Genomic DNA, 144,179 nt, shown 5'->3' with positions numbered 1-144,179 from the left:
GGTGTTGACGTGCCTAAACAGGAGTCGGGCTGAGAAGTCCCAGCTCAGCTAGTTACAGGGGAGAAATGGGCACCTCTGACATGTGGCTGGTCTGACCAAACTCAGGCTCCTCTCCTGTGCTGAGATGGACAAGGAAATGTCAGGTACTTTTTTGTCACTTCTAATTAGGGATTGACCATTTCCGATATCTGCATCTGATAGACGAATCCCATCCTAAAAGCCTAAATTCCTCGCTTTTGCAATGAGAGAAGGGAAAAGCCTGACTCCTGCTATTTTTTTACTTTACTTCCAAAAAGAGGAATATAACACTTTCTCAACTCTCAGCAGTCTTGTGAGCTCATTTCCCTAAATGTTGTATGCCAGGTGGAAATATTTCTAACAGAAATGGGTAGCTGGGGGGCTGATCTCTGGGGTGAGAGTGATGCTCTCCAGAAGGATACCCCAACTGGCAGTGCATGTTAGAAGAACTCTGGTGGGCATGTGGTGCTGCCTCCAAGAGCATGGTCACTGCCCTTGTCCCAAGCAGCAATGTGGCTCCGGAGGCCACCACTGCTCTCTGGCAAAGAGCTGTAAGCTGCACATTGCACATGGCTGCTCCCTTTCTGTGGCTAGTGCTTACAGTGGATGCAAATCCCTGCTGCCACCTTACTTCTTTAACTCACTTGCCGTGATGCACCTTAAAAAAGTCAGGCTTTCATTTTAGACTTTAGTTCAAGTTAAGAACTTGACCTCAAGAACTCAAGTTGTGGACCTGACCAGAGCTTGGATTTCATCCCCTCTTATGGAGTCAATTAATAGCTGACTGGGCCACACATGCTAAAAAGCTTGGGGATTTTTTTCGTTTTCATTTTGAAAAATTTGTGTAAGAACTGCTAACTCTTGTTTTAAGAGCATTGAGTTGCAAAGTCGAGGAATGAAATCTAGGAAACACCTCAAGGCAATGTCAAAGTCTATGCAAGCCTCATAAACTAGTCTTGTATGGGACAGTGATGTATTTTGTCCTAAAGTTCCTGTCTCCTTTCAGGATACAAGTTGAATAGCAATTAAGGTAGAAAGTTGTAAAAATCTTCTCTTAGGGCTCAGAGACTGGAACTGGAGCCCCAAGAAGGGTTTTTTTGTCACTGGCTGTGCCAGCACCTCTCTGTGATGCCAGGAGGAATGTGGAAGTGTCTGTGCCTAGGCAGGCTAAGGTGAGATTGCAGAACAGCTTCGGTTCTGTCATTAAACTCTCTTGTGTGGCTGTCTTTAAATATAGGTTTCTGTATGCAATTTCCTATATTGGTTTATAATAAGGAAGAGTTTTCATGTCTGCTGCACTGCAAACTCCTTCATCTATCAGTGACTCATCTGGCAGTTCAGCACAAAGGAGCAGCTTGATTTAAAAACCCATTGGTATACACAGCTGACAGAGATTTGTCAGTGTTTGAAAGTTTTTCCCATCAGGAGAGACTTTTTTTCCCCCTTTCCTTTGGAGCTGCTATTAGATTATCATTCCTAATTCTTTAACACTCAGGAAAACTAAAGAAGAAAATTCAGGTTTTTACTAGTGTTAATGAGGCAAAGTTTACTGTTTTTTCCGTTACTTTTGTACAGTTTGTTCCTATATGGGTGTTGGTCTCTGTAAACAATGTGAACTGCACCTACAGTTAGTCTGATTCATTTCCATAGCCTCATCTGTGACTGTTATCCCTCTCACAAGGAAAAGCTTTAGAAGAACAGCCATCAATTTTAACACCGTTTCATTTACTTTTATTGGACTGCAGTAGTAGAAATGGATGCTTATGTGTGGATTTCATTACAGAGAAAATTAATCTTTTTTACTCTTTCAATAAATATGAACACTTACCCGATACTTCTCGTTTTATTGCTGCCACTTTCAGGCTCAGTCTGTCTCCCTTTGAAAGAAGTTGGATTTTGCTATTCATTTGAAGGTAGCAGGCACATATGAAAGCCTTTTGATTTTTGTCCTTTTGCCTAAGGACTAGTTACATGAGTAATCAGGCATGTATCTAGCACCAAAGCCATGATTCTACAGACAATTTCTTTCACAAGTAGAATCCTATTGCGCACATCAGATTAGCATGAAAATTGAAAATCTGCTGTTAGAATCTTTCACAGTTCATTTTTCAACTTAAAATAATATTTCTAGCTTGACTAACACTTGGGATGTATGAACTCATGCTCCTTAAGTATTATTAAGTTGTCTCTTTAAAACCTCTTTTCATTAATGGCTTGGTTAAGATAAGGCACATATAAATAATATCAAAAGATCACTAAACAATATTATTAAAGTAGCAAGTGACTGGTTGTTCTGCAAACAAATATTTTAAACTTCCTACTGACTGACAGTAATTAGAGTGTGTCTTACAGAATCTTGCCAACTACAGCATCTATAGTATAAAAGGTATTCTGTTGTCAAAAGTAGAAATTTCTGTTTGCAAGTGGAAGGCTAGCATTCCACTCTATTCTAATGAAACCATTACTAGAAAATCTAAATTGCAAAATGCTTAATATGTTTAGAAGGAAAAATAACATGCTTAGAGGCCATAAATATTGTTTTTCCTTTTCTGTAGTGTAAGTTGTTCTGCAAAGGACCGACAAGGTTAGACAAGGACTTTCTAGAACCTTATTTTAGCACAGGTAGATGTGCTAAATGCCACTGTTTTTTTGTAATATGACTCACTTCAGTTACTGTGACCCTGCAAGTATCCTGTGTTTCCACAGTGTACCTCTGTCAAGCATTAAATGCAAGTATCAGAGACTCTAAACCCATGGGCTGCTTTTTTTGATAAATTTATTTTCATGACTAGACTGATACATGGCGCACACACTGTTGGGGCATTTTCCTGCTGCCACTGAAGAGAACAGCAAAATGAATATTTCTCATGTTTTGCAGAAAGCAGGTGGGAGGCAAGAATAGCATAAATGAAACATAAGGTCTATTAAAGCAGAGGCTGATGTTGGTGGCAAACTGTAGTTAAATCCTGCCAGGGGAAGCCTTGGAAATTATTGTTGTATGTTAGAGGTCTTTTGCCATTCTGAGGGCTTCTGTGGGTCATGAATTTTGGGCTAGGATTCTGTGGGGACCTGGCTTCTTGATTTTAATTCTCAATACCTTTGGAGAGCTCCTCAATAGTTGGGAAAGCACTGTAATGATCGTGTCGCCTCCTGCCAGGAGGATGTCACCTCCTGCCTGCTCCCGGACCGGAGCCCTTGGACAATCTCTCAGTCCCCAGAGGATGGGTCCGTGGGGAAGCTAAGGGGAAAGCTCTTGATAAATCCCAAACTTTTAATGGACACACATTAGTTTTGACAAGTTTTGGGGAAGTTTCTCAAACCTAGGAGACTTGCCCAAAACAGGTGCCCGCAATTGTCCACTTAGGATGTGAGTGATTCAAAGGCTTTGGGCTGGATTTGTGACCCAAGTGACTGCTGGACAGCAGGACCTCCTCCCCTTTCCTCAGCAGCTGAAATACCCATGCACACTGGCACAGGTCTAGCAGGAGGTTCATCTGCCCCTTCCCGCTCCTTGAGGCATCAGCAGGACTGTAATTATGGCTGCTGTACGTATGCAGCATGGAGCGGGGGACAATCAGGATTCATCCCCCCTCATTTATGCAAAAGCCAGGGAGGTTCCTGTTCTCCTTCCTACTGTGCTATACACTAAAGCTTCCCTTCTGCAAGAAAAGTTTTAATAAGGTAACTTTTTAAATGTGGGTGAATAATTAAATGAAATAATGCTGGGAAAGATGTAAAATTCACCCCTTTCTAAAGCTTTAGGTGTGCTACTTGGCATTAACTCAGTCAAACATCATTGCACGCATGTGTGCACACACACACACACACAAAACACACTCTAATTTCAGAAAGGGTTGCTAAGGGTTTTTTCTTTAATAGCACAAAACTGCACTGGAGTGTTCTTTTGAACTTTCCCATTGCCCTGATGGTGCTTAACATGATGGGGAAATTGTCTGAAAGGAAATGAAATGCTAATTATACCTAAAAATGGCAGCATCTCTCCATCTGCATAACCTAACTTGTATGGCTGTCAATGAAATGTCAAACCTCCTAACAGGCAAGTCTAGTATTTATGAAAATAAACTCACCTTAAAATTGTAAATACAGCAAGGCTCTTTTGGCTCCAAGCAGCAAGTATATCTTGAAGGAGCCAATTCCTTTGCTGAGACCCAGGAGAGCAGTGGGGTGGGCATTGCTTAAATGAGTTTGGAAAAGAAGAAAACCTTTGGTAGTCACTTCTTACGGTTTCAGTAGTGGGTACTGTACAGTAAATTTTTGCAGATTTGCCTAGCTTCCTCTTACATAACAGGTATTGTCAGTTATAGGCAATCCTTTGTAATGCAAAATGTGTGACCTAAAATGAATGTAGTAATGCTTGTTGGAATATCTCTTATTAATTGCATAGCTGTTTTGACTAGTCTCTCTTATGCTAATGTGCCTTGGTTCATTTTCTTCTTCAGCCAAAAAATTCTTTTGCTCTTCATCCAGGCTGGTGCTGAACTATTTATATGAATTTTTGCCCTGAGCTGCCTTGGGGTTTTCACACCTGGAGCCAGCTACTTTCTGTCCTCACTGTAACTCTGTCTGGCTTGTATGCTTCTGACTGCCTGCAGAGCTGACCACAGAGCATGTCCTAGAAAAATCCTCCTGTCACTTTAGAGGCAGTTTAAGAGGATGTATGTGTTCAAAGGGTCATTTTGAAGGGGACCTTTTATTTCTTTTTTAGTTTCAAGTTCCGTTAAGAAGCCTCTTGCAGAGTTTTGCCTCATCTCCCTGAGTAGGTACTGCTGTTGATTTACAGGAACCCTTGTCCCTTCTGTGATTGAAGTATTTATCTTTTGAATCATGTTAAGGAAACAACAAGTTTCTCCCCCCTCCTCCCTTTAAAGAGTTAATGATTTCTTTTAAAGATCAGAAATCCATAGACTCACATCTAACATTCTAAATCCCCTTTTTAATAATGCTGTTTTCTTTTTTATTTAATTACTTCGCCTTCTTCAAGGTACCCATGATTCAAGATGAAAAAGTCAAATTCATTTGGAGTATTTTCTTGCTCTTGTATACAGACTTCTTCCGTAGCTTCTCCTAACCACTTCCCTCTGTTCCAATCATTTAGCATAGACAGAAATTCGCCAGCAGCACTTAAGTTCAAAACAAAATAAGCTCAAGGAGGGAACAGTTTTATTTTTCTTAGGCAACACATAATTATCCACTCTTCATTTCATGTGCAATTTATTTTATCCATTAGGCTTACAAGGGGCTGCAGCTGTATTCTTCCCTTCAGTCTCCCAAAAATATTCCAGTGCTGGGTTTGCTTTTCTGGTCATTTTAGCAAACCAATTTAAAACAAAAATCATCAAGCTGTCATTTCTAGAGACCGAATCCCTCTGTTTGTCTTTCTCCACAGGGTCAGCCCCAGGGAAGAGTAAGCCTTAGCTTTGGGATGATCCCATAGGCAGCCTCCTTGTCTATCTAAGCACAAGCATGGGGATGGTGGAATGGAAGGACACCTTATCTACAGGGGGAGACTATTCTTCTTACCTACTACAGCTGGAGAGCTGGTTCTCTACGCAATTGAGCATGTACTGAAGAATGCTGATTTTGGCCTCAGGAAGTCAGCAAGGTTGTAGTAGCTGTGCTTTGGACTCCCATTGGTGGGTAGCAACGTGAAGTAGGCAGACAAGGTTGCATGTTTACTCGGGCTTTCTGCTTAAAAGACAGGCTTTGCAGCTACTCTTATGCTAACAGATCCAAAAGGATGCAACAAAGATTTTGCCAGTGCTATAAAAACATTTTCCTTTAAATCCCATTTATTTTTGGTTTGGACATGTAGAAGCAATCTTGTAGTCTTTGCATTTTTTTAAGGAAAAATTACTCTTTTATTTCTTTCTGTGGCCTAAATGAAATGATTCAAAGGATGTATTTTGCTGCACAAAATTGTGAAATCTTCCCTGTTTATTTCAGTATCCAGAGTCAGAGGGGTCAAGAGGTCTTCTCATATTTAAAGCAGCAGACTGGAGAAGCAGAAGCAAACACCACTCTTGCTTTCTGAATGTTGAAAGAAATGTGAAAGCATAAAGTTGCCACAGCGACCTCTAACTGAACAAATTACTCAGGTTTGGTTTAGGTAGAAACACTCCCTCTTCCTGAAGGAAAAATCACTTTGAAAAGGTGGTGTGTTCTCTTGGTGGAAGCCCGAGCAGGACCCTCAGTGTTATCTTGTCCTTTTAAAGTAGATCTAAATGAACAGGCATTTGCAAAGAATTGATGAAGAGGTTAACTGTGCAGACTGCCCTAGCAAACAGCTTGCTGAAGGCACGAGCAGAGCTTTGTGTGGGATGGGATAAAGGGGATTTGTGTCCTTATTTCACACTTTCCTGGAGAATCAGGACTGAAACGACTTCTGGCACGTTCCACCAGTGAGAACCCAGGAGATGCAATCCTTCTGCTCCTTGATATGATGGGGCAATCTAGGTGGCTTTATGTGGTCCCTGGGTTCCTCTACACTTAATAAATTATCAGCTGCTCGCTCTGGCGCGCTCTCTCACTGTCTCTCTGAGTTTGGGATACCAACTTTCTGGAAGGGCCTCTGGTGAGTATTAATTCATTTTTATTACCTTCTGAAGACTTCCGTGGGAGACTGTTAGGAGAGGAAGCATTAAATCCTTTGATCGTCATTAGTCTCTTTTAAAAATAAGCAAGAAAAACATAAAAAAAATTGCACTGGTCAGAAGTGTGAATCTGGATCTATAAATCTTTCTCCAGTTAACTCCTGAGCATCTTTCTTTATGAGAAAAAGATGGACAGAAAAGCTTTGGGAGGGACATCATTCACACTGTCTGAAGGAACTGTGGATAATAGGCCTCAAGGGAAGCCCTGTGAACTCAGTGTTCTTTCTGCTTACTGGGGTTAGGTTTATTTTAGACCTTTGGTCATGTCCTGGTGCCACCGAACTAGAGATATCACTAAATACTCCCCTGGATTTCCTATGTATGAACTGTATGTACTGCAATTGACAGATAAAACCCACACATTATCCCTTGAGTATTCCCTTAAAATTCTGAACTGGCTGAGGAAATGATGTTAGGTTTCCATTATAGCTTTGAAAAAGAAAGGTTTTTCTCCTCTCCCCTTATCTCCTTGACAAATCTCTCCAAGATATGCCTTTTTGCCCTTCCAGGTTTCTCAGAAGAACACTAAAAGACAAATGGCTTTCATGAATCATTTCTTATTGACAGAAGTGTCTACCTGTGTTTTTGGGAGATAAAGTCTTTTTACCTGGCTTGCAAAGTTGGTTGTGGACTGAATACACATGCCGAAAGCTGGACAATGCTCTTTTTCTACTGCTTTAAGATGAAAATATATATAAAAATAAAAACCATAGAAAGATGATTTATTTAATACTATAGTTCATTGGTTTATTTATTATTTCAGTCACAGACTTTTCCTCAGTACCATAAAGCTTCTCCCAAAGTCTGACGCTGATTTTCCACACCACTTGCAGCTACATGTTCTGTAAATGAGCAGACTGGGTACAGCTTGCTGTTGAGACTGGAAAACATGATCCGAAATCCAACATTTGCTCGTAACTCGTACTTGCAAAACAAATTTTGGTTCGTGTGCAAGCAAACCTTAAGATTTTTGAGAACATGTTGTACATAAAATCTGCTTAAATTTGCATGCTGAATTGTATGCATATGCTGCCATTTCTTTGGAAAATGGCTATTCCAGTCTGGAATGAGTCCCAGTTGCCTCATCCAAATTGCACTGCTGATGACATCAGCTTTCTTACCCTGATGTTGCTAACATGGTTGATGCTGTTTTCCGAGTGTTGGTTCAGCCCTGCTCTGTGAGGATGATCCCAAGAGTGAGTCAGACAGGTCTGTTTTGTTTCCTTTGAAAAGTGCCGGCTTCGGTTAGCGTGCTGGGCACATTAGGGCCTGCTAAATTGAATGCTGCATTACAGTGTCGGGTTGATCTGTGCTGATCTGTTGTTGAAGATACAAAAAAATTAATCTGGCTTGGTTTGAAAGTTTACTGATTCTAGGGGACTCTGTCGCAAACCCTCTGCCGGTTCCGGTGAAAACACAAACAGGCCTTGTAAAGATTGGGAAAATCTCACCTGCCTGTTTGTTTAAATGATCGCTGGAAGGAGGATTTTCCACTTAATACTCTTTATTCCAGTCACCACCAGGAGACTGTAATGATAGATAAAACAGCAGCAATCACATATTATTTATTAAGCAATGCAAACCCTCTAATTAATAAATGCCTATTGCTAACCACAAGTGCAGAATCTACATTAATTAGATCTAGATAATTTTTTCAGTGAATACTTTTGCACAGCAGAGATTTACCCAGGCAGATGCTTTACTTTGGAGAGTTAGGATAACAGGTTCCCTGCTCATACAGTTAGTTAAGTCTAAATGGGTCATTGACTGTTGTGAGTGATCTTATGCATGTGTTAAAAAAAAAAACTGGGAATGATTTGTTCTAAATACTGGGTATACTGGAGCTATGGAATATGACATGCCTACATCCGATGAGTAAATTTATTTCTGACTGATAGTAGGCAATTGCTAACTATCCAAATTTAGGAATAGCTGCTGGAGGGTGGCAGCCAGGCAGGACAATCACCTTCTTGTGACAAGTGTTCAGGGTGAGCACCATTCTATGAGGGGTTTAGATCACTTATAAACAGTTGCTTGGGTCTCTTAGGGTGGGTTTTGTCCTTCCAGACTCAGATGTTTGTAGCTACACCTGAATTCATTGTCTACATTTGTTTTCAGTCAGGGGAAGAGTAGATACGATAAGAGCAGATTTGAGTCATCTAAGCAAAATACCTAAAACCATCTCATCCCAGGAGTGCTTGTTTCTCTCCTTTGACTGCAAAGAGAGACTGGTTGTCTAATTAAGATCATTACATGCTCTGCTCTGTAGACATCTCAAGTTAGATCAGATGAATTCTACCCCTAAAAGGCATAGAAAGGAGGTAGATACTTGCTCCAGCAGATGCTTTCTCATGTGAAAAGCAGCACTGGAAAACTGATGCATATATCCTGTCAGACTGTCATCTTCATGACCTAGTGTTCAATAAAGAGAGTCTTCTTTCCTCTTATTCTGCTCTTACCACATATGTATCAGTCTGCTAACCTCCTTGTGTAGTTCTGGTAGTGTTTGAAGAAAAATAATTTATCAGGTCTCTGAGTCCAAGCCTCATGGCATAAGAGAGGAAGCAAGGCAGGGACAGAGGGAACCTTCTTTTCACTGCTGTTTCAGTGGTCACATTTTTTCTCAAATAAATGTCTAGCTTAAAAAAAAAAAGAAAATGTTCTCTCATCTGTGTCCTTCAGCGGGTGCCATCCCTTTCTGAAGGGCGAAGAAGGGTCTACGTAGCAGCGATATTACATAACCGCAGAAGCGTTCTGGACTGAATTACCATTCTGAACTCAGTGTGTAATACTTTATATTGCCTTATACTCAGCATGCAGTGCATTTTAGTACTGAAGCTTCTAATTTTTCTTAGCATGATAGTCAACCCTCTTTTGCTCAGAATATTTGTATACTTTCCACCTATCCACAGTGGAGACATAAAATTACTCAAAGCTCTGTCATCTCGTACAGAATTCTTAAATGTCACAGTTGATTACTACATAGATTAAAAACCAGCATCTAAGCATGAAGTATTACCTGTTATCATACCCACTTAGGGTCACAAAAGATATGATATGAAATCAAGAATGTGAACGAGCCAACAGATTTCAGAAAACTTCAACATTTTTTGAAAAGGTATGTGATGTTTTTGCCATTCTCTTGTGATGAGGCAGCATGAATGGTCTGTCTCTGTTGTACATAAATCTGATTTGCTTGCATCTTTACTTGCTAAGTAGAAGCATGCCAAGTATAACTTTAAGTGAATTACATCTGCACTTGACAGGGTGAAATGAAAGACCTGTTTCCCCTGACTCCCAAAGGTGAGAGTATTGACATTTTGTTTTCATCATGGAACAAAATGTGCAGTTTCAATGATGCTCAAATGCTGCTGCCTTTTAAATGAAGTGCATTGTACATTTCAAATGCTCTGAAAGGATCATTCAGAAAGCTCATTTTCCAGAATAGTAAGCAGCAAAAAAATGTTTGTTCTAGGCACATGAAAAAAAGCAGAAAGCCCATCAAACATAGTAAATGCAATGGAATAGAAACTTATTTGAAGTCAATCGACATACACATTGATTTACTGCAGTGCATGCCCTGGTCTAGTAATATTAGTTAGATTACATTGGTCCCCTGTTGAACTAAGGCTGAAGGAATTCACGCAGTATTTAACTGCTTCATACCCAGGTTGTTAAATAGATGCTAAATAGCTGTCTTGTCTGTGATTTGCTTGAGTACCAAGCAAGAACTCCAGTGATACCAATGTGTGGCTTAGTACAAATGATCATGATATTTTAGAGTTGTTAAGTTCCACACTTAATTTTCCTGAGGTGTGCAAAATATTTTCTGAACTGTTATGTTAAGATAGAGTCCAATAATGTCTTGTACTGAATCTGATGCTTCCCATCCCTGAGACTGTTCTGTGGCATATTGGGATATGTGCTGCAAGTTCATTTTTCACATTGCCTGTGATGGAATATGTGGTGGAATTCCTCATAGTTTCATGGATGATGAGAGACAAATAGATGTGGTAATATTAGTACTGCAGGGCATGGCTTTGCTGTGTGCAGTTCTGGTTTGCTGAGAGTACGGGGAAAATACTCTGATTAAGTTTGCAGCTTCTTAATGCAGATATCAAAACCCATTGTAAACTTCAAAATCCTATCTCCCAGGTTCAACTTCATTTTGTCAGGCACAGCACTGAGAGCATTTAGTGATAAGAGAGATCTTGTATAATCGGAGCATTGGTGCAGAGTATAAAAGATGAGGCAAAGGAAAAGGAAGAGCTGTATTCCTTTCTTGAGTTTCTCTTGTCCAAGACCAAGGAAGAAAGGACAATAGCCAGACTAGAAATAGGGGCTTGAGAGAGACAAGTAACTGACTGCTGGCCTTCAGAAAGAGATCTGATGTGAATTTGTCGTCTGTAATATTTCACTTACAGCATATAATAGAATTCAGTGTTGGAAGCCAGGTATCATATATCTGATATTGATAACTATTTAAATTAGTCTCCAGATGGTTATTAATGTTTATGTAATACGTTGCTTGTGTGGGTGTTTTCCAGACAAATATGTGGTTATCTTGATGGCCAAATAAGCTTGTCCTTGGAAGAAAAATAGATTTTGCTAATTTAGGAAATATACCCACAAAGATATCCAAGTAAATTGTCACTCAGACTGATATTTATCACTGGATGTAGGGACTTTGTTAGGCACATCTGAAACTCACAGTCTAGCTATCACAAGATGGATATTCTTTAACGAGGTATTTCAGAAAGTCTTGTTGTTGTCTATGTTTTGGAACCAATTTCTGACCACTAACAACAAAGGAAGCCCGAACACTTACCTTTTAGTTGATTACAGTTGCCTGTAAAGAATCCTTAGCCTTCGAGCCATCCTAAACTCATTTCAACACTTCTGATTCTTTCCCCACACTACTATATTTTACTTAAGTGCTTCAGATGTTCTGAAATTGTTTTTCAACAAAAGAGTGAGGTCCTAACCCCCCCTCCCACCAACACTTTCATATACTCATGAGTGAAGGTTTTCAGAAGGAAAACGCTCTTTGTTCACTCCACAATCACACAGTTTAATCAGAATCTGCTCAAGTTTGGGGAAATGTTTTATTTGTATAAAGTTTGTCCTAAAGTTTGCTTCAGGTTTTGCCCTTAATACCACTTATAGACTATTATTTCTTATATAGTAGGACTTCCAGCTCCACTAATGTCTGAGTAAGCTGGTAGCATTGGTGGCAAAGTGAGCTGCCTTCTTCAAAGTGAGGATGCTTTGAGGATCTGAGTCTTCCACAGCCCTCACCCAACTCTCTCTTCTTGTATTTATCAGGATCCAGGAATTTCCCCACATTTTGCTGGGATGCAACCACAGACAAGTTCCATTTTGGCACATGTATATGACTATTACGTTCATTTTTGGCAGTTGTCAAATTGGGAGACACTTCAAAATACTATTGACAGCTGTTTTTTGGAGAGTCTGGTACAGCAGTCACACTTCATAGCTTGACAATGATGATATTAACACCAACTTTGGTAATGGGAGCTGAAATCACCAAGAAAGGATACATATACATATACATACACACACACACACACACACACACATATATATACACATGTGTATATGTTTATATTTTTTAACTTCCAAAAGCTGAGAAGGACACCAGTGAAAAACTTCTGAGAGGGGTTGAGGAAGCTACCACAGGTTGGTGATGTTCTTGTCTAATGCTGAATGCTGAGCACAATACGATGTTCTATGGAGTAACCCTTCTTTTGTGTATTTTATTTTAAGGAAATAAAAGTGATTAGAGATGAAAGTACTTGGCACGAAAGATCAAAGACTGAAGGAGCGAATTAAATAAATTCAGTGCCTGCAGCCTGTTGACTTCACTTAATATGTTGTGGACAAAGAATTTACTAGCAGTTTTGTGAACTGAGTTAGCATCTCTGCTAATTTTCTCCTTTGTTCTATCAATAAATGAAACACTTTGGAAAATGCATGGGACTTCTCCAGTCCAAGTTTGGAACACTGAATAAATCTTTCTTCTGTCATCAGCTTTCAGTGGTAGATCTGCATACCCAGGATCTGAACCTTTTTGACTCCACCTGTTGACTCTAGAGGGAACTGAGGGAGACTTTAGGCTCTGTTATGAAATTGTTAGTCATTTGGGGATTGTTTCCTTCAGATAGAGACACTGATGTGTGTATGATCAGATCCCACACCATGGTCACTGCATTAAAGCCAAAAAAGGCTATTGAATGATCTGGCTCTCAAAAACTGCTGAGTGTGCCGTGCTATTTCCAAGCGTAACTGATTTGACTGGTTACTGACAGTACCGGAAAACAGTTTCTAACAACTTTCTTGTTTCTGAAATATCTTAAATGTCTCCTCTGGATTTTTTTTTTCCTGAGATGAAAAGTTTTTCAGGTACTGCTGGAAGGTTCACCTTGAGCTAGCTTGCTTTAACTGATAACTCCGAGAGCACTGGCACCACATCAGCATCCATAAGAGGAGATGTGCTTTAGACAAGCTTGGTCTGGTGATAACAGTGTTTACAATAATGCTCCAGAGAGGAAGAAAGGCCCCAAAACAGGTTAGGTTCAGTGCAGCTTTTTTCATATGATGTCCTTCAGGCCCAGGACACATGGTAGGATGCTTTAGGACATACAGCCTGCTAACTGCAAAAGTTCACAGCATTAGTGCTAAAGCGTACCAATTTAGCTTTTACCAATACAGTCTGAACCTTCTGTGTTCACAAGTACTGAGGTTGAAATTTAACAGAAACCCTGATTTCAAGGGCTAAACTTTTCCATTTTGTATCCTGGGTTTACTTAAGGCTCTTCTAGCAGAGTAAAATTGAATGAAGGAGGTCATCATCTGTCCTACATTGTGTATGGCTTTCAATGCACAAAAGTTTAGATGTAAAAACTTCTTTTAGACGAATGAAGTTAATCTTGATTCTGTTTCTTGGCTTCTTCAAATGTTTGAAAGAGTTGAAAAGCTATCCCAAAGCATTATTTGATTTCCTCTGTGAAAGGCAGAAACTGTGAAGTGTAGCTGGCTCTGGGCTTTCAAGACCCTGATCTCTGCATGAGAGGCCCATCAGGACAACACTGGCAATAAGGAGGATTCACGTCCCTCTGCTCTGCAGCCTCTGAGACAGTCTCGTGGGAGTTCACAGCTACTCTTCATTACCCTGTAGCACTAAGCTACTCTAAATTACTGCGTATCAAAGTGGGGCGGGGGGGTAGAAAAGCAGCTTTTATATCATCCCTTTTTAACCTCTGATTGTTCCAGCTACCTGTAGAGCAAGTAGGAGGCTGAGGGTTTGGCCTGTTATTGGTAGTTTTTGTTTATCTCCTAAGTATCATCAAAAATCCAGTGTTTTAGAAGAGCTAGGACCAGTACATATTTTGTTTGAGAGAAAAGTCAAAGAACGTTTTTGTGCCCAGAATTTGAACCAGAGTGGAAAACTTAATGTTGATTAACTGCAAGGTAGCAGTAGACATCAAATTTAAGAAAATCGCTGGCATGTGGGGTGGACTAAATCTTTCATATTTACAGTGCAAAAAAAGACTATTTCTAACCTAATAGTTTGTTTTTACAGAATGAAGCATTTGGAAGTGACAAATACCTTTCCATTTACATTTATCAGCAATAAGAGAATATTTAATTTCTGCCTCATAAAAATGGGTAAGTTTCCTTCCATGATCAAAATGCTTCACACTTAAAAGCTGTGGTAGGGTTCATGGGATTGCTCTAATATTTTGCAGTGGGTATTGTAATGGATGCTATACAGACATAAAGCAGATAAAAAAATTTCCTGTAGAACAGCTATTTCTTCAAAAGATGTTTAACATTTGTTTTAAAAGCACAGTTCATATTTACAGATTACGCTCTAAAATTATATAGTGAAAGTAGATATGAAGCATTTTAATACATACAGTCAAGAACATCTCTTTTGACCTATAATTAAGTGCATGTAAAAATCAGTTGAAATTTTGTAATTCTCTATTTTTGTTTTGATTTGCAAGGAAATAATTTCTGTAAACAGAATTTGCCATTATGTTGTGATTCTTGCATAGAACATCTTGTTTTGTTTTAAGCTTTCCCCCTCCAGTATTCAGTATTAGAGATTTTTACTCTAAAGGATGAATAATACACTCTTCTTTTTCAGGGCTCTCATTTCTGTTGTTTATTGTGTGTATGAATTCTCATGAAAATGAAGTCTTAAGTCTTAAAATTAGTCTTATGTCAATTTTCTCTATTATGTGCAAAGTTTTAGGGGAGAATCTTGTCAATAGTCTTGTCCATTTGAATACTTGTAGGGAAATGAAAATAAGGGAAAATCAAATGATTATTGTGAATGTTCTCTGTAATAATCACACAATTGTATGCAATTTTGCAGCTTGTGAAGTTCTTTTCCCATAGGTTGTTATTTTATTTCACTGAGAGGAATATTTGACATTAACAAATATAAAAGTTCTTGACTGTGCAATTAGAATAAAATCCTTTTCTTTTAAATTATACCAATTTACAGTAAATGGAGCAGAAGAGCAAAAAAATGAACAAAATGTTATAAAAAATTGAGGAGATCTGAGAGGGAAATAAAATAGTAGAACAGATAATTAATTGTACCTGGACACAGGGGAAAAAAAAGTAATTTTTAAAGAGGAGGTAGAAATTCTCCTATTGCTTCTTAGTTTTTATATCTTCCCTGCTCCCATCAAGAACTTTGTTTGCCTAAATCCTTCCAGATTTGTCCTGTTTATATGACACTTCTGGGAGAGTAATATTTAACTGAGATATAAGTAATTCAGGAGACATCACTGGAAATGTTAAGATGGGACATCATTGAGAGAATAAAATATATGCTCTGACTTTTAAATGCAATTAGAGTGGAATCCAGAAGGATAAGGTGTCATGGGGAAAAATGGCCACAGGGGTTTGTAACCAAATACATTTTGGAAGAATGCAGGAAGTGTTGCATAAAATCTGATTAGAAAATACAGCAGAGGGAAAGGATGCAGAAGGGAAATGGGAAGTGTTCAAAGCTAAATTAATATATACCCAAGTGTAAGAGTGGCCATCTGGCAGTTCATCCCTAATATGTACCCTGAGGAGAAAGGAAACAATAGTTTATATGCAGAAAAGAAGAGCAAAAATAATTAACCACTTTTAAAAAATAAAATAGGATAAAGAAAATTAGAAGGGCTCTGGAAAGCTGTCATTAGCTTAGTAAAGTTTGGGAAAAAAAACAATGGAAGGAAGTGCAGGAGAACAGAGAGAGTTGTACAGGGTAAGGGTTAATAAGGCTTTTGCAAGGGCACAGCCTTTCACGAGCTTCTGTCCAGAACACTTTAACAAAGCTGCAGGGCCCTCTCACCGACTGCTGTCGTATAAAAACAAAATGTAGTAAATGGAGTTGTGCAGTGTTGTTTCCAGACCCCTGATGCGATCCTGAGCTACTGAATCACCAAGAATTCAGAGACCAAATAGTCGATGCCAATACAGAGGAAAGCTCTGTGCTGGCTTTGGAAATCACACTTGTGATTCAGTCACGTATGTGCATGTGTGTGGCTTTGAACATTGGCTTAAAGTGGTGCAATGGATGAGCATGGGTTTCAGCATGCGCTTAAACGCCTGTTCAATTGTTATTTTGAATGAGAGTCTAAGCAAACATGGAGAAATTTAGACTTCAATTTTTTCATAAAGTGATGTCTGAGGTATGCAGAGGTTAAAGATCACTGCATTTAGTGGGAAATAGCATCAAAACCTCAAATAAGATGTGCACATACCTTTCTATATGCAGCAAAGAGGATATACACCAGGTAATGTCTCACATAGCGAACAAAGGACATTCAGTGCTGTTAAAATGAACATCAAAAGCATATAGGTACAATACCCTCTGCAGCCGTAGGTACCAAGATATGTATAGCAATATCACTGTCTATAATTTGATCTTGACATAAACTGGTCATAACCTCTAAAAGAAAATGAGTCTATAATATAAGGAAGGGCATAGGTTGTCTTAATTAAAAGAAAGGAGTAGAATTTCTTTCTTTCCAGTTTAAATTTTACCAGCTTTTGAACCTGTAAATAAATAATTGGATTTTTTTTTTCTGTATTTAGGACCTTAACCTATAATGGGAATGAAGTTCTGTAAGAAGTTCAGCACATTTATTTGTATGCCAGAATTTCTTCTGATTCAACTGTTAGCTCTCCCATTTATTATCAGAAAACTTCTTTTTTTGACATGTAAGGATCATTTACTTTTAATGGGGAAAAATTGCACTGGATCTGATTATCATATAAATTGTTCTTGAAATAAAATGGGTTAAAAGAAATAGCCAATTGTCAGACCAGTCCTGTTGCTGGTAATATCTTAAATCAGCCCATCACTTTCATTCCCCTGCTGCTCCTCTTACTGTAGGGGATCACTTGCTCGTGACCAAATTTACATTTGTTGGTAGCAGAAAGCTGCTAGTCTTAGTGAAGTTATCCTAAAGCAGCTAGATCAGTGGGAGAAGTAGTTAGAAGAACAGAAAATACCACTGAAGTGAATAAAACCATCTTGAATATAATGGTTCACAGATAGACAGTAAGTAATCAAAATGAATTCCACTTATTATGTTGTTTAATATGAGAACACTTTAGCATTTATTTTACTTTTTTCATGGAAGAATAGTAGATGAGATTGTACAGCCAGTGGGGTTACTATTCATAGATACTACATAAGCAGCCAGTCGTCATAACCAATAATTCTGGAGAATGGAAAATTCATGCGATGGCAAAAGTAATATAAAGATGTAAAGTAATATTTTTCCTTTCATACCTGAGTCAAAGCTGGTTCAGGTGGGCAACATTTCAGAAATAATTAGAAATACATGCTATATATATTACAATTATTTTCTTGAAATTTTGAAGATTATACAAGACCTATGTGCTAATGCCTAGTTATATGTAATAGGATGGGTAGTACAGCTGGTTCTACATGGGCTTGGTAGGAGACGACATATCCTTTTGGTTACCCATGTTTCTCACAGGCCAAAAACGCTAGCGCATTTCAGCCCTTCCTCCTTCCCCACCTTTCCTTCGCTTCTCTGAAAGCACAGCAGAACTTCTCTGCTTCTTTTCTCCTGATCCTTTGGTTATCATGTCAGGTCAAGTTCAGCCTCTTTCCCTCTCGTCCTGTTCCCCTAAATTTACACCACCTTTAAGCTGCCTGCTGCCTTTTAATCCAGATTTTAGGGTTATAATTTCTGTTCAGTTTAATTTATTCTCTTCTCAGCTTCAGTCTTCTGGTCATTGTCAGCTGCAATCCATGTTAGAAGAAACAGAAGTAGAGAAACAGTTCTGTAGGTTGGAGGCTGGAGCAAAGCAGAGGCTGGAAGTGGGAATTGGAAGAGGGGAGGAAAAAGCTGATCAGGTATTATAAGCCAGTAAGCTATCAATGATGCTTTTGTCTTGGGAAAAGAAACAGTGCAAAAAGTGGGGGAGGGGGGAAAGATGGAACCCTAGCGAGCCTGGTACTGTTAATGCTTTTGCTTTATTGTTTATATTTTAGCTGCTCCACTGTGATGATTAGTTTGAAATGTTGGTGCTTAACGAACACGTGTATTTGAAGGAAGAGTCAAGCAGTAACTAAATGAAACAGTAGTCTCTGAACACAGGGCTTCTGTAGTGTTTATCAGTAGAAGCAAACATTCTTCAGGCAAATCACTGCTTAACTTCCATCTGTGTTCTGGCTGGTATTAGTTGTGACAGCAGTAAAAGAGTTGAACAGTGGAAATGATTAAGAGAGGGCAGAGAGGATTCTGCTGAATTACTGGAGAATTAACTCCTATGAAAATGAATGAGAAGTTCTGTACCATGATTTTTTGAGTCTTCTTGATGCATTTCATTTAAGTTTTTTCCCCAATTAATCTATCTTCAGTCTCTTTTGGGGGGTGTATGGATAGCTGTTTGAAACATTAGAGCTCAGCAGACAAAAGTTGAACTTTACATTTATTTTAAGTCTTTCCCATTCTATTCTCTTTCTGCAATATGTCTGGGAATGCAATAACCATTATTTTAGGATACAGAATACTGAGCTCATATGCATTAAATAGCTTTCAAAAAGCAAACCTTGAAAGGACTCTCTTTGAATTGCTTAATTGTTTCAACATTTGTGTTCCTACAGAGAAAGGTGTGTGTATTTGTTTTTGTTGGGAAATTTGCTATGTGTTTTCTTCAATATCAAAGATACAGATGAGAAAAAAAGCCAGTAGCTCAGGCCTTTCAGACAAGTCCCTTTACCTTGTCCCAGGTGAGGTAAGCACTTTATTAGTACAGTATACAACAAGGCAAAATAACAAGGTCATGTGCAGGTTTAAACCATCCTTTGTAGGACTGTGTAGTTAGTAAGACCTTAGTCAGGAGGGTTCTGCATAACAGCAGAAATAAATTTCTGAGCTAACTCTTTTCATGTGAATGGAAACTTTTGGAATAGTTAAATTCAAAGCTAATCAAGAAGAATGGCAACTTGTAGAAATTCAGAATCTGGGGTAAGCAGCTTGCCCAGAGAGACTTTTTATCTGTAGATGAGAAATGCTTTACCTGAAACCTACAGCGGTAGTATGAAATGTTTCTCATTCCATTGAGAATGACAGACTATAAGCTTCCTCAATCCCTTCTTTTTCTTTCATGAACAAATTTCCCTTCCACTGCATAGTTTCATATGTGGTGATCTGACAAAATTAGTTGCAGTTGGAGGTATTTTCAGTATTTTATCAGCTGCAGATTTTTGGAGAGGGTGAGCTGTTGATTAATTTCTGAAGTATGTTCTCCAAGAAGGTTCTCCTGTTATGTCTGAGTGCTAGACATTGCTGGGGATTGAAAATACTATTTAGATAAAAGATGTGTGTGAAAATATGTGATGAATATTTCCTATTTGAGTTAGAACTAAGGTGGCTTTAGGGTTGAACATGTGATCAGTCTGACAAAACATAGGTAATCATTCTCCCATGTACAGCCTAAGAAAATACAAGTATGGAATCAATGAGCTGGTACTGAGCTGGTGCTGATGCTGTCTGCACAGCTGCTTTTTTTTTTTTTTTTCAGGATGGCTTTCCTACATGCTATTCTCCTGAGCCTGCTAACTTCCATGCCCTTCTCACATATTTACGCATCTTGGCCCTCCTGGGTTTCTCAGTGAACTCCGAAAAGCCATAAACAGGGGTCCAGGACAATGCAGCTGGTGCACTTCAGAGAGCAGGAGGGGTCAGTACAGGAAAACAGTGTCAGAGTCGGAACAGAGTGCAGTGAATCCTGCATGTATAGGTGCCTCTCTCAAGAGCTGTGGGTTAAAATATTTCCCCCCTTTACTGAGCCATAAAACTCCGTATTAGAAAAATGCTCCCCTCCTCAGGCTTGTGAACATAGCTGAGGCTGGTGAATGTACCTTAACCGTCTGGGGATGTCAGATGAAAGCCCCGCACTGGCTGTCTCTGAGTGACCTTTGGGAAAGTATAGTCTGGGATGCCCTTATATAGTGGCTACAGAAGTCACACCAAGCTTGTCTCTGTGGAGTGCCTGCCCCCATCACTTTCTTCACAAGTTTCCATGAAATAACCTTCTCAGTCCCAAATCTAAGTGAATCAACTTGTCTGAAAGTTGGTGAAAAAAATCTCTTAATCAATGCCTTCACTTCATGCAGTGCTATGAGTGGGCTGGAGAAGGAGAATTTGGTGGCAAGTCCACATCCTGCCACTCTCTTGTGTGTGCAGCTCAGAGAGCCCTGAGCTGCCTCCCCACTGTCCCCTCTCCAAGCAGGGGGTTGCCTTCAGGCATAAACTTCAAGGGACACACCGGCTGAGGTGGACTGAGTTTATCTGGTAATTGCATCGGGGTGCATGAGGTGGTGGAGCTTCCTGCGTCCAGGTAAGGAGGAGTGGGTGGGGAGCTGAACTGTGCAAATGAGGAAGGACAGGGAAGGTCATAGGCTTGGAGCGATGTGCATGGCTGGAGCTGGGCAGGACGTAATGGGAGCATCCCGGGGGGGAGGGGGGCAGGGGTCCCAGGAAGGACACTTGCTCTTCCCACTCGGGATGGAGCAGAAAAGGGTGCACCAAGGCACCTGTGCACAGAATGGACTGCTGCTGGCGGCTATCCTCTGTCAAGCGAGAGAGGAGATTGATTGCACTGATGGATTTTTTCTCATTTTGGCTTCATTCTCCCCCCGCCCCCCCCCAAGCACACACCTCCTAGGGCCGCCCCCCAAGAGTCAAGCTCTCCCGGGGAAGGCAGAAAACGACCTCAACGCGGGCACGGCAGGCTGGGAGAAGCAGCACTATTCACTCCCAGCGGAGGCGCGGCACAGCTGGCTGAGGCAAACCCGTGGCGTGCGAGGGGCTGAGCCCCCGGCGGAGCCCCTCGCCCCGCTGGACAGCCCTGTCCGCTCCGGGAGGGCTCCCTCTGCCCCCTGTCTGCTCGGGGCAGCCCTCGGGAGGGCGCGGGGCACTCGGAGAGCTTCGGCCGGGAAGGGGGCGCAACAAGAAGAATCAAGCCCACACCTACAGGAGGAGGACGGCGTGGGGGGAGGGAGGAAGGGAGGGAGCGAGGGAGGGAGGGAAGACGGGGAGGACAACGCAACCCACATGTCAGCCTCGCAGCAGGCTCTTCCTCCAGGCAGCGAGCCCCTGCCGCTCCCCGGGAGCTCTCGCCCAGCCGCACGGAGGAGATAAGGATGCGGCGCCGCCTCGACCGCGCCGCCGGGGGCTACAGCACCGCGGACAGCGCCCGCCCCGTCCGGCGCCGCTGAGCGGCCGTTCAGCACCGCGGACAGCGCCGGCCGCCGCCGCCATGGGGGGCCGCGCCCGCGCAGCGCCGCGCCGCGCCCCGCGCCTCTAGAGCAGCGCCCCGGCCCCGACGCGCACATGTAAGCGGCTGAGACCCGCGGAGCCCCCGACCCCCCCGGGCTCCCTCAACGAGCGCCGCGGACCGAGCGCCGGTGCCTACTTGCGTGCCGGGAAGTTTGGCTGGGGTTGGGGTACCTCACCGCGCAGTGGGGTCGGTGCTGGCGTTGCGCGGGGAGGACGGCGGGGCGCGCAGGCGGCTCGGCTCGGTACCCTCTGAGGGTGTTGGCAACCTGCTCGGTCTCCGCGCACCTCGAAGGGCTCTGTTTGTTACCGGCCACATGGTTTGGATCCGCGCGGTTGTCTTCTCTTGTAGCCGGGTGAATTGTTTAAAGGGTTGCTCGTGCTGGAAAAGGAAACATGGCCAAAGCGAAGGGAGACAGACCGACAGGTGTAAATATGGGACATTGTTTCAAGCTTGTTTGTGCTTGCTGGGTCTAATGGGTGTCAGGAGCCCTTCTCTCCACGTTTTTTCTTTTCTTGTAATAACTATAAAGTGATCAATGAAGAGAGGTGCAGCAAATGGGAAAATGATATACACCCAGAGCGAGGATTCCCAGTTCTTTTCAGAGCTTTTTCTTTCTCTTTTTAACGGAATTGTTCGTTGTAATTCAGCGTTACACTGCCCCCTGCTTGCACAGTTAGAAATATTCCTAGTTACTGTCTTCAGTAGTAAAAATTTATGAATGAACAAGTATTCCTCTGTTGTGTTCTGGATATGGTCTAAGCCTGACTTTCAAAGTGCTTCACAGTGAGGCTAAATTATTATTAGTTGTCAAGGCCAGGTTTAAAAAAGCATTTTCAGGACTGATTTTTTTTCCTAAAAGAGCCAGTACATTGGGTGGCCAAACAAGTTAATGAATGGACAATAGAAGAGAATGTAAGAATAGTCTTGATTTCCTTATATCTTGTATGTGTTCTATGATAATATTTCGATTTTTCAACATCTTTAGAAGTATATGTAAAGGGAAGGTGGGGGAAGGAACAGTAAGTTTTACAAAACAAAAGATAAATGAATACAAGTACCAAGGTGATTATTTTATGGTCTTTCTTGCTAGTGTTTATTGGTGAGTGACACTGTCTGGAATGGAGAAGAAAATGCTGATGCTTAGTTGACAAGGAGGAGACAAAAGAGAAGCAGTGTATGGGTTTTTGTGAAGTTTTTTTTGTGAAAAAACAAATTCCACTTCCTTCTTCAAACCAGTGGGCAGAGCTGCCTCCCAGTCTTTCTATGGCTGTTCTCCCATCCTCAGGGATGACTTGAAAATTAGATGCTGATAAAGATTTGGTGGTTTGCCCTCAGTGTTTTTGTGGGGTTGGCCTCAGACCTCATGCTTTATGACAACAAGACTACAAGAGTGTTACTATATATCTGTTTGTCAGATGATTAATGACATGAAAGAGTTTTTTTTCTGCCTGAATATTTCTCACTCTGCCATTTCTTACAGGGATTTGAGAAGGAGTGGCTTTGCTGCTTGCACTTGTACTTCATACAAGGGAAGCCTATCTTCAAAATTTGACCTTGAAATATCATTTTCTTTTATCTGTATGACCAGTGGGAATGGGAGGGGAGGGGATTGCTTCCTGCAGCCGCTTTGTAGAACTGCTCTGAAAATGAATGAATGTCTTGGGCATATAACACCTCTCCCCCAAAGAAAACTAAAAAATTTCTATTAATTAATCCTGGTTATTTATGCAGCTTTTCATATTGCAGAAGGACCACATTGCTAGCAGTATTTAAATAGTGCTTTGCACATTTTAAGATAAGTAAGATGGTGCTTACTCATTTAAAAGCACAGTAAGCTTCAGAATAAGTTGCTTAATCAAAAGCTGCCATCCCAAATGATATTCAGACTGTATACAGAGTAAGTAGGAAATACCAGAAAACTGACTCTGTTAAAATATTTTTCCTAAATTTCTTATTGATTAAAGGTTGATGTCTTGTCTTAAGATGAGATTTAAAAATTTATTTAAGATATTGGAGAAAATGTGGGTATCAGAGAGCTCTAGTAATATATGCCTGTCCAGTGTTTGGAATGCTAGGGTAGCCTATCATATGCAAGATAATTAAATATGTGCAGCGTGTGTTCAGTCTGTGCTCCTGACCTGAAGTCTGGAGTCTGCTACAAAATATATTGCCCTTTTCTTAACTAAAAGGCACAACATCCTACTGTTTTTGCCCAGAACAATTTGATTTACTATTGCAAATGAATTATTTTCTGTATCTATTTGTGTCTGCTTGTAGAATTTTATTTCCTTATTTTTTGTTCATTTTTATTGCATATCTTGGATGATCATGTTTTCTGCATGGAAGAGTTAATAGAGAAAAATAGTCCATTTGATGTATAAAAGCTGTGGCAAATCCAAGAGGCCTCAGGGAATCTTGTAGCCTTTCTGTGCCCTGATTCTTTTTAGAAATATTAGTGCAAGTAGAAGGAAAAATAACAAATAAAAAAATGACAATCTGACAGTTTCTGAGGCTCTGCAGGAACCAAGGATAGTGTTTTCAAAATGTCTTTCAGAAATTTAAATTTTATTTTCAACAAGACAGAACCAATGTCTCATCTAAGCTTAATGTTATTTTTACTTTCCCCAATTTAGGCATAGTCACGTTAGGAAGTTCCTTAGCCTAGGTTCCCTCTGTGATAGTAGATGAAGCGGGCAGCTGAAAGGGCTCAAGGGAGCCTCCTGACAGCATCTCCTCATGGACTGTGGCAGGAATCCCAGGAAGCCACCAGAGAACACAAGCTCTAAAGCTGCATTTTTAAATGCCCTTCTCAATTTTTAGACTTTTAGGCATGTAAAGGCTGGCATCTCCTGACACTTCCAGAATTGCCACAGTACTTAATATCCATTGGTTTCTGTACATATTCAGGCTTTAGATCTTTTAAGAACTCAAGAAGACATTACTCAGCCTGTCCTATATGCTTTTAAGATTCTGATTCAAAGTTAGGTGTAATGACACTTTAGGCCTTTGAACGTTTGCTCAAAGCCTGAGCTCTAGGTAGCAGCTCTGCCCCTCCAGATGGGCTCGTACTGTGCAGGAATATGCTGTGCGCAAATGCCTCTACAGAGGCAGCAGAAGGTCTGCATGGCAGAGGCTTAGGGCCTATGGAAAGGAGTACAGAGGAGAAAGGGCATTTGCTGGAGCAGACTCAATACGAAGCAACTGGTTTCTTCCCTGTCTCTCCCTAATCCTGCATGTCTGGCACTGAGACCAGCTAAGAGATGCCAGCTGGGAGATTTTCCAGCTTCAGCAGTATTTTCAGGGACACCACATCAGGAACAAGTCCCATGTTATGCCCTGTTCCCCTTTCAGATGTTGAGAGTCTCAGCTCCTACTGCCTTCAGTAGATGTCGCAAGGGCCTACTCTTAGTCACCTTAATTAGGAACCTCAGATGCTCCTCAGAGGATGATTAGTTAAGAGCTAAATCACCTTTCAAAGGTGATCACCTTTCTTCTCCACTCACCACAGGAGTCTAGCCATCTTATGGCCACCTCAGCTGTGTGCAGCTGGATAGGCATTGCTGGGAACAGTACCTCAACCCTGAATTTTTTTGTTTCCTTTTCCCAGAACATTTTCGATGACACCGCATGCATTGGTATTCTTTCCTAGAAAAACACAATATTTAATTGCAGCGCCTGATGAGTTTGATCACTAGTTGTCTCAATAAAATATGCAAATACAGAGTCATTTCAATGCAAAGCACCTTTAAACAAAAATGGTAAGATAAATGCAATCAAGTTACAATTATATTTTTTTAAGAGGACACATTAGACAAGCTCAGTAAATATGATTAGTTCTAAAACTGCCTGCACGTAACTGAAAAGGAGAACAGAAAAAGGTGCCGAGTACAGTCATGACATTAAAGTAGGACTGAGTTTCTAAGATCTTCAGCTACTGCATATATTATTCTTTGCACTGCCACTTCTCTATCACGACTCAGTGCTCAGGTCAAACATAATTATAACTTTCTTTTCAGAACAGGAGTTGATAGCTGAACATTTCTCATAAAATTATTCAAAGTTAAAAGTATAATTTTTTATTCATCTCCTACTTTCTATAAAGATGATTAAGTGCAGTGGCTGAGATATTGATCTTCCCTGCTCATGCAAAAGACTGGGGGTCATAACTCATCTGAGGTGAAGCCCTCTGAATTAGGATGCTGATGCCCTTATCTGCAGGCAGTGGAGATTAAGTCTGTGCTGTCAAAGCATCCCTACAGAACATTTACAATTTGCACAATGTTTTATATTAATTATCTTTTTGGAGAGAAGTTGTACTTTTCTGATGCAGTTTATGTTGCTAGAAACAGCATTTGAAACCCATGTTCCCTCTAAACTGGGGAAAGTGAAGTGAAGGTCCTTGTTCTGGCATGTTATTACATATACATCAGATCGGTGTGGATTAGCTCTGGGCCAAACTCTAACCTCCTTTCTCAGGCAGAGCTCTTAGAACTGGTCCAATGGTAAAATTTTATATAGTTTCATCACTTTATATAGTTATATATTACTCTAGGTGTGTTGAGGCAAGTAGGTTATGAGTATAAGATTATCCATCCCACCTATCTGGGTTCTCATTTATACATGGTAATAGTTCAGGAGGGAAAGCTTTCTAAAAAACAAAAATACCACAAACTTCACTTAGACACCAGGTATTCTTCAGCAAAATATCTAATAGATTCCTCTCTGCTGGAAATGCTCCATATTTCTGAGCTGCTTCCAGTACTAATCATTAAATACAACAACAAAAATAAGCTTATCAAATATCTTACCATACAACATTTCTAGAACATAAAAAGGTTTTATTTTTGAACTTCAAAAAGCCAAGTGGAATTCCTCCTGATTAAAGCAGCAATTTCAATTAACTGCCATGCAATATTCAGCCACGTGTACCTGCTACTCTCAGGGGTCATCACTGAGCAATTGTTGGAGCCAGCTCAATTTCCACTTGATCCCAGCAACAGTTGCTCTGAGCTATCAGCACTTCTTCCTTTTGAGGTGCTTAACATTTTTAGAGGTTTGATTTAACATCTAAGAAATCCCAAGACTTTAAAGTGCTTTCTGGTACCATAAATCCCCATTGAACAAAGCCATGGTTCAGAAGAGAAGTGTTTATCTGTATGTTTTGACTTCAGTAAGACTTCAGTACAGGTTTAAAACTTAAATGCTATCCTGAATAGCTAAGGACATGAGCCCTGGTTTAGATAAACATTTTTGCATATGGTTAAATATTTAATTTTAAGCATGTGTTGGTCCTGTTGACCTCACTGGGACTGCTTGTGAGATGAAAGTTAACTGCTGGGGGCGATGTATGAGAGTGTGAGTGTGTGAGTGCGCGAGGTGGTGGGGTGTGTGTGTGTGCGTGTGTGTAAGTAAAATGTGGGCTCCACTGAAAAAAATGCGATTTCTGCAGCTGACTTCAAAGGGTCACGATTTTACCCCAGGCATTCTGCTGCTTTAGAGACCTCGGTCTCCATCTTAGTGTTAGATATGTTAATGATACGATTTTTGCAGCTGTTATTGTTTTCTCTTGTAGAAAACTTCATGCAACCTTAGGAATGAATTTACTTAATATAACTCCTTCATCATCCTTCCATCCCTAATCTCTGCCTACTTCCTGAACTTTCCTCCTGACTGGAATGTGTCAGTTTTAAGAGTCATGTAGCACTTTATGTCTGAGCAGAGTATGTTATAATATGTTCAGTTTCTTCCACTTTTTATTAAGTTGCTCTACTGATGCATTAGAGCTTAGTGGGAGAGGTTCTTTCTTACTTCGTTATGAACCTTGCTTTCAACTTTGTATGGTCACAAAATTGCTTACTTAATATTTGCTTAGATTTTAATGCAGCTGCTAAAAAGCTGCTGTAAAATTTGTATTAAAAAAAAACAAACTCTCTTTAGGACTAGTTTCTGCTCTAGATCAGTGAAAAGGGGATGAATTAAAAAGATAGATACATATATATGTATGTATTAATTCCATATGAAGAATTACCTTGAGAATTTCTGTGGCCTGGAACTCTGAGTATTTTATTCCTTCTGAGACAGTTTTTTTGCCTTCTTGCTGCTTCTCTTACTCTCTTCTTCTCCTAAAGAGCATATTTTTAAGGCGTTGTATCTTCTCCATATTGTGTCCTGGCACCTTTACCTCTCGTTATTCATGGCAACGCTTTCAAACTCCCACAGTATTTTTGCAGAGCAACACATGAACTTTTCATTGACTGAAGGTCAAAACTGACTTGGAGAACAGATGGAGTGTTGAAGGATGAACCTTTGCCACCCACTGAGCATTATCACCTGCTTATTTGTTACACGTGCCCACTGCAGTTTAGAGGATCCTAAAGTTTCTACCCAAGTGATTTAGAACTTGCCACTGGACTTAGTACAAGTGCCTTGTGAAAATGGGGAGTTGTTTTTACCTTTTTACTCAGGTTGTGTATTCTTTGGGCTTGGAAGGTGATTTACTCCATGTGCTTAGGGTCTAACACAGAAAGACTATGATTTTGTTGAGATGCTACTGGAATAAAATAAAAAAGAAAAGCAAGAATGAACAGCCAATAAATGCAAAGTGTGAATCTTTCAAAAACACTGAGAGATTTAGGATTTCAGTTAATTTCATACAACTGGATGTCTAATTCCCCTGTGAGCTCAGTTGCACATAGCATAGGTTTTTTTGGGGAGTTTCAGAGAAGATGGGATAGGAAGAATAATTTGTTGCTACCAACTCCAAGTAAAGGCATTTCACCCTCACGATCAGTGGGGAAAATAAATGATCCTTTCTGATCCATTCATACCTTTGCCTTCTGTTTGTGGTCAGATATAGGTCATCTGGTCTTCCTGCAGTAGCTTTCCAAAAGCCGCTAGCTTGGGAGTGGCATGAGTCCAAATCAGGAGTTATACCAGTGTTTTATAAGAGTAGGCCCTGGATTTCAGTACTTATCTTTAGAGTAGCTGCCAAATATTTCAGTGAGAAAATTAGACAGTGTCTAATTAAACTGTCCTGGATCAGGAAACAGGAAAATGGTATTATGTAGCATGAGAACAAGATGTGAATGTACTTGTGTCTTTGTAGCAGCTGAAACTTAGCAAATTTGCAATACATTTATCCCTGCCATATTTAACATCAGAATCTCCCCTGCCTTGCACAGATGAATACCGCCTAAGGTATGTCTAAGCCCGTATTCAATACCATGGAATTTAATTGCATAAATGATACCATTAAACATATGTCTTTAAAGTTAGATGTGTGATTTTTAACATTATGTAATATAGTTTATGGGCCTGATCTGAAGTCTATTGAAATGGAGAGTTCACTAACTTTCTTTAGCTTGCCTCATGTTCTCGAGGATAAAACCCAAGAACTGTAACTAGGAGACATAGTATGTTGTGGACACCATTCCTAGATACCACATAATGAAGTTCCAACAAACGAAAATGGAAAACAAGGTGTTTATGCAAATTTTTTTCTGCCTGCTTCCAAATTAAGTCTTCTGAAGTATCCCTGTCAAAATCCACAAGGGTTTAAAAGTCAGAAAAGAATTTGGCTGCTGTTCAACAAAACTCTCCTTTATTCCACATGTATCCTAAGTGATTTTTAAAGTGTGGTTCAAATCATATAAAGCTGGCAAGACTGGATCCTAATGAGATGTTACTTCAGGTTATGTGAGATTATGAATTTCTAAGAGTATAACCAACCATACTTTCTGGTTTTCTGCAGGTTGAGAAACAGCAATTACAAAAACATGCATCGAAGGCACACAACCCTTCGGGAGAAGGGCCGGAGGCAGGCCATCCGTGGCCCAGCCTATATGTTCAATGAGAAAGGCACCAGCCTGACTGCAGAAGAGGAACGCTTTCTGGATTCTGCAGAATATGGCAACATTCCTGTTGTGCGAAAAATGCTGGAGGAATCCAAAACCTTGAACTTCAATTGCGTTGATTACATGGGACAAAATGCCCTACAGTTGGCAGTAGGGAATGAGCATCTGGAAGTGACGGAACTCCTCCTTAAAAAGGAGAATCTAGCTCGAGTTGGGGATGCACTTTTGTTAGCCATCAGTAAAGGATATGTGCGCATTGTGGAAGCAATATTGAACCATCCAGCCTTTGCACAAGGACAGCGTCTCACACTTAGCCCGCTTGAGCAGGAACTGAGAGATGATGATTTTTACGCCTACGATGAAGATGGAACTCGGTTCTCCCATGACATTACCCCTATCATACTTGCTGCCCATTGCCAGGAGTATGAAATTGTCCACATCTTACTTCTAAAAGGTGCGCGGATTGAAAGGCCACATGACTATTTTTGCAAGTGCAATGAATGTGTGGAGAAACAGAGGAAAGATTCCTTTAGTCACTCTCGATCGAGAATGAACGCCTACAAGGGATTAGCCAGTGCTGCTTATTTGTCTCTTTCCAGTGAAGATCCTGTCCTTACTGCTTTAGAGCTAAGCAATGAATTGGCCAGACTAGCCAACATTGAAACTGAATTTAAGGTAATTCACCACCATGCCTTTTTCCTCGGGTTGAATGTGTTCAGGGTACTCTATATTCTACATGTGTAATCAAGTCTTGGTTCACAGTTTTGGGAGAGGGAGGAAATGGAAGCTACAGAAACAATCTTAGGAATTCAAAGTGAGAAATCAGATACTAATACAGCCAGGTGAGGGGAGGCTTTGGTCTCTATTTTGACCTTATGAAAGCTTTTATTGCAAGTGAAAAAGTATGCTTGGGAATAAATTACTCCCGCTCCAATACTTGATGAGGAAGAGGGCAAAACAAAAATGAAGATTTTCCCATTTGTCTAAATGGTAGTTTGTAAGAGTTTAACAAATATTATTTCCTTCTGCGAGGCATTAAAAATGAAGCACTTTCATTGCTGTTTTTAACAGTGTAGAAGGGAATACATCAGACTTCCCTCATCTTCATCCACCATTTTGTATGTAAAAGAGGGATTTATTGTTAAGTGTATGTTGCCAGAGAAAAGTCATGCCATCCCCCAAATCCACAGCCATTTTGAGCAACTGGTGAGACACAAAGTAAGATAGTAACAAAGCTGCATGTTAATGCTTTTGATTTTTACGCCTTCCATTTTCAGAATAGTCTGTTTCAATTCTTACTGCTCCAATTGCAAATACATATATATTACGAACATAAAATGCGTTAGCCCTATGGAAGGAGGAGCATAAAAGTTCTGAAGAATGTTGCAGGCCAAAATTATCACTCAGCATTTCAAATGTGTTAACTGCACATAGATCCATATCACTGTACCTTCTCCAGTCAATAAATATTTGAGACTGAATATCACATATTATAGCAGAGCTATCCTTTCTTGGAATTTTTATGTTGCACACTGTGATTGCTTAGAACGTGTATTTTTGCAGCAGGAATAAAAACTAGATTATTTTGTCCCCAAAGCAAAAACTCTTATTTCTTATAAGAAAGGTAAGTCTCTTTCATCTAGCAATCTGTTTCAGAGGCAGAGGTGTAGAGAGAGGTTGGCTTATTTGTTTAGGAATCCAGTAATCTAGTCCAGTTATAATTATAAAAGGTATAAATTAAGTAGTTCTGGTGCTCTGCTAAATATTTTAAATATGGGACAATGCATCTTAATGGCTGATTACTGCTTCTCTATATGATGAATTTCATGAGAAAGGAGGGGGAAAATTGTCAGGAGATTGTTACGATATTTATAGTCATGCCAAGCATAACAGTGGAACTTGCAGAACTCTCACAAGTTATTCAAGATTTGCATTATCATAATAAGTTTCTAAATGTCCAATGTCATTTGCATTATTTCTCTAAGTCATTTACATGGCATAAATAGCATTGTCTCCCTTTCTAAAATAAATTAGTCATGAAAAAAATCATTTTCAGTGGCTCAGTCATCAACCTAAGACTGTTTTCTGACTTATGACTATAGAGCAGCTACAATCACGATCAGTGGCACTGGGGTAATAAAGTCCATGTTCTGAGTAAACTAGGGTAGGATGCCTGCCAGGACTTCATTATTTTTGAGTTAGAAAACTATTCAAGTGTTCAAGCATTCTTTTCAGAATTTATAACTATACCCTCTCCAATTTAAAAGTGACAAGAAGCACATTCTGAAGCTATTTCTTTTGAAACTAAGTAGAAAGAGAGGGGAAAAAAACCAAACTGCTGATCTCTTTGAGGAATTAGATTAGGTCAGAATCTTGCAAACTCTTTTTACCCATGTGAATAAGAATTGGAGGGATCCAACATGATGAAATTTTAGAAGGGATTTTTCATTGCATGGCATTCAGCCCTGGCTTTGGGACTGTCCCTAGTGAAGCAGCCTAATTGAGTTCAGTGATACTGGCTGCTTGAGTGAGGGTTATTCCAGCATGAAAGCGCTCGCATACACCGTTAACAACATTAATATCTCATTAATGTTCCAGTTTATTTTCAGTAGAAATATATACTCTAGGTGGAGCATCAGCAGCTCCAGTATTACATGCTTGTCAGCTCTGATAAGTGTCTTGCTGCATAAATGTAAATATATTTCTGCCAGAATCCCTCCTTTTGTTCGTTAAGCTGCCAGCGTGGTCTAAACCAGCGCTGGCAGGTACATGAATCCTCCAGAAGCAAACAAGGGATCCAGTGTTAAACAGTGTCATAAGGGTTATCCTGCAGCTCCCCAGCTTTAACAAATGGGTGCAGGTAAATCATTAGAGGGAAATTACCAGGAACCCTCTGACAATTTACTGTGTTTTCAGGAAAGTCTTCCTATTCCATCGCTCTACAGAAGGTCCTCTGCAACACGCATCTACCTATGTTAGTGAAGTAGCTCAGAAGTTAAACCCATACCAATAGTTTACTTCAAATTTGTCACATTTTTTCAATATTTTAGTGTGTCCAGAAATAATAAACATCTGAACTATTACAATGTATTCTCACAGTAGAGTAAATGAGATGTATGTATTTATTCAAAAATATTTATTCTTATTAACATAATCAGCGTGACACAGAATAGGGTAAGAGTGCAGCAGATTTTTTTTTCACTGAATATGACATTTTGTGATTTTATGGCTAGAAAAAGAATGCAGCCACTGAAAATGTATTTAAGAAGCCTGCAAATGATGAAAAATTAATGAAATCAGACAAGTTCTGTGTCTTAAAATAATACTTTCCCCAACTTTTACTTTCAGCTGCTAAAGTTCTGTAATTACCATCAGTGCTCAACAGATTTAAAAAATTATCACTTACAGTTTTTTGAGAATAGTTATTCTGTGCAAGTTTAGCAATACCATTTGCAGGAGGTATAAAGAGTCCTTGAAACTGAAGGACATGAGTAAGATTTTAATAATGTAGGTGGACAAATAATAATTAAGGTGGTTAGATAACCTACCTCTGAAGAAACTCCTAGCATGAGCTAATTAAAATATAAATGCGGTGCCTCTCACCTGCTGCTTGCTGCCCTAAATCTCTTATGCAATAGCATCATGCAGCACATAAGACTAGCCGAGAGAACAGTACATGCACTGCATTTTCAGAGAACATGAAATTTTTTTTATTAGAGTTAAGGCTTTCTGTACAGATATGAAATAAAGCAGCCATGTGAACCCCACTAAGGGTAAAAGTTGAATCAGCTATGGTTGGCCACAATTTGAGAGAGACTCCAGTGAGGATCACTGAGTGACAACTATTTTGTCAGTTCTTTTTTACAGAGGTAGAAGCTGAATAAATTGTTCTCACCCTAAATTGCTAGGTTTCAAGATTTACCCTGCAGTTTTTAATCAATTTCTTGGCATAAGCATCACACATCACAAAGTAATATGGGAGTAAAATTAAGGAGAAAATGGGAGTCTAGACATATGCTAAATTTCACTGCTGGCCCTCCGGAGCCTTTCCGTCGATCGATCAATAGGGCCTTTAAGAACACAAGTAGGCATCCTGGCTGTCGCTCGGAAGTGGATGTCCTGCCCTATTGAACTCCATTTCTGATGTGTTGATTTTGCCTCAAAAGCAAGATCGAGATAGTCTGCTACTGCGTGGCTTCCCACACGCTGAAAAGAATAATAAGAGTGGAGGCTTGGAGCTGGAAGTAAGATGGAAGCTGACAGAGCCAATCAATACTGACAGGTTTACTGGAGCAGACACTCCACTGGGGTGAAGCAGTGCTTTTCCACTGAAGCTTAGAAGAGTCCACAGCAGATGAGGATCTGTTCCGCTGTTTAGAATAAATGCATGGTTTGGATCAGTGTTACTCAGCTGTTATTGCAAGCAAATGTCAGCTTTTGTAAGGCTTATCGATGAGGAAAAAAAGAAAACTATTCAATAATGTTGTGTTGGTATAGAAGTAATTGCTGTGTTTTTCCTTAAATTCTCCAGTGCCAAAGTCTTTCAAAAAAGATTTCTTATTAATGTGAGAGAACTTTGAAAGACATAGTGCTCTGATCCATGGATCTAAAATTAAAAAAATCCAACCCCTTCCCACCTCCCCCCAAATAAGGCATGAAAAACATTGAACTGGCCATTTTACTGAAGATTCTCACAGTGTCTCTGGCATTGTGATTCCATTAAGCAACTTGGCAATTAGCCTAGAAACAGGGTTAGGGGTAGGAACCCCCCCTTCCCACTCCCCCCACCAAGATGTGGATTCTTGATTCAGAAAAGAGAGAAGCAACGTCTGAGTCACTGTGCGTGCTTGCAGACCTTTGTGCAGTGAGGCCCCTCCGCAGTGGAGAACAGCCCAAGCCAAAAACCAGCCTTAACAAACTGCTCTGCCATTCCTACACATCCCATTTGAAAACTCAGATTTAAGAATCAAGCCATGACTTTCTCCTTCTCCAAATTTTTCATTTTGGGTAAAAAAATCCACATTCATTGGGGCACGGACAATGCACATCAGGAGCCTAATTTCGTCCTGCCCTTTTGGGGAGAGAGAGAGGGGGGACATTTCTCCCTTTGTAGATTAGCAGGATCTGAGCTCTACCAGGCTACAGTTAGTTGTCATCTCCCCCAAAACAGCCATATATTTTAATCCCTGGCCTAATGGCTCTTTCCCACCCTTTATGGAAAAATAAAAAGAGCATTAACCTGGTCCTGTATTTTTGTTTTAATTTTACTTCTGCTTTTTTAATTGAAATAAATCCCTCAGTTTCCCCCCCTGGTCCGGCTTACAGTCTGCAGAAGCATGGCATGTAATGAAATCCCATCTTAGAATTTAGGCAAATTATAGTTTAATACCTCCCAATCAGTGTGTATATATCTCACATTGTGTTAAGATATTTTACAGCTTCTAAGTAGGTCTGAGTGTTAAACACAGCTGACTATAAAGGGAGATGTTAAGCATCTGAAGCTACAAGGGCATGCTGTGCATTTACTTGAATTGAAAAATCTATGTACACTTCCATTTCTTTCAAAGCTAGCAGACCTTGGACCTGAGTCTTAAAACAAATAACCCTTCACTCATCTACCAGTTGCGTCCTGCTGGTTTTACTCATGCAGGTGAACCTGAAGTCACTTCCAGTAGCAATAACATAGGCAGGATTTATCCATAAGAACAAGCTACTGCCCAAGAATCCGGCTGGTGAGAGTTGCTCTCCGATTCGGAACAGGCTTTGGCCCAGAGAAATCAATATCTCCCTTGTGTCACCTTGGTGCGAAGCCATATGCAGATGTCTGCATAGGTGCCAGCTGTTCGCAGTCAGGTGACTCATTTCAAAGACTGGAATATTAAAAGTAGAGTCAACAGAATCATTATTATATGTCCATTGATCCCCTTAGGATATTACTTTTCTAGCAAACAGGCTGCAGAAAATGCCCTTGCAACTGTCTCTAACAGGAGACTTAATATTACTACGCGCATTTTGAAAACAGCAAAGGAAATATAGAATAGTAGCTCTGTTTACTCTTTCCTAAAGCTGCGATTGTGTGCGCTCCTGTTTCTGGTGCGATCCCACTCTACACGCAGGTTGGTTTTACAGCCTCGCACACTCCCAAAATAGCAACCTGACTACACGCTCCAAGATTAGTGAACATCCTTGTGATGAAGACAATCAGCCAATTCATTCCATTTAGCAGTTTGGACAAATTAAATTACAGAATTGCAAAGGAGGCTATGAAAAGATCTCACCAGTCATAAGTGGTAAATAAGATCTCAGCTCATGTTGATTAAAATGTTACTGAAGGCCTGATCAAAACCACCACCTGGAAGACATATGGTGTGTGGTCTTTGCTTATCCATCCTACCAGCATTGTCAGTTCACTTACTACAGCAAAACATGTTTTGTTTCTAAATGAAATGCCTCTTGCTGTCGCTCTACTTTTAACTGTTGTCCTTTCTTTAAAAAGTGTTGGGATGCGTCTTGATGAAGTGATCCAAAAGCACAGCATCACAGTGAACCTGCTCTGCTGGGTGCATGAGCAGACATTTCCAGAATCAGCTGACAGACCACAGCTGGCTGCTGGGCTATTTGCAGGGACCGGTGGCTTGTGTGGAGCCAAGTCAAGTGTGTAGATGCCTAGAGAGATGCCTGCGAGGAACTACTTGTCATCTCAGTGGGGCTGCAGTAACGTAAGACAGCTGAGGCTCAAATCTGTAAATTCTGCTACCAAAAGACTGGCAAAACAGCCTGGGAGACACGATGACCTGCAGCAATTAGTGATGATTTGGCATTCCTGCAATGATACTCTTGTTCCAGTAATTCAACCCCACTGTTTTCCTACCCGAATGTAAATTGTTAACTTCATAGCATATGCTTGATGTAAACTTAATAGAAATGACCTTGTAAAGTTTCTCAGTATTTCTGACCTTCTCTCTGCAAATGAGGAACTGGGGCCAGATTCTGCACTTTGAGGATGCCACTGTACTGCTATTGCAAAGTGATAAACATTGAAATGCTTGGTTATATCTTGCTGAGGAATGGCAGCTTCACAGTGTTGAATAAGAGCTCCCAGCCTCTTAATTTCTCAGGACATCTGCAAATCATGGACAATGGTGAGAATAAATACATTAGAGATTGTAAACTGCTTTGTTTCTCCAGTAAGGAAATCCATATTGATTGCTAAAATAAATTGGTACCTTTTGATTTAATAGAATAAGGCTAACTCATCAAATAGAAAATAGATTTTTTTTTTTAATTTTTAAACTTGTGAGAAAGTAATTGTGGTGGCAATAAACATAGAGACTTTAAAATAAAAAATAATGTAAAGTCTTAAGAAAACTTGAAAAGAGCTAACTGCAAAAGTAAACTCTGTGGTCCTGGCTGGGAAGCACCTTGAGGTGAAAAATACAAGCTACATGGAGTTAAAAATCTTAATTAGGCTATTGCTTTTTGAAATGAATGAATGATTAAGGAAAGAGGAATGAGCACAAAATATTGGGAAGAAAAATAGTAAGAAGGGGAAATATTTTGTGAGACTAGAGGATAGCAATGAGCTTGGAAAGACAATATTTCTTGAAAAACATCAGGCTGTAAAATAGTAACACTATAATCTAAAACTTGGAAGGGAGGACATATGTTTCCTATAAAAAACAAACAAACTCTTGTATTTGTTTGCTCTCCGTATGTATTGACTATCTGATCGGAGGCAGCTCCTGAGACTCATTCCTCCATAAAGAAAGACACTGTTGTGGGAACCTCCCTAATTAACCTCATGAACACTCTTGTAAGTCAGTCACTTAATTTTTCTGCTCTGGCCTGCTCTTCCTTGAATGACCCTTTTATTCCTCCATAATCTCTTGCCTCAACACACTCTCTGGCAGGAATCTTGCTTCTGATATGTTTGGGAACAGCTTTTATGAGTCATATTTATTACTTAAGCAAGATGTTCTTTGGAGCTCTGTTGGTTTCGTTCATCTGGTCTTACTTTAGTTCTTCGTTTAATTTTCCATCATTTCTGTTCTTTTTTATTTTTCTCATCCAGGCAGGGCTTGCTCTTTTTAAAAAGATGTCTTTTTACTTGTGCTGTTTAACTTTGCTGGGCTTGGGCAAAAGAAGAATTTCTTCTTCTAGAGTCTTTTCCGAAAGGTGGAGTATATTCACTCCTTTTTGCTAATGCTTTTGTCTTCTCTTCCACAAGTATTCAGTCTTATAGAGTTCCTATTTTGAAAATTAAGCATAATCATTGTAAACTCTGTCGCATATATGAATGGCCACTATCACCAAGTGATTATCTCTTGAGCCAGGTCCCATGCAGAGCTGTAAAGAAAGTATAAAAATGCCTAAAAATGTAGCCTTTGAATCAATCATACATGATTTTTACTTTGTTCCCTTCCCTTCACCCACTAAGCTTATGACTTCAGAGTTACCTGCATCACTGGGTGACATCCACAAATAATCATTCAAACCTGGAAAACAGTAGGACTTGTTTGTACTTGCAGCGTCATCCCTGTATTATTCAACATAATACATGAAGTATTTTACAAACTACTTGACAGTATTTTTCATCCAGTCATTGCTGATGAATATTTTGTGGCAGCCATGTTATTAAGTTGATAAATACATCTAGTTCCTAATTAGGTGTATTGTACATATGTCTTTTGTTCCAAAAGCTATTCATTGCCTTTGTTTTAAAGTCAGTATTTGTATATTTGGACTCAATGTGAAGAAATTAAGCACTTCGTACACACTAGACACTTTTCAGACACATGTTAAACATTTTAGGCCACGTCAGAGACGCTGTAAAGTTTTTATTATGCAAATTGTGTGTCAGAGTAATTAACAGTTTTGTCTGGTATTTTATAGTTTGATGGAGTTAAAGCACAGGCTACATGTAAACTGATCTTGCGCTAGCAGTTGAGGCTGATGTAACCCTTGTATCTCGCCTGACTCTCCAGGGACAAAAACCACCTCTTCCAGGTGCATCCCTTTCCTCTACTACCTCTTGTAGCTCTCTCTGCTAAATTTCCATTTGAGAGAGCAGGCTATTCAGCTCTATCCCAAATTATTGCCTGATAACACTAGGCTTTGATGTGGCTGGGCCAGAAACATCCCTTTCAGACCCATTTTGTGCTGCAATCTACAGCCCAATTAGTTTGCTCTCTGCTCCTACTCTTGGCTCTACACTGCATCAGCTTCTTCAGCTCCTCCAGCAGAAATCTGCCATGCCTTTGAAATCATCCGGATGCCCAATGTCAAAAGCATTCCTCACCCAGACGACCATAATCCCTGAGAAAGAACAAAAATGCATACATTACTGAATGCATTTGCACTCTGGAGCCCAGGCAGAAGAGTTCTACACTGCAGTCTGTGGAAGTGATGAAAACTGGTAATTCTAAATGTACACTAATAATCTGCAGTCTTTTTTCCAGTTACTTTTTTTTGGATCTGAACGTTTCCTGTTGGTCTTCAGCGAGAACACTGTTTTTTGACATCCTCCTCGCCCCCCCCCGGCCCCCAGAGTCAGGGGTGTGGTTTGGTATTTTTTTAGCCTTGGCAAAGAACTGGTTGTTCTTTTTTCCTCTCACCTAAAAGCCAATTTTCTCCACTGCCTTGAAAATGCACGTATTTAAAAGGCACAGTTCTTTTTTTGCAATTTTCACTTTTGCAAAGCAAATGCATTAGCAGGTACAGCCAATTACCCAACTCATAATGCAGACCCAGTATAGGTCCATAATTCAAGTCCCAGTAAAGCAGGAAAGTACATTTCCCATTATTAAAATTTTACCATATTTTTGGAGCTATATAGATGTTGAAATAAGAGAGAAAATTAAAAATTATCATGGAAATAGCTTGGGAGGAGGAGAATATTTTTAAGCCTTGTAGTGAAATTTGTGTTTGGCTCACTAAGTGGGACAGCACACATGAAGAACTCATTTTCCATGCTCTTCTTTTTTCAAAGACAAATGTACTACTAATAGATGTTAAATTGTGTTTGTCTTGATAGCTAAATTAATTAATTGCAGATATATTTTGCATGATGTGCAGCAGAGACTGTGGCAAATGAATATAGAGAATCCTCCTGACCTTATAAACAAACTTGTGACTCTTCTATTATTCTCTTTAAATATTCATAAATTAAAAAACATCCTCTATATTTTGAGAGCTGTTATTGTAAGTGCTCTTTCTATGCCTGTTCTGTGATTAAATCATTTTGTGCCTGGCACATTGCCCAAGGAAAATGGTTTTAAAATGGTGCATGTGAAGAAGTTCTCCAAAGCTTTTCAGAGTGGTTTAAAAATGATGCCAAAGCCATGATGCCCAGTGCTGTCTGAAAAATATATTTCTATCTGTGAATGTGAAGGTATGTTAGCATCTGTCTATGTCTACTCGCAGTACGGCAGAGTGGTAGATGCTGTGATTCATAGCTAAGGGTACAATTTGGCCATCTAAAACCCACATCTACACCTGGAAAAAATAAGACTGTAATTCAGGAAAGTTGTAACTCTAACAACAATATTAACCACTGAGCAGTTGCATAAAATTGAATCTTGGCCACTATCTACAGGGTCATTTAACCTACCTTTTGGATGATTGGGTGACGCTGTTGTTAAAATCTCCTAGCAAACTTTGGTCAAAAAAAAAAAAAGGAAAAAAAAAAAAGAAAAAGAAAGAAACAAGCCCTGAAGTTGACAAAATATTTTCTGCAGGAAAATGCTCTCCTCACTTTCCCAGAGGAATAAGCCCATGTCTTTATCTTGAAAAAGAATGGAGGGGATAAAAGATTCTTTCAGCATGTCAAATCAGAGACAATGTTTCAATATCAAAAAGTGGAATCTTTTCATCGGTGCCTAAAGGATTTTGTCCCCTCAAAAAATTATTTGGAAGAAACTTTTGCACTTGGAGATGGCAAACCAGAAAAAACTTGAAAACATCTTTGCTTCTCCTGATGCTACTGTAGATGAGTCTTTTGGCAATGGTAGTTTGCACACCATCAGTGCAATATTTATTACCTTTTACAGCTCTTCGGGAAGCAATTTCTAGTTCTACTCATTTAAGAATGAGCAGCACTGCAATTGTGGGACTTACAGCTTACTGTTGCCATTTGATTGCACGTAAAAGCCCTAATAGTAGATCAGGATTCCACCTCTGGTAAGCAGCAGACACGATCATATAAATGCAAAATAAAATGCAGTCCCCTTATAAACTTTAATGGGAGGCAGCAGGTGAATCTAGTGAACGGGGTGTGAAGAAGCAGCAATGGAAATCATTAAGGTAAGAAGAGAGTGGTCTTAGCAGAGCAGCTCGCTCACCATTGTCAATCATTTCAGAAGCATTTTCATGCAGATAAGTTTTAAGGAGAACAATGTGACTTTTTAGCCAGCTATAGAAATAAGTGTGAAATCTGTAGCTAGTTGATTAGGAATTGAGCGCAATTTAGCTGCTTTAAGGTCATTTTTCTCCTGGAATTTCGCTGTTTTCTTATAAATAAATGCAGCTTATCCTCTATCAAGAGTACATTTCTTTCAAGTTGCAAAATCCCTATTATATGACACGCTTTTAAGGGACCTACAGGACTGGAGTTGATAAGGGCAGTGAGCAGAGTAACTCCCATACATACAGGAATCACAGCAGGGAGAAATGCATAGCAACAGAGGGAAAAAACAGCAATTTTAATAGATATGTTTCTCCCCTGCCAGAAAGGTCTGGCAATTAATTTCAGAATCTCAAGGTTCAATATTCCGGCAAATGGCTCTGCCTGCACAAGAGCGGCTGCGTTGCACCAGTGCACTGCGTAAACAGCTGGCGATTTTTTTTTTTTTTTCCCCTCTTGTGGCCTGATACAGCGATTGCACAAAGTCCAAACAGCTTTTAAACACTGAGTGAGACTGAGGAATGTAAAAGTTAATTTATGTTGTGTGGGGTGATTTTTATAAATTATTCTGAACTGTCACGGCCTAATGGCAACTTATTTTATTTCACCATGTAGTATAGCAATACTGAGCCATGATTTTCGGGAAATATATTTGAATGTGCGACACTTTACACAGAGTAACATGGAGCATATTAATAGATTTAGAAGAAAATGGTTTGGAGTTGAAAGATCTTTTTTTTCATCCTTTGTCATTTGTGCAGTTGGAGTTGTGTCATGTAAAGGTTTTAATTTTATTAATTTGATGAAATTAGTAAGAAAGGAAAGGGTGCGAAAGGAAAGGCTCTAGCAAACTTGAAGTTTTGATGAATGAATACAAGGGAGAGAGTCACTTACCTTTGACATGGACCATTTCTGGATGTTTGGTAGTCAGGGTGAAGACTAATAAAGCTTATAATGTGTTAATTGAGACTGGGAAGTGTCTTGACTAAGTAGAAAGAAGAAAACTGCCATTTTGAGGTAATTTGTTGTGAATTTGTAGAGGATTTGTAGGAAGGCAAGGTTAAATACAGGGTTATATTAAGTTACAGTTAGTATGACTTAAAAGCAAGTGAAATAATGTTAGATTAATTGAATATAGTATTGTTTGTTGTGAAGCCTTATACATCCCGTATAGGTGAGTAAAGTGAGTTAGCTGGTTTAAGTAGCTTTTGGGAGCTCTTTCACCCAAAGTGATGCTATGATGTCTGCTCTTCAGCTCATTCCTGCCTCTCTGAGACTGTGAGTTAAGAAAATTGTTTGGTTTTAGAGCTGATTTTGGTTTTAGGAACGAAGATAATTTGCTTGTATTGTGTTAGTCCTTTGTGTGCAAACACAGCTTTCTGCAACAGCTTTTTGAGTACAGATGGTTAAAAGGACGAACCTAACAGACATAATGACTGTCACAAGTCTAACAGACTGACGACAAAGAGTTAGAAATAATTTAGGTATTTAATTAAACTTTAAAACTTCAGCTTTCCACTGTGTCTTGATTTCCTCGTGATTGATTAATACTTTAACAGTTTGTATTTTATAACAGCTTTAACATGGGGGGAAAGCGCCAGTACTCAGGGTAAAATCATGGCTCAGTTGATCATCATATCGTCTTTGGATCAGTCATGGTCGAAACCGGGCTATCACTCTCGCCTTTGAGGGGTGACATACGAAAGAGAGATTCAAAGCGAAGCTGGTGCAATGATCTGTGGGTCAGATCTGAAGCCGGCGACTGCCTCGCAGGTGAGACTCTTGTGTGGAAATGAGGAAAAACCTGCCATGGTTTTGATTAAAAGATCCATCACAGCAAACTAATCGATCCAGCAGTCATATTAGATCAGACACTGCCAAAAGCTGCAGTTCTTGACCAGTGCAAGGATCTTAGGGAGAGAAAGATTGAAAGCGAGTATCATTAAGTTATTGGAAATCTATTATGGTTTAGGCATAATCAATCAGAAATACAGGCAGGTTGTTCCCCCAGTTTCCCAAGTTGGGCAATTGCCTGTGTTTGCTTATGGCGGTGGAGTGTTTTCCTTTCTTACCCATCAAGTGTGGAGGGCAAAATGAGTCCTATTACTCAAAAATGGTGCGCCTACTCGATGGTAATGCAGAGAGGGCTCCTGCCGTTCGGAAGTGGTTGTTTTTAAAGGAGAAGAAGAACACGCTTTTCACACTAGTCACCAGACCTTCCTGCAAAAAGACAGAGTTTGTGTGACTTTGGACTTGCCCTTATCAGCAGGCTCACCATTCATTTCAGAGAGTTTTCTCAGAGCGCTTGCTGATATAAAATTATGTAGTAATGGAATTACCCTTTCTCCTCGCCCTGGTAGTAAATGGTACCGCGAGGATATACTCCAGAATGCCAAAGACCAAGTCATTTTTCAAAAAGACAAAATTGAATTATTGGTGAGGAAAACAGATAAGAAATGATACTATCACCGTTGCAATATTAAAGGAAATACTGGTAAGCTTTATGTTTAATTAGTAACATCAAATGCCCAAGTTTCCAGCTAACAGCAGCATTGTTTTTTAGGGAATAGTTAGGAGCCAGACGGTTTATTATGACCAAGATAGCTGGATTCCAAAAACTACTGCTCATTATTCACATTGGGCAAGAATATCTACTGCAACTACAAATGAGCATAATTAGGACTATTGCTCTGAATAGAATAATAATACTAGCTCGGCAGATGGGAGAATGAAGGCAGGTACATTTATCCAAGGCACTGCAGAGAATTAATATCGCATTAATGAATGTAAACAGACTAACACATTCTGAGGATCTCAAGTCCGACATTAAAGTGGATGCAGATGGGAAGTGGTTTAGTTTATCCCTCATTGTATTGTTAATTGTTGTTATTGTAGATAATTATAATGAACTCATCCTCGCTGCATCTAGACAGACTATCCGGTGGATTGTGGATAAACAGGAATGGTATACAAACAATTTTACACTGCCACAAAATGGTACTAGGTACTTTAGTGTTTAGGGCTTTTGGCATTTATATGGTCAAAAATGGCAGTTCCCTGGAACATAATTTGTTGCAGAGAATTTTACACCAGTACAGCGTGGAAATTACTCATTGCCAAGTGTGTCATTTTGTTGTCACTATCCAAGCCTCAGGAACTGGACTCATTTCAGAAAGGAGAAATGTAATTATACACTTTTTATATTCATATTTCTGCTTAAGAAAGCACTGCAGCATCACTTCTCAGTCTGCGCTTCCTAGAGAGAGGATTGATGCCCAACCGTGTGGTCAGGAGTCCTCAGTGCCCGAGTTCTGCAAGCCCGACACCTGCAGCTGGGACCTGAGTTTGCAGAAGTGCCTCCTGGCTAGTTAGAGCTGTGGGGACCTGAATTTGGACTCTCAGCATTTTGCACTCTGCTCGTGCTTGTGACTTGCTAGTGACTAGTTTTCCAAGTGCTGGTGTTGTTGGACATTGGGAACTTCTACCAGTCGGCTGTTTCGGGTCTAATTAGGATCATGCTAACTTTAATTATGGATGTGGGGGTATCATTACTTGCAGTTAAGCTATCATTCATTTGCAGGTTGGATTTAGGAGGAATCTCTCTCCTAATATACAGGTGCAGCTTGTAACCAAAACGCTGATGAGAGATAGGACTTGTAGAGCCTTTGAACATATAAGTGTGTTCTTTAAGCAGGCTAAAAGTGTCAAAGTTAGTTCAGCTTAGGAAACAAATCCTTTAAATTTATTATTTCCTCCCTGTTTTTCCCATCTGGTTTTGAGGGGCACTGTCATCTTGTATGGGTTTCAAGCAGCAGAGGAGAAAAGAGCCACACAGTTTGAAGGAGGGTAGCTAATTTAGGGCAATGAAACTATCTACCCAGGCTCAAGATGTATGGGAAATGCTGATCTTCCCCAGTGGAGCACGCAGTAGAAAGATCAGGAAGGTAATAAACACGGTCAAATGCTATAGCAAAAAAGCCTGGAGAGCATGTGAAAGGAGGAGTGTGGCTCAGAGGTAACATTTTCGCTCTGATACATCTGCCAGGTCACACCTGCAGATCTGCTGCCCATTCTCCTGCTCCTTGTAAGTGGTCTATTAAAAACAGATAAATGACAAACAAAATAAGTTAACCTCAATGCTGCATTGAACTCCTGGCCTTGTGAAATGCATATGGGATAAAAGTGGAATTCTCTCTGTATGAAGATGGATATTAAGGCTAAGACAAAGGTTCTTCTAATGCAAGGGACATTTGTTTTGTTGTTGTTGTTTTGTTTTTTGTTTTTTTCAAATAAAAAAGCCATTTCTCAGTTTCGTGTCCCCACATGAGGAGCAAGCAAATATGTGAAGATAATACAGAGGCACTGAGAGTTTTGCACTGCATGATGATGAACTTGGTTTTGCCTCTGGCATTAACAGATCCTAAATTCTTCTTCACCAGGAGAATTAGCAGGGTATTATTTTGAAATATGTAGTCTGTGCTTCAGAGAAGCTGTTGACAGGACACAGGGAGAAAGCCTCCTTCCTTCGCTGAATGTGTATATTCCCTGCACTTTCCCTGCATGCCAAAGCATTTACCCAATACCTCTGTACAGCCTGTTTTGTTTGCCTGACATCCAGGGACTCTATAGTTTATCTTCTAGAAACAGGTGTTTCAGCAAAAGCATTCAAATGAGCTTGAGAAAATCTGCAAAAAGGAAAAAAACCCCACATTTTAATTAGTTGAGGAATCAAAAGCATGTGCTTTACTTGTGATGTGGGTTTGAAAACCAGCAGAGATTATATGAAAGAGAAGTACATCAGGCATCAAATGCCGTCTTATACTGAGAAGCTGCTATGCCAACCTTGAGATTTGAAATATTCTAATTTTAAAAAATTATTGTCAACCAGCATAATTGCCATTCTCTGGGTGTTTAAGTATCTCCAGAGCTCTGGAACAGAGTGGTAGCTCTATGCTGAATAGCATTCCTGTTTCTGTGCACGTATGTACCACGGTGACGCTCAATAACAGCACTCGTTGGCGAGTAACAGCCAAGAGCTGGTGGCCCAGCGAGGTGCGGAGGGTCTGGTGTCATGCCGAAAGCTCTGCTGCGGCGCGGCAGGCTCTGTGCAAAGCCCCTGGCACGGCAGCAAGCCCTCTGAAAGCACCCAGAGAAAGCACGTGGTGTGCGCTGGAAGATGGGAAGGAGAGGATTACTTCATTCGCTGTCATCTTGCCAGACAACGAAAACTATGGGGAAGAAAGTCACTTTGGGGCAGAGGAGCTGGAGGCAGTCTTTAGACAACTTCTTAGGTATGTATTAAAAAAAAGGATCACACTCTGTTCAGGGTCAGGGCTTTACGTAAGTCAAGGGATCTGCTAACTTCAGTGTACACAGTGTTCCCCTGTACAGGGACCACATTTTATGTCTCCCAAGCAGAAAAACATCCAACACAATTGCTAAAAAATTCGAATGGACTGGCCTTGAAATCTCTTAATGCAGAGAATCTAAAGTTTAGGCTAAAAAGTCAGGGCCATTTGCAATTTTTGCCTTCAGCCTCAGTTCTTAGCTCTTTCTTAAGGTTCGGTGACTAGATTGCTGTCTTTACTGCCCAAAGCAATCTTTTTGCCATATTAATTTTTAGATTATAAAAGAAAAGAAAAAGCCCATTTTAAGAGCTTTGTTTAAAAAAGGGTTTAAAGGGATATCAAAGGGAAATGTTTTGCATTTTCCAGTGTTTTTATTTGTGGAAACAGCTCACTGAATCTATTTATTGGTTTTGGTCCAACAGAAGCTGTGTTTCACAGAAAAACAGAACAATTTGCCAGAAGCGAATATAAGTAGAACCGGTAGAAAAATAACAAGTAGAGTGCAAAATAGGTAGAAACAGAACAGGTGGGTGCAAACCTATATTTTCTGCTGCTCTTGATAGTTCCCACATTGAAGTTCTTGGAACATTCAGCAATAAACAAGTTTATGGGATCTGTTTCTCATATCTATCACTTTAAATAATGTTTTTTACTCTGCATTCACTATTATGAACTGACAACGGATATAAATTATAGTGCACAATGAGGTTTATATTGAGAAATAAGAAAGAAACAACCTTCTGATTAGCGTAATTTATATTTGACTTCAAACAAATTATTTGACAAATGGTATGTTATTGTAGAAAGTTACTGGTGCAGCCTGGACTTGTGGAGGATGCTGTAAAAGCACAGTTACGAATTTTAAGGGATTTCCCAAGTCCATCACAGAAATCCTTAACACGGTTTTGGCTAGCTTCTTTACTGATTTGATACGTGTACCAGAGTGGCGTAAAACGAGATGCCAAGTCCATGGGTGGTTAGTTTCTTCCTCTTCTGTCCTCTTCAGTGACCAGCTTCTGTGGCCCCCGTTAAGAGATGAATTGCAGCTAGGAAGCCCAACCTTTGGAGGAGAAAACAGGCATGCAAAAACAATTCTTATGGCAAACCAGCCTTAATGTGTCTGTCACCGAAATCCCTGTAATAATGCAAGGGATGATATTTTCATGGCTCATTGGAAGCCATACAATTTTTGGTCCTTTGTCAACTCATACTTGTTCTCTGGACTCCTTCGATCAAAAATAATGATGTGAGCACAAACAGCACCATCTGCTTTGCCCATGGGCTCCTTTATTACACACATCCTTCCGTGTCTCCTGACTCTTCCCCATAGGTTTTAAAAGCACTCTTTGCCTAGAAGGTATTCCCCCTCCACACAACCGTTCTGCAGCCTGGTGCTCCTTGGAGAGCAAACGGTTGTCACGCTTATCTTGGCTCCCTTTAGAAAGATCCAAATTGTTTGGGAAGCAACAGACACGCATTTTTGAAATGTCAAACTCTTGTATGTGAACAGCTTGTTTATTATATTATGCTCATCAGGGGTGAAGAAGTCAAGTTCTGGATCACTAAAAAAAGATCCAGTGGCATCTGTTGCTACCTCTAGACATGCTTAGTAACATGCACCTGAGTAGCAAAACGTTTCAGCTGAGCACTTGGCTTTATTTTCAGAGGTATGCCCACAGAATACGACACAGTACACCTGAAGTTCCAAAAACCACTGATGTGTCGCCACTTGGGAAGCAAGAGAACATAAATTAACTTGATGTTGTGCTTTCTGGAAAATTAACTGTACAGCCTTGGCATCATCTATGCCAATAGGCATTTAGTCTGGAAATAATAGAAACGCGCTCAGCTGTGTTCACAGCTATCAGCAGTGATGTACACGGTCGACAGAGCCCTTTGGAAGTGGTGCAAGAGCAGCACTGCCCCGCTGCCAGACGCCGGAGTGTGGCGCGCTTTGGGAGAGAGCGCGATTGCATGAGCTGGACCAGCGCTAGGCCATTTCTTAGCCTCTCCTCTCATCGCCTTCCCTCTCACAGACCTTGTGCTGTTTTTCCTTCCTAACTGTATGGCCAATCAGAGACAATGTAAATACCCAGAAGGAAATTTGTCCAACAGCTTCATATTTCATCTGAAATCTAATTAGTAAATATTTGTAAGTGCTTTGAATGTTTGAAATGATGGTTTAGTTCAAAGTGCATTTCAAATCTAGCTGTAATACTATTTTTTTTTTCTTCCTCCTCTGTCTCCTTCTCTCATTTTTATTTTGTCTCTACAAGCTTTTTCATTTCAGGGATTTTCTGTTCATTTTTACAGAATTGCTCCTCCATCTTATTTCCTTTCTGCTGTTTCTCCTCAAAATGGTAATCTAAGCAATGCATTATTTCTGTCCACGATGTATGTGCATGTGCAATGTAGATTAAATACAAATAGCCAAGAGCTTCAAGGAAACATAAAGAGAGGGTCTATGCAATGTGCTTATAGTGTTCATTTGCACAGTAAATTTCATGCTCCCCTGCAGTGCCAGATTTACTGCCGAGTACTGAGCTGCTCGCAGACGGGAAGCTGGATTCAGCAGATGTGTGTCATACAATTAGTCTGTGAACGCACTGAAAACATGTGGAGGCTTTCTGGTGCTATGATAGCTCCAGCCATGAATGCTGGACATTCGTCTCCATCAGCTCCAGAAGTCTTGGATTGGTGTGGAAACCCTCAAATTCCAATGAACTCTATTTAAAAGACATATAGTCTGTGATGAGCAGATCCCTTGAAAAATGTCTAACACAGTCACCCTGTGTCTGCTCCACTTTTTCTTAATTAACTTTTATTGGGTAAATAAATATGTGTATTAATAAGCAGCTGTAACTAAGCAGGCTGTAATTTTTCTAGGAAAAGTCTGTAGATGAAATCATTCTGAGCTATGGTCGTATATTTGAAAGGAAACTAATCTGTGATACTAGCTTTCCTGATCAGAAGTCTGATCTTGTAGCTTTAGTAAAGGCTAATGGAACATTTAGTTGTATACAAGGTAGCAGTATAGACTACGAATCTCAGAATTATCTGTGCTTAGGATATCTAGTGATGGGCTGTGGTTCCTGCCCTGCTTTTTATGCCCGTTATTCAGAAGCAGTTATTAGAGTGAATTTAATTACATGTCCTAAATGATGTCATATGGACTGATTTTCATGAATAGCGCACTTGTACAGGTTGCTCCGTGTTTGTGTGTCATGCACCATCCTGTGGGTCTATTGCCCTGTTTACCGTGGCAACTGTGCAGTGAATAATCTCCTACAGCAATTACAACTGAGAAAACTGCAAGCTCATTGACCCAGACAGACTCATCCTACTTCCAAATTCCTGAAGTCTGAAAAAAGATTGCTTCAGCGAAGCACTAAAATGCAGGCTTACAATTATTTCCTCAACATCAGTAGGACTTAAACGTAAACCCAAGTATATTCATGAATCTGGGCCTGGGAAGACAGAAGGCTCAAAAGAAATCTTTGAGGGAGCTGGAGGATGTTTGTAATTGCATATAAAGTGGTTTGATCCCATTCGTTTCTGAACCATTGGCACCGCTTCAGTTTCTGGTGAAAGCTCATCTGCACTGAGGGGTTCAGCAAATCACAGACCTGCTCACAATATGTTGCAGCATCAAGGCCAGATTTTGCAGCTTGCCATCCAAAATGCTCCTGAAAAAAATGCTGGCACTTCAGAGGTAGGCTCCCATGGATGAAGAAGTTCTTCTCCAATCCTTGACTGAGATAGGTGGTCTGTCTTTCTTTTTCCCATTTCCTCTAACTTTTTGCTCTGTCTGTATCCCTCTGACCTGAAACAACTCCTTTCTGAAGAAATCTGGGTGATTTTGAACAGATGTAGAGACATGACAGAGTTCATTTAGAACATAATCAACAGATAATAATAGGGTACTCAGAGAAATTGCAGTGAATGACAAGTACCATCAGCCTTTTCAAAACAGCAAAATTAGACATTTTTAACTCCACATGCACAACAGTGTCAGAAGAAGCAGGAAATGACTAATTTGGAATCCTTTTATTATATTCTAGTTTTTAAAAAATGATATTGTGGCATTCTCAAACATTATCCTGATCCTTCTCTGCTCACTGTCTCTATAGGCAATAAAACCATGTTCCACATGTTATTTGAAGTAGACTGACTCTTTTGTGTACTTACTGGCACCCTTCATCTTCTTTGCCTGACAGCACTCAACATGTCAGGATGAAGCCCCAGTGTGCTTCATGTATGATTTGTGGGTTTTCATTACTGTATAGATTGATCTGATCTGTGAAACTCACAGTCCTCAAACTTCTGTAATGTGGAAGGTAATCAGAGTACTTAGGAAAGTTTGGGCTGTTGTCATTGTCTAGATACAAAATGTGTCCACCTTCGCCCTGCTGCAGAGAGAACTGAGCTGAATTTCCCCTCTCCAGCCATCAGTTTGCTGCTGCTGCGGGAAGGGAAAGTTGCCCACTTGCTGGAGAAGTCACAGCTCATCCAGAGAGCCCAGAGGTCACTGAGGACCTTGGGTTTGCTTGCTCCAGCTTCAGATCAGGTGTTCAAGCCAGAATGCAGCCCAGACTGGTAGGAGCTGCCTGATTCATGGCTTGCAGATGGGACTGTTCCTGCAGGAAGGCATTTAGGCCAGGAGGGCCTAGTTTGGGGGATGAGCCTGGATTGCGGAGGCTGGTGGTGGGATCAGGACTGCTCCTGCCCTTAGTGCCCCCGTGACATGATGGCAGTCTGTCCCTCTGTCTCCTGGCAGGGTGCACCTAAGGGTCTGATCTTCAAGTTGAAAACCTTGAAGTGACTAACAATAAGTGGAAGTGTGTTCTGCTGCTCTTTCACATCTTCGCCCTGACTGTTGGCCCCATACCTCACTAACTGCTGCCCTGGGACAGCAGGTCCTACACAAAAGCAAGTCCCACCATTGTCGCAGTGTTCCTGCATTCAGCGCAGTCCTGCATGCCGGGTCTCGGATGCTCCCAAATGTGTGAAATGCATGTGATCTATACAGCACTGGCGCAGAAACCAATACAGCAGTACCTCCAGCTCACATTTTGCTTACAAACCTTCCAGGCTTCCCTCTACTTTTTACCCTTTGCTATGACTCCCAAGTCAGTATTTTAAACACTGGCAGGTCATTTCTCCTGCTTGTATTACCAGAGCTATTGTATGCAAGCCAGAGACATGAGAGGCTTGGCTGATGGTCTCCTGGTAATCTCAGATTTTAGTGAAGATATAGCCATTAAGCTGTGCTTGAAAAGGAAAGGATACTTTAGGAGAATCATTGAGTGCTGTATTCGCACTGTCAGACAGAATAAGCTTTTTACACTGACTGCGAGCATGAAGTAAGTCAGTGCGATGATCTTTATGACAGGTGCTTTTGTAAGTGGGATCTAGTCAGAAGATATAGCACATTCAGTGATCCTTTAGGCCTCTCTTAACACATGTGAAGGCTCTCCTGACAGCAGTAAGCTGCTCTCCTGCCCACTTGCACGTTGGCTGGAAGGTTGTTTATCCTTTATACCTTCTGTATCTTGGGTAGATTGTGTTGCTGCTTTTGTCAACTTAAAAATAATTTTGAACACAAAAATTTTTGAATCACAAAATTCTGAAAATGTGTAAAACCAGCAGAAATATTAAGCTCGGAGGAGATGTGAATGAAGTTGGGTCTTTACTGAGTGTACCAGCTTGTCATTTACAGTTGCTTTAGAGGCACTTTCCTAGCTGCTAACTGAATTGCTTTCCTTAAAGAAAGTAGCAGAAGAAAAATAATTTGAGCTAACACATATTTGCTGTTCAGATGATGTGGAAATGGTGATGAGAATTACCTAAAATATGCTGGCTAAGAGATAAACTTGTGAACTCTGCAAACAGTGTATGAATAGAGAATGGTATTAAAGCTTAGCAAAGTTCTCACCCTTAATTTTATAACCTTCTGGACTAATTAAGTGTCTCCATTACCTGCAGAAAATAGGCATTTCCTTCCCAGCCTACATCTATTTTCAGATCTATCTACATTTGCCATCCTTCACAATTCCTGCAGTTACTTCCAGGCTGCAATTTGTGTTTGGACATCAGTTCTTTCAGTGAACAGACAAGCTTTCTATTTATTGAAATTCATCTTGGCATGGTGAAGATTAAAGCACAGAATTGATTAGAGAGGAGAGCTTTGAATCCATAAAGTACAATCTGCCTTTCATTTACATTTCAGACCTTACTTCACCCTATATTTGATAATATTCACCCTACAAACTCTATCTTCAGAAAATATTTAGGAACTAGATTTAGATGCAAATGTACAATCACTTTCTGCCTGGCTGTGAAGGCATCTTAAATCTTAGACCCTTAAACTGGCACTTTTATAGGGGTCTCAGTGTCCCAGTTTCTGCTATGGGGCATGAAGCTGCTCTGCCAGAGATAAGTATGTATTTGTTGGTATATTAAGGCTCCTTTTAGTTATGATTTTGAGTTTTTGCTGATCACCATTTAAGAATACTGCAATTAGGACATGCTGTCTGATTACAATGCTCAAGGAGGAAAAGGGAAACCTGAATTTCAACCTTTTGGACAGGTAAAAGGATGTAAAAGCACAAGTTCCAACTCTCAGAAGCACTGGCGTGTAGGCTCTTCCTCACGTCTCCTTCTCGGCCTCTTCTCCTCAATACCCATCTGAGATGGGATCTTCCTGTTTCTGCGAGAATGCTCTAATTGCTACTGACTGCCTGTGCGTGTTGAATTTTTCTCTGCTGAGTGGAATAGCTCTTCCTCTCTGATACATGCTGTAAGACACCTGCCTGGGGTAGATGTCTTGCTCCGCAAGAGAGCTCATGGCTGGGAACCCAAAGCAGAGACAGGCACCGCATTTTCCCTCATCATTCCCTTATGCTAATGTGAATCCCAGTTTTAGTGCCAAATTTTCATGCATGCAATAACAAGCCTAGGTACTAAACTCGGGGCTGGAGACTCCCCTGGGTTGCAGATCTTTAAAAGTGGATGCTGCACAAACAAACACTTATGTGTTAAAAAGGCAGCACAGCAATATTTTTGTGTTGTCCTGACCTGACTGAGGAAGGAAAAGTCTTCAGCACACAGGGCAGCATGTGACAGACTATAAGTGGATACTAGATGAAAGATTAAATGTAAACAAAGTTTGGGGTGGGGGGGAAGGAAAGGGTTAACCAACTGCAAAAAACTGTAACAAAAAGTCATCAAACCAACTTGCATAAGAAAATATTTCATTGTTAGGAACATCTCATTTCTGAAGGGGAATAACTGTCCAAGGAAATTTAGCCACCTCCAAGAATAACATCATCTTTTAGACAGTGCTCTGCTGCCTAATTAACTACTGTCTGCACAGTGCTTTGAGCTCTTTGGCTAACAAGGAAGGCATGTTGCTATGTGTAAATGTTAGAACTAATAATTTAAAAAATATAGGAGTACAAAGGAATATCATTTCATCAAAGCCAGGTTTAACTATCTTCTTCTTTGGTTGCTTGCTTAATTAGATAAGCTACTGAATTTAATTAACTCATCAACCTAATTTGAAAAGATCTCTCAAGTCAGTAAGAGCTTGTCTTATGCTTATTATCTCTATTTGTTGCACCAGGTCTTTAATATCACCATTTTGTTAGTGTATTAACAATAGCCTTAATTGTGTTCTAATTTATTGCATTTACTCAGATGGTGCCATTTTCCTCACTTTTTTTAAGTGCCAGCATGTGAAAATCAATCACAGTTTAATTTAAGGCAGTGAAATTGCTCTTGCAGCTTTCCATCAAGTCAGCTACATACCATCCCTTTTTCCATAAGTATAATTTGGGTTTGTAAGGTGGGAGGGGTTTTTTTTCAAGGTGAAATTATTTCCTAGGAACTCATGTTGAGTTTCTGAGGACATGTTTCCTGGAGGAGTACTATGAAAGAAATTATTTTCTGGATACTCTTTTGGGACTGGTTAACCAAACTGTTGGGTAATAAAATTTAAAGTGAAATTGGTATTACAGCTATAGAATTTATTTGAACCCATCCGGATACGATGACACAGTTTAATGTAACAATCTGTAACTCCTTGGAAGTTTCTGAAAAAAGAATTGGAGTTACTAAGAAAGAATCTAAGCCGTAAAATCTGCTGTAAATTCCACCCCATTAGACTGACCTCTGTGTGATCATCTCTTCATATTCCTAGAAGATATGCCACACAGTGAGGAAAGGTGAGGTGATTGCTTAAAATATCATACTTCAAAATTTCTTTGTAAAGTATCTTACAAAACTTATTGTTCTGTAAAGTGTATTTTATTGCACTGTAAAATATGTTGCTGGTAGAAAAACTGCTAATCAGTTCTGGGAGAAGTTCATGTATATGTGTGAAAAGTGAGCGAGATGCTAGATGAATCAGGTGCTTTCTTACTATTCCAGCCGGGAGGTTTTGCAGAGATAACCTTGCTCATAGTTGCTCTCTCTTGCTTTTTTGATTTCGTTTTGTTTGTCTGTGGCATGCCTTCAAGTGCATAGTCAAATAGCACGTGTGTCTCTGTTTTCCCCTAGAACGACTATAGGAAGCTATCTATGCAATGCAAGGACTTTGTTGTGGGTGTGCTGGACCTGTGCAGAGACACCGAGGAAGTGGAGGCAATTCTGAACGGAGACGTGAACATACATTTGTGCCCTGAGCACCATCGGCCAAGCCTGAGCAGAATTAGGCTTGCTATTAAATACGAGGTCAAAAAGGTAAGCTTTTCCTTTAGATGCCTGGTGAATCCATCTTACCAGCTAAATGCTGCTGCTTTGATGCTACTTGGAAAATAATAAATGAAACATAGATTTCATTGGGCCCAGGGTTATCCCTTGCATTTTAACATTTTTATGGCATTTTTTCATGTATTTTATTGTGGAGAAGGATATTTCCAAAGTATGCATTACAGCAGGCATGGCTTTGCTTTTAAAGTGATAGAAGTGGATGTATGGGCGGCACGAGGGACTGTCCACGTGGCACAGAGCTTCTTGTGCAGGCCACAACTGTGAATCTATGAAGGGTTCAGCAGGGACCAAAGGTTGTTACCTTGACAAACTTCCTTCCTTCACTCTGATATGCATGAAGAGGAGGGGTGAACCTAGCAGAAGCTGTGGCAGCTTTGGCCACAAATTATAAAAGCAAAGAAATTAAAGCAGCTTCTCACCCTCCATATACAATGTGCCTTGCCTTCAAACTAGACTTTTGCCATAGGCTGAGGAAATAGCTGGATTTTGCAGCCTTTCTGAAGTCAGCAGACCAAATTTCCAGTCTCACCTCATTTTGCTTTCAACTGCACCTTGACAGCCTGTCTCTGATCCACATCTCATAGTATTTACAAGCCACAGTCACTTGCAACCATCAAGTCTTACCTTTTGTGTAATGCTAAAGAGCTAACATATGCAAAAAAGCAGCAATTTTGTCATAGGCAAGAGCCCTTACTGCAGTCTGATGGAAAACAGAATTCAAAATTAAAAGAAGACATTGGTGGATTTTTGTTCAGAAGTATATCAAAACCTCAGAAGTCAATGTTTGGTGAACATTTTGCTGAATCTTGAATTTTTTTGTGGAAGTATGTGGAAAATAGATAACTATTGGGTTTTTTGTTTGTTTGTTTGTTTTTTGTTTTTTTTTAAATAGATCCCCAGTTCCCTATCTTACAAAGCTCCAGACCCATATTCTAGGAGTTCAGGTTTCCAGCAAATCTGATTTTGATTTTTAATGTTACTGATTCACTAGTTACATAGGGGTGTTTCATATGAAAGACACTCAAAACTCCTCTACCAATAAAAGAAAGATATATATTTTAAGGGAAAACATAAAGATTGTTTGACTTGTAGAAGGTTTTGGGTTTGGGGGTTGTTTTTTTTTTAATGGTTTTATTTTTTTTTAATTCAGCTTTATGGATGTGTGTTCTATGAATGGAAAATTTAATTCTGGCAAATCCTGGGTCTGGGTGGTCCCAATTAATTGCTCCTACAATATGCATTGATGGAAACTGGGCTCCTGCGACTGGGCTAGGAGAGCTTTCCAAATTTCCCAGCTAACATCTGCTCTCGCTTTCCCCTCACAAACCCGCCACCTGCTTTGATCTGTCTCTCAACAGTGTTACTGTGCTGGCCAGAGAAGGTCTCTTCCTGTTATGAAAGCCATTAATTAAAGAGAATCTTAAAACTCTTACTGGAAATGAATTGCTTTCATGCAGGAACACGTGGTACGGAGCCCAATATTTCCTCCCTAAACGTGGTGTCTCTGCACCGCCTCATCACCAGCGCTGGGCGTAACGTCTCAGGCCACCCTCAGTTAGATGGCTTTCAGCAAGCTGGGTCAGATGCAGCTATTGAAACTGTGGCTTTGGCCCCAAACTTGCCCTGCTGCTCTTTCGGAAAGGCAGCTCCCTGAAAGGCACTCGGAGCTCACCATCGACGAGCAGCCCCCGCCGACCTACGGCCTAAGAGTTAGCACGAAGCTGGTGGGAACCTCAAGCCCTCTGAACGTGTGAAGTCTGCATTGTTTTCCTCGTTTGTTCTTCTGAATACTGGCCTCATCCTTTAGATCCCGAGACCTTTGAAACAGCCCCCACCAGAGCTGAACTGCTGTCGGTTATTGTGCTGTTTTGAGCACGCTTGTTCTAGCTCAGCCGGTTCGTTTTAAGAGGAACGTTTCCTCCGTTTCTCATTTGTTATATTAGCGCATTATTTCGTAATGCATGACCACTGGTCTGAAGCCACACGGTATCGGTGGTAGGTCATATGCAACTGATCTCTTCGTCTGTAATAACTTCCTATGCCCAGGAAAGCTGAGCATCCTTTCTGGATCGCAGCAGCTTGTTGCTCACAGATACTAATTTTTAAACTAATTATAGAACCTAAATATGAGCTTTAGTCAATCTCGCGTTGACTCTCAGGTTAGAACTTTTCAGCATATTCTTTTCAGCAGGCAGCGCATGTCTTATGTCTAAGATGAGCATTTAACTGCTAACTCCAAAGGAAGATAGTTTCATTTGTGGGAGGCAGAGACGCATTCAGATAAATGGCTTTGGTTATTGGCAGTGACTTATGATAATAGACTGATATTTATCATACATACTTACTGAACAAAGAGATTGTGTTATGGTAACACAGTAATGGTTTCCTTAAGTGGCAATAGATTCGATGTACAGGTTTTATATCTATTTGAGAGACAGCTATGCTTATGTGTACAAAATCTGTGCTCTGAATTATATTTTCATTTTAAGAAAATAATAGAGAGGGGGAGAGATGGAAGGGGAATTATTATAAATATTTAATAAATTAATTTGGGGGATGATTCTGTAAATTCCAAGTCACTTTTTCAAAGCAAATGAAATGATTCATAGGCATAGCAAGATCGCATGTGGCCCTCCAGGTATAAAAGGCAGACTGAGAAAGGCACAGTAAGTGACTTCTCACTTGCAGCGCTCAAACCACCCAGCCACGTCACTTTGTCGAACAACCCTGACCGCCCCGGCCAAACCAGGGTGGCAACATGTAGGTGGCTGCATCTTACCCAGAAGCAATCCCAGAGATGTGTAGGCCAGACGTGCTGCTCCTTTCTAGCTTTTTAACTGCGCTCTGGCACTGGAATGATACGGGAATAACGGTGTTTGCATTTTTGCCCTGGACATTTTATCAGATATGACAGGGTTGCAATTCTATATTAAGAAATAAAGATGTTCTTACTTATGTGAGTATAGAGAGGGCAGAGCATGAAATACTTTATACTCACTCCTTCCCATGAGCAGCAAGAAGAAGTGTAGAAGCCAACATGCCCTTACAGATTTCACAATGGGCTGAAAAAATAAAATGAACAGGGCGGTAGATGCTAGGTTTTCTTTATTATTATTAAGTTAGTCTCCAGTCTAAATATTTGCATTTACATACAAAGTTTTAACAAATATTTGATATTTTATCTATTTCTACCATTATGCTTCTTAATTCACATTTTCTTATTAGCACTCTAAGTGCCTGGGGTAGGCTTTATTTGATGAGAATTTCCAGAGCACAATTTATATTGAAAATTATTATTTAGTATCCATGAACTTACTTTTCCAGCTGCTGCTCCGGTCCACATTTTATCACATCATTTCTGGAGTCTGGGAAAAATGTCAAGGGCTCCCATCCTCAGGCAGGATAGCAATTGCATCTGTCAAACTTCATCAAGCTTTTGCACAAACTTTTAAAATCCTCTTTTTTTTCTTTTTTAACTCCTTTATCTCTTACTTGGTAGCCATCATATAGTGCAGTCAGCAACAGCCACAGTGTCCCTTAATCATAGCAGGTGGTCTCCCGGCTTCTCCTACACCCTGCCCAGCTCACAGCCCACGTGGACCTATTCTCCTCCTCAAAGGCCACATCGCCACGGAGGCAGAGATGGCACCGTTTTGAAACTGAGACTCATCACACCCATCACTTTGCATTTTATGGATCCGTATCGGCTCTATGCTCTTTTATTTTTTTCTGCCTACGTACCCACATGAAAATTTTAGGGACACAGCTAGTGTTATATACACAGTTCATGTTGTTAGAGATAATTTTGGATTAGGATTCTCTATTACTTTGTCCCTCTGTTCTTCCAAAAAGCAATTCACAGTTCAACAGACAGGAGGTAGTTTTATTGATCAGTATCTTTTATTTCTATTAGTACCTTAGAACGTTTGAGATGAACCTTGGAAAGTCATTCAGGAATGCATCAGAGGTTCCAAACTTCATGTCCTTGTTTGTTTCTTTTCTTTTTTTCCCTCTCTTTTTCTTTTCTTTGTACAAAACAAACTACTAGCAGATATAAGACACTGGCAAGAGAGCAACTTCATCTTTCTACAACATAATGGAGGCACTTTATATAGAAGGTGACTGAAGAATTAAGAAACTCTACTTGTACATGTTTCACAGCCAGGAGAAAGCTAAAATTGCTGTATTTTACAAAATGGTCTTTAAAATCTCCACGTTTCTCCAGTCCTCTACTCTTCATGAAAAGAACTAAATAACCACTCTGTACCCCAGGATTCTTGGACAACTGCATTCAGAAGTCCTCGAATTCAAGTTTTACAGAATCACGGCTCTCTTTAAATTATCTGTCTTAATGATTCATGATTCCTCTAAAACAATTCCAAATGTTACAATGGGAACATTTTGTCAAGAGTGAAATAAACAATTTGCAAACATTTGGGCATTTAATAAGTCCTGGATACTTTCCAAGAAATGGACTGTGTTACGGGATTGTAGCAAATTCACTGTTGTCTCCCCTGGCATTATTTAGCTATGCTTCGCCCTTGCATGCGCCGGTCAGGAAGGGGTTTCTCTCTCTTCCAGCTGTGCGGACCCCCCGGCGAAGGCAGCGGGTGCCTGTATTCTGCGGAAAGGGGGTGTGTGGGAAAGAGCAGCAAAGCGCCTTGCTGCTGATGCAGAGCATAGCAAGGCTGTTCACGTGATTTCCTTGGATAACGTAAGAGGGGGCTTGTCACAGTGTGCGAGCAAATGCCGTGGCGGTTCTCCAGCACTTGCTCAGAATGCACGGAAGTGGCAAAATTTAAAGTGATGTTAAGGTGAAGCGATAATTGTTTAGGCTGGCTGCTTCTGATGGACAACAGCCAAGAGTGGTTTGAGCTGCCAAATTTGAGTTCTGGTCCTGATGGAAGAAAACAAAACTGATTTTAGCCACGGCGCTAGTTTCAGAACTTTTCTATGCTTTTTCACTTAAACTCTGCAGGAACCAGACTAACACCAAACCAGGTGCATTCCAGCACAGTTCTGACCCTTGAAAAGTTCATCTGTCCTGAAGCAATAGAGCGTCCCCCTTCTCTGAGGGAGGTAGTATCAACCACTTTTCATACAGCTTTACCGGGAAAGCTCCTTCAGCCAAGGATGCTTTCAGTCATTCGCCGTGTAGGCGTACAACATCTAAGTGAGAGTAACTTCATGTTCTTGACTGGAAATTGCGCAGCAATGCTTTTTCTTGCCTTGAAGCAATGAAACAATTTTGATTCCAGTCAGATACTGGAAACACAAAGGTGGCACAGATTTTCCTTATGAGTGAATTCATCTCTTATTAAACCTGGGGGTGATTTTTTCCAGTGAGGGGAACCAACCTTCTACCAGTGAGCAGCTGGGAAGACTTTCCCTTCCTCTGTCTGAACCCAGCTGTCCTTTCATCACAGGACATTTACTCAAAGAAGGGGCTAGTGAAAAGTTAGGCCAGAGATTTATCCATTCGTGTGGAGAACTGATAGTGAGGAAATGCACAGCTTTTGATATAGCACTACAAAACCATTTTAGTGGTGTATATTAGCTTTACAGAACATTTAAATATTTTCTGTTCTCTTTTTTGTCCTTACTGCTACACTCTTCTCTTGTCCTCCTTTCACGTTGGCAAGTTGTTTATATGTTGACGTTACCTTTAGGTCGAAAGCCAGAGCTTCTCTTTAGGAGGTGACACCTATTCTCCTTTGCTCCCAATGTCAGAATCATGGTTGCTGTGTTCTTTTTAATTGCAAATGTCGAGTGCCCAACTCTGTTTTCTCAGTTAGCAGCTCAGCTCATGGCCATCACAAAGCCAGAGCACCTTTCTCTTTCACGAGTTTTAATTTAATTAACAGTAAGACACACAAATTGGGTTTGAGGAAAAAAATTAATAAGAATTAAACAGAACACCAGATGGCTGTGTAAATCCTATTTAATAGAGAGCTGGAACAGGAACTTTTCTCATAACTATATTATTAATAATTAACGTATGGATGATGCTCCAAGCAGAATACTCCTGGCTGCATTAAATTATAATTTTTCACTGCATTGGTCATGCAACTCAGGTACTCAAGGGCATACGAAGTCCTAGCTCTTGCTAAATGCTCGCACGGGAGCCAGAGGAGCATCAGGGTAGTCCTTTGATGGGTAAAAGCACGAGCTTCTGCTCCCGCTGAGGAGCCAGCTCTGACCCCTCCGATAAATGTGCGATAACTGACACAGGCTGGAGCAGGGCTTGACTAACACATCATTTGCAAGGATAACTGGAAAAGCTCGGTGTTTGTGAGCGAAGCAGAAGTACGTACACCAGAGAGCGGAGGGCTGGAAAAGCCCAGAGCTGACAAGAAGTGCAGACACTTGGCCCTTGTGAGAGCTAAGAGCACGTGTGTGCCGCGCCATGGTGGGTTGCTGAGGGCTCTGTGCACTCTGAATTTGCAGTTATCCTGCGATGCTGTGTCCTGGGGATGAACCGCTGCAGGGAAAGAGAGGGAAGAGGGTCCCTCGGCCCACTGCCTCTCAGACAGCCCAAACATTTTTCTTACCGCCACCAGAAAGCTACGTGGTCGTAACCAAAATGAAATGTTTCAGCTCCAAGCTGGCAGCTTTCAGAGATGTCTAGATCACAGGAAATCTCTCTTGTGGTTGCTTGCCCTGCTTTGGATCAAAATGAAATTTAGAAATTTCCCACAGGACGAGCTGTGATCTTCTATAACATCTCGCAGGTATGGCTTGAAGCAGGAAAGGGTTATGTTTTATTGTCCAAATGTGAGGCCAGAAGGAGGAGAGCTTCTCAAGAAGAAATGTTTTTAGGAAGCTGGCTTTTTGCTCTTTTTCTATAATCCCTGGTAAGTTTTCTCACCTCTTTAGTTTCAGAAGTATTTAACAGGTCATGTGGCTTCGATGCTGGCCTGGATTCTGGTAGAGGGATGAAAAGTGTCTCGTGTCTCCGACACTGGAAAGCCAGTCGATAAAGTACAAATGTAGTCTACTTTCTGTGTGAGCTGTAGAAACACGGTGGTCATTCTGGACTCTAAACTTTTCCATGTAATTTTTCAGCCTCTTTCTACATTTTTAATTGTGTATTACAGGCCTTTAGTCAGAGATTGGAAAGGGAAGGAATTACTTCCTTTCCTCACAGAAAGTGTTTCTGTGTCTCTGGGTATTTCATTAGCAAGGTTCCTTCCTCCCACTAAAATCTGTGGTTCTGATGATTTCCTTTCACCCAGATGTTTTAATTTCTTTTATTTTCCAAGATGAATCTCATTTTGTTATTTCCTGCCCATACATCCATCCTCTCAAAGCTTGAATGAATCATTTCTCCATCCTGACTGGTGTTTGCAATATTCCCAATTTACTGCAATATGCAGACTTAATTATTTTCATTTGCAAAGTGCCACAGGGTCTTAGAAGTCCATCAAGACAATGACAAGAGAGCAGGGGCATGCACTGGGTCCTTTGCCTACATCCCCATCACAGATAAAAGGACTTAAAATTCCCTTTATTAATATTAAAACTATCTTAGAAAGTAGCAATTAAAATGATCTGCTATAAACCTGACCTCAGATGCTCCCAATTTTGGCTTCATCTCCCTCTGCAGACATAGATCTGCTAATGTGCATTTTGGATGGAAGGTCAGAGGAAGAGGAGTACAAAGCCTCAAGAAGAGGATAAGATTCAGTATTTTAAGTTATTGAGGGGATTCTGCCAAGCGGTGTTCAAATCTGGGTGGCTCCATGGGCAGAGACCCTGTGTGCAGCTCTCCTGCCTGGGTTTTTCACCACCTACCTTTACATGTCTACGTTCGACTTGGCTGTCGGGACTCCACCTTATGGCAAGAGGAGTCTCGTCCTACGAGCGATTCTTCCTCTCCATCAGCTCTGCGGGGTTCAGGACGTCTGCTCTGGGGTGTTTGAGTCTGAGCACCAACCCAGCCAGTCCTCACTACGTTGCTGAAGGACTGCCCATGGCTCAGGCTCTCTCAAGGTGGGACAGGCTATAGTGTTTTAAATTTCTTTATTCCGTGCCCCCTCCATGAATTTGCTTCTGTGATTGTTTTTTTTATAGGTACCAAAGGGAGTTTGTTGTTCAGTGGCTTTCTGTTCTAGCTTTTTTTTTTTCGGATGAATACTTAAAATAAAGATTTCCAAGTGGCCTTGATTCTGCAGAGATATGAAAAAAACCTGGAATGTTAGATGCTGGGACTTCCAATTCATTTTCTTGTTTTCAAATAAATAATTCAGTGATAAGAATTTGTTCATACATGCAAAAAGAGGAGAAACTAGACATCAGCAAAAAATCTTTGGGTAAAACATACAGCCCACTAAAATATGAAACTGGAATTTGTTTGAAACCCAACCACCTTATTCACTAGACTATAGAAAAATGTTTAGCATAAAAGAGACCATGTCCTTATCTCAGGGAAGTGACATTATAAAGAAACTTTAGATAGAACAAGCTTTAAACTGAACCAATTACAGAGCTCCTGTACATTCTACATTCTCTAGTTATGTGTCTCAAATATATCAAACTTAATTTTATAACATGAATTCAAAATGTAACAGTGAACAACAGCAGCAACAAAAAAATTCTCCTCTATCCCCTCCATTACCAAGAGGATTATTAACAGTGTTTTCACTGAGCACTCGAGAGCTTTTCTGTCAATAGGCGAATTGCATTTGAAATGGTCCTGGCAGTTTTACTTACCCCATTATTTTTGTTTTCTGTTAAACTAATTTGTTTGTATTTGGTTTTATTTTCTGTCTAATTAGCATTTTAAGCCTGGCTGAATCCTGTTTCCATCCGCATTACTCGTTCCATAGGAACAACGCTGTCTCATTTTTAGCTCTGCAACGCATGGGTGGCTTTGGGCAATTATGCAAGCACTGGGATGCTGGGCTGACCTCCATTCCCTCAGCTCTGTCTTCTTGTCACCTCTGCAAAGTGAGATCCTGATCCTCTTCACATAGTCATTGATTTAGCAGAATATCTATTCCAAACAGCATACTTGCTTACTGAGTGACGGGAAGGATATGCAGTTGTAAATTCTTGCTGTGCTAAGACGTAAAGTGTTCAGGATCAGAAATTTGGCTTAGATAACTCAGGTCAACTAGCAAGTGGGTCCAGATATTGGACTTCCATAAAGCTGGAGAGTATATGGTTCTCCTGGGATTTGATGCAAGAATGTATTTCTCCACTGCAAAATGGCTTTAAGAAGAAAACTCTCTTGGTTAAGAAAGGTGCTTTTGAAAGGTTTTACAAAAGGTAGTAATTTGTTACTAAGGTCGTAACAACATTTTTCCTAAGCCTTGAAAGTAATTCAGAGTCTGACATTGCACAATCCATTTTTATTTTGTCCTGGTAATTCCAGGTCATCCGTGCTCTGCTTAAAGTAAAATGCTTTTCTCTTTGCTTTGTAAATACTGATCTTAGACTCTAGATACCAAGTTTGAATATTCACCAGAAATGTAACAAAGTTCTTCTACAGGATGAGCAAGAACCTCATGAATATTTGCGTGATGCCATTAGACAGTCAAATGAACCCCGGCAACAGAGAAAAAGCTCCAGAAATTCTCAGGGCAGGGGCATTTTCATCCCTCATGTTCTCTGTGCGTCTCTGCGATTACTGCAATAGCCCAGGGGGTTCATACTGCAGGAGACCCTTCCTCACATAGTATTTCTCTTTATCTGATGCCTTGGTCATATCCTATTGAAAGTGGTCTTGATCTATTGAAGTTTCTCTTCAGTCTAAGTTGAACAGGGATTCATGTAATTCTTATTTTTTTCTGGTTGAAATTTGGGTCAGCTGATTTACTGTCCCTTGTTAGGTTTCTCACATGCAAAATGTTTTAAAAACTGGGCCTGGAGCCACAGGCAGAATTTGACTATATAAATAGAGCAGATTTCTTTTGTGAAAAGATCCTACAGAGCGTATATTTGGGTTGGAACTTCATTTTACTTATTATTTTTAATTTATAAAGAGGAGAGCAATGATTTTGAGTCCAAGTGGTTTTCTATTTCATTCTTAAACTTTCTACAGTATCACTTAAACCCATTATCAGAAACTGCAGCAACCTATGAGCCAAGTTCCATCCACATTTACCCTCTAACAATCTCATTTGCTGTAATTTAGTAGCGCGAGCACCACTAAAGGCAAATCTCTGTGTCCCTTTCACACTCCAGATCATAAAACAAATATATTATATCCCATCTTGTTTTGTTAAAATGTCCCAAAGTAGTTTCTTCAAAACAAAGGACCATTTGTTCAGTCAAGGTACTCGGAACACAAAGTAAAAGATGAAAAGAAAAAAGGCTGATGTATATATGGGCCTTTCCCTGCCCTGTACCTTCCATAGAAAGCTTCAGCAATCTCCACTGAGCTCTCTTGTCTCCTGCTCTGCGCTGGGTGAAACAACAGTGCAAGTAGGTGGGTCTTTTTCCAGATCAAAAACTGTTCTAAAAATTTTTTCAATTTTGTTTTTTCAAGATTTTTGCAAAAAAAAAAGTTTCAGTCCAAGCAAAATATTTTGTTCAGTACAAGTCAAGCTGCTTCATTTAGGCTTTGATCCTTAACAATACTTAAAATACCAAAGGAAAAACTGAAAAGTAGTTCAGAAGCAAAAAACTGCAATGTTTTGTTTTGGTGTTTCCCTTGTCTTTTTTCTTCGTCTGTGTGTGTGTGCATATCTGACCCTTTGATTCAGCTGATCCTCTTTTGTGAAATAGCAGAAAAATTTTAATCTTTTGACTGGAGAAGTCAAGGACACGGCAGTAATATTCTGCTTTCCCCTTTCTCTGAGTTTCTTCCGCCCTTGCCTTTGTTTGCTGAGACTCCCAGGACGCCCCCAGCAACCCAATGAAAGAGCACTTTGGCATCCCCTTTGCTGCATGATTTGATGGGAGAAACACGATATTGTCTCCGCGGAAGCGGAGGGGAAGCCCTGGTTTGGTCCTCGCCCCGCTGCGTGTTGGCTCCAGCCCAGCACCGCTGATGAGTGATGCCAACATGCCCCCAGGGCAGAGCTGGCTCTGGGAAACACCAGCGCGGCCGGTCCAGCTGCTCCGTCTGCCTTTCTCTGCCAGGATGTGCCATAAAGTCTTCTTCATGACGCTAATGCAGCGTTTTCTCCTTTGTTCCCTGGTCACACACCAGTCAAAATGGGAAAATCCATGTAGAAAAACCACTCGATGCTCCCCTCGTTTTCCTTTGTAACTTGAGGCACAGCATGGCAATTAGCTCAAATGAGTCACCAGAAGTTTCCTCATTTCCACTAGGATCTCTGGCATTTGAAGCATTGCACAGCCAAGTCAGGGTTCCCACGAGCAGGTGTTACAGCTTAAAATGTGTTAGCTGATGCTATGGAAGGCTTACGGGAGCTACATAAAAAGATAAATGTTTAATAATGAGCCCAGAAAGATTGTTCTGAGGGCATGAACACAGCCACACGATCAAAAGAAAAATGGCTCTTCCCTGCCCCTTGCAGCATTTCCTGACATTACAAATGTTCTCCTGAAAATCTGTTTATGTAGCTCCATTTCTAGCTCTCATTCACTGATTAAACACACCACGGTTCACCTGAGTTACAGCTTTTGTTCGCAGGCTTTTGCCTGCGTTTGCTCTAAGGCTTACGGTGAAGGGACGAGTTGGTGGGAACGTGACGGGAATGCCTGGCTGGAAGCAGAATATTAAAGTCAGAAGCTTGCGCTGTTAGTTCCGATGTGGAGATTTTTAGTGTTTTCACTGGTTCACTGATGAGTTTTTCCTTCCTACCTCAGCCCCTGGCTATTTAGCGCAAGGTGCATTAGTAAAGCAGGATAATCCTGTCTGGGTGCTTAATTCTTTTGCACTGATGGTAGATTTCTACATTCAAGAGAAGTGGAATTTATTTCAGTTATAGAAAGTCACTGTTGTTTCTGTGTGATTAGTTCCAGTCACCTGAAGCTGATCTCTGGCATTTACTTGCCATAAGTTTTCCTATTTCTGCTGATGGATTTACAGCATTCATTTATCTAAAATGTATATCTATTTTTTTCTGTTTAACGTCTGAGCATTGGCTTACGCTCTTAGTTTCCTCAATTTCTGTCCTTATTTTCCGGGTGTAACTCATCCAGTCCATGCCATGGGACAGGAGGGATGCTGCTCAGACAGGGACCACGGTGTGTTTTGGAAAGGGTGTTTTTGTGGTACCTAATCCAGGGACGCTGTAGGCACCTGCAGTGCTAATATTAAACAGCACCAATAAGTGGGGTCATCATGACGGACCCCTTCTCTCTTCAATATAATGGACAGTAAATAAGACATGGAAGTGTCTGTATTACAGTTTCGTGGAACTTCCTATACAGTTATAGAGATATAAAGGTACTTTATTGTCTGTGCAAGGAAACTCATGCATTTTTGAACAAGTGTGTTGAAGAAAAAATTCACTGTCTGTCATGAGAGCTGTAAAGTACTTTCCCACAATGCATATACATGATAAGCCAGGAGAAAGAGCTGTCATACGTCAAATTAGACAGCCATGTGGAAAAGTTAGTGTTTAATGTGATGTCTTCAGGGGTCTCCAAGAACCTTCTCTTTATTTCCGTGTGGAAAGCTGTTCCTTTGGGCCCTTTAAATCCCTGCTGAAGGCTTTGGAAGCTTTTTATCTTGTTCTAGCCAAAGGTACACCTAGCCCTTAGTTTAATCACCTCCAGCAAGTAACAACAGCTTTTGGAGCTGTCAGCACTGCCGAGTCCTTTGGTGGCTCTCAAAAATGTCACTTTGGCTGTTTTGCTATTTAGACTGGCTCTTTAGCCCAACATGCTGATTTTTTAACCTTGGTAACTTAGAAAATACATGTAACTGATAGGCTGGGGGGAGGTACGGTTTTCCTCATAAACCACATAGGTGTGCATGATACAAGGGGAACTGCCACCACCTAGCAGGATCCCTGTGGCAGGGGATCGCGTAGCTGCCGCAGCAGCTTCTGAGCAGGGATGTAGTGGAAAGTGGTTTGCTGGAGCTCATGGGTCCTGATGCATTAGCTCTATCAGCTTGGAGGGGGCTCGATCTGCCCACGAGCATAAGCACTTAGTGCTTTTAAATAGCTCTTTTTGGACCCATGCGATCTCCTCCATGGCCAGTGCTTTCCTTTCACTCAGGGATATCTTGTCCTTCTGCAAAGCCCCAGCCACACTGGCTTGTTGCAGCACTTGCTGCCTTTCCCTCCTTCCGGGATACAGCTCAGGAGCAGCCACAGCTTGTCCCTTAAAGTCTCTTGGCCCCTTTTTCAGTACTGAATAAAGAAAAACAATATTTAATAGGAACTTTGTTTGAAAAAAGCATTGTAATATTTAGGCCTCTGTAATTTTACTATATCACCATTTTTCACTGCATTTTAAAGCACTCTGCCTTGAAGCTTTTATCTCAAGCTCTGTTCTTTTCTGTGCCTATGATACCAAGCAAACTGTTAGTATAATCTTTAACTTGGTGTCAGTGCCCATTCCCAGGGAAGAGAGAAAGTTAAACAGCTCTGTGATGTGTTTGATGAGAATCTAAGATTAATTTCTGAAATGTTGATAGAGAGATGTTAGCGTTGTCCAAGGGTTACTGGGTATGTCATTAGTAGCTGATGGAGCAAGTGTAATGAAACACTCTACTGCTTGCTGTAAGCAAATAAGAGCATGAATGAATTTTGAACTATCTTCCCTATCCTGATCTTATTTTCCCCTCATTTTTGGTAATAATCAAAGAGGAACACCATCAAGACTCTATGGCACATTGCCAATCCTTATTGTCTCGTACAAAATAAATTGTCCCAATAAATTCAGTTTTATGGCAATTCCTCCTCAATTTTCTCGTGTTTGTATTTTCCTTGTAGCTGTTCCCAGACACAGTGAAACAGTGAGCAGATTAAAATGTCTGAGGAATTCTCTGAAGTGCCAACCAGCGTAGGACTTTGACTGTCTCATTGCCAAGGACAACTGAATTTCTTTGTCTGAATCGATTCTCATAATGCGGTGAGCAATTGTAAGAGCCGAGGGAACCCTGGCTGTGGCTTTGGCCCTGCACCTCCAGACTCCGCACACGTACCAGCGTGGCTTTCCATGCCACTGGCTGCTACAATTGCTGTTGACTTCATCAAATACAAAAATAAATTTTACAAAGGAAATCGGTTCCCTGCCTACTTTCCTTCCAGTTAATCTTTTTTTTTCCATTTGCCAAAGAAATAATACCCCCTAGCAGCATTAGAACAAACATAAACACTGAGCATTTGGAAATTCCTATTTGTAATACTGCTGCCATCACTTCAAGTTTAAGCTTTAAATGCTCAGAATGATTAGGACTAATGATTTATAGACCTATCTTTTGATAAACTTTCCCCCTACCCTAAATAACTTAAAAGAAAGCATAATAAAATGGTAATATTTCTGGGGACAATGTCTCAAGGAAAAAGAGGGTCAAATAACTTCCTTCACTCTGAAGCGGGAGTAGTAAATTCTTCTTTTTTTAACTTTTTTTGAAAAATGCAGGCCCCAGAGCCTAATTTATCTGAAGAAGCACATTTTAAATGGCCACTAATGTGCTGTTAAAGAACAAAATGCACTATTCCATAGCAATCCTAATTACTGTGTGACTGTATTTCAATCTGCAGTAGCAATGAACTGATCATTAAAACTCACAATAACCAGTTTGTTATTATGCAAACATCTAGAAAAGAATCCTTTAAATTTCCCATGCAATCACTGTCACAAAGCTAGTGAGGGTGCAAGCATGATGGGAGTCTTCTCTACTCTCCAGCTTTGTGCGTCGCTTTTTGAAGACCCGTTCTGGTGGACACTAGAGTCACACTTTTATCACGACTGTTGAAATCGCAGCTGGTTGCAGCCAGAAGGGCTGTAGTGGGGCAATGGGGTGGTTGCCAGACCTGGACCATGTTCACCACGCCAGGCAGGGGTAACAGCAGCTGCAGACCCCTATATAACCTCCCCTTTCCTCCTCTCTGTCTCTCTCTACTCCCTTATCCTCCCCCTCACCTCCAGAAAGTTCTGCTTTTTGAAATAGTTGAGGTTTTTACATTCCCCTTCTAAGAACATATATTCACCCTCAAAGCTCATAAATGAAACACTCAACTCTGCTAATGCAATCAACTACATTAACAATATTTATTTTTCATCTTTTCCCTTAGTTATTTTGCTTTTTAATTATCTTTCTTTGTGATAAAAGATAGTCACATTCTAAATTCAATCACTCTGAAGAACAATATGAAATAAAGAAGCTTAATCTTTATTATAAAACTCTTCTGCAGGATCTGATGGTGCTGTAATTTTGCCATTAAGAAATTGCCCTTTTCAATTATCTGCTGCTAGCCCCCTTTTTTCCCTCTGAACAATAAACTGAAGAAGAGTCTCAGCTACAGGATACAAAACACGTACTTTCTGTACCAGAGCAGCACAGCTCTTTCTTCTGCTTTTAAATTTGTCTATTATTTGTCCCATCAGTTAAGAATGAGCTGTCATTTTTTTTTAAAGATAATCTGAGATACAGCATTTAAAGTTGCTCCCTGCAAAATACCAGCCAGACATTTTATAGGTTACAGGAGAAGGAGAACCATGCAGAGTGGTTCATTCTGGTCCACACGCAGTGAAGAGAAACAATGTCCGATTAGTGCTGAATAGCCAATTTGTTTGAGCTGCCCTAACACTTCAGTCGTGTGTTTGTAGCAAATTATCAGAGATTTTTTCAGCTTAACATCAAAGTGCCTCTCCATTTCTTTTCTCAGTCTCGATGTACACCATCTTAGAAGTTTCCACAGGTGTGATTCCCTTCCCTCCCGCTGCCAGTGTTGTTAACAGTTAAATATTGAAAAGAATGAATGTGATATTGCGTTGTAAATAATCTTTGGTCTGTGAACTTTCTGATAGTGTCATTTTCATAAATCAAAGACTTACTTGCTTTTGCTTATGGTACATGTAGAAAGGCCATGGAAAAGCGGATTTGCCTTTCTAGTGCCTTACTCCAGTGGAAAGCTCTTGATTTGCAATGTCATTAGCTGAACTGTTATTAACAAAACTATTAATTTTTGTCCCTATTTAGCAAAACAATTACATATTTGCCAACATACAACCCTCCCCAGACAAATGCTTATGTGTGAAATTATGGGCTTTCTGTATAATCGTTCAAATAGACCTACGCAAGTGTTACTGAATCCAGTCTGTAGATCCGCTGTGCAGCAGCCCAGAGGTTTTAATACAGTGCGAAGTTTTTTAGACTTGTCTCTCGTTTCACTGACGATGACAGTGCTGACCACACGCTCAAATCACAGTCAGGAGATGGAGCTGCAAATCTCAACCCCACAGAGGTGCTTTGTCAGTATTGGCCACTGGCAGACTTTGGGTTTTAGCTAGATGGGCTGCTAAAACATAGCTTATATCTATAAATGACATGAAGCAGAGAAGTGAAACATGCTCTGCCAATAAGTGGAAACCTTAAGGGCCTGGTGTGCAGTTTTCTGTTTTGTGGCACCATAAGCCACGCTGGACTACAAAGTCCCTGTCTCTCTCTGCTAGTATATTCAGCAGGTTATGCACTGAAATCTCACCCTTTCAGACAATGTTACTGATACTTTTATTTTTATTTCTCTTTCAGTTTGTTGCTCATCCCAACTGCCAGCAGCAATTGCTCACCATGTGGTATGAAAACCTCTCAGGCTTACGGCAGCAATCTATAGCTGTGAAGTTCTTGGCTGTCTTCGGGGTTTCCATCGGCCTGCCGTTCCTCGCCATAGCATACTGGATCGCTCCCTGCAGCAAGGTACAAACTGATTAAGGTGCATCTTGTTTATGGTCATTTCTATCCATGGCCTGGGATGAAGTCACAAATGTTTCTGTAATACTGCTGCAAAATGATTAATTCTAGCCTCTAAGATTGCCTCAAAAGAGGGCAAACTTCAGATGTTTCTTGATATGCACAAATGGAGCCATTAGGCATGCTCCAAAGTTCATCCTTAAAAGTAAAAAAGATGGGGTGGGGGAAGGAAATGTTGAGACAGCAGGTGTGAAGAAAAGAATAGGAACAACAAGAAATGGAAAGGAGATGACAGTATGAAAGTGGGATGAAGAAGGAATAGAAGAACAACAAAAATGGAGAATAAGAAAGGAAAAAGACCTTTGTTGCCCTTTTAGTTCACCCTGATCTCATTCCCTTTTCTGTACCCTGTGTTGCAGGTTCCTCTCTTCTTCAGAGCTTCTTATTTCCCTTTTCTTCTACTTCTTGCTGATCTTGTATTTTTAGTTAGCGGAGCATTATTACGGCACATGCATCTGAGGCTCTGCAAAGCCGTGGGGGACTGCTGAGTGCCACAGAGAAGACTAGACTTAATCATGCAACCTCTGCAGTGCTGAGGGAAAAGATGATGAAACTCGAAAAGTTGCTATGTATCTAATTACGGTTGCGCTGTGTCTCACAGCATCAGATGGAGCAGGAAAGTTTTGCTAAGACCTAGAGGTCGAAGGACCAGAGCCAGCCATTAGCTTGTGTTAAAGCTCGAGCTGTCCATGGTTTGAATTCTGTAGTGAGATTTCCATCCTGAGACTGCTCAAACAAGTGGAGATGAATAGGTGTGTGGCTGAATGATGAATAGCTTTTTCTCTGTTCTTGCCACATAAAAGAAAAGGTGGCGGGGGGGAATCATTTCACATGGAACAATACTGGCCATATCGTCCATTCCAAGTTAGAGTGTCTTCAGCAGAGGCTCATCAAAGCTGCTTAAATCTGAAAGAAATGACCTCTGGCATGGGTATTTTATTCAGTCCTGAAAGTATTTTCTCCCATTCCCTTTAAAACCAGTAAGGAATCCTTTCCAAATTTGTCAGGTCCAAGAAACTATAGATGCTCTGATGGGTTTTAAGGAAAGACTATAATTTCAAAAGAGTTATCCATTAGTACATCCAGACAAACCTCTGAAAACAAATAGCCTTCCAGAACACCTCGTGTAAGAAAACATGTTTAAAGCTTGGTGTCCTCCAAAGCATCTTCAAGACAAATACTTTCTCTCAGAGTGCTTGAGAATATAACTTTATTTTCTCAACATTTGTATCAACACAAAAGTTAACAGCTTTTATAAATATTGAATAGGATTCTAAAATGTCACACAGAACAGAGAAGTGCATCTGAAGTCAGAGCTGTTTTGTGGGTGGTTTTGGCTAGGTCTTAGCAGGAATTTGTGTATGGAATTACCATGTTGACTCCTGTATTTCAGAACTCAGTCCAGGAGGGATTTAGGAAGCTCTTTAACTGCTTTCACCTCTCTTCAGTGTGCTGCCAGTTGACACACCTGCCAACTGCAACATTTGTGGTATATTGTCATAATTAAAGGGGCTGAATATAGCAATAGCTGGGGAACACAGCTAGGCTGGAAATAAATGGAGACTTTAAACAAAAAAACATAGAAAAGGAACTAAACTGGAAAGCATTTCAAAGCAAACCCATTAGTTTTACAGCAGAAATAAGAAATAATTGAGAAATGATAATTTTTTTTTTTAATTTCTCGAGGTAGATGTATTAGAATTGAAAAAATGGGGAAAGGGAACAACACAAACCCCCTTAATTTTTCAGTGATCCTGATATCATTGTGCTAAACCTTTCATGGAACCTCCTTTCTCTCCTTCTCCCTGCTTTAGACTGTGAAAATATATGTAGCCTTCTATCAAATTTAAATTGTAAGTTTTTTCAGGAAAGAGTTGTCTTTTAATGCATGGTTTTGCATCAAACAGAACAATGTAGTCTTGATTTTTGGTTGGCACTTCTGATATAAATAACTGAACAATGATATAATGAACACAGTTTCCCCCAATGTATTGGCACTCCACCCAGAATCGTGGCTATTAGAAGTAAGGGCTGAGGGTTGAGATATGAACCTTGTATCCCCTCACAGTGTTATTGTGGACAATTACATATGCAGTAGATTCTCTAAAAGGATGGTCATATTAAAAGAAGATTTACATGTGATGCTGGTTGCTCTGAGCAGCCTGATTTTGTCCTTGTCATTTTTTGCAAGGGTATTGTTTGTTTGTTTGTAAGTCATGTAAAAAATTTTGATGTTGTACAACTGCGTAAGAACGAAATAATTTTTCCTTCACTGCAATCAGCTTAGATGCTCAGATTAAAATCAGGTCAGGCCTGGCCTAAAAGCCACATGGGTGCCCAGGCGAAGGTGCTGCCTGCCGGTGCGAGGACAGCTCCTCAGTCTGTAGGAACCAGCAGCACCGCATGACCCATTCGTTGGCCCCAGAGAACAAAGTCGCTTTCCTGGACCTCTTCTGCTGACTTCAGCAGATGCTGCATTTCATGAAAAATGCAGAGACAAAACCTCCGGAGAGTTACTGTTTTGAACTAGCCCCGTAGTCCATGGACGTGGTGAACACGGCTTAGGGCTCCTTTGTACGGGGCTCTGTCTCTTGACAGATCTTTGCCTGAGGCTGGCGTTGTGTTCAATCTTCGCTGAAGGAAATGAGGAAGAGTCTGTTTTACGAGTCAGGCAGAAAGGAGGGAGTTAGCTTAGGTGGATTTAGCCAGCTCCTCTGCTTATGCACTACAGAAAGAAAATCTGCACCTTTCCCCCTTGTTTATTGAACTGAGTATTAACATGGCTCTTGTAAGAGGTGACTGCATTAGGGAATACGGGCCTATCAGGGATCCATTTCTGAGCTAAGACAGTGAGAAAAGTCAGGGAAACCTCTGTAATGTGGAATACAGCTTATAGTAGCTGTCCTGACCAATACTGTGGGGCATCACAGTCTTAAGATATATTGGTAAAATTTAGCAGTTCGATACAGAGTAATAGAGTAATTCATATCTCAGAATAATTCTTTCGCTAGTGTATCTCAGCAAAGAATATGTTCTCAAGCCTTTACTCCCTAATGGAAAGTTTTCTTTAATAAAGGCTCTGCGGTGTTTGAACATGCCATACAATTACTACCCTTGAAAGTTTAGTACACAGTATTTAGCTGACTTTGCAACTGGACTCTTAAGTCTTTTCTTGCACTCAGTTGCACAGAGCCATCTTTATTAAAACAATTTTGGTGCAATTTTGTTTATTCACATCTGGATGCACAGACTGTTGACAAAACTCCCAGCGTGTAAGCCTATCCTATGCTGAATTAGCTGGGTCGACTCATCCACCTCATGGCAGTCGTGACTCTGAAATTAACTGATGATTTATATGTTGGTGTCCAATACTTGTTTCACTGGTGATCAAAAGAGAAAATAAGAGACAGGATGGAAAAACTGCACAATTTACTGCCCAGTTTCATGTTGGCAAGAGCAAGGAAGGTTTGGAATGTTTGCAGATCTTCAAGAAGTATTTTCTTTCTTCTCTGATCCGTCGAAGTACACAGTCAAATATTATAATGCCAACAGAGATCATTTCTGAACAGCTCTCATTGCCTGGGCTGTGCCCTTGCTTTCATTTAGCCATGCTGGGGATTTATGGGCCACAGCTCCAGCCGGCACAGACCTCGCACCAATTAAGCACTGGAACTTCATTTGTTCACTCCACCTAACGACATAACTCTACCTTCTTACTCTAGATATTTTCCTCCCCGGTTAACGTACATATGATTTCTAACATAGTATTCTTCAAGCTATGAGTATAGTAATGAAAACAGTAATAGCTTTTTTTTAAGTAGTTTCTATTGTTATTTGTTCCTACCTCTTGAACTTGAGATTAATTTGGATTTTGACAACTTTGTTTCACTATCACATTTTATATATTTTCTTTTTGACATGTCTGTGTGATTTATTATTTTCCAGTAATACAGATAGGATATTAAGTAATGAAATGAGCTATTCTCCTAAGAATGAACCTTTGCACTCACATTCTGTCAGTCTTTCTGTCAACTTAACAACCAGACACTTCCCTGCAAACCTAGTTTGATGAAACATGATATTTTGATTTAATAAAATAATTGAGAAATTGATACATCCAAGTAGTTACACACCTTGGATTTAACCGTATCATGTTGCTTTAAAAATATGTTATTGTCATAAGGAATTAAGCTGACAGAAGGAATTCAAGCTTCATTAATTTTTCATAGAATATTCTAGTCAACACTTTCACCTCTTGTAGCACTTGGCTAAAAATCAGATTTCTGAGAAGATATGAAAAACATCAGCTCAAGAAAAAAATTATAGGCTTTCCTCAGTAATAAAGAGGATAAAACATTGATGTAAAACTAATAAATGCAGACTTTTGTTAAATTAGTAAAGAACTAAGTGAAATTATCCATATAATTCACTTGATTCTGTAATAGTCAGGATTATTTCTCTGATAACCAAGACTGTACAGCTTTAAACTCATGTCTCTTTTTTTTACGTTTCTATAGGCAAGAGAAAATGTCTAATTATTTGGAGAGAATTCATGGCTCACAGGAGAGCACTTTTTCCTTTTCAGTGAATTCAGAGTAGAAATGAGTCTTAGGTAGACTGCAAATGCATCTTCCTAAAACCTTCTCGGTAATGACCCACATGCCCATAGTTGTTGTAGCTTTGCTTATCCCTATGAGTTTCTTTGGGCAGGTCATATGAGGGAAGTATCTGAGGTCAGTATCATGTGGGACTTTCCTTCTATCGTAACGTTTTCAAATATCCCATGACTCCATCAACCCTGTACTGGAAATACAAGGAGTTCTGCTATAAAATATAAATCTAGCCAACACCAGCCATAAAAACTGCTCAGAATTAACACTACACCAAGGCGTACAGTACCACTATCAGTAGAAGAGAGAGACAGTGTCACAAATGATGGGAATGTTTTTAACATGCTTCATTTAAACAGAAGAAAACCCTACATCTGCCCTGGTACTCCTAGACAAGACTAAGGAAACTCAGACTTCAATTCAGTGAACATCTACCTGTTTAAACATTTCCTCCTTGACTTCACTGAGACATACACATGTTATTAAGGGCTCAAGAACAGATCAGACTTTTCCATTTTCATTTCTGGAAAGTCTTTCTGGGATTTAGAAACATGCAAATTTTCCAATAAGTATTTCTGTTCTGTCAACCTCATAAAAGATTTATTTGACATTTTAAAAATTCAGAGAAGAAAAAGAGATAAGAAACAGAATCATAAAGCTTCCATTAAATTTCTGTTATACCTAAAGAATCCTGGCATAACTGTGCCCTGGTTTTAAAATATTTACTGCTCTGCAATGACCAGAGAGACCTGGGCTCCTTAGAAATGGGCTTTGAACAAAGCTGCTGTTGGAGACAATCAAGAGAAAAAGGAATTTAGCTTTTCATTCCTTTTTCATATTTCCTATGAAATTTTATGATTAAGTCAGTAGCTATTAAGACTTATCATCGAGGGAGATTAATCAATGAGTAATAAAATGCAAAAAATCCCATGCACGCTGAGGGATATTTTGAGGAAAAGGCCCATATGGAACGGCATTCTCTTTGCTGTATGTTGTGTCCAATGCCATGCGCACTGGTCCCTGCACTCATAAAGAAAACTTCTAGCTCTGACACATTTCTGGAGCAATATTTTCTTAGATCACAGAAAATATAAAATGAGATACTATTTAAATTAGTTAGCAAGCAATACTTTTCAAGAAGGAACAAATATTCACTACAGTGAAGAGATTTTGGCTCAGATCACTGTTACTCCACTTGGCTTATTGTATTGAAATAAATCCCTGTGTTCTAATCAGTGGATCTCCCACTTTTGTAGTAATTACAGTAGAACACTCTCATAGCAGGGTATATTAAAAACATTACTAAAGAATCTTTAAACAGAATGCTATGTCTTACTCAGTGTTGATGAATGAAGAACTGAACATTAATAAGCGATTCTGATGTGGAACAGTTCATGATGCTCTAAGGAGGAGAGAAGTAGGATTTATATTGACACACATGAATACATTCATATCACACACACACACATACATAAGTGTGTGTGAATAGATATACATTTGTCTCATATATAAATGTCCTGTCTCTTCATTTTCCACTCATCACATGGACAGGACAATTACGTATCATGTGTGGGCATAGCAGTGCAATATAAGATACTAACACACACAGAAAATGATCCAAAAGGCATAATTTGTAATACAGTACATAATGTCTAGTAGTAGCAAAGAACAACTTGAACAAATCCAAATCTGATTTAATTCATGGTCTATAATTAATTTCTGAAGTTTTTACTAAAATTAAAATCATTTCCATCTCGGGCAAATTGTTAAAATTTTTACAAGAAAAATCTTCCAGGAAGTGGATGAGAAAAAAATATCTTATGTCTTGTGTATGTTTCATTTCAGTTGGGACGGACCCTCCGAAGTCCCTTCATGAAGTTTGTGGCGCACGCAGTTTCTTTTACAATCTTCCTTGGACTGTTAGTAGTGAATGCTTCAGACCGATTTGAAGGAGTAAAAAATCTTCCCAATGAGACCATCACAGATCATCCTAAACAAATATTTAGAGTAAAAACAACTCAGTTCTCATGGACAGAATTGCTGATCATGAAGTGGGTATTGGGTAAGTAAAACCAAAATGTCTCCTAGTCCTTCGGGGATGTTCAGAATGACTGGGAATAACTGTAGCGTTAAAGGTGGTGATATGTCAAAGAAAAAAAAATGGGGCTAAATTTTGGGACGATGGATGTGTTTTGATTGATTTAAATAAGATCAAAGAAGACTCAGTCACTGCTTTTGAAAATACTAATTGATTCTTAGAAAATTCCCACTTTCCAGATTTCTCACTTTGCATGATGAATGCTATAGATGCTGTCTGCTTGCTTCAGTTGGTTTAATCATTGCAGCTTAAAGAAGGCAGCATATTCATAGAAAATTATAGCTTCTCTACAGGATATACCTCCTTTCAAGTCCATCTAAAATTAGCAGAAAAAATGTGTCCCTTGGGACATGGCTGACTAGCCTGTCTTAGGCTATAATAGGATCCATTGCCATGGGATCCTACTATAACTCACTGAACCTCAGTTTCCTTATCTGCAAAATGGGTGTACTGTTGTTTATGTCTTTGTAAAGCAGCCTGAGATCTAGTGCTGAAAAGTGCTAAGTAAATAAGAGTTGAATTTTATGAAATTCATAGTAGGAAATTATTACTGGTGAGATGATAGCATAGTGCTCAAATCTTTTAAAAGAAATGAAGGTCTCTGAAAATAATAATGTATTGTTTCATTTGGATCAGTTCTGCTAAGTGCAAAAGTATGTCAGAGGCACAAGTTAAACTGCCAGGGAGTTTTAGGCAAATTGAGATGTATGCCTTTTCCTGTAGGCACAATTTATTCCTGGTGGGTCTGCTACCTTGAACCACTAATCTAAATAAACTAAGAAAAATTTATTGGGAAATTGAGCTTATCAGCTCTGCAGAATCTTTATCTACCTTTTCTGTATCTATTTTTACTCATCACCATGATTTTGATTCTTTTCTTGCAGCTTGACAAATAATTCCCGTTTCCACAAGTACTGATGGCATTAAACCCCTCTGAAAAATAGGGTAGGGCTGCTCTGTCTGACGACCTGCTGGCCACTATTTCTTTGTTCCCTGTCCCTGCAATAAGCAGAATCCCATACAGGATATTAGGCAAGAAAAAACTGAATAGATGCCAGACTGAATTGAGTAAGTCTGTAAAATATATTTTTAAAATGATATTAAAGCAGTTGGGACAAGATGATTAGCTTTTAGACTAGGTATTATGTTCTCATAGGCAGTAGGTATCTGCCTGCCTGGGTGAGTTCCTGAGAGATGAAGGAGAAAACATTTCATTTAAAGCGAAGGTTTTCAGTTTTCTGGGAGAAGAATAGTGATTCATTGTACAGGCTTCCGAATATAATGAGATTTTCTAATGACTGCCTACATCAGCACTGACTGTTCTATGGCCATGTTACCTATCTCCCTACCTACTGCTTCAAATATTGTTTCAGCAACAGTAAAGAGAAAGTTTGGTGCCTGTGGCCTGTGGAGAGCTGGCTCAGGGCTTGGGCACTTGCTGGGCCCTGTATGTGACCCAGAATTTTAAGGGCTGTGAAAGGAGAATGGATGGTGAATTGCCCAGCTTTTTGGTGCAAAAATATTATAGATATCATTGATATGTATATTTAAGTGCAAATATTAACAAATAAGAGCAAACACTATAGATAAATATCACAGGCAAAGTTACAAAATGCTTTCCCAAAGATGAGTATACACTAAGTATATGCTGAAAAATAGTAAATCTAACATTATGCACTAAATCTACACATCTGTGTTTAAACCTGCCTGGTAACATCTGCAATTGCTATTTTCAGACTGGACAGTGTAGGTGTGCTACCTACATTTCTGTTCATAGCACAATCAAAAAGTGTAATTTTACTTATTCTCTGCTTGTAAATCCCTTTCTTCTGTTTCGGTATCTTCTCTTTTCTCCCTCGTACTGTGGCAGCAATGATGAATGCTGATGACACATTACTTGTTCCAACCACAGCCGACTACTTCTGAGTAATTAATTTACAGGTCCCTGATCTTAGTTCTTTTTTTGGTTGTCTGAGTTATCTGGCTGTCAATCGTAAAATTATGAGCCACATTCAGAATAGCATTATTCCAGGATAAGGTGATACTTGAACATAGAGTGCTGTGACCAGGAGTGAGCGCAGCCTGTGATTGCACTGCCTGCAATTAATCTTGCTGGAGATGTAAAAACTAAGCCACACGCACATCCCACAGAAAGGCTGGGATTTTCTGCGCGAGTGCGACGGCCAAAAACGCACACTGAAAGCAGAGAAGTTTCGTTTGGAGAGACAAAATCCTTGCTGCAAAAGCAGCTGAGGCAGCAGCTAAGCTCGGAGTAGACGCAGTCGGAGCACAACTGTCTTGATTAATCCGACAGCCTTTGGCGGCTTGGGGAAGGCTCAAAGTCATCTCGTTAACATCAGCTGCTTGTAATTTATGTATTAGACCAGAGGATACAAAAATCTGACAAACGGGTCCCTTCTGTGCGCAGGTGGTGAACAGTTCTTCCTGCATACTCCCATCTTCCTTCCAGACTGCCTGTACCTGTAAGTTGACTCTTTTCCCCGCTAAACCCAGAAGTGCCCATCAAGGTGACATTTCTGATTTTTCTTCTGTTCACATCCCCACCTCTCCGGGCATCAGACTGAGGGAAAGAGCTTCTCCCAGAGCCTGCAGGTCACACAGCTGTCGGAGAAAACCAGGGGCCTCAAAAACAGGGCAGTGAAATACAAACAAATCCCAGCAAATCTGCTCTGCCCGAATCTCATATTGGCTGTCATTATTTCTGTTCTGATATCTCATCTTGTATCCTATCTTCTGAATTTCAGCTGCTTTCTTTCTCCTCAGAATTTTTACTTAAGGAGATGCTTTGAGTTACTCTCTCACAATGCATATACAATTACCCAGCAGTACTGACCACATAATTGCTATAACCCTTCTACATGTCTTGAATAGACATTTTTCCATATGGATGGATAAAAAATGATTGTCACAAAGTTGGCAAAAAGAATGATGTAAATTATAGGCCAATAATGTGATACTTCCACTGAGTGATTCTAATGTTAGTCGGTCTACTCAGTTTTAGACATTTCCTACTTCATTAATCTATGACTTTGGTATATTAAGTGACCTAGATTAGAAATAAATTTGGGTGAGAGAGTTAATATTTAAACTAGAAAAGACATTTATGGGCATCAGTGAACAAGTGATCTGCTTGGCAATGCCTCACACATGGTATTTCCTCAAGCGCTTTAGCACTTTTTATACGATACGAACACATAATACATCGGGTTAATGTCTCATACTTATTTCTTCTGGGATATTTTTTTTAAGCTAGAAATGTATTTCTTTAATATTTTATCCTCACGCCGGGACAGTGCCTGAGAAACCAAGTCTTCCACCTCTCCCTTCGGCTATTTGTTATTAAATTTTACTCGTGGTGAATGACGGCTAAGGGATAAAGTTCCTGCTTTTACACAGTCAAACACCTACAGATTTTAGCAGAGGAGCTGCCTGAGTGCAACGTTGCGCAGCAGTGAGAGGGGTCCCCTCCCAAGCGTGCCCTTCGGCTCTGCACGATGCATGAGACAGAGCTATACGAGCCCCAGCCTATATCACAAGGTGGCTCATGGGATCTGCCTGGGAGGGACATTGGGGAGATAAAGCACTAACGAGCCACCAGGATGAGGAAACACACAGGCAGATGCTTGCGCCAACTACACCTTATGCTCTTCAGCATGCTAAATACTGGCCATAGCCTTTCCCCAGAAGGTAGGTCTCCAGCTCCCGACATCACCGACTAGTGGTGCCTTAACCCCAGGTGTCACAGAGAGTTTAGCTTTTCTTTTTCTTTCAAATCCTTCCCAGTGCAGGATGATTGACAGCATGGCAATTCTTTATTCCTCCTCCCTCCGGCTAGATTCCGTGACTTGTTTCCTTTCTTACAACCCAGCCTCCAACTATACCTCTTGGGACACTGCATGCTTCCAGGAGTCTCTAAATTAGTCAGGCAAATACATTTTCATGCCACACCACAAAAGCTTCTGGAAAAGAGGATGAAGAAGAGTTCACAAAAAAGACAAAATCTCAGGAGGCCACCTGGAAATTTGCAGGCCCTGCTCCTGCTTGATTAAATGTGAATTTTGCTGCTGCTATGGAAAGAAGATTGGTCACCTGGAGATGTGGTTGCAATCTGGATAGAGTTCAGGAAATATTTGTATTTATCAGTGGGTTAAATATTCCCGTATTCTAGCTATTCAGAACCAAGATTTTGGCTCTGGAGCTCGACTATGACTGCAAGTTGGGCAAGCTGGTAAATCTGACCTGAGCTCCTGGCTCCACTTTGCCCAGTGAATTCGCCTCTCCTCCCTAGCACTCCCCAGCAGAACACAGATATCAACATTTTTGAATTGTCTTGGTTTGGCATTTAGGTTTTTCTGTAAGTCTATTGTTAGTAGGATCATAAATTCTAAATTCAGGCTAAAGTCAGAATTTTCAAAGTGATAGATCAGATTTAAATGTGTGGAAATTTGTTATATCTAATAAATAAAACTTTATAGGAAAGTCCTGCAAGGACAGAAATTCTGGCTTTCCTTTTCCCTGGTTATACTGATCCCCTGTATTTTTCAAAATTTCCAAAAAGATAGGACGCAAGTTTTTCTAATGTGTTCAGCATTTCTGAACTCTGCTTTCTCTGAAATCACCAGAAGTCTACTTTACTGTTGAGTCATACAGTAAAGCTTTGAAAATTCTAGCTCATACGCACAAGGGGATATACCAGATTAAGGTTTTGAATCATTTTAAGGAAAAGATGACAGAAACCATTCTCTGCAGAGTTCAGTGGAATTGAAAGGTGGGTGTGTTACATACGATTATTTGGTTCGGTCTTACAAACCATCCTTAGCCAGAAGGTGGGTCTACCTCTGACTACAGAAAGCACCTTTTGTATTTGCCAGTTAATGTGCTCCGGTCTTTCTGCAGGCATGATATGGTCAGAGTGCAAGGAGATCTGGGAAGAGGGTCCGCGCGAGTACGTCCTGCACCTTTGGAACCTGCTGGACTTCGGGATGCTGTCCATCTTCGTGGCGTCATTCACGGCCAGGTTCATGGCCTTTCTCAAAGCAACCGAAGCACAACAGTACGTAGATCAGTACGTTCAAGATGATGACCTCAATAATGTCACCCTCCCCCCTGAAGTTGCTTACTTTACTTATGGTAAGATGCTTTTTGCTATTTAATGCTTCCTGTTCTTTCAGACTAATGCGTGGTAGTGCTGAAAGCCGCAGCTTACTATCTTTTTTCTGTTATCTCTGAAGCTTTTTCAAACTAAAGCAAATTATTCTTCTCAGATCTAGCCATTCCAGCCATCTTCATAAACAGCTAGAGAGGAACGGAGATCTGAGCCTCATTCAGTCTCTGATCTTGTACTGAGGCTACATTCAGGTCAATCGCTTACTGGCAAAATAGCTTGAGAAACAAATAATCATGAATGAGGAGTGAGCAGAATATAATTTAAATTACAGATGAATGAACCTGCTTGCTTTTCCAGATGTAAGAAGGGGGAGATGTGTTAACAAACATAGGAGCTAGAACTGCATTTCCAGCTGGTGGTTTGCTTTGCATCTGTGTCATGTCCAATGCTGGTATAATGGCAAATACAGACATAGACTACACCCAGGAGAAGCCCCTTCCCCAAGAGAGAACCTTTATTTTGGAGAGCCTGTGTCTTCTATAAGCGGTAGATAGCATTCGGAAATGCAAGCAGTAGCAGAGCTTGACAACATTATTTCTGATGGCTGAAATGGTTTTTCCTTTGCTATACACAAATGAATGGAGCTTTGCACCAAGGTGTAGGGACTGGATTCACTTCATGCCTGCCTCTGAAATTGTTATGTTGTGCTTTTCCTCTCTCTAGTTTGTTGCTGGCTCATTTAAAGTGAGTTCACTGTACAGCACTCCCTCCCGCAGCGTCAGGCTGTCACGTGCAGACTGTTGTGTTTGGTGCGAGGGGTCCAGGACACAACGGCCCAACTGTATCCTGTGAATTGCTCCATCTGCTGCTTTCATTTGGCTCAGATTATTGCAAATAATACTTCAGTTTACTGCTGTGTCCTTAGAGATGTTATGTTTTAGCTCTGAGTCTCAATCCTTCCATCAAGAATCTTGGCTGATGCAAAAATGTTTATAACCTATATTAACAAAAATGTTCACATTTTCAGTAGATTAAATAGATGTATATCTAGTATCAACAAAAAGCTTCTTAGAGAAAAAAATGTATGAGTGACCACACTACAAGAATTGGCTTTACTTTAAAGGTAACATGAAGCTGGTACACCTGGTGATTACATTTGCTTTATCCAAACAAATCCAAGTTTCCTTGTCTAGTGGTAGGAAAGAGATCTCAACCTTGCTAATGCTTCCTTTCCTTATACGGACACAGTGCCACATATCCAAAGCTATAGGCAAACTCCACTTCATTGTGGTTTCAGTGTTCCATCTCAAGGGCTTCAGATGGAAAAGGGACAGTGCAGCTGATGTACAGCTAGGAAACAGAGAGTATCTACTTGGTTTAAAGCTATGTTATTTGTTTGTTGTGACATCTCAGTAAATCCCAGTGACCTGCCTATTTCTCCCATCTTTTCCATGTGAAAAATATGACTAATCCTTCTCACCCATCCTTGTAAAGCATGCAGAGGACTTCAGTGACCAGTTATTTTAAACATTTTTTCCTTAGCTCCTGGACAAAATTGAGACACAGTCTTGAAAATGGGTCATTTATCATGATAACTTCCAACTAACACTTTTCATTACTAATACCTAATGTACGTGTATTGTTTTAGCCAGGAACAAGTGGCTTCCCTCGGATCCTCAGATCATTTCAGAAGGACTGTATGCAATAGCTGTGGTACTCAGCTTCTCCCGCATTGCTTACATTCTTCCAGCCAACGAAAGCTTCGGCCCCCTCCAGATCTCTTTGGGGAGGACTGTGAAGGATATCTTCAAGTTCATGGTCATCTTCATCATGGTGTTCCTGGCCTTCATGATTGGAATGTTCAACCTTTACTCTTACTACCTTGGTGCAAAATATAACCCCGCGTTTACAACGTGAGTACCCAAGAAAAAGTGGCTGCTCTTGCAGGGCTCGATCCAATCTTGTTTGGCACCGAACTCATGGGAACCCAGGCACAGGTTATACCCAGGCATATGGGTCCCTCCCTTCTCCCACCCTCAATGAGATGATTTTCTCTGCAAACCCAGAGACCCATTGTTCCCAGGCAGTTCAGGCATCTCATTCTAGCTAGTTCTGCTCACTCCTGCTCTGTGTATCTGCTCTGCCCGACACAGTACACTGCTAGTACTGTATTGCTGCTGCAAGGTCTGTTCAGATATTCAGGATGCTGCAAAACACTCTTCCACTCTGGCTCCTGTAAAAAGATGCTTGGCTAAAAGCAGAGAGATATGTATAGTCTACCTAGCTGGTACTTTTATATGCAAATTACAGGTCCTTTTCTGAAGCATGCTGGAGTTAGATCTGTGTTTTCCTCTTTCTTTCTTATGTGAGATCAACCATCTTAATCCTCCCTTCATCAGCAGCTGTACCCTTCCTACTGCTACCTGGGCTTCCCACTTTCCTCTTCAAGCCTGATCCTTTCATTTCATTAGCTTTCATCTCAGCCAGACATGGACCCAAGGCACATCTGCAGGGATATGCGGGGTCAGTGTTTGCTGGGCTGGCTGCTTCTGACCTTGCACGCAGGGACAGAACTATGAAATGTGGAGGCCCATATGCTAGACAGAAGGAAGGTAGCTCTTCTGTGAGTAATTATAAAGAAGGCTGAAAGTGATTTAACTAATATATTTTATCCCCTTCTGTCTCATTCTTATTTGCATATGTGCTTGATCTCGTTGCAAATAATTAATGGCAGTGGCTAAGAGACCCTTAAACTTAAGAATTCTGCTGCTTGGGAATTTTTCAGGCACAAGGCACAGTGAATCTACTGTGGTAAAAGACTAACCTTGAATGCCTGTTTTTTCCTTCGCATGGGTTCAGGCAGGGCCTTGGAAGATGATACAAATGTATGCTCTTTTCACCTTGGAGTGCTATACCTAAAGTTTCTACTCCAGCTGAGTAGGGATGGCACATCAAAACTTTGGCTAGGAAGCTTGTACCAACCACCAGCCCTGGCAATCAGCTCAAGGCCTGAAGGAAGGGAGACATCTGGGTCAGAAATGGTTATTTCTGCAAATCAAAGTAACTGATCAGGAAAATGTTTTGTGGTATGGGCTAGAGGTGTAAGGGAATTTCAGCTTAATGAATCAAGAGAAGCAACACAGTAGAGGTTAAACATGAGATTATGGTTTTTAAAATTGCAAGTTAAAGCATATGTAAAATAAGGAAGGATTTTGCTTACATGTGAACTGTTTTTAGGATTCCACCTGAGAGCGGTCCTAATTATAAGGTGAAACAACTGCAGAGCCAACTGCTAGTCACATTGCTCAAAAAAGCCAAACAAAACAGGGTGTCTAGTGCAGGAGGGCTGTGTTTTGTAAACCACGGCTGGGTCCTTTTCAGCAGAGGCGATGCCAAGGCTGTACAGAGCATGCTGCGAGCTAGCTGGCACTGCGGGGAGGCAGGCTGCCTTGTTCGTGCTCGCCCTCCAACGCCGGCTGCAGAGCCGCGCAGACGCTACGGCGGCCACGGTCCTGCCAAGCAGCACGCAAGCTTGTGCGGTTGGGGTGTCGGAGCAGCTCAAATAATGCACTTGCTGATGGAGAGCAATGTTTGTGGTTGAACAGTAGTCAGCTGGCTCTCCAGAACAGTGTGACTATACATGAGGAAATAATTAAAAAGCATTGGCATTTGTCCTCATTCAGGGTAAGGGAATGTGTTGAGCATGGCCATGGCCATGTGTGCATAGATCAATACTAGTGAATGGATCACATCATTCAGCTCATCAGGGCTATCAGGAAGGGAGAGAGAGGCTGGCAAATGCTTCAGGAGTGAGATTCAGGCTGATGCTGCTTTTGAAGTGGGCAAGCCTAGAAGCTTTTGGAGGCAGCATGAAATGTAGCTCAGGAGTCTCAGCCCCAACCAAGCAGGTGACAGCTGAGCTCTTCAAGTACGTTTCTGCAGCAGCACAGACCTGGGAGGGTTGTGCTGCAGCATGTTAATAGCAGGTTGGGTACGATCCATTATAACATGCAGCTCAAGCCAGAAAACCACCAGGTCGCTGCAGGAGCGTTGTTCTTCCCTGACATGACCCCAAAACAAGATGGGGACTCATGGCTGTCAAATCCTAGATGCAGGATATGAGACTTGTAATGCCTGTCTCACACCCCTGTGCAGTAAGGGCTGTATCTCAAATAAAAATAGTGCAGGGCAGCAGCCTCTCTCCTGCTCCCTGACCCCATGTACTGAGCAGACTGATGTGTAACATAACCAGGACACGAGGTTTCAGGGCAGGAGCTCTCCTGATGCTCAGCTGCAGCTGAGGGATGTGTCCCAAACCCAGCCAAACCCCTTCAGGAAAGCCTCTTCCCTCACATGCCGCCGTGGCATGAGGTGGTACCAGCGCGGCAACCTCTCAATGAGCTGCCTCACCAGCAGAAATTCTTGGTGAGTTTTGTGTCCCTCACGAAATCACCGTGACTTGCCTTAGGGAAATGGTGGGGACTTTCCTTCTCATTCTTCCATCTGTGAAGGAAGAGGAAAGCGTGGCGTAATGTTTTCCCCTTACTCTGATCTAACTTTAAGGCAACCCTACTACAGACTTGCAATGACTGAGCCTACGGCATTTACCAAATCCAGAGCAGACCACAGCTGGCATTTGATGTGTCATTTCTCTAATGTGTCACACAGTGAGCTGGGGGCTTTGCTTGTAGCTCCTCTATGAGGCAATGACCTTTCCAGCATCATTTCTGTCCCCTGAGCAGCTGTTTCCTTCCAAATGCACAGGAACCAGTTTTATCACACCACCATCTAGTGAGACCTGTGCCTTATAACATAGTGTTTAAATTTTCTAATCAAGGCAAATGTGCCTTCTAGACTTCTCCTGTAACCTCAGGATACATTTTAATGGAAAGATTTATGAGGCTAGGTGCAATTATATTTATCCATTTCCAGTAGTAAGGTAGAAGAAAATTGAACGTGTGGGATGTGACTTGCTTCTTATTTGTGGAGAAGATGCCCTTGAAGCACAAGAGTTAATCAGAAGTTGAGTAGATCCTGTCCCTGCTTGCCTGGTGGAGCAGGAACCATCAGTTGTGGTACTCCACCATGCACCTCCAGAGCATGCCGTTAACAAACACAAGTCTGATTCAGTAGTATTGCTGCTCTCTGATTAACACACATGATCCAAGTGGATCTTCCAGTAGTCACTATTCATTGATGGAAATGATGAGCAAACGTTGACCGAAATGGTGGCAGCTCACTAAAGATTGCTCATGTGCCTGAGAGACATGCAGATTATGGGGAAATTCTTGTCAAAAGCCAGTGCTCTTCCTCCTCAGCTTCAAGCAAGAGATCAGTTATCCTGGAGGGGCTTAACGTTGTTATGAAACAAATTTTCCATAGACACAGATTTTCCTTTTGAAAATTTGGAAAAGATTTAAAACAGACTTAGTGTCATCTAGTTAAATACACAGGTGTGTCAAATGATCAGTAAAGATGAACCTTTTCATCATATGACACAAATATACAGAGATTAACATTTATCCTAAAAATCCTTCTCAGTCACATTCTGTTCAGGAAGCCAGAAACCTACACTTCCAAACAATTTTAATAATCTAATGCCAAGGATATATTGGCAGATGGATATCTGCCCATTCTAGCAATATTTCCTTCTCTATTTTTTCTGAGCTGCCTGTGGGGCCTGTTGTGTGTGGTGGGTTCCTACTGCCAATAATTTGTTCATGAAAAGAAGGAAGGTTTCAGTATTAGAGCTGAATAAGTAACTAGAGCAATTGTTCTGAAAATTCACTGAAGCAAAGAAAAATAATGCTTACTTTGCTCTGCTCATAACCATTTGGTGACTTCAGTGACTTCACTGAATGCATTTCTTGGCAGGCATGTTTGCAAATTCTAATTAAGACAGGTGAAATTTTACAGAAAGCAAGTTTTATACTCAAAAATGTGACTATTTTACTATGGGACTTGATTTTCAGATAGCAGTTTGGCTAATCGTGCCACAGAAAAAGAACGGTTTGATTTGTGCACTAATCAGATTGTGGCTAGTTCCAATAGGCATTGAATGGACAACCCGCTCTGAATATCACATTGCACAGCATCAGTGAGCAACTTAACAGACAAAGAACTACTACTCAGTGAAATAACTTTGAATGATGAATACATCCAAGAAAACCATAGCTTCCCAGGGCAGTACTTAGGCAGAGAAAAGGCTACATTTGTCCAAATATTATTGAGAAGAAATTGCTTGCTTAGATCTAATGATAATAATCAGTGAATATCCATTGTGAGTTAGTTTTCACCTTCCCGTGTTACCGCAGTTTTGAAAGCATGTGTTTGGTTTTGCTTGCGTTGCCTTTGAAAGAGCAGGCACTTAGCACCCCGGTGGCTTATGAAGCAAGGAATCACGCGGCGTTTCTATTGTTTCTTGAATTTATATGCTCTCTCTGCAACAGAAATAAAATGCAGTGTGGTTTATTTCACACTGTTAAATACAAAGATTATTTAGCTAACCATGGTATACTTTCAAAATATTTTTTGAAGTTCTTAAATGCTGAAGAGTCGACAATTTTCATGATTGTTGCAACCGACCTCAGTTATGTTTATCTGTTTATTGTATGCTGTGTACAGAACACAGCTCTTGAAACAGCCTGTAATTAAGAACATGCTATGCAAACAAAACCGAAATGGAGGCAAGACTGATTGCGTTCATCTTGCTTTCTGCATCACAAATCAGGCTGAAGGCCACAATATGAGCTTTTCTGTCTCCTTCTCCCCAAAGCGTGAGTCATTTTTCAGTGCAAATGTTACTTAGAGGGTCGAAGGCTTTTTTTTCTTCTCATTTTGCTTTGTCAAAATGAGATGTTTTTGTAGATTATATTGACTGCATTGCTTGTTTTGCTGTGTGAAGCTCTGCCAATCAATTCAAGGGGAGAACTCAGTCTGAAAGGATGCCTTAAGCTTTGTTAAAGAGGAGGACGCAAGAGAGAGATTGGCATGAAACCATGGCCTTGCCATGACCTTTTTTTGATGAAAAGCTCACTGCTGTTTGTAGAAACAAGGAAAACTTGCAACTAGATGATCAAGTATGGTCATGTTTTCTTCCTTGATGCAAAAATCTTTGTTTAACTTTCACAGGACTATGAGTGTTGAAAAAAAAAATCTCTGTGCTCTCTCCCCCTGTAACAGCCAGCTCTGCCACGGCAGAGCGAGCAAGCGCAGCACGCCCATCTCAGCGAGGACCCGGAGTCAATCTGCCACCGCTCAGCTCCTCCTGCTGTCGGTGGTGGCCGCTCTGGCCACGATCCCTGGCTTCCTCTGGACCTTCATTTGTCTGCCTTAGGGGAGCATGAAACCCCCACTGACCTTGCAGAAGGGGGGTAAATTGCATAGGTGGCAACAGCGAAACAGGGATCCGTCCCTGGCGCTGGAGATAGATAAGCACCGGTGGCATTGGCAGAGGGGCCGGCTCGGCCGCGCGGGACCCCAGCGCCTGGCCCGTGCCCGACTTCTCCGCCCTGTTCCTGGCGGCCAGGGCTGCGTGCAGCTCGTAATTAACTTTTCAGAGAGGGTCTGGCAACGCTCCAGAACAAAGGTTAATGCTTAAGCTGCGGAAAAGGAGCAGAGTTGACACGCTGTATTAAAATCTGACAGCAGGGTAGAAAACGAAGGGAACCTTTCCAAATTAAAAATGGAAGGTTAATAGCAGGGTGCTGCCGGGATCAAGGCTGGTGGTTATAGTTTTTACTAGTTTGATGAGTGAGTTAGATGACAGGTTTCAAAGGCAAAGATTTTTGGTGTTATATATGTTCTTTAACTGAAAAGCCCAACATTTAATGGAATAAGCATTGGCCAGATTGCTACCGTTTAAGCAAAGTGTCGTATTAGTCAAAGCTACCTTTCACTGTAGACGAAGGCAGAGGGCAAGAGCGGCGGCAGAAGGGGAGAAGAAAAGGCCACAAAGTGGAAAAGTGATGTCACTTGCTGGCAGCAGCAGGTCTGCCGCTGCAAAGCCATGCCTCGTCCCGCAGCTCGGCCCCTGCAAAACCTCCCAGCGAGGGGCACCGCTCCCCGGAGCAGTCAGCACCGCTTCGGTGACTCTCTGAGCAACAGAGATTGAATAGCAACCCGCATTTTTTAAAAGTTTAAATGTTTAAAGCTATTTGAAACAGCCGCTGAGGGTTACTTCCCACAAGTCAGGGCAGCTGCACGGGCTGAGCGTGCCACCTGTACATTTACTGCAGTCTTACTGCTACGTGCAAATGGAAGAGGGACCAGGATGAGCTATGACGGGAGCCAATACCAGTTTGCTGTGGCAGCAGGGCATTGCCCAGGGCTCCGCACTGTGCTTTCCAGGGGTTGAAATTAATTTTGTTTCCGTGCATGCTGTAATTGACACTGGAGCTGATGCAAAGCTTATTGTTCCCTTAGGGCGTGTAGTGGTTTTGTGTCTATAATCTGTTTTTATAAACAGTTTTAGCAGGATTAAGATGCCACACTAGTAAAAAAAACATTGCATCAAATTGACTTGTAAATGCCATTGTTTTCTTAGAAGGCGTTTACATCCTGGGAGGCAGCGAGGAGAGGGCAGGTGATTAGCTGTTACCACCCTAAGGATCACTCAGCAAAGGCAAATTTGCTTATAAATTAAATAATATGCAAATTGCTTCCAAAATGTACCAGGATCCCTCCTTGTCCCTCCTTTTCAGCTGTGGCTGCTCCCCTGCTGCCTTTTACCACTTTGGCTTTTCTGAATCAGACTCTCCTTTCGACCCATCACTCCAGCCTCATCCTTCCCTGTCCCACTTTTCTTTGTCATTGGCTTATTCCCCAATTTTTCTTTCTCTCGATTTTTTTTTGTTGTTGTTGTTCTGGTTCCTTCCTACCTTCGAACAAAGGTAATAATCAAACTGATATGCCTCTCTGCAACCTCTTCTACCATCCATGAATGTCCTTCATTTCAAATTCTTTGGGAACTTAAGCTGTAGCTACAGGTCTTTGGGTGTCTGATTTGTTTGTAATCCCAAATTGGCATGGGAAGAAAACCCAGGTTATGGGCTGTCTGTGTTTGCACTGTATGCTAGTTATATTAATGACACAAATCAGGACTTTCGCCTGGCTCCACCTGGGTAAAAAGTGATGCTTCCCTTCTGCTCTGGAAACTCCATTATAAGGAGGTTGGACTAGGGTCCTTCTTCCCTTTCCTGCACAACCTCTGCCTGTCTTCTCTAGAGGGCAAATGGGTGAGTGAGTAGCAATATGCACCCTACAAAAAAAGCTTCCAGCTATAGGTAGCCCATGGATAAGAAATCCCTAATCTCTATAAGGACACAAAATAGAAGTCGCAAATAATACATCTGAGAAGAACAGATGGAGCAGACAAGGGGACACTGTCACTTTCTATTATTCGTCAGAAATTTTATTTCTTTATCAGGTCAGGAAATACGACTTGGCAGGTCCCTGGGTGATGGATAATGGCTTGTAATGACTGTGCCAAGATGTCATATTTATATTGGCAGCGTGCCACTTTTCTTATTAGCATTTGGCCTGGTTAACCTGGCATCAACTCTAGAAAGTGATTGTTTATTCTGTTTTTTAGGGTGGAAGAAAGTTTTAAGACCTTATTCTGGTCAATATTTGGCTTATCTGAAGTGATATCTGTGGTGCTGAAGTATGATCATAAATTCATTGAGAATATTGGATATGTACTCTATGGAGTATATAACGTGACTATGGTGGTGGTGCTGCTTAATATGCTAATAGCCATGATCAATAACTCCTATCAGGAAATTGAGGTAAGATAAGAAACTGGATTACAGACTCAATGTACATTAATATCATTGAAAATGAAAATGTTAAAAGAACAAGGAAGTTACAACTTATTCCCTGGGCAATATTCGAGTGTTGTTGAAACACAAGTCTTTAACTGCGTGAGCATCAAAGCTGTCTCTCTCCCCAAATCGGGGCTGAATTAATAATTAACAATAAATCATTACTGTAACAACTTAACTTCCCTGTTTTTAATGACTGTTTGTGAGCAAACCCCAATTTCCTTTACATGTATTTAATGAAAGAAGTTTGTCATATTTTTTAGTCTCTGGGGCGGTTATGATCAGTTATCCATGTGTATTACCTTAGCTGTGTTATTTATGATAGATCAAATAGTATTTCACCTGGCTTTTTTTCCCCATTCCCTACTGGTTAAATGCACAGGCCCATCTAGGTCTGAAACTCATGTAGGAATATCTAAAATCCTCTATTTTCCACACACTAGGCATACAACCTTGGTATAGATTTTTTGAGGAGTGCCTGAGTCAGCAAATCATAACTGCATGCACATGCACAAAAAGCAACATTTAAAGGGCACGAGCACAAGACTCGAGGAATATTAATAGGTTTCTGCAGAGAGGCATGTGTAGGGTTTACCCGACTTCATTCAATATTGTTGGTATTCACAGACTGGACTTGCTAAATGCTTTGGGCGTAAACAACTTCACGGTAATATAAATAAAGCCAGAAAAAAGATTAATATTTGGGCAATGTTAATGCTGATTCACCTCTTTTTTCTCCTGATTTCTTAAATGTCAAGTTCCTGTAGCGGGGTTTGTATTAATTATTTGCTCTAATCTTCCCTCAGAACCTGACACTGCAAAAGGCCAGAGCTGAAAATATTTTCTCACTGTAATGTCTGATTCCTCCATGCACTGAAGTGCAAATATAGCTCTGTCTTGTGTGTGCTGCAATTAAGTCTAAATGTCAGCGAGACCTTACCTCTGTACTCTGCCCCAGAAGCCCTCCTGCATGCAGAAGGCACAGTCATTTCCCCAAAGGCTTCTAATCACTTAAGATCAAGCTTCTCCCTCAGTCCTCTTCTACTGAAACAAGATTTACTTTTAAAGGGGTCTCAGCCTTTTACTGCATTTTCTAGTTTATTGTTGTAGGCAGAAGTGCTCTCTAAAGTCTACAAAAGAAAAACCTCTCTAAAAGTGTCCGACTAGGTGGCCTGTATTAGTCTTTTAGTTTAAACTTCATGATGGCCAGATAGTTTGCAGGAAGAGTGCTTTATCATCCTTTCTGGTTGTCTGGAAATTTTCAAAAATTTGTTAACAAATAGTCTTAACTACCAGCAAGGAAAACAAATTTGAGTTGTTTGGCCCAGACTCTCCTTACTTGAGGACTGGAAGAAATCTCATACTAATTCTTTTAAATGCTCGGTAACAAGGAGATTTAAAAAAGACAGTCTTCCTGCTGGCTGCAGAGAAAGTCGCTTTTGACAGTGTGTTTATCTGACAACAACAGTATCAATGACAACAGAGGACGGTAATTACTTAGAAATTAAATTCCATTATGGCCACTGGGGCCATGCTTTCTTGTTAGCTGAAATTACAGGACCATCTTCTTGCACTTTCCATTGGACACCTCTCTTCAGCTACTTCTATTTTACTCCTATTTATTGCTGACTCTCAAGTATCAGTGCTCCCAGCGTACTTTTCATTTATGCAGAGAAAAAAATCCTTTTGCCAGCCAGAAACCAGGACTACTTCCATCAGTATGTTCTTAGATAAGTAGCAGAAAAGCATTAAAAATGCTAACAGGTTGTGTATACTGTAATTAGGCTTAAGACTTTTGTCAGCTTCAACTGCAAGCAATGAAAAGGCCAAATGGCAGAAGTGAATGCTCCATTGGCAAAGGCACATTGCTGTAACTGTGATAGAATTAAGTTCAAACCGTCTGTTTTGTGTTATGCCAGTTTTTGACTGCGTTTCAGGCATAAGGGGTAATCAGAGCTATACACTGAGAAGAGAGTTAGATGCATGCATTATTAATTTCAGCAGATGCTGATGTGCATGAGCACGAGGTAGGGCGACCCATGCTTCTACTGATGCTGCTGGCCTCCATATAAACTCCAATGAAAACAGCTGTAGAGCAGCTATATCTCAGCTTTTCCTTGGCCTAGTAAGTGGTCTTGATATATGGGTCTGACCATCCTCCTGTATAAATGCCAAGCAGATCCATAAAGTATATGCTAACCTTGTGCTCGGAAATGATCTTGGCTCCTCTTTCCAATTCCTAAGGGAACTTCACAGGCATTGAGAGATGGACCTGTCCTCTACTTGCTTATGTGGCATGTGGGGAATGCTGAGAGAAATAAGACATACTGATGTAGGGACACATGATGGTGAATGCGAACAGGATCAATGAGGAAATCGGCTGATGATAAAAGAAGTCAGGGACCTAACCTGACTCCCCTAATTCTATGGGGGAATTCCCCGTCAATCCAGCGATAATGGTTCCCTGGCAATTAAGTAACATTGCAGTTAACTGGAGGCAGGCTTTGTTGTTGTTGGATATATATGTATACATAATGGCTTTTTCTGCTTTCCATGGCTCTATATATGTTCTGATACTTCCATCTATCAGCATAGCGCAAGCACCAGATTATTATTTTTTCCTAGGTGTGAAAAACAACCCCTTTGATACTCAAGGAAGTGTTTGACTCGGCATAAAAGAATCACAGCAATGTGCAAAATATCTTCAGCAAATCTACTTACTGGCCACCACTACCAACCTTCCTATAGCCTGCCCCCGTGTCAGTATGAGACAGAGAAACTGGGGGATAAATACCAGACTTTGAATTGTATCACACTTCATTCTTCCGTCCTTCTTGTTGCAGCACGGCTCTGCTCCAGGCTTCGTGCCTCCCCACCCTTCTTTCTCCAATACATTTCTTTCTTTGCGGCACTCTGCTCTGTCTTTGCAGCCCTTGCTGGAGACAAATGTGAGCTCATTCATCTCAGAGTTCACACTGACCTTTCAAACTCATGACATTTGCCTGGTTTAGAAGACAAAAACAGTTTGTCCATTCCCAGCTGGTTCTTAATAAGCAGCTTGTAGAAAAATTCTGCCTAAGTGGAAATGACATGACATTCAGTCTAGTATGTGGAGGATTTGTACTCTGTACATCCATTGCTTTGGTCAAACTTTCCTTATTCTGAAATCACCACAGAGAAGTCTAGAAAGACATGTCGTGTGTGCAGGGGTCTTGGTCTGGCAAACAGAAGTCTGATTCTTATTAAATCCTATCTGTACGTTTGTCCCTGTGCTAATGAAGCCTGGTAGCCAAATCCCTTCCTATGTACTAACTATGCATTTGGGTTTTTTTCCCCCCTCTTCCCTTCCTAAGGAGGATGCAGATGTGGAGTGGAAGTTTGCACGGGCCAAGCTCTGGCTATCCTACTTTGACGAAGGAAGGACTTTGCCTGCTCCTTTTAACCTAGTGCCAAGCCCTAAATCATTTTATTATCTCATACTGAGAATAAAACTGTGCCTCATAAAACTCTGCAAATCTAAGGCCAAAAACTGTGAAAATGATCTTGAGATGGGGATGCTGAATTCCAAACAACGGGTATGTTGCAACTTCACTTTTTACCTTCTTTCTAGAAAGGCTTCAAGGACTTTTTGGGAGGGGGTTACATAGCTTGCAGGTAGACAAGAGACCAGCATAGCCTCTTACTCAGCCTTGTCATTACGTGTTACTTGTACCAGAGCAGCACCTAGAGGGTCCTCCCAGACTCATGGCCTCATTGCACTAGATGCTGCCCAGACACCAGGAAAAGAGCAATTTTAAAAAACTTAGGCACTTTTATAATGGAATTTCCCAAGGCCGAATACGGAATGTCAAAGACCAAGGTCCAAAGCAGATGCACAGATAAGATCCCAGCTTGTCTGACTCCTAATCTACCCACTGGGCCCTGCTGCTTCGTCAAAGCATCCTTTTTCCTTTAAATGATTTCCAAACTAACTTTGCAGTCATTACATAAATATCAACGTTTCCTGCCATTCCAGGTTTACGTACAAGTTTCCAAGCAGGGATTAATGACACCTCCTAAATACCTGACGCTATAATTAACAATCTCTCTACTTGCATCTGCCTAATGACAAGCGTGGCCACCACCACGCAGGTCCTGCCGCATTCACCACCTGTTTGGTCCTTTGAGATGTGCTTGGGAAACCGGAGCACCTGCTGCCTGCACAGCGGCACGCTTTCCGCAGCACAAGTATGCAGGAGAGACACACACAGGAACCTGCTTAAAAGTCAGACACTTTCCAACAGAATTAGCTTCACTCCCCCCCTCAAGGAAATGCCAAAGAATCACAGAGAAGGATGTTGCCAAAGGAAATTATCTGCAATACTGTGCAGAAAGTCATTGGGACCAAAGCTTTCTCAGCAAGTGAATTTGTAACACTCACAAACACACTCAGAGGGCAAATCCACCTGCAGCATTTCTGCTTCACATTAGTGCAGAAAATGCCCCAAACATTCACACCAACTAGGAGAATTCAGCTGCAGCTGCTTGGCTGTAGTCATCTAATTCAGTGGATTGAAAGACGTGAGGAGACAGCTTTGCTTAAAAGTGTCCCGGCCTTTATTTAATTTTCCCAGCTCAAGCTGGGTTTGAAACAAGAAAACCACACTGGGAACCGATTCCTGGAATAAAGAAAAAGCCCGCAGAAATGTGTTCAGCCTGTTTTCTCTTACTGTCGCTGCACAGGAGATGATAGGCTGAAGTGCTGTTCCTCAGCACTCTCACCAGCCGTTTCTCGGGGCTGCTAATGTTCCTGCAGCCTCCTCCAAGACCATCAGTCCATGCTTTACGAATTTCAGCTATGTGTCTGCCACTTGTCACGGTAAAAGGGAAAGCCCTGCACAGCACTGAGGAAGGGACCACAAGTTCCCCTGCCCTGGTGGGACCATGGCAGAGATTGCAGGTGTTGATGCCGGGCAGGGAAACAAGTGGGTCCCTCCCACCATGCCAGGCTATGTCCTAGTCAGGACCAAGCCCACCAGACATGCTTGAACACGTGGATCTATTCCTTGTTTTCAACTAATTTAGTTACCTGACTTGTTTTTATATGAGCACTGCCAAGACAGACAAACATTTGGGGACATTTTATGCTACTACTTCATTTAATGCTAATATTGATTACTGAACAACCCACTAAAACAGCAGAGTCTTGAAATTAAAAGGAATGCCTGACCTCTAACTATTGCAAATAATAATTTTTAAAGATAATATTTTCATAATATATTTGAATCAAACCACACAAAGCTCACTTGGTTTGGAATTTAATTTCTGCTTCAAAGCATAAACCAAAGTAATGAAATTGTTCACTAAGTCCCTGTTTCCCCAAGCCATATGAGTGAAGCTGTCTGGCTTGCTTTTTTTCATGAAACTCGTGCAAAATTCATAGCTCCCATGGCTTTGACCTAAGCAATGAAGAAACACGGTCATTTCTTGCTTGCCTCTTGCTTTTGTTCGCAGACCATGTTCAAACCAGTCTCTGTAACGCCATGGCACGCCTAATGAGTGACAAAGCAAAAAAATTACACGGTTACTTTAGACTATTTGTCCAATCATTATTACCATCTTGATGCAATAATTTCACCTGTTTCTCAGGATCTCTAGTCCTATTAGGAAGGAAAACCCTTAATGAAGGCCTACTCTGTGCATATTCTTGCATACAGGTGCAGGGGTCTACGATATGACTTATCATCTCTTAATAAGTGATTTTTCTTTTCTTTGGCATTTGGACCAAAAAGTTCATAGATGAATAACAGAGTCAAAGAAATTGCTTACGAATATTGGGTATAGTCATTCTGCAGACACTTTGGAAGCTTCCAGAGTATAAAATTAGTCACGTAGTGTGATGCCATAAAATATACTGCTCTGGCTTTAAAAAAATTGCATATTTCTTTTGAACAAAAAAGGAAATAGCAAGCTGCACTGCTGTTTTAATAAGAGCTGCTGAAGAAAATTCTGTTTCAGGATTTGTTTTCATGACTAGTGCTCTTTAAACCTGAGCATTGTTTTTCTTTCTTTTTTTATACTATGTTCAATCTTAAATCTTCTGTCATAATCACCAGTCTATTAAGATTAACATCTTTTGTTCCTCTTAGCACCTTCTTATCTAAAAATTGTATGAGGTTACCATTTTTGGCTATATAATTTAGAATCCTTTTCCTTTTAGTAATTTGTGCCTTTCGACCCTTTTCTGCCCCTCAAAAGTTAATTTTTTTAGCCTGAAGGTGCTGGCTTTATTCTACCCATACATTGAACAATTTCCTGCTGTTTTCATAAGGCTCTTTTAGTTTTGGGCTGTCTGGGGGTGAGACGCTATCATTGATTTAATATTTCATGATGTTTTATAATTTCAGAAAGTTCGTTTTCAGTCTAGCACTCGAAATACAGAAAATTTTTCTGGGAAGAACGCTTATAACAAGCCCACAAGATATCAGGTAATAACAGCATGAAAGCAAGAGCAAGGGAAGAGATTTGTCAGTGAGCAGCTCAGATCTGCAAGGATCGTATTTGCTTTCTTACAGCGGGTGCCATCCTGTGGCGTGTCAAGCCGTGACTTAGCACTGTCACGGGACTGGGCTGGGATGCTTCACGTTCCTCGCACTTATAGACAAACGCAGCATCCCACCTATGGAAGCACATGGTGTTAACGTTTGTCGTGCTAATTAATTCCAGTCAAGTGTATTTAATTTAATACAAGAAATATCATTCAAGCTTTAATTCCCTAGTCTTGCATTGACAGCATTTCATTTTGTCATGACACAGCGTCATCTCTCTAGCTTTTACATTAACATTTGCATGTGCTTTCTCTGGCAGTGACTTGTCCTACCGAGCTAAACCTGCAATGTGGTATGGTTCAAAAATACCCGTGACTGCAGCGGTGGCATGGGTTACCCTAGCCATCGCATGAACTAACACAACTGTCTGTCTCAGCTTGAGTGTTCATGCTAGCAGAAGTATTATTTCTTGTGCAAACAGTGGATTTTGTGTGTGGTAGCTCAAGAAAATAAACAAAATGTCCCCCATAGGATTTTTTTTTTCTTTTTATATAAAGTGAAAAGGAATGATGATAAGTGAAATGTCTGAAGACACCAACATTAGAGTTGAGGAAAATAATAGTTTAGTGGGATATAATGTGCAATGGCAATTCTAGGATTGGTTCGTCTTCTCTGTTGGTACAGCATCCAGCACAGTGGGCTCCTAGGCTGTACAGTAACACCAGTAATAAATTTACACTGGTTTTAAAAGGTGTGTAGGCTCTTGTGCCAGGATAAAAGGTGCATCTGAAAATCTCAGTCAGAAATGACATTCATTCACTTTAGCCATCTGGAGTTAGTTGACTTGACATCTTCAAAGGCAGAGGGGAGAGAAATGATTACGCTCCACTAGAAAGGCACTTAAGCATTTTTGTCATTTTGCCGTAAATTCAAATCCATAGGTAACAGAAAGATGTGTCAGCTTCTGCGGGACTCATTCTCTTCCTGTAGCTATTATTTCTAAATGAGAGTGCCTAATATTTGTGGTAAATTAGACCCTTATCTCCAAGGGAAGAAGGTAGAAAAAGGCAAAGGCAGCTGTGAAAAATAGATGTATTTTCAAAGAAAGTGATAACTACATGTTCTTTTGCTTTAATAATGGTCCTACTAGACTTGTCTTCAAATTATGTTAGAAAGTTTCAGTTGCTGCAGTAAGAAATTGTGAAAAGAATACAAGAAAAGTGTAATGGTCTTGATTATCTAAATATAAAGAAGAACAGTTTGATAATATGGCCGGCCTGCAACTGCGAAAACCTTTGAAGTAGTGGCTTCTCTCTGAACTGTTTTCTTTAGTGAGACTTATAAAATGATGCATCTGCAGTCTGTGCACCTCGAGTGTATGTACATAAGTACCGTCCTCTTGAGGGATAACAAAAATTTACAGAACTTAAATGTGCAGTAATTTAAAAAGCAGGAAGAACAAGTCAATATGAAGCTGCCGTGATCTGGGGGATAAACTAGTCTAGGCAAAATCATGATGCCTTTACCAGACACTCTTGAGCTGAGACTCCAAGATGGAGCATTGCTAAAATGTTGTGTTGGGCTTACAAGTTTTTCCCGCTTGCAGAGCTGGCAGTCTGTCATCCGATCAACAACATCTTGGTCTACAAAATTCAGGAAAGGATTTGTCAGGAAAAAAAATAGAAGGAATAGTTTGTACTTTGAAAGGCTCAGAAGTATCTTTCTGTCCTGTTTGGAGAGGGAAAATAACAAAGAAGTGAAAAATGAGCAAATTCCTTTGCTCACTTCACTCCTGAGTTCTTCTACTACCTAATTTATAATGTGTGGGTCTGAGATCGCCAGGTGACATCTGATTCCCCCAGGCAGTGGTAGTGCTCTCTGGCCACTGCTGACTGTGTCCGATCTTGATCAGGGCCATGAAGGTAAAAAGCATTTCCTCCCATTAGTACTGCCCTGGGACATACCATACACATGCCAAGCAACATCTGCAGTGTCCACAAGCAGAGCAACATCTCTCCTTATTTCAAAAGAAACCTGTGAATTAAATAGCAGTATTAAGGTCTGTAACAACTTGATCTTCAAAAGCACGTATAAATGAAGGCAGGATAAGTCATCATAAATAGTGAAGTGGAAATGCATCATGACCCCCACATTAAAGACAAGGAAATGAGGTCCAGCAGGACTTATTGTACCCAAAAAGCCAGTGGTTGAACCAGAAACTGAGCCTAGATTGCCCCCGTCCAATTCCAGTGCCTCAGCCACAAATCTGTCCTTCTCTTCTCATTTCCCACCGCACTAGAATCTATAAAAGGTGTTCAGACAGCTGATGGCAAATACAAAGCACTGAACTCAGTGCAGAGAACTATAATTTACAAATGACTGGCCTGTTCCTAGAACCCTTTCTCTGAAGACTGTTTTGCCACTGATTGATAGTAATTAAGGTGTTTGTGTGAGGAAAGCCTCAGCTGCTGTGTTTTACATAGTATAAAAGATTTCTAAGATCTGAAGAATTTCAATTAACTTTCAGCAAATGGGGGAACAGTATTTTTTTAGAATTCAGGTCTGTTTGAATTGTTTCAAGTTCATTCATTATCTGAGGCTGTCTGGAAGGTTTATTCAGAATTTTTCTACTGTAACAATGATTATATTGCTAAGAAGCTATTTCACTTACTGTAGCTATAGGGAATAGCGCTGAGGAGAAGAGGAGAAGCAAGGCTTAAAAGGCACAGTGTAACACTGAGGCAGAAATGAATCATCTTCTTAGAGCTATTGGCAGAAATATCTACTAAATGACTAAGTAGACTCTTGTTAAACGTGGTCACATTTTAGGTATTTGGACAAATCTGACTGCAACATATATTTGATGAACTAGGCACCCTTAAGCTTTTGACCTTCATAACATGTAGTGGTGAATACAGGACAGCATTTGAGTAGTGACCATCAAACATATAAGCTGTATGGGAATTGGAGTATCTTGATGTTACGTTATCATATTTTTCCAGGTAATACCAGCATTCATTGTACGTTGATTCCTTGTTTTATTCTAAATTTCCTGTGTCTGTCGTCTGTTCTGAAAAAAAATTTTTTTTTTTGGATCCAGGATTTCCCTACTTTCCCCCAAACATTACTTCATTTATGTTTTCTCAGGTGGCAACCCTACCTCCCTCTGGATTCTACTACCTTGGCCATCTTCAACACACCGTACGTGCACTGTGCCTCATCTCTATTTCCTTAACTGACTCACCTGGTTAGCCAGATACCTCTTTGATTCAAGGACAGAGTCTTAAACAACCCATATTGCATGGCTACATGACCTACATGCAAATGACTGGATCCTTTTTTTGCATTCACGTGCCTTTTACACTGCTATAATTCATACCTAGCTACTAAGAAAAGGAAAAAGGGCGGGTGTATTAATTCCTTAATTCATGTTTCAAACTCTTTGCCGTATTTTTCAGTGATGTTCAAAGCAGAAGTGTGATTATTCAGTGAATAGGTAAGCCTGCACTGGAGAGAGGCTTTTCCTTTAGCAATGGCCTTCTGGCCGAGGGCAGGACATTTGTGCATCTGTTGCTGGATATTCACTTAGCTCTCTGTTTGCAGAGGATGTGGAAAGCCTTGAGGGCACAGAAACATTGGTTGAACTTATTACTCATTTCTCTCAGAGAGAACAGAAGGGAATGTGCCATTTAATACTGCCTCTTTCTGGAAGTGCTGGAGTCAAATAGGAAACAGGGTAAAAGGCTTGCTCCTAATTTGCTCTGTTTCAAGAAACTGCCCCCAAGCAAGATAGCACGTACTTCCATATCAGCCTGAGACCTTCCAAGACTGACTTACAGTGATCAAGCACTTGGGTGCCCAAAGAAGTAATGTCTGAAAAGCAGATTTAGGTGTATTAGTTTGGACACCTAAATCATCTCTGGGAGCAATCCCTTTTGCCTTTATCACAGTTGAGATTTTTTTCCCATTTATGATATTCTTTTCAGTAGCAAAGAACTGCAAATGTTGCAGGCCTTCAGCTGTAACCCACTGTGTAGCCCAAGACTCAGTTACTTTTCTCCTGTGTCTAGATAAATGTAGCTTATTCATTTTTGGAACAATATCACATTGCAAGCTTGCATCCATAATTGTCTCCTACCATTTTCATGTATGCTGTTTTTTACTAATGATCTTCTCCCATTTTGTAAGTCTACCTGGTATCATTTTTTCCCCTGTGTATGTCCCTTAAACTCTGCCATTCCCTAAGACACTTCTCACTCACTTAAGCCAAGTTCCTCATTTTTGTTCAAACGCTCTCGTTTCTCTGTCCTTCACTACATTTCATTTTTCTCCTAAAATACCAATTCCCAAGCAAACAGAATCTTTCTGTTAGCCTTGTGTCAGATGTTCAGTTCATCATCATGCTTGAGTTTGCTAAGATGATTAATGAACCTCTTATTTCTTTCAGTAGACTGTTATTGATACATTAAACAGCAACATGCTAAATGAAGACTCTGGATCCCATTTCTTAGTTTGCTATTGGATCATTTGTGTTTTCTTTTTGTCTATGGGGCATATCTGCATTCATGTGCATCTCACAAAATACCTCAAAGTTTCTTATATGTGGGATCATTATGGAATGGCTGTCAATCAACTATTGCAATGTAAAGTGCATACTATAAAGTATAAAATCAATGGGAAGTCAATGACAAAATTCCATTTCCTCCTCTGAAGCCAGGTTTCATTCATAGGGATATCAGTTGCTTGAATTGTTCATAGTAAGTCTAGAATTAAGGCAGTGTGGATAAGCCCATGTTTAGATAACTCTTTCTATTCACTTTTCAGAAAATAATGAAACGCCTCATTAAGCGGTATGTACTGAAGGCTCAGGTTGACCGAGAAAATGATGAAGTCAATGAAGGCAAGTGGATTTTTACAATTGTCACATAGTAGAGCATGTAATGTTATTGCATAGTTCCAGAATAACACATCCAGTAAGATGGTTGAGCTTGGGTAACATCCTCTGGAGAGAGCACGTTCAGGCTCACAAGAAGTGAGCAGTGGTCACTCTGCGCCAACTTTACGCTCTTGAAATTTTGGGCTCTCACCTCCCTTTGCAGAACACGTGTACTGTAGGATCTGTCTTTATGAAGTCCTGTTCTGCCCCACAGCTCTACCTATCCTTACTTTACAACACCTAAAGTATTGCCAATATCTAGCCTTGTCTCGGTGTCTGAGTAAAGCAATTTCTAACTTATTGCACATGCCTGTCTTGAGGACTTCTTTTGAACTGGGTAAGGATATGCATGACCATGCTGCCATGTAGGAATTGTAAGCAGATAGAAAAGACCCTTCTTCTAACACCTCCTTGCTGCTACCCTCCTGGAAATGCCCTGTGTATGTTGAGATCTATGTGTGAAGAGGAAAGAGACTTGAGAAAAAAGAACTTTCCATACATCATTACTGTTGGTACCTTTACCATAAGCAGAGTTTTTTTCCTATAAGCTGAATATTAACTCCATAAATGCACTGCTACCATATGCAGCTTCACACACGTTCATGACCAAGCACACCTGAAGGGATGACTTATTTGATTCAGTATTACTAACATGAACATTTTTTTCTTTCTAGGAGAACTTAAAGAGATTAAGCAAGATATTTCTAGTCTTCGCTATGAACTCCTAGAGGAAAAGTCGCAAGCTACTGGCGAGCTGGCAAGACTAATACAGCAGCTGAGTGACAAATTTGGGAAGAACTTAAATAAGGACATTTGATGGTGAACAAAGAGAAAGACAACTGGTTTTATAAACATTGTTCAGTCTCAACCAGCATCTTAGGAGGGCAAAACAGTGCAAAAGATGGGTACTGCACACTCAACTTTTGCTAACTAGCAAGTATTGGTAGGAGCACTTTGCATTACTCCTGTGCTTGGTGAATTACCAGTTAAATCCTTTATGATAGGAAAGTGACTTACTGGTAAAAATACATGTCCTTTGACATCAGAAATAGATGTACCGCTTCCGAAAGGTAATCACGCCTACCCTAGATAGGGAAGGCACCTTTAATTAAAGGCAAAAAAGCCAAATCTTCACCCATCTAGCTCTGCTGAAGGCAACACAACTGTGCTGATTTATATCAACTCAGACCGAACTGATTAGAATTGGGTGAAGTCTGAAGAAGAAATGTGCCATGCATATTCCTTGAAAATTTTTGAAAATTCCTATTCTTAGGTGTGTGCTCCCCTTTTATGTTTACATGGGCATCTGTGAAGCTGACTTCGAACAGCACTGTGGTTAATGAAAAGCAAATGAGAAATCATCTGCTGAAATGAGCAAGACGGTGTGTCAGGTAGAGGTCATATATTCGATTAGACTGGATGATACAGCTGGAAAAAATGAGCCAAGCTTGCTGGGTAAAGAGTCCTTTCATCCCCCTGCTTGAATTTGCTAAAGGGATTCCCAGCCAAAATCTCCTATCTGCCTTTTCCAGCTGTATTAGCTGGTCCACTAATAGATATGATCTCTTCATACAGACTTTGCCTCTCTTTTGTCCTTAGATGATCCCAGCTTCAACAGCGGTATACTGAAATACAGTGATACGAAATTCACTTCCCAGGAATACCCCCACCAGAATCATTATACATTGCTCTAACTTGTTCAGTTCAAGGAAGAAAAGTAATCCAAGGACAGCCACGCAACTGAGCTCAGCTTTTGGATTCCAGAGATCAAATAGCAAGCCATAGCGTGAGACACATCACGAAGAACATCATAGTCCAATAGTTTCAAACCTTTAAATCAATAAGGAAAGTCTTCAATTCCACTGAGGACATTCTGACGAAAAAAGGAAAAAAGGAAAAATCATCAAAGAAATGATTGTCTGCTGTGCTCAGCTCTTACAGAGGAACAGACAGGAATTAAAACTGTTTTAAAGGCTGCAGTAACACAAGTACTCAGACTGCGCTTTTACAAAAGGAGAGTGATCAGTCTGTGCAACGCAACTGCAAACTTGGATTGCTTGGAATTTTTTTAAATTTAGCTACATGATTTCGACTATTTAAAGCACACCTTACTACTTGGGAACCACTAAACCGTACTGTTTGTTTACAAGATACACCTATAAGATGACCATTGCATTTAGATATCAGCTAAGAAAAAGAAGCAGAACCAGAACGTGACCTGTGATCAGTTCTTAAGTGCCAGATGAGAACACAGATAGCCTAATAGAATAATAGTTATATTTGTAAAAAAACCAGAAAACTAAATAAAAAAAGTGTACTGTATGTAGATCTGTTTAGAGAAAAAGCAAAATACTGTATTTTTACCTTTAATAAGATTATCTTGTATACTGTAATATTTTTACCTAAAAATGGGAAAAAATAAAATTACCTCATAATATTTTGTTGTACACTGAGTGAAATATTTGCCTGATCTTTTGAATATTCAGTACATGGACAGTTTGCCAGCTTTCTGTGATGTGCAAGCAATGAAATCATTGTATGAAGTAATTTTGCTATAGGAATTCTAGCCTGAAAGAGACAAAAAGCAAAAATTAAAGTAAAAAAAAAATTAAAGGCAGTACAAGTAAAAAGTTGTAGGTTCTATAACCAACCATAGTCTACAAAAATGACTTCTTATTTGCAGTGCTTAATTTGAAATTATTGTGTCCTTATTAGCACTTTTGTAAAATTATCTTCTACCTAACTGAGACCAGAAATTCAGCTAAGCTAGCTTCAGACATGCATACTTCTGGTACTGCGTTTGCAGCCGAAAGTTAAATGAGTAACATTTTTGCAGTAAATTTAGAGGCTTTAGCTGAGGACAGAGGTGAAACTGCATTTCTTTCTGAATTACCCCGTCCAGAGAAGTGGTACTTTACAGTGTTCCAGCGGAGTAGCCTTTCCCATAGCTATTGTTTCCAAGAGTGGGAAATCTGTTGCCTTTGCATTACAGTGCTTGCAATGTAATATTGTGATAAAACGCTTAGGTGCCAATGTTCATCAGAGGGTAACAAATGCCTGCGTATGACAGACACTGCATGCAACAGTATTTGCAAGAATGATAACCCACTGGTCATCACTTTGGGCTAGCTTCTTCTACTTAAACCAGAAAATGTTGCTGATTGCAAATATTCGACTTTCACCATGAGAAGAGTAGGAAAAAAATGTCAAGTCTGTAGCTGGCAAGGGAAGGATTTGTAACAGGGATCTTTGCAATGAGAGGACATAACCATTGCTGGAGCCACCCTGCCCTCGCTGCAGGATCTGCCTGGGGTAGAGTTTGGGGCACTGGGCAAGTGCCTCGTGGACTGCTGGCAGTGCTGCGGCAGGAGGCTGGTTGAGAGGGAAGGATCGCCTTGTCCGTCAAAGTACCACTATTCTGATACTTTTTTTTTTCTTTCCCTGAATGCTAAGGAATAGCTTTCATGGTCATATTGTTTTCCCCCCCTGCTTTCAGCCACGGTGTAAAGCTTTTTTCATTTTTGGAAAACCAGCTCTGTTGCCACGCTACTGTCTTAAAGATGTGTTTCGTTACAGCTCTAAACCTGGCTCTTGATCAAAGTCATTGCTTTACCCTTCCCATTCTGTATTTTAACATCCCCTAGGAACTTAAGCAGACTTATTCTAGGTAGAACAGGTAATAATACCCATAATTTCCACTTCTCATGATATTGTATGCCAAGCTGCGTGTGAAATGTAAGAACTGCTACAATGCACTTACTTACATTCCATATATTTAGATGCAACTCAACAAAAGGCCTGCTCTAAAGTCCAGCAAGGCCTATAGGAGTGTTCTCCTAATGCTGAATATTGCAGTCAGTGTGTGATCTGGTCAGCACAATTAACACCCTACAGTGAATAGCTTCGCTGAATGATGTGGTCCTACACGGAGGCATAGCTGTGCCCAGTCAGCTGCCACCTGCGCTTCGAGTGTATAAATGCAGCAGTGCAGCCCTGCCACAGGCAGGTAGTTAGCATGCTGTTCTGCTTACAGTAATTTGCTATGAACGACCACGATACTTTCCTAGGACTTCAGAAGGAGACTAAAAGAAGCACAAAGAAAATATTGTTAAAAAAATGTAGTTCCCCCCCCCGCTTTCACATTTATATTCCAAAAACTATCAAGGCATTGAGGCTCCTTATATAAATATTCATGAAAAGCAAAACCGACTTCATCAGAGAGCATTTTTTTTTCATCTGGTCCCAGGAATACACACACAGAAGCCGCACATAACTTATTAATATTCTATCAGCAGAAATGATGTTAAATTCCTTGCATGGTTTATTCTCCAAGCTCTGTTTAGAAGAAATTGAAATTAAAAAGCCTTACTAAAAGATCCCTGAGAGAACCAAGAGTTTGAAGAGGAAAAATAAGAGCAGATGGGACCCAGACCTGGAGTGTGCAGGTAACCCAAACCCTGTCTCCCACCCCTGGGGGGACCTCATGGCAGGCCAGTGTTGCACAGAGCTGTCTGCCAGTTTGGGTTTAATCCAGTCTAAACAGTGTTTACCTTCAGCCTTAAAGTGTGAGAGTTAATATTCCTTGGACAAATTCATACCACTAAGGGTATGAAGGCTTTGCCCAAACTGTCTGTAGATACAGAGCTATGACATTTTATGGGAAAAATACTAGAGAGGGGTCAGAGAAAGATTAAACTAACTTAAACTCATCCACACAAGGGTGAATATTCTTCCAAGAGATTTTTCTAATTCTGCAAGTCCTTCAGGCCAACAAGCTAGAAGTTCAACAAGCAAACTGTGAAAGAGGGCACGAAGGCATTAACTAGCCCAGTATTGGTTCACTGACCCCCCATATGTTCAGTCAATTGTTTATGTCTCGCAAAGACCAAACCAGTCAGCTGCCGCTAACAGAAATGGGGCTAACAGCAGAAAGAATTAACATGCCTTTTTAAATAGCTGGACTGCAAAGTTTTAAATCATAAACCCCTGCTGGGCAAAGATGCAAATCCTGAACCAAAGGAGCTGCCCAAGGGCATCAAGCCATCATGCTATTGCTTTCAGCTGCACCGGATGGGCCTTACAGCCCACAGGGTGACGGTGATGTTTTATACATAGCTTTGACCTCAGGTCTGGATTAGTTTTGCCCATAACTTCACAGAGAAGTGCTGCTGTCCCCAGTTCCCTGCAAGACACCATTTAAAAGTAAATAAAAAGCAAGAACAGTGTCATGAATAATTGCTTAGAGGATTGCTTGCATCCCGATTAGAGCTTACAGCACATTAAATTGTCACTGAGGCTTTATTTTCAATTAATCTACTAAAGAAATGCACCTCCAGTAAGCCAAAACCTGATTTAAAGATGTCAGAGATTAAGGAAGACTTAGCAAGGACAACCCGGAAGGCAGTTGATTACCACAAATGCTGGGAGACACATTCAGCATAGACAGGGCTTCAAACACATCCACCGGCCGGTGGCAAGTCCTTCCCTTCCCTGACATGTGGGCTGGACCCAGGCCTGCACTGGAGACATGGTCCTCAGGTGGGGGCAGATGGGGGGAGCATCTATGCCAGCATCAGAGGACAGGTCATGCCCGCAGAGTACCTCCGCTACTTTTCACACCCTGAGGAGGAACCTGGCAAGATCTTCATCAAGGAAGAGACGGGTCAATCTATAGCCTGGGCTCAAGAGGTTGTAAAACTGCCCAATGCCATCAGAGGCTGCGTTACTTTTCTAGCAAGTTGCTCTGCATCAGAAGCAATCCCATGGCACTCACAGGCTGGCAGGTCTTTTCACTCTTTTTCTTAATTTGGCTTAATTAGCAAGCAACAAGGCTCTTGCTTTGGCCACAAATCTCTCACCACTATGGAGGGAGAGATGCTACTGCCAGCAGGTCCCAGCGTACCCCCCTTCATCCTCTTGAAGCGTTCCCCCTGTTTTACCTCGTCAGTGACTGCAAACCCTGCAGGTGGACACCCACATGCTGGACACCAGCCTGTACAAGCTAATAGAAAAAGATCCTTAAAGATCTTACATTTTTAGTAAAAAAAGTATAAAGAGTGAGCAGGAGAAATATCCATAGCTTATAGTGAGGGAATGGAGGCTCAGAGAAATTCAGGGACTTGCCCTTAGCGAGCTGGAAATCAAGGACCAAAAATGGATCCCTGACTCTGAGTCCTATCTGGTGCTATAACCGTTAGCTTCCCCATCTCCCGCTCCCTGTCCTTCGTCTTTGTAGGTCACAGCCTTTGCTGTGAGGGATAAGATCTTACAATGCCCAGTGCAAGTAGAAGAACGACAGTAGGAAAGAAGAATCATTACCTCAATTACCATATATCATTTTGGGAAGCGATTCCCTAAATTGCTGGGAGGTTTTAATGGGTCCATATCAATACTGAGATAAATCTTGACTATAGTTTAATTAAAATAAAGCCAAACGGAAAGGGAGATAATGCCTAAAGGGGCAAAATAACTAAATTGGTTGTGGAATTACTAATGCCTTTAGCAGAGAGCAAAAGTGCACTCACATAAGGTCATTTGAGGGAGATATTTAACACAAACCTGCAGTGTGATAAAGAGGATTTGGAAGGGCTTAAAAGGTTAATGAGTAGCTAACAACCTTGTTAATATTTAACTAGTATTTACTATAACACTGACTAATATTTAATTCTCTTACTAATTATTAATTATTCTGCTGCAAGGGCTTAATTAGGGCTTACATAGCAGGTTGGGCCGGGGGTTTCTGGCCCAATTGAATTTCCCTGCCAGTGTAGCTGACCTTGATTCTGGGCTCTCCTCCGGCAATTAGCCCTCCGGCGCTGGCAGATTTAGGCCTGTGCACGACAGCGTAGCGGTGTGAACACTTAGCGAAGGAGCAGGAGACCTCCGTTTCAGATCTTCCTTTGGATGAGGTGGCTCAAGCAAGGCGGGGGGCAGCGGTTATCCTGCATGTCGAAGAGAGTGGCACACAGACTTCATAGCAAGTTGGACCAAAAAAACAACCAACAAATCCCCAAAGGAAACCTCTACCTGTACCCAGGATCTGGCAACACCCTGCACTGCAGTCGTGCTTCTTCCCTTAGAGCAGGTCTCCCAGCCACTTTTCATTTTTCTGTACTCAGCACCACTTCTGATTGCAAGGGCTGTGGGGAAGGGTTTATGATAACTCAGAAGGTGGCTTTCATTTGAAAAAGAAAAAAAAGCTTCCACTGAATCAAAAAGTCGATTTTATGGAAAAGTGTCTTTTATACAAAAACGTGCTCTGGGCCAAATCTGCCTAATGAACCCCAAACTCAGATAACAAAACTTCATTCATCCTATGAAGAACCTTGGTGTGCACTTGCATGTAGACACAACACTGCTTGTTTTTGTCAATCGTACCTGAACCAGCTGATAAAAGACAGACAGCCCTTCAAAAAGCTACTCTTAAAACCACACTCTTCTCCCCTAGCAAGTAACTCACTGCAATTCCCAACTCTGCATTTTCTGCCAGCTGAGTGAGCTCATGTTTTAGTGACTTTCATTTTGCTCTTTTTCTTTTTCCCCTTAAGTCCAGGAGTGTCACCACATCCGTGTCACAGCTCTCAGAGCCTGTCGGGTAACAACACTTAGGCATGCCTTTAGCTCAGGAGAGGACGCCAGTTTTGTCGGAAGGGCAGTCACCGAGTAAGCCTAAGAGCAGTACTTCAGCACATAGCTTCCTGGCAGTTTTTGATTTCCAGAAAGTAGTGTTACTGAGATTAAAGGGAGACAGTGAGTGGATAGTAGATACCTTGTTAGAAGCAATAATCACAGCGGAGCAGAAAGACACAATTTGAGAGAGATTACTTATTAAACACACTTAACCATGTGTTGTGTACTTAAAGAGAGTGACTTAGTATAACAGAGCAGGTCTACATGTTAAACTAAAGGTAAAGTTTCAGAGGGAATAAAGGTAAAGAGGAAACTAGAAACTTTTTTCTTTTACCTTAAAGAAAAGATCTGTGGGGTTCACGCACTTTCCAACCTCACAGAGACCTAAGAGAATTCCAGGCTGATAAAGAAGCTGATTAAATAAAGAGGGTTAGCTGAACATAGCTGACTACATGGACATCGCTGTTCCTGTCCAAGTGACTGAGGTAGCTTTAAAGCATTCCCAAAGGCAGAACATGATTTAATGTGGATTTTCTGAGGAGAAGCCATGACTGCACATACACAAGCTCTTTTCTGTCCTTCGCAGGCAGAACCAGCAGGCTGTGCTCAAGAACAAGTAATCCACAGCTCTGCCTCTTCCTGTGGTGCTCTGAACTAAAACCAAAGCTACGGGGGGAAAAAAAAACCCTCTTTTTGCAGGTTTTTCTTCAGCTCATTATAGCAACCTTCCTACACACTTTAACAACACACAAAGGCACAAGAATCTGGCTTTATTAAACTGTATCATTAAAGCAAGGAAATGTTAGAATGCTTTCTTGTTGAAAGTAAAAATAGCACTTCTTCATTTTTTGATTCATCCTCAAATAGATTTTGTTCTTTGTACTATCTTACTCTTTTTTGTTTTTTTTTGTTAAATCTCTGTCTTACTGTGTGGACCATACTTACCAGTGGACCATAGCTTTCGGTGTCCACTCATTCACACCTGCACAAAGCAAAGACAAAAAGATACCTAAGCAGAATTTTCCCTTCAGCTGGCTTTTGCATTTAGGACCTACTGTGGCCACATCACTACCTACTGCTTCCCCAAAGCAGAGATTCAGCTATTTATACTCATTTACAAAATATAAAGATTGGGCTCTCCTCTGATCCATACCGATATAAGCCAAAACCAAATTGCTTTAAACTTGGAAACAAAATCATATTTCTGACTACTATCATCTCACATAATTAGCAGAGTTTTCTTGATCCAGCCTTCAGATTTTAATAGTATTACTACCAAAATGTATAAAGTACCTAGATGTGAGGTACATTCTGAATATGTATTATACAAATATCATATGGTCGGTACCATAGGAAGCATTTTAAAATATCTGATGGTAGGTGACCAGCAACTGTTCCCATGCAAAAGTCTCTTTTGGACTCCTCTCAAATTCCAGCAGGGAATCTCTCTACCATGCAGCCCCATGGAGCTGGAATTTAGTCTTCATAGCTGGAAACTGCAGAGTTTATAGGCACAAAATCTTTCCATTTCAGTAATAACTGAAATTTCCAAAAGTACAACAGTTTATTTCTTGCTATTTTCTTACATAGACGAGTCAGAAATATTTTTTAGCATTTTGACAGTTTAAACCAACAAACTTCGTGCTACCAGATGCAATTTAAGAGTCAGGCTGTAGCTAAGGAGTCAAGTGCACCTCTCCTGCACAGGATCCAGCACAACCTCATTAATGACATTTAGATCTTCAGTGATACAGAGATGCATTGTCGGTAATGAGAGAATCCTCTGAGAGCGGGATGAAAGACGGTAGTGATACGGATTTATTAGGATGACAAATTTACTACGCTTTCTTCAATTTTAATTGGGGTTTCACCGTAGAAAAGCTGAGTTGTCCCAAATAGGGAAGTTCAACAGTTTCTTGAGAAAGAATTAAGCAAAGACTCACAAAGAACATGTCACAACTCTATTAGTGAAGATCAGAAATATCAAAACTAGTCTATCAACAGCCTCTATTTGTCAGTCCCACACGTTCCCCATAGGCACTCTGATCTCCAGCACAAGAATTGCCAGGACACCGGAGCCACCCCTGCCCCACGGGTGCACTGGTGTGTTGGTGACGTACATGGAATAAACTACAACCTGCATCTTATTCGGGCACAGGACTGCAGTTTAGAAACATATTAACATCTAAGTCAGCCCTCTAAACCAACCAATTCTACCAAGGCACTTTAAAAATACCACCCACGTTCTATAAAAATTCAGATATGAGATGCAGCCCACGGAGATTAATGAGGGTTTGAATTTATTCCTCAAGAAATTCTAATAGTTTTATTTTTCCACTATGCCACTATAATTTTCCTATACATGAAGGTTGCTCACATACTTCCAGCTAAGGAAAGGGCTTAATTTCACAGCTAATAAAAATTGTATTTATGAAAAAAAATAAAATAAAGCAATTGTCATTACTCAGGCTGTACTTTAGCACAAAGTTTACTTACGTAAATCGACACATAGTGGACAAACCGGATTCCAGATGATTTTTTTCTCAGTTGAAACTTCTGAAAGTTGCAGGAGGGCACTGTGGGACACTCCATGGCCATGCTAATATAAAGCCTCATTTCTGTCCTAATGCCGGGGGGAGCTAGTTTTCAGCAGTTTCCATAATATTATGGACTGTGGAGGTGGTCCCGGCTGAAAGCCTTTTAGTTTCAGTTTGAGGAGTGAAGTCAGGAAACACAAAGCGCCGAAGGCAGCCAGCAAGACCCTTCCAGCATTCCTCAGCTATACAGACCTTATGGCTATTACCTCTCCATTCACGTAGCAAATGCGGTTGAAAGCCACCCTACTGAGTGCGCCCACGGAAAGCAATCAAGCGCACCTCTCCACGCTTACCAGACCTTTCAGTGCGAGTACTAAACCAGCATGTCAGTCTGGGCAGAGCTGGCTGGAAAACATCTCTGTGAATTTATACTATGTAGTCCTGGCAGAGCGCTTGGGTTTTACCTTCCTCTGTTAGTATCGTTTTTTCAATGTTCTTTTTTTTTGCAAGGTTTAATTGGACATCTTAGGGGCTTGAGGGGGAATACCAGTGCTAGCTGAAAAGCCAGCTAACCTTGTTCTCACCGACTCTAACAAAATCTGTCCTTTCCACCTCCTCTCAAAAAAAGAACAGAGAGAGCAAGAGAGAGAACATTTATCTCCACTTAGCCACTTAGCACTGAATACCTCCTGTTAATTTTTGAAAGATTTCAGTGCCTATAAAGCTGTAGAAGAGAAAAGACATTCTTCCTCTCTATACACAAACTACATGTTTTATACCCTTACATAAATCTCAGAACTGACTCAAAGACTAATAAGAGACTGACAGGACGAGCTGCTGGTGTCTAACACTTGTGATATTCCTGCCTCTGAGTGTATATCTGTTTGAGTTGCATCATGCATAATTTAGCACGATTATGCATGTTTCTTGGTAAATGCTCTCGAAATATGCTTTACTCAGCTTGACGACTAGATCTTCGCTTACAGCCATCTGGACGATTTGTTTTATAAAGTGATTTGGAAGAACAGTGCTTTACTCATAATTATCATGTGGTACGGTTTCACTGTTGGGTTGTAATTTGGGTATTATCCAGCCCTTCCTCCCATTCCCAGGCAAGAGCTTCTCAGCAAAGGGTACTGGATTACTCCTGCTAGTAACAGATCCACACTGCTGGAGGAAAGCAGCCTCGTGCTCAGCCCCTGGAGGACAGAAGAGTTGCAGGGATGGATCTCCTCGATGTTTTGTTTTGCTCCACTCCCAGCCCTATACTAAGGTTTACCTTAGCAGTTCCCACGTTCTTTGGATGAGGAATATAAAATTTATCATTAACCACAACACATTCTTATCATCAAACTTTGAACTGAAAGCACCATAAAGGCCATCTGGTTCCAGGGTTTGACTTACCTTAGACTACAGATGGAGAATCACTGGCTTAAACAGAGTGGGCACGTGCTGACCTGGACTGGCCTGCAGCCAGGTAGCACAAATGTGCTTAACATTAATGCCAATGAAAGTTCAATCAGCAGTTCTACAGACACTCACCTTTTCTGAAAGTGCCACCTTTCAGCATGATAATTGCTCAAACTGGAGCCACATCTGAAGACAGCAGGAGCTTGAGAGGGGGAGAAAGGGGCAAGGTTGTTCATCAGTGCTTGAGGGAAACCTTTGTGACCTTTCTCCAAGCCCAGGACCTGATGTGGCTGGAAGATATCATCTGACATTGAAAATGCTGCCGCTGATGGATGCACCTCAGACTACTTCAGTGAAGACTGGCCCTAATTCAGCTGAGTTCTAAGTGTGTTACGTAGAGTGCTGGAAAGGTTGTGCCACTCTTGCGTAGCTGACTTACCTGCCTAAGGAAATGTGCACCAGGTATGGGATAAGCTCAGGGCGCCACTGACGTAGGCTTGAGCAGCTGCAGGCTTTCTGCAATGCAAAAGAGAGAAGCACTGTAAATTTTAGAGGTGTCTCACACATCTCAGCCAAGCCCCATGATACTTAAATGATTTACTGTGCATTTTCAACCCTGTTAACTGCACACACAAAGAACATGTGTGCTAGGAACAAGGACTAGTGATTTTGCTATGGATTTGATATATCATCCTAGATCCAATGGTCTCTTTCACTTTTCTTCCAAAGGAGAAAGTATCGTGCTATCTTTGAGATAAGTATGTTTCCTGTTGGGTGAAGAGGCCTCCATCAGTCTTTGGAGAGGCAAAAATATGCCCAGCAGCCACGGCAGGAGCTGAAAGAATCCCAAAGGGCCATTGAAAGAACTTTTTTTATGAGCGTGGTCCAGGACAGCGTGAGTAACCTGGCAGTCCTGGTAAGCACGGAGCACTTAATTCCCCCAGAGAGTGTTGCAGACCCTTTCGCAGTGGCCTTTTTTCTTGGAAGAGGCTGTCGTGATTGTCAAGCGTTTCCCGTCTCTGAACAGCTTCAGGGAATGGCTTTGCCTTCCCCAGCCTGCTCCTGCCATTCAGAGCAAAGCCTCCGCACTGCTCATTTCCCCTCAGCGTCGGAGCCAAAGCTTCCTGTTTAGAAAATGTTTCTGTCTATAATTACGACACAATGGGATGAACGGAGGATGCTTTGATCAAGTATTCATTATATCTCCCTTGCTTTGAGGATAACTTTGCAGAGTGGCAGCCTCTGTTTTAATCCCCAGGTGGTGCCAATAAATACAGGAACTGGTAGTTTAAGACAAAGCTGTCTGCAGCCTAATTCTCCTTTAATAGTTAATAATAGAACAAAACTACAAAATATAGCAATGATCCCACTGCTGCAAACTACCCATTAAACCAACACAGGACACGAGCAGAGGACGGCTGCTAGCACCCTCAAAGCCAGTGAATCATCTAATGCCCTCCCACAGGCACAGAGGATTTCAGATTTCATTTATTTCTCCAATACCTGTCAGAGCAGAAATAGAAGTGCATTTTAAGAGGGCATCAAAAATCACCGCTGCCAGGACCAGGATGGAACCTCTTAAATTGACAGATTTCACAGCAGAGACTGCATGACACTTCTGCAGGTCTTTTATCATCTTGCCATGTCAGAAAGTTATAGGGCTGCTTGTAATTTGATCTGTAAAGGAATGGCTAGTTGAGAAAAATAAGCAAAGCCGTCACCCATATATTTCATGAAGAACATAACTGAAAATACATAGCAAGATAGATAATAGATTTGACTTGCTGAAACAGATGGGTATTCCTTCAATATAGAAGTGCCAGGAAGACACACCAGTTTCTTTCCCACTGTGGTTTTTTAATAAAAGAAACAGAAGTAAATGAACAGGGCTGCGAGTCTGCAAACACATCTGTAATGTCAACCTAGGAAATTTTGGCTATAGTGCTTGCTGTGTGATCGCCAGGGATATAGTCTTAGCTAGCATTAATTGGCATAGAAAATCACTGCAGCCCTGTGTATAAGATAAGGTTGTTGCCTAGGTCTTTCTTTTCCTTCTCCTTTGCTCACATAGAGGTGTTATATACTGACAAATTGCTTCTGGGATGATATGTGCTAACACACAGTCCCTCCAGTAAACTCATTTTTCTTTAATCCCTTCTAGCACAGAGGCTCATGAAGGCAGTCATGATTCCTGGATCTCTGCCTTTGGCTACACCTTTGATTAATACTGTTCCTGGGTCTTAGGACTTGGGATTTTAAGAATACGGTGGAAGAAAACTTGAATTTGCCAGGCCTCAGGAGTCTTTAAAGTGCTTTTTTAGTGCTACATATGTTTCCTCTGTGGCATCAGATTATCCTAATTGCTGCAGTATTATTTTATTCAGACTTTACATTTCAAATGGCAGTCCTGCAGGTGTCCCTTGTAGCCATTTTTTGTTGTGCATGGAGAAACATCCTCAAGCTTTTCTGCTGCTCTTTCTCTGGATACTCCATCCCTTTTAGGCTGTACCTTCCTGCTAATCCTTCTTACTTAAACCTGAGTGATTTACATTTCTTTTCCATTTCTACTCAGTTTTTAACTTATTTCTTATTGGTCTTTGCATTTTTCTGGTGCTGTTGTGAGCATCCCAGAGAGGGTAGCACTAAAGTCATCCAGTCCCAGCAGAGTGGTCCCCTCTTGCAAGGGACATGTAGGTTTGAATCATATCAGCTTGAAGCGGGGGAAACTTACCCTGCTTCCCGGCTAGTCCTGTAACCACTGGGCAAAGAGAAAAGGAAGGGTTGAATACCATTGCTTGTTCTTTCTTTTGGATAGTTATAAAAGGCTGGAAAAACAAATGTAATGCTCAATCCGGCTCAGGTGTGATACACATGAGATAACTTCCAACAACCTTTGCCTTGTAGGACATTCAGTGCAGACACTGGATAAGTCTCTTAGAAGACACTTTACATGGATCCCAACAAATCTACAGCAGAAATCAGAATTATGGCAATCCCATGAAAGGTTAAAATGGAGCTGAGTGGACCTCTGTATTCCCTTCTCAATGGCTTCTTCACTAATCCAAAATTGGAGGGATTTGCTTGCTAGTAGCTGAAACAGATAGGAACCTGCAGTTCAGATAAATACTATAAAAAGGAAAACAATTAAATAATTACGTGGATTATATTTACGTGGGAATGAGACGGGTAATGGTGGTATAGTCATAATAGCATAATGCTATAAGCAAGAGTTTGTAAGTGTCCTGAGGAATGGATGTTCTACCCAAAACCTTGTCTTTTCCCAGAATTATCATCCACTCTAAAAAAAGGCACTGCCTTTCCCTACAGAATTGGGGTCAGCTGCGGATTACACTCTCCCAGCATGAGCAGCACGTGTAAGGGAGATTCCCCTCCTTTCCTTTCTCACCGTGAGGTCTCTCCATGCAGCAGGCTTGGGCTTTGTGTTACCGGCTGACATAGCCCTGCAAAACACAGGGATTGGACTCAAGGATCCCAGTAGTTTGTCTGGCCATAAGAGCTGCCAGCAGGCTGGCCTGGAAACTCATTTGCCTTTGGAAAGGCAACAGTAGGAAACGTTCCTGAACCGCTGCCCTGATCCTGTTGAGGGCAGGCGTTTGAAAGGCAGCCTCCGACTGGAGATTATCCTACTGCCAGCACTCCCAGATGCCGGGGCAGGTGACAAAGCTGGCAGCTCGCGCACCAACATGAGAGGGAGCCCACTTGATCCCAGCTTCAGCAAGTGTTAAACCTGGATTCCTGCTGTGTGAAGAGGTGTCCTCTTTGGATGCTGCCATAACCATGGTACAGAGACAGAAGAGGAATGCATCCAGCCTTGGCTCTGCGATACTGTAAAGCAGAGGAGAAAATGAATCTGACTAAGTGATGCTATCCAAAAAAAAAAAAAAAAAGGTCCCTTATCACTGAAGATCTAAATTATTCTATCATACGTTGCTTCTGGTAGGAGCTGTTGGCATGGAGACTGATGCAAAATGTAATAAAACATAAATAAAATATTAATGATATAGGAGAAACTGCTAGTGATGCTGAGCTGCCAACCAAGCTACAATTTGGAGATTATTGTACAAATAACAAGGAAAAGCAGCCTGATTAAAGCTAAAAAGGGCAATGGGGAACACTTCCTTTCTGCCAAAGTTTCCTGGCCTTCAAAAAGATTCACGAAAGTATGGTTTGGCAGAAGGATGAAGTCAAAAACTTTCTAAAAATGTTTCTCCTTTTTTTCACACAAAAATGAAAGGAAGCCTCCTGTATAACAAACAGCAGGGGCAAGCAAGCAGTCTGTGGGACATTACTTAGAAGTGCATGAGATACATCACAGCACTTGGCAGAGATCAGAAAAATACGATCACAGCTCCCACTCACAGTCTTGGGTTGCCTTTGCAAGAAAATCAGTATACAGGAGGGAGGAGGAGACAGGACATTGCTGAGGTGAGGTGCCCAGAGCCAGGAACTGGGAAGCATTTCTGATTTTAATAACATGGTTGTAGACTGAGAGATTCAGGTTCAAGTCCCTCCTCCAATAAGAAAGCAGGTTCATCTGAGTGAGAAACCAAGCCCAGAATAGCAAAAACAGCATTAAGGCATTCCCCAGAGATGGGAGGAAAAGGCAGCATGAAGAACAGCAGTCCATCCTGGTTTCCCACATCCCAAGCAATCTGCTTTCTGTGGCCCTTCAACTTTCCCAGTAGAAATGTTGCTTATATTTGTGCATTCCCAGTTTGAGAAGTCTTCTGCAAAGCTATTTTGTTGAAAAAAATCCCTGTGAGTCCTAATTCTGAATTTTCACCCTGAATTATATTCGAAATCACATGCTTCCAAAGCATGCAAATATGTTGGGCATTTAGCATATGCTAAAGCATAATGGAAAATACTAAGTGAAATGTAATTATTATGTATTGAAATATGAGCTTTTCACAGGTTCAAATAATTACAAAGCCATTGATAAGTCCTTGAGTCAGCAGAGGGGCAGAAATAATCAGAACAGTTCCTGAGCTGGTACCACCAAAGTACATCTCAAAGCCAACCCTACATTATTATAATAGCTAGCCTCAATGGATTGGCCCCATTGACCATGGAGGCAGAATTTCATCCCAAAGCAGCACATTTTCTGCTTATTAATGCTTAAAAGAATGGAGCTTAAGTCTTCTTACTCCTATCTCTGTTCTTTCTGAGGCTTTGTGATCCACATCCCTTGCTCCAGATCCTGTTACTGGTTCCTCAATGTGTATAAACAATATTAAAAAATAAATAAAATTTCTGAAACCTGATAATTTGCCATTTACATAAATCACAAAAATTATTCCCAAGGAGTGTGGCCTGGAAGAGAAAGACTGGGCAGTTTGGAAATAGCATGAGTTTATCTGAGCTAAATATTTGAGGGAAAGTTGGACATGAAAGGATCCCAGATACAATGCATAATATCAGTTCTAACTCAAAAGCCCTGTTGTCTCCAGCACATAAGATTGTCCCAAGCAACTATTATTTCTGATACAGAACTTACACCACTTCATACTGAATGCTCTGTGCATCATAGAACAACAAGACAAAGGCTACTGGACAAGGATATTATGATGGATGACAATGCAAACTGAAACATAATCACTGGAGATTTGTGTGCTATCATTATCTCGCTATTCACAACCAACTGGAGACAATTGAGAGATACACATCCTCAAGAGCCACAGGGCAACAAATTCAAAGGCCTTTCTCTGTGTGCAGGTGCGGATAAATAGGGTGTGCATTTGCGCATGTGCATGCAGATGCACACTTGTGCAAAATTTGTCACAATACTTTTTGCATGAACTTGTATAACTGTATCTAAAATATTTTAAGCATAGGTAGATGGCACAAGCTTATGGTAGAAAGCTTACACAGGCAAAGGCATTACTAGTAAAATTATATAGAGAGAATACAATGGAGCAAACCAAGCTCAGATGTCTATTAGATATTCAGTAAATGAGAGCTAATGTTTGGGCTACTCCGTAACTGTATCAGTTTAAGACACACTATCTAGAAAGCTGCATGAGGTGCTTATTGACTCATGAGGATGTGGGGAAATACTGGAGAATGGTGTGGAAGTGCTCATTAAAGTGTTTAGCACATGCACCCATTGTGCTTGTTTTCCTTCTATTGTCTGATGGACAAGCTAGGAGGCTGGGGTGTTCTCAGAAAGAGGATGTCGTAAGTCAACATCAAAAATATGTTCCTGGGAAGTGGATGCTGAATTTATAAACAGAAGCATTCTCAGACAGGGGCCAAATGTCCCCTTGGCCTCGTTAACGTCACCTCTGCGCCTTCCACCCATCCCACGGTACCTGCTGCGTTTGGATTTCGGAAAGGGCTTTACTTCACCGTAATGATGCTGAATAACTCTTGCTATACAGCTGCTCCATACAAATCCCCTCTAAGGACAGTATATTCTAGATGGAAACAGTCTTTATTTAGAAATAAGTACTCTGCTTTGAATGGAGACCAGGTCCTGGGTCTATCACCCACTTCAGTGGCTTCTCAGTGTAGTCGAGGCTTGGCTCTTCTCAAAGTCCCTTGAACAACACTCACACAATTTACGGTCTCCTCTCCTCCCTGGTCCTTTCTGTAGCTCTCTAGAGCCCTCAGGCTAGTTTCACAACCATTAATACTAGAGCTGTGCCTACCCCCTAAGACAGCAGCACCAATTTGAGCTAGATCAGAGGTAAGCATGTAATTGCATTTCTGCCACATTACCCAGCGTTTACATTGACTTTATGGAAGCTGGAGGAGGACAGATGTCACCCCATGAGATAAAGTTAATCAATCCAAAATTTCTTAAGCGGCAGAGTGAGTTTCTATTAGATCAGTGCTTCACATCCAGCAGAGCCCTAAACCTAGATTTATTGCATCATCAAATCACAAACTCAGTCTGGTTCCTCCTAAGCCGTCTTTTTAAAATGGTTTAGTCTTCCCCAGGTAAGCAGGCTGGAGCCACCGAGGTTACTTGCCCTGTTGTTGTCTCTTAATGAGTCTTAAGTGAGAGCTATTAGAAAGTGCCTCATCCCTCAGCTTTGCTATCCGGACAGAAATGATACTTGTTATTATCTCATATCACTCTTACTAAAATTAAAGTAATTCAGTTCGCCAGTCAATACAAACATCCATGACTTCTCTAAAATAGGCAAGTCACAAAGAATTTCTTTACAATTTTTGTACCAAGTATCAAATAATGCATACATTGCTTGGAGCGGCCATAACAATTTTAAGAATTAAGCTGTTCTTCAAGAAGATAAATTAACAGTCTAGCAAGAATGTGTCCCAGGCAAGTCAGTAGTTACTGACTTTGACTTGTACTTTGACTTTATCCAAAGCACAGGACAAAATAAGCTGAAGAATAATGTGAAGGGTCAAATCCTGCTGGCTAGAAACTGCTCCAAGTCCCAGACCACCTGCTGTTGTACAGGCCCAAACGTCCATGCTGAACAGTCCCTGGATCCCCCTTTTCCATAAATAAAACCTCCTGTTCTGAAGTTCCCAGTATACACATGCCTCCTGCCTCCTGGCTAATAGTAGATGCCCACAGGGGACCTGCACAAAGTTCTCACTCAGCTGCATCAGTGGCTTCTCCAGCATAGCAGCAGGTGACAGCACAAAGTCACACTATCCACTGCTGCCCTCCGGGCACTGCCAGCTACTATTCATCCTACAAGATACTCTTCTAGGTAAAATGGTCAGTATATTTGTAAGAAATTCTGCATGTCATGTGGATAGCAGCAATCTGAGAACCAAACAGGCAAAGAGTAACTGTTCTGCAGCCTGAGAAGCAGTGATCCTTCACTCGGCAGTTAATGTGGCTTATCACTATGAAGATGGGAATGATAGCCTTATGCCCTGGCAGTACTTCCAAGACAGTCACAGCACGGACACAAGACCTCACTATAAGGGAGGCCTGCAATTCTCAATCTTAGAAGAAAAATATAAAGAAATTTAGGATACCTTATGCAGAGTACCTATCACTATATATATATATATAAAAAGAAGGAATAACTGTCCAGTGAAAACAAATATAAACTTGTGGTTTCTTTCTGGCTGTGCCTACTCACAACCCCTAGCCTGACAATGCTTCTAAAAAAGGGTCCTTACTACTTGCTGCCCTGCAGTACACTTCTTTTATTTAATGTCCTCATGATCTGCCCTTCTGCCTGTGCTCTCTGCCTGCTGCCCGTTCACATTGAATACTGTTTAGAGTAGTTCCCTGCACTGTAAGCTCCTGCATATCCTAACTATCCTTGCCTGTGATTGGGATCTTGAGATATTAATCCCATTCAGATCAGTCTTGGTGTTATTATTCTTATCATGTTGCATTATATTTCCATTACTATAGCTTCAGATGTTATTTTTTTTTACCATTAAGTTCCAGGGAAATCATTTGCGGAGGCACTTGCAATTAGGCAAATAACTATAAACACATTCATAATAATTCATCTAGGAGGCAGAACATTTAGCTGTTTAGGAAAAGCTCATTTCCAGACAGATGGTTCCTAACAGTGCTAGTGTATTCTCACTGCAAACGATGAAGGTGATTATAGATGGATACCATGGCAGTGAAACCTGAGCAGAATGATATCTATCTCCTTTGTCACGGAGCAGCCTGAGCCCAGTGAGGTGCTGAGCATTGTGCATTCCCTCCCAACTCAGTGAAAACCAAAGACAGCCAGAAGCACGGAGGGCAGCCCCTCCATCAGTGATGTAGAGGACTCATATGGCCTTGTGATATTTTTCTGCGGAAGGATCCACAGGAGTGTATTTTCCTAGTTACCATCTGCTGTATTGAGAAGAACATGGATAGTATCCATTGGAGGAGTTATTTAGGAACATCATCTACACGGCAGTACTAAGGAATAATATCAGCACTGGAAAAGAAAAACAGAAAATATTCTGCTTTGAAAGCTACCAAACAGCAACAGCAAGGCAAGAATGTAGGAGAAGTAAAATGAGAGGTCTCAGCAGCATTTCCTAATCTTCTCGACTGCTTTGTTACAACATATACAGGTAAGATCCTTGAGCAACTACACCAAAAACTGCTGCCTAAGTTTTCTCCTGAGCAAAACTGAGAGACTCACCGGCATCAGGAAAGCAGGAAGACTGCAGGAGTTGGTCACCATCTACTTCTGCATCGAGTACCACTCACATCAAGCATCACTGTTGCGTGCCGTTTTTCAACAATGGCTAAAACACCTTAAAGCCTCCATGTGCTTCGTCAGAATTCTTCCCAGGATATTTGCCTGGAAGAATTTAAGAAGTTTTTTGTGTTGCTCCCCTTCCACTTTCAGCCCTACCCCTGTTTGCTATTGACTCTGCTGGAGGAGATTGCCTCCATCACGAGCCTGGAGCAACTGACCTTGTGAATGCTCACTCACTGTCCCTCCTAGTTCAGTTCATGGGGCTACAGTCACCAATATCACCGATAACGTCAATTAAGGCTGTTAAAATAAACTAGCTGATTTTGCACAGAAATAGTTGAGAGGTGCCCTTATGCAGTTTTGGACAACTTCAGCTGTGACAGCAGTTAGCAGCAGCAGCAGATTTGCAACAAGCACCAAGTGGAGGTAGTTTCTTCAGCTGCTTCAGCAAGATCATAGGAGACCTTCTGGCTATGCCCTTTACATGTTTCTCGGACTGAGCATCCAAAACCTGAAAGGCTCAGATACTTTCTTTGCCCGTCATTTCGCTATGGCCAACCTAATAACACACAAAGGGAACTGACTTGCTTTTTGAATTTCAGAGTTTGCAACCATGGCGATACACCAATGTATTTCATTTCCCCTTCCCAAGGGAAAAAAAAAAAGAAATTAAAAATACCACAACAAAAGAAAAGCGTGCATGCTTAGTTACTCTTGTAGTGAGCAAGCAATATCAGCCAGGAAGGACTAGCCAGATGCATCCAAAAGTGCCTAATATAAATTCTCCACAAGGGATTGACAGCTTTGAAGAGTCATAAATGTTAATCTACTTAGCTGAGTTCCTATAAGCTTAGTTTGACTTTTAAGACTTGCTATAAGCTACCAAACAACCCTACCTGATTAGTTTTAGTCATTCCAGTGCAAAATTTTTGAGTCGGAAGAACCTAGTTTTAATATTGCAGAAAATGATAGTTCCGCTTTGTAGGAGTAATATTTATATGCACTGAAAAGTCAGAAGCTGAAATAAACCTCGAGATATTTTCACCTCATGCATCCTCTGACCTACATGAGTTTGTTTTCTTTAACAAAAATACACTGATATTTTATAGATACAAACAACTTTTTCCCACCAGAACAAAATGTGCACCTCTTTAATTAAACGTGTTTATATAGACTGTGCCTCACTTTGGATGTTCATCACACTGGTGATTATTACCCTAGTCTTTCCACACACCATTTCTCTGGGCAAGTGCAACCTATTTTCTGAAGGTAATTTTAAAAGTCTCCTTGAAACATGTAACAGAATTCCTCCTGGCAAAACAGGGTAACATTTTCAAAACTGCTCTGCAACTACTCTCCAGTGAGAGGTTTGCCTTTCATCTTTGCTGGTCTGTTGGTGTTGTGGACAAGGGCATACATCTGCGTTTCATTGGAATTTTGCTTGTTTTGCAGAGTTTCACCCTCCCGCATCCAGCTCTCCTTCAGCAGGTCCATGTTGTGCTGTTCTGGATGACTGGCAGCAGATGCACTGACATCCAGGAACGGAGAGCTCACCCTGGGCTTGCTCCACCAGCCTGCGGATGTGGATGAGAGCCTTGACTTCAACAGGTCTGAGCCAATCCCACTCTAATTTGGCTGTAGACTTTGAGCACAGCACTTTTGACAGTGAAAGGTGAAGACAACAACCCTTCCATCTCTCTGTACCTACTAGGAACAGCTGCAAGGCGCATACTGGCAGCATTCTGTTGTTTCTGAAAGAGAACTGCCCCCAAAGAGCTTTCCCGTGTCACCTCACTCCTCTGCTAACACACGCAGCAGTTCTTTCCTTGCTGGCCAAGACATGTTTTCTGAATATGCAAACGCTGGTTGAAAAGGGCCTGCCCTTTCCTGGGACGCAGTGGGGCATGAGTTATTTCTGCTCCTCGCAAACCGGCAAGCCTGTCTCTAGCTTCCAGAACCGCAATGGTTTCGTAGGGAGTGTGTACACGGGCTGCAGAGACGGCGTCCCAGCTGTTACATAGCATGAATATGGGAAAGGTGCTCGCCTCTCACCCCCTCCGTTTGCCCCCTAACGACAGCAATTTTCTCTCCAGTGGCAACTCCTTTCCTACCCAATGCCACACAGGCTCACTAACTCACCAAAGCCCACCACCAAATGCAATCCAGCAATGAGGAGTGCACATGCGTGCACGCACACACACTTGTGTGCAGGAGCAGGCTGCTGTTGCTAATAGAAACAGATGCTCCATTTCTGTAGAGGAGGCTAGTTTCCTAGGTAACTTATGCTAACATAGGGCCCCATCCTGCACTGTGCTGGCTGCCCTTTTCAGTAGGAGCACAGAAGCACACAGGAGGTCCTGAGCATCTGGCCATACCTGGCTCCATTAGAAATGGGCATTGTCTATAGTTGTTTCAAAAGCAGATTTTGATTTCCCTGTTAATTAAAGGAAGGAGGAAAACATGAACAGTACAATCAAGCAAATGCTCTAATATAACAATGGTCACTAGTCTGCAGTACACGAGCCATGTTGTGCCTTTAATCTGACATTTGAATATATCATTGGTAACTCTTTACTACTCTTGGCCATTAGCTTCAAAATCAAAGAGAAGAAACTCCAGTGGAGCGAAATAATAGTAGGGAATTCACCTAAGCATTTATCAAACTGCACATAGCCACACAGCTCAGGGCTCCTTCTCTGTCCATACTCACCTGGGAATCCTAAGGGATTCCTGAGGCTATTTCTGCAGCAGTGAAAAACTGTGGAAGCTCATTCTGTTGTGATAGGGATGGATTCTCAACACCATCTTCCCCTTCCACAAAGATCCCAGGGGTTATAGGAACAAGAAGGAGGATGGAGAAGTTGTGAGTTTATGTCAAAGCTCATTTTGCATTAGGTCTGAGAAATAAGAAGTAAAAGGCACCGAGTGTTGTCCTGGGGTAAATCCTGGTAAAGAGAGTGAGAAACACCTGGGCATTGAGAAGAGGGGGATCCTGGCGGGCTCTTTACATCTGTGTACAGCTCTCGGGCAGCCAGACCCCACAGCAGGGCCTCTGAGGCTCCAGCAGCATTTATTCAGTGAATATGTCTGGCATGACAAATGAGGCTGGTTTGTTCTGGGCAGGGTTTGCATGGGTTTCACTCATTTGGCTCTTCTGCTGCAAGACCTGAAAGTAGAACAAATTTGACTTAAAAAGGGAAAAAAAGATTGCACTCAAAGTTGCAAATGAGCAGGTGAAAGTTGGAAGGTGTGAAATACCCTGCCATTTCAGGGCTGCAGGCCCCAAATGCAAATCCGAGCCAGATTAGAGAATTTCCCAACCATTGCCAGCTCCCCACGTGTGCCAAGCCCTGCGTCTCCCAGCTCAGCTCCCGCTTTATCCCAAGGAGGAAGCAGCTGCCCACACTGCCTTGACCCAGCAGCCACTAACTGCTCCCAGTGAGTCATGCGAAGCACCGCACTGTGCCGGTCTAATTAACTGGAATATCCTGCCCTGGGTTAGCTGGGCTGTTTGGAGGCAGCTGGAGTTCAGGGGAAATCAAAGTTTACATCCCACTTCTTGTCTGACCCTTCCACCCAACAGTGGGCAAGAACGTTGCAGGAGTCTGACCCATACTGGTGAAAGTACCTGGGATGCGGATACGCACCTCCTGCCATCTTGGTTTAGAGTGCTCCCAGTCATGGAGATCCAGAGGAGACAGGGTAAATGAAGCAGGACTTTCAGTAACAGGCTTTCCAGATACCCTTGGCTCTCAGCAGCTCAGCACAAAATGATTGTGGAGCAATCCCTTCACCTCCAGTCCTGCCTTAAAGGAAGAGAGGGACAACTTTCTAACCATTCACGAGTACAACACCTGCTAGTCTTCTTTCTAAAACGGTCTAAGGGACACATATCCGTTTAAGCTCTTAACAACTGTTCTTAACTTCTATTTAGCTTTGAAACTTGCTGCTCCTACTCACAAGCGCTTGGATACTGAGAAGCTTTCCTAATTTTCCACTAATATGAGATCATCTGATAAAAGATTTTTTTCTGCCTACAAACCTTGTGCTGCCAAATATGGTCCAGCCTTGTGGCCACTTGGCAGGGTACTGGACAATATCATATGCAAAGTGCCTACATTAACACTTAATATGGTTCTGTGGATGTCCCTGGTAGATTTTCCTCTGACTTCTGTAGGTGTAGCATCAAGCAGTAAGAAAATCTGAGATTTTACTGTGTTGCTTTATTTTCTTTCTTCAGAAACAATGTGAAGAGCTGTTACATTTTCTTCCCTCCATCCTCAAATCTCCTGCCTGACACCTCGTATGAAAGAGAAGCAGGTCTTTATTCTACTGGGAGCTAAACTTAAATCAGAAACTATGGCTAAATGCAGGCTTGCATCTCCTGCAGTGACAGGAAAAGACATGAGGTCCACACAGAACAAACAGACCCCACAAAAGCTTATCTGCTCAGTGAGCGAAGTCATGTCCAGTCACAGCTGCTCTTTGAAAAGTTAATGCGTTCGTGTGGTATTGATGAACCTTTGGCTTGAAGGAAAAATAACAGCGATGAAAACAGGTAGAGCAGTGGCTTGCTAGAGTGTGCCACTGGAAACACCACCAAGGAACAACCACAGATCAGTCACTGTCACTGCCAACCACCCCACACCCTCTGCTTCCTTCTCTCCTCCCTGCAAAAAGAAAAGGAGAAGCTAAAACATGGCAAAAGAAGCCTTTTGAGAGCAGCACTCTGCGCAGAAGCAGCCTAGAGACTTGCAGAGACACTGCTTGGCCAGAGAAAGCAGAAGCTGGGACCAAGAGCTCCTCCTCCTCTACCTCTCAGCAACATTTCAGATGGCTGAAGAAATACTTGTGGGGCTTTGCAATATCCCATTTCTTAGTAGGGAAGATACTGCTAGAGGAGGAATTTCAGAGACAGAGATAAGGATTGCTGTTTCAGGTTTCAAAGCACCTACCTGAAGTCCCCGGCTTGCATGCACACTGATGACGTTTCATTGACAGCTGTTGTGCTGTTAGCTGTACTTATCATGGAAGTACCATGGAGTTCCTCCTGAGTTCCCGGAGGAAAGATATGTTTACCGGATATCTGCCCATTGAACAAACACAGCTGGACACCAGCGGCACTGGCTGCAGCTGGGCCTGAGCTCTGCATGTGCCGGCCAGTATATACATGACATTGGCCAGTTTGCAGGCCAAGCAGAACTGGTCTCTCAGCTTTTCCCTCAGCTGGCTGCCTCCTGTGTTGACTGCCAAGAAACTTGTGAGAAGGTCTTACCCATGAGGTGTCCACCCTGCTGTCCGTGGCTAAACACAGCTGTGGTTCCTAAGCAGTCTGGGAGGAGTGGGAGGCAGCCAGCCAGTGGGGACCTTAGGAGACCTGGCCACAAACCAAGCAAGGAGAGACCTCCAGGGCTCATCCTACCATCTCCACCCTGAAAGAGGATCCAGCATACCAATGTCACTCCTGACAAATGTTCTCCAGCCTTTCCTTAGAGAAAAGGATATACTGGCAGCACCAGTGACACCAGTGATGGTGTCTCCAGACCCACTTCTCCCAGCTTTGTACCTACTTCATTATCCACCAGTTACCCAGCTGACTTTTGATACCTTCCCTCCCAATCAATTGGGTCTTGTCTTTTTCTGGTTTGTTCTGCTCCTTTTTCTCTTCTCTCCTTGTCATTTCTTTTTCTAATTCCTGACATTGATTTGTTTCTCTTCCAGTGTTGAGACTAATCTGAGGTTTTCAACACTTTTTGTTCCTCCTCATACTTCTCTTCCTCCCCCCCACCTCGTTCTTTCTTTTGTTGGCCAAAAAAGCAGCACTAGGCTGCTGAAGGCAATCTGCTCTGAAAACCTTTTGGAACTGTATTTTCCTTCTTGGAAAGAATCCCAAAAACAAATAATAAATGTGTTTTTTAATTAGTGAGAGACCACTGGCCTAGCATTAAAATTACCTTCTGCTGACAGGATGCACTTAAATGGCTGCTGATTTGCTCAGTCAATGGGGCTGCTGAGTTCTTTCATTAATTCAAGCAGAGAAAAAGTCACAAAACAGACTCGGCTCTGCAAATAAACAACATCCGTAATTATGGCAATACATCTGTAGTTAAGGTTAAGCCAACGTTCTTCTGAAACCCATTATTTTCTAGGCTTTCTAACTTGGCAATAATGGGACCTGCTGAACTGAAGCTTCTGCACTTTGCTCTTCTGCAAGCCTGTCTCACCTGTAGCAGCACTCTAGAAAGGAATACATTTTTAAGCCAAATGACTCAGCTATTAAGATAACTTCCCATAGCCAAAAGCTAAGGCCTTATGATGTTAGTCTTCGTGGTAGATAATTGTAGTGAAACAGGAAGCTCAGCCCTCCGGACTGAGCGAAAGCACATCTCTGAAGCTCATGGAAGTCCTTCCCCGATAACTGGGCATGGAGCCTGTGGCATGATCTTATGTTTTCTTTATGGACAATGACCAAATATGACCCAACCTAAAGCTCTTCTGACTGTCTGGGATAGGAGAAAGCACTTGTTTCATCTTTGCAAGCATCTTGATTCACTTCTCTTCGTATCAATAATTCCTCGATTTCCTTGTGAAGGTTTTTTGGATTGTTTGAGGGGGGATTTTTTTGGCTGAAGATGGATGCCAGTTCTTAGGCTGGCTGCCCGGTGTGGCAGGGGTGAGCACAGCTGCTGGAGTTGATCCTCCCTCCAACCTGGGCAGCACAGGGCCATCCTCTCCTCACCGCCTGCTCTCCAACGCACCAAGCCGACAAGTTTGCCTGCTCTGTTATTCATCGCTAAACCTGCACTACTCTGCTCTAGGTATTCATACCAGCCAAAGCAACTCCAAATGATACCCTTCAAAATGTTTTTTTCCAGACGGTGTTTGTGATACACCTGCTTGTAAAACAGGTGATGTTGCTTTTGTTAGCATTGCTACAAGCTTGCGTTGTGCTCCAGCAAATTCGCTCAATGGTGGAAAATTTTCTCACCTCTCTGCTGAATTCTTGAAAGCAGACTTTAACAAATAGGGGTTTTTTTAAAGTTTATTTAAAATGACATGCTCCATATCTCCTGGATTCAAGGTTAATATTTTTGCTTGTTTAAGAGATCAAGCCTGAATCTGAGACATCAATCAGCCCTTTGCTGGCTGACATATCCCTATGGGCTAAAACAGGCTAGCTTGTTAAATTCCTACTGCCACACAGTATCAGATATTATTTGTTTATTGTTCTGAAGTTGCATCTGACTAACATGGCTGTAAAAGGATAGGAAGGGCTTTTGGTGGAATAATTATTGTAAAATTCATGCAGGCTTGTCACAATGTGTTATTCTGAAAATTAATAGGATGGCATCAAATGCCAAATTCCTATTAAAAATTAATCTTTTAAAAAAATCCCATTAGCATCCCATTCCTTTGCTGGGGAAACCTAACAGCCAGCTAGTGTAATAATAATTGTGCATTCAAAAGAACCAGCCACTATTTGTCCGTCTCAAGCATCATGAGAGAAAAGTTTGTGAGCGCCCTGGTACGTGCCTTCCGAATAAGAAGCAGGATTTCTGAGGGATGTGTTTGCAGCTTGCCTTTCTCTCAGGAATGCAGCAAGTCACTACGTAGCCTTTCCGGAGCCAGGAATCGTCAAGCTGAAACCTTTTCCTTCTGACAGTCTGCTCGGTAAAGGTCAGCCACTTCGTAATGAAGCCATATACATTACCAGCACAGAGAGAATACAAATGACAGCTCGTTCTGGGAAATCGCTGGGACAGCAATGCACATGCCACAGTATCTGTCAGCAATAGTCCCTATTTTTAATTTACTCCGATGCCCTCTGTTAAGAGATTTAGAAAAATGAGGGAGTCACAAATGAGAAGTCATCTGTTCGCTGACTTGCTCTGCTTAATATCTGACCAAACACACATTTGAGGCTTTTTGGGTAAAGGTTGAGATAGGAATTCACTTACTTCATGTGCAACACCAAATCCCATGCACACCCACTCACGTGCTGGTATATCACACCGAATCTTCGGAGAGTTCCTGGTGTGTTCTCCAGGGAAACAAGGGCTTTCTCCCTCCTTCTCCATATTAGCATTTTTGGAGTATGATTTCGATCACTTTTTGTCTGTCGCTCATCTGGGAAAGAGCATCTCTTCCCTTCTTATGAGCTGGAGGAGGTACTCCTAGAAGGAAATGCCATGGTGGCACATTCCCCAGAATGCTACAAGCTGTCCCATATGGGGGTGCTCTGTGTCACCTCGCAGTGGATATGGCTGTGATGGCTCTCCTCGGCTCTGACAGATTTTTGAAGATGTTAGCCATGCTAGGATCAGGCATCAATCAATGAATCATCTTTCTGCTGATAAAAATATTTAGAGAAATACAGATACACTATATAAAACAAATGACACCATTGGACCTGAAGATGTGTTACTGATTCTTCGGCAGAATGAAAGAAGAAAGCAATTTATTTTTTCCTACAGAATAAAGGTATTTAGTGAAATTACAATTTAAACATTATTTATAGGGTAAACATGACTCCAAATCCTCTTGCAGTGGAAATAAATTAGGGCTCACCCGTCATGAGCGAATGCTGCTATTCCAGTCTCCTTTGGCAAAGTTTCATATCACTACACAATTTCCCAGGATTTCACTGAGCACCTGGAGCTGATCTGATCTCAGTTACTTAAGGCCATATCCTGGTGCTTGCTTAATGTGCCTTGCCTGTGGGAACAGTCAGATGAAGTCAGCAGAAGTATTAGCAGAGTCTGGAGCTGCCTGATTCAGATAACCAAAGTCTGATCCTTAGGGCTTGTCTACACTGAAAAATTAGCGCAGATCATCTAGGATGTGAAGTCTGAGTGCCATAAGCATTGACATTAAGTCCTCCTGTTCTCCACTGATATTAATTTTTCCCAGTTCAGCCTAATCTAGTTCCCCAACTGGACTGACCTCAGCAACATAAAGGGAATTTCAGTGAGGAATGAAAGGGTTGCTGTGGAAAGTAATGCAAAAAGCTGCAGCTCAGCAACATCTGCTCTGCTTGCTGTTTCAGATATTCCAGATTGGTCTTTAGACATATTTTCATTTGAAGGTAGGAGAGTCATCTTCCCTCACTTCCTACCCACTATTTTATTTTAAGTAACAAAATTACATGTATTACTTTTTCTTCTTGTTCCCTTCTAAAGATCAAATTGTAGAACAAGCTTTTCTACTCCTTTTAAGTTCCAGACTTCTGCAATACCAGCAGCTAGTAATGTCTTTCCTGCCATCAAAGGTGTTCTACTGTTGTTAAATGTCATTGTCATGGAAGAATGACACTTTTTTTGATCTTTTAAACTTCCCCATAGTGATAGACCTTTGTTTTTTCTTAATCAGCAAACTCATTTCTGACATTCAGAAAGGGAAATTCTGATATTCAGAAAGGGGAATATTCCACTCTCAAACTTCAGGATTAACTGGAATTCGCATCCAGGATGTCTGTGGAACTCCTGAGGAATGACTGAGCTGAGAAGACCATTAGCTGTGTGGTTTTTCTTTTCTTTTCTTTTCTTTTTTTGTTAGAGAAAGATGATTTTGTATACTGAATAGAACATAAGACCTTGGAAATTATTCCTGTGTGAAAGATGACAGGAAAAAACAAAGCAGTAAACAGAACTGCCCCAGAGCTGATTGCATGTCACCAGGGCAGCCTGCAAGATGTCCTTTAGCTGACAACAGCTTCATTAACAACAGAGCACGGCACATTTGCTCCCAGGTGCTTGAAATATTCCAGACCAACAGCTTTTCAGTTGCTTTCTTTATTAGGTCTGTTAAAGATGGCAGCAAAGAAGCAATTAGAAGTCAGAACATTTAAGTGCTGCCTTGCACTACTCAGCCCACTGCAATGGCTCAACCGGCACTTCTTCACCAAGGGGCTGCCAGCATTATAAGGAGTAGTCAAAGACAGCGATACCAGGGACAAATTGGCCCTCCGAATGCCTTCACGGCTCCTCTGGGACACAGCAGCCAAGCTCACAGGGCAAGATATTAGTCTGAAAAGCATCAGCCTTTTTTTTAAAAGTTCTTCCCTGCAGTGAAAAGCCCTGAGGGAGGAGTGAGGGGGTCCTGAGTCAATCCTGTCAGTCAGGTGCCTTTCTCAGGCAGCAAATTAACTTCAAATATAAAAGCCAAAAAAGCTGAAGATTCACAAAGAGGAAAAAGAGGGTAGGAAGACTGGGAAGATAATTGCCCTCTTGGTCAGGCTGAAAGCAGCAAATTGCTTTGCAAGCTTATTCAGAATGCATGCAACCATCCAAGTGACTTTTCTCTCATAACTGATTAAATAATCAATATCTACCTACTATCAAAGTTTAGTGAAAATAATGAACTGGTGAATATTTATAGTAAAACCATGGTGCATTAGGTATTCCAAAGGACTTATGTAAGCACCACTTTCTTTAATACAGTTTTAGAGGAAACGCTTTAAGAAGCTTTATCAGCATAAAACATATTTTGAAATTCATGAAAATTAATAACTGGCATAGCAAAGTTAATTCCATCTAAGTGGAATGAATTAACCATGCTGGACAGTATTTTTCACAAACTATAATGGTTAATCTGCCAGTTGAGAGAAGAGAATTCATTTCTGATGCTAAATTTAGTGAAACAAAGAAGGAAACCTCTGCAGTTGATGAGGACTTTACAGAAACACAATAAAGTGGCATGTTCTGTAGAATAAGGCCCGTTCCCCAAAATAAAACCAGTTAACCAAGACTAAGTTGAGGGAACTCAGAGCAATTGGGCAATTGCAGGGCTTGGAAGGCAACAGTGGTTAGGGGGCCATGGCAGGGGCATCCTATGCTGTTACTTACATGGTGAATTTGCTCACTTAAATGTGTGAATTAAACACTGGGAGAAGTATTAAAAGGCTCTGCACAGTTCAATTTATACCCTGAAATTTGTTGAGCTTTGTACCTTACACTTCCTTCCTTGCAAAGAGTGGTCAAAGCCTTCTTACCTCAGCAGATGAATTTAGCAGAAACTTCCTTGCTCTCAGGTCTCAGGGTACTTTTGTGCTTTACAGAGTAATTTTGGATAGTTAAGGGCATCTCGGGTGTGGAATGCATCCTTCTGTAGCTACAAACCAGCTTCTGATAGCAATTGTCCCTTCATGTCAAAAGAAAGATGAGAATTCAATTTCTTGGCATCAAAAACATCAGAATTAACACCTAGTAGCTGATGCTCCCTGCCAGCTGAACCAAACAATTTTTTCTTAACGCCAACTACATGTCTTCAAGCTGTCTCCTAACAAGGGCTGAAAACAAGCCTCTCTCATTTATCCTAAATTCAGTTTAATCTCTCTGTAGCTAGTTTCTTTCACGTTCTCTACTCTTTGCTGAAACAAAACACCAGGAGCATTGGCTACGTAACCTGGTAGTTGAGGGCATTAAATGGGCCTTTCTCTGTTTCCTATTTAGGGGAATCTCCAAGTGCCACCTGCTGGTAAATCTAAGATCTGTTGGTCTCACCACAGTTTCCTCCCCACCGGTTTCCTTCTAATTTCTGCCCCTTCTTTAATCTCAGACTGCCATTTTGTTATAGACATTTCGCAGAGTTGTTTAGAAAGAGATCATTTTGGATCAGAAGACTTTTTCTGAATCCTTCTCTTTTCTGGGGTTTATCACCTGCTGAATTTTGAGTTCGGCATTGGAAGAAGTCATCATTTCAAAACAAAAGCGGCTGTCAAGTTTGTCAGGTTTCAAATGGCAGCCGTACATACCACCAAGCCTCATAGTATTTGGCTAGTTAGGTTAGAAGGGGCTAAGTCTACTAAAATCTAAGATCAAATGAAATCTCTTCCAAGCTTTCTATACCACTAAAAAGAATCACTTGTCCCCTACAAATTGAAACCACTGTATCTCTCAAGGTTCGCTCTGTAATTTAGTCAACTGATAGTCATTTCTATTTCATATATATAATTTTTCTTGTTACTAAACTATGAACTCTCAGAAACACACTGTCCAGCTGTCACTCTCTTCCACAGCCTCCAACACAGAACTGACAATGCAATTTTTCATAGCAATACTCCTTTCTTTCCATCATGAACTCCTTGGGCAAGGAATGACTTTTTTTTCTTGTTCTGTAATGTGCCTAGCACAGCAGGGTCCAGATTTGCAGTTAAGAAGCATGTATTAGGGTGTACAGTATAATAAGTGATAACAAGCAGAGTGATAATTGATGTCATTTGGTATATGCTATCCCTGTGGTTCCCTGTCATAAGCTCTTTATTGAATAGACCTGTCCTCGTGGTTTCTTGCTGGTCTAAAAGGTTGTCACTATCATTATGCCTGTCTGGCATAATGCTGTCTATTTAATGGTTTTCTACAACTCCTCTTGCTGCTGACGGTTGAGAGGTGCAGAGATGACTTAAAATGGACTTCACGGAACTGCCCCCTTTCTCAGTTCATGTGTGAGGCCTATATTTTTGCTGATCCCTTTCTTTTTTTTCCTTTGCTGCTTCACTTCCCAGCTTTGTAGGCAACCTGGATAGCGCAGAGCTTTTGAAGGCCACCATCTGATATGGAAACACAGAGAGGCAGATTGGCCCCAAATCGAGATATGGTCTTCACAACACCCATTCTGTTTCTGCTGCTGTTTACAAAATTAAAAGCGAACACTTTTCAGTCTAGCACATCACTGCCAACTCTTCCTCAGCTCTCATTAGCATCCACTCAGGCTCCATTTGAAATTCTCCTTCCAGACCAAAATACATGAAAAGAGAAGACAGCTTCGTTCTAATCTGCATCTTCCAACTAATGCCTCTCCCTTGGACTTGGCTCCACCCAGACCACGCAGGAAAAGGTCTGAGGAGTTTCACATCTCTTTTGCTGATCTCTGTCTTAGCTTGCATCACTAGCAGTCCCCTTTCCATCTGTGCCACCTTCCGCTAGTCCCATTTTCAGTCCGCACATTTCAAAACAAACAGCAGGAGCTAATACAAGGATGCTTGCTTATCTTTCTATTAATCATCTTCCTCTCTTTCCATCTGCCGCCGTTCTTTTTCAGTCTGGCCCGCCCCGCTCCCAGATTTATAGCGTCTACAATGCAAAAGAGTTAATCAAATCCAATCTCTCACCAAAGTCTCTAGCATCTGCTGTTCCATATTTGGTCTCCAGCAAGGGCTGCTCAGTCCCAGCCTCATCTCCATTATTTGTACCGCGGTTTGCATTAGATAAAATGAAGAGTATAATTAAGTAATTGGTACCTGAATTGGAGAGCTCCATATATGTTATTAGAAATAATCAAAATAGCTCTGCTGTACATGAAAACGTCTTTTCATAATGTCTTTTCATTACATTTATTATTTACATGATAATAGTAGCTAGAAACCCAACTAACCCTGGGATCTCACCGCTGCAGGATCATTCACAACCAGGTGAGGGCTGCAGTCCACACTGGAGAAGCAAGCAGAGGAAAGAGGGAGCAAGACAAGCAAAGACAGGCAAAACTTCTCCATGGTCCAGTTCATATGTTCACTTCAGATTAATAACACTTTCATGAGGGTATTTTTCTAATGTAAGCTATTAATATAACTTCTCAAAAGAAAAAAAAATCAGAAGCAGTAGGTACATCTCTACCAGGCTTATCTACTTTCTGAACAGAATTTTCCCACTAGTTTTCGAAGAAGGCATTTTTAAAATCGTAACCTTAATGTTTGGCTCATCAGAGGTATCAAAGCCAGGGGTGTTTTCCAGCACAATAACAATCAATTCTAGAGGTCAGGACGGGCAGCGCCAGGGAGGGTAAAGGAATCAGGGCAGGGACTGCCAGCTCTGAGTATTGTCAGGTGCAGCGGGGTAAGTGAAGTCCCAAAAGCCAAACTAAGCAAGACAGTCCTGGGAACCAAGGAGTCTCGGGGGAACAGGTCTCTGCATCAGATGGTTTGGAAAACAGTTGCTGTCTGGTGATGTGGTGATCACAACTGGGGAATATTTAAGCCGACACTTTACCCACACCTCTTTTGCCTTTAACTGCCCTCATAAGCTCTTCAGATGCTCACACTCTGTTGTGTGTGTTGTTTCCCTAACACAACTCATCACAATCACCTACCTTTTCAATACCTTGGCTGTCTTTCAGTCCTCAGCTGAGCATTGCAGCCTGTCACTGGTCATCTTGGTTTGATCATCTTCAGGCTCAGGAGAGAGGAGTCTCTCAGGGGACACTTTTAGGAGACTCCATCCACTACAGTCCTTTTGCGCTCCTGGTTGTCATTCTCTTCATCCCAGCTGTGGTGTCAACTACAACACAAGGGAAGACATTTCTTTTTATGATAGACCCAATTATGCTGCCTGGGTTTCTTTCCATGTCTTCGCCCTTGAGGAACACCTTGTCCTGCATGGCATCTGTTTGTATTTACCATTCCTGGATTTCAGCAGGCACATCTCTCAAATTGGATGTGTTGGCCCTTTTAGTGCTAACGTCATTGCTCTACTGACATCAACTTAGTGAAACAGTGGGCCTGTGGGGATGTTAATGGAAAACCTATTATCCACCAGTACAATCCCACTTCTACTTTCTTTTGAAGGATGGTACCTCAGGCATTCATTTGTTTGATGTTCATTAGTTCTTCCGGACCCCAGCTGTTTTAGCTCTACCCCTCAGTTCTTTTCTTTGCAGCACAAATCATTTATATGTATGCAGAGCTCTGAAACAAAGCAGCCATTTATTCTTGCACAACTAAGCCTGGTGTGTTCTCCTGAAGATAATTAATGAGCCTACCATTCACAGCAGCAGGGAAGTAAAAGGAGTGAGTTGGGATATGTTTAATAAAAATATATCTCACAATGTTTACTGACCAAAGAGGTGTTCGACAGATGCTCCATCTTTAGCTATGTTTAAATTATTCCCTAAGCAAACAATACAAACTGCACACTTAATCTTACCCAATATAAAAACAAACAGAACACACAAAATGTATGGTGCTGGTATAAGATCACATACAGAGCATGCTGATTTCTCCTTTGCTTAAATAGTTTCTGCATGATGCTTTCTCAGTAATTTATTTTTCCATAAATTCCATAAATTTATTTTATTTTTGGCTACAACAAATTAAATGTCAAAATCTGTTTATCTTATGAATTTTCAAGACTAATAGCAAGTCTCCAATTTCAGCTTAAATGATGCTGCTGGTAAGATACCTCTTGATGGATTGTGTAAATAAAGCTTCAAAGATAAAAGAAAACCAAGAGCTGCTTTTTTTTCTTAATTTACCAAAGAGACAAGTGAATACAGTGATAAGCACTATATTCCTTAAAACTTCTGAGGTGGTTGGGTCCTCTGCAGAGGAAAGAAAAATCACTACCTGCAATGGATTAATGAAGAGTAGCTTTGCTTCTTTCAGATCCTTCCCTTCAAAGTCTTTCTGTCATCTTGCCTACAGAGAGGAAGAGAGGGAGGTAATGAGCAAACTGGAGGAACGATCAGAGGAACCGCTCCTCATGGTTGCATGGGGACAGACAAGGCTGGACCTCAGTGCACCCAACACCTGCTGCCCTCCGAGGGCTCCTGCACACGTCCAGGGAAGCTGCGTGGTGCCCGTGCAACACCAGGAAGGCTGGATGGAGCCAACAAGGCCAGGTGCAAGCAGAAGACTTGGCCCCAGCACGCTGCTGAGGAGACCGTGACATTTAGGTTGCACTTGGAGACCACCTGCCCGGGGAGCACCAGTCAGGGCCACCCCATGACCACCACCCCCCCCCCCCGAGCACTTGTGCAAGCCAAAACATGCAATTTGGCCTTCATCCCAGCCTTGCGGGTCTTTCCCGTACAGCAGCGCAGACATTGCCATAAAAACTGATAAAATCAGTTGTCACCTTGACCTTTGAAATCTGGAGTTATGTCAGACATACCAGACACCAAATGAGGGAGCGGGAGCCAGTGTATCTGGGGAACAATCTGACCCACGGCCCACTAGTCAACGTCAGTCAGAGCTGGATCTCTCCGTGGGGGCTGCAGAGTGGAATAAGACTCTAGCCAACAGTCTTTGCATGCACTTAGTATATTAATGTTTCCCACTAGTTAATTCATTTGGTCACAAGTTGTAAATGGACTCAGCCCAGCAAAGACCTTTTATATCTGCATAGCCACCATATGGTAATTCATAAACAAATTATAACAACCTGTTCTCCAAGAGGCTTAAAAGGAAGAGGGAGGAAGTCTCAACTTGGAAACAGTCTGGCACCTCCACCAGGAGCTTCCTATCATTTTCCCTGCAAAAGCACAAGTTTGGATCTTTTCTTGATTTCTCAAAGCTCAAAAACAAAACAAGATTTTGTGTAGCTCTCAAAAGCTTGAGAGTCACCATACACCTGCTGCCAACAATTCCAGCTGACTGTGTTGTGCTTGGAGTCTGTTGAGGATAGAAACATGAATTTTTGTATTGAAACTTTTGTAACAAGCCCAGAGACAAGTTCCTGCACCTCTTTCATTCTTGGCAGGCTTAAAATTGTCAGCAACAAGGAATGGAAGGGAGGAGAGGAGCCTGTTTACTGTCGTGTATATATATAATTCACATGCTCTACCAGGGCTTCAGTCGGGGAAGTTCAGATATTTGCTTTTTGGTTCTGTCTCACTATGTCAGTTGTCACCATACACTTTTAAACAGAAACTGAACAAAGGAATAAAACATCAAGGAGCTAACGGGTCTGATTCATCGTGGGGTTTCTCCGGATTTAGGCAATTCTTTTCACAACTCCACTTCAGAAATGAAGAAAAACCGAATACTGCTGCAGTAACACAAAAGCCAGAGTGCAGCAATTTCTATGATGCGTTGGCATGAACAGTGATGCAGCCTTTGAGGAAAAAAAAAGATGCAGGTGGAAAGGGAAGAATAAAGAGATGGCCTCAGTTTAACACTCACTGATGCAATGAGCAGATTAGCAAAATGACGGGGGACTTGCCTAGCTAATAGTCCCGGCAGCCACTGCTGTGGTGCTGGTGGTAATTCTCCCTTTCAGAGAATGGAAGTGTTGGAGATTTCATGAGTCAGGGAAGGCTTTGGGGGCCTGGAGACAGTAACCCTACACTTCCCTTGCAGCTCTTTGGGGTATGTGATCTAAGGGGTGTAAGCAAGGTTGGTGTGGTACATTGCATTCAGAGCTCTTCGATTCAAACCAACCATTTAAGTAGAATAAGCATTTACATACTGTAGTGTCAAAGTTCAGTAAAAGCAAACTATCTCCAGGCAAATTGAATAGATGGTCTGAATTCTCAAACAAAGTGGGGGGAGAAAAAAAGAAGATGCTTAGCCCTTCACAAGATCTGACTTACATTTGCACATTAGAAAAATCATCTGTGTTACAGAATTTCTTAAACACCACCATCGTTCAGAAGGGTTTTTCTCTTGCAATGCTCCTCTGACAGGTTTTGCAGCGATCGTGGCTCTCGCCCAGCAGGTCACTCCGCTTGCAGGCTGATGGAGCCGGCTGCCACCTCCACTCTCTTGCAAAACATTCAATTACACCCGTGGCAGGTGACAAAACTCCACTGACAGGTATTTTGCCCATGGTGGGTTGTAGATCACATATGCACAGTAAGAAACACCCTGCTTGGAAAAGGGGGAAAGCAAGACTTTCAGGAGCAACCCAGAAGGTCACAGCGACACAGGGGATATTCTGTACTCACCATCTGATGAACCTGGGCCTTCCTGCACATGTGGGAAACGGCAGACCTGCGCGCATGCAGACACATTAATCATTTGCAGGTCTTCAGTGCTAAGGGGTAAATAAATACGGCTTTGTTTGCTTCCCAGCTCTGTCATTTGTCCCGGTGGAGCCAAACCGCAGGCACTGGCAGTCACTCAGGTCTGCTGAGGTTTCATCACAGTGGGCCACAGGCAGGACACTCAGGAGAGCAGAGGGCTGAAGAGGTGAAGGACATGCCCTTGAGGAGATCAGGAGGGATCAAAAGTGTAGCCGATCAGATAACTGGGATGTCTTGTTTTGGCTCTATGTCAATAACTGCTTACACATTCTCTTGAAGGGACCGGTGATAGAGACTGCAAAATACAGACCTTTTTATATAACGAGCTTTCTGCCTGAGGATAAAAATGGATCTTTGATCAGCAAAGGGGCAGGAGGGATATCGCTGACACATTCCCTAGGAAGGGAAAGCACAGTATGGAATAATTAGTTGCTCACATCACGACAAGGAGAGAGGCAGAGAATTATCAAACCTGAGAATCCCACTATGCCTCTGGGTGTTCCTAAAGTAGCTGAAGAAGTATGGCCTAATTTCTCCCCATAGCCAGGGGATTACTTGCCCCTGCCAACAGGCTGACTTTGCAGCAGGGACTGAAACAGCTGTGCATAGAAGTATTTTTTCCATTTCTCCAAGTGTCCTTGATAAATCATATCTCTATCGTACTTAGAGGGCTGCAATACTGACACCTCCATGTACATTACTGTCCAAGCGGCCACACTTGAACCATAGGTTGGGAAGGTGTTAGAGAGGGTAACAAGACTGGCAGAATCTAGTCTAGCATCTTGTGAGCCGTATGATAAATGTTG

The 144,179-nt window shown here is 41.2% G+C and overlaps 1 protein-coding gene across 1 annotated transcript; it reads left to right on the top strand.

Annotated features, from left to right (window-relative positions):
- Window positions 1-26,891: 26,891 nt before the first annotated feature.
- TRPC7 (transient receptor potential cation channel subfamily C member 7) lies at window positions 26,892-105,711 on the top strand. The gene is made up of 14 exons (XM_013945892.2): window positions 26,892-26,903; window positions 28,654-28,745; window positions 29,299-30,076; window positions 54,710-54,892; window positions 71,553-71,717; window positions 78,227-78,443; window positions 83,397-83,630; window positions 85,256-85,520; window positions 93,200-93,395; window positions 96,785-97,006; window positions 99,818-99,898; window positions 103,106-103,159; window positions 104,783-104,858; window positions 105,569-105,711. The coding sequence occupies exons 1-14, from the start codon at window positions 26,892-26,894 to the stop codon at window positions 105,709-105,711; spliced, it is 2,718 nt and encodes a 905-aa protein (XP_013801346.2).
- Window positions 105,712-144,179: the final 38,468 nt, after the last annotated feature.

Source organism: Apteryx mantelli, chromosome 14, assembly GCF_036417845.1.
Source record: "Apteryx mantelli isolate bAptMan1 chromosome 14, bAptMan1.hap1, whole genome shotgun sequence".
In the NCBI taxonomy this organism is placed as follows: domain Eukaryota; kingdom Metazoa; phylum Chordata; class Aves; order Apterygiformes; family Apterygidae; genus Apteryx; species Apteryx mantelli.
This window is presented reverse-complemented; position numbering and strand designations above follow the sequence as displayed.

Excerpts from the sequence above, each read along its gene's own strand:
- TRPC7 (XM_013945892.2), top strand. Across the intron at positions 28,746-29,298 it reads ACAGATGAATACCGCCTAAG|GTTGAGAAACAGCAATTACA; the intron begins GTATGTCTAAGC and ends GGTTTTCTGCAG. Across the intron at positions 78,444-83,396 it reads GATCATGAAGTGGGTATTGG|GCATGATATGGTCAGAGTGC; the intron begins GTAAGTAAAACC and ends GTCTTTCTGCAG.